Source organism: Cibotium barometz, chromosome 60 (assembly GCF_041138505.1).
Source record: "Cibotium barometz isolate CiBa-2024 chromosome 60, ASM4113850v1, whole genome shotgun sequence".
NCBI classification, from domain to species: domain Eukaryota; kingdom Viridiplantae; phylum Streptophyta; class Polypodiopsida; order Cyatheales; family Cibotiaceae; genus Cibotium; species Cibotium barometz.
The window spans coordinates 10,733,524-10,877,702 of NC_141105.1; the positions used below are offsets into that span (position 1 = coordinate 10,733,524).

The window sequence follows — 144,179 nt, forward strand, 5'->3', positions numbered from 1 at the left end:
GCATAGTTATCAATGGATAGATTAGTTAAGAAACAAAAAAAATCCTAATTATTTGATAATAAAATGTATTATTAAATATTATCAAAAGAATCATATGAATTTCTTATTTAATTTATGTGCTTATGGGTGTGTGTGTGTGTGCCTGAGAGAGAGAGAGAGAGAGAGAGAGAGAGAGAGAGAGAGATTATATTTTCAATCTTCAATCGTACTTAACAAATTTGGACATTGAAGAGATGTGTGACGTGTCATAATTGCCACATAACCACATGGGCAAATTGTCTAACTAAACAAAGTGTTAACTCAAATGAAGTCATTGTTGACAAAATGGGATGGATCTTTGATTGATATGGTGGGATCAAGCATGGACATCTATTATGCCACTGTCCCCAAATGCACATCATCCTAATCCTCATCTTGATGCAGTGTAGAAGAGCAAGCTCTTCTAAATCACCCTCATAGATAGTGACTTGCATAATAACCAATGTGGATTAACATGATGAGCTAGTAATGAAGTTGCACACCAAACTTACCATGAATGGGTAGTTTAGTTGGCAAAAGTGGGTTGACTAGCTACCCATGGGCGCGAGCTTGAACCCCCATTAAGCTATCCTAGAATAGTGTGCAAGCAATCACATATCAATGAATAAAATATGGGGGGGTGACGACAATTGCCCCCCCCTTCTTCTTGCATGGTGCAAGAAATCACATAGTGATCAATAAAATATGGGTGTAGTAATAATCCTCTTTAAAAAAAACATCATGACAACTCAAGCAAAATCCTTCACAAACAACAAAAACCATGACATTTGACATCTTGTGTGTTGGCTTGCTTAGGAAGACATTTGATAAAGATAGTTAGTCATTAAAATTAAATTTTTACAATGAGAGGAAGGTTGATGGTGTAGATTAAAGTTGCATCACGTCTTATAACATTAGAATAACATTTGGCAATTTATGAATTTATTATAGGCCTAATGAAACTACACATTTCTAAACGCACACATTGAAAACAAGCATATTCATTCCTATGGAGGACCCCAAGGTGTATTGTCCCTAGGGTCTGCCATAATCATGAGTGTGCAGATTCTTTAATTGTAGTTGTGGAAGAGAACTAATAATAATTAAATAAGTGTTTATTGTTTGGCTCAACTCTACCAATAAACAATAAAGTACTATTATACAAGTGGCTAAGAATTCTTTGGAGTGTGAGTGGATATTACTGTCACATAATTATGTGTAAGTGAAAGACTACACAAGATTAGGAGAGAGAAATTATGAGCTCAAACAATGAGATCTTTGGCTTGTCTTTGGAAAAGAAAGACCTATGATGTATTGGAATCATCCTTTTCCTTTGCCTTTTTCTCTCCCATTATCTTCCACATTTCTTGAGAAGATGTAAAAGTTCAAATTACTAAAATTTATTCTCTCTCACTATCTTCTTCCTTGCGTGGTGTGTACGCTCGCTCTCTCTCTCTCTCTCACACACACACACACACACGCGCGCGCGCACACACACACACACACACAAATTGTTCTCTTTTTTAATAAAGTAATTAACGAAAGCTAGATAAGCCAACAAGATTATTCTTTGAGAAAGAGAAAGATGTTGCTATTTTTTTCCTAATTCTAGAGCATATCTATCACTATGTGCAAGGCCAATCCCTAATAACACACAAAGTTATACACTAGTTATTATTTGAGCACCATGATCAAACATTTGTGCGAAGAAAAATGAAGTTTGGTGCCTTATTACTGTTCATGAAAAAACAAGGTGATCCTATGACAAAGCTTAACAAGAGGATATCTCAAATCAGAACATCGCATGGCTTTATAATGACAAGCAAGATTTCGGCCACAACGTGTTACATGTCCTGCAAAATCAGTGTATGTTTTTAAAGCTTAACGGTCTCCTGGGGTATTTCTTGATTGCCATGATGGAAGCCTGCAGCAATTTCAAATCAAAATTTAGGGGTTTAATAAGGTTCGCAGGGTGTTTTAGAGCGTTTTTTAATCTTGATGCTCAAGATTTTAGGGTTTTTTAGTATTAAAATCATGTAAGGTTTTGCATTTTAGGACTATCTTAGATGCTTTTCCTGATGTTTTTGTGGCAAGATTAGGGTTTTTTGCAGGATCTTTGAGGGCTTTGTTTGTGATTTTCAAAGCATTGAAACGACTTTCTTTTCTTTGAGCAGAAACAATTATGATTGCAGCCATCATCAACGACTTTCTTTTCTTTGAGCAGAAACAATTATGATTGCAGCCATCATCAACGCATCAGCTCTAGCTTTTCCACTGCTGGTTGGGTCCCCTGAACCGGATCCAGGGGATGGAGATTGGCATCCGCCTCAAAACTGGTATGGCAACATCCAGTATCTCATAAACATATCAGTGCTTGGAGCATTTTGCTGTGTGCTGCTTTTCCTTGTGGTGAAGCTGAGAAGTGATCACCAGTTGCCGGGCCCTGCCAGCTTGGCGGCCAAACTATTGGCAGTGTGGCACACGACTGGACAACAGGTTGCACGCCTTTGCGGTGCAGATGCCTCGCAATACCTCGCTGTTGAGGGTTACAGCTTTTTAGGGTTTCTAGCCATAGCCTTGCTTGCCCTTCTTGTACTCCTCCCTCTCAATCTATATGGAGGTACAGTAGCACTTCAAGACCAGTTTTCCAGGTCTACCGTCATCCATATCGCAAAAGGTTCACCCCTACTATGGTGGCATTATATTTTCATGGTTGTCGTCGTTGGGGTGATGCACCTTTGCATTCTGGCAATATATAGAAGGCTTGCGCCCACTCGGTTCAATGGAGAGGTATCAGCAGACTGCGTGGCTGCATTTACCCTCATGATACATGGGATTCCTAGGGCTTTGTCAGCAAACAAGAGGCTTCTGCAAGAGTATTTTGAACACCGATATCCAGGCAAAGTTTATCGTGTTATCATACCCCCAGATTTGTCCACCTTCCATGATCTGGAGAAGAGTTTGGTCAAGAAGAGGAAGCGGCTGTCATGGCTGCTAGCACGGGAGCGGAGCAGAGTTTTTACCCTTGAAGAAGAAGAAGAAGAACTTCTAACGGATTATAGAGAAGGTATAAATGGCTTTGTACATCTGGCAGGAGCCAGGAGGAGCCGGCTTGCAGGTTTACGACAGGGTTGGCGTATATGCAGGTCTATTTCGAAGCAGGTTTGGGTACGGTTATTAGCATGTGGTCGGTGTGCAGAAGAGGATGTCATAGCTAAGCTCCAAGTAAAGTGTGCAGATTTAGAGAGCAAAGTCTTTCCCTACAGAGAGGGCAAAGCGCCAGGTGCTGGTATTGCTTTTGTGATTTTTAAAGATTTGCATACGGCAAGCAGAGCATTACAAGATATTAAGTCTTGGTCAAGAGGCGGTGCCCCCTCTGTGACCGAAACTGAGCTGGCAAGGAGCCGCTGGAAGGTAGAAAGGGCGCCACCGGCAAGAGATATCTATTGGCATCATCTAGGCAGCAGTACTCGATCGAGGGTGATCAGACGTGTTACTGTCAATGCATGTCTCCTGCTGCTGCTCTTTTTTTGCAGTTCTCCCCTCGCTGCTTTTACGGCCCTCCACAATGTTGGGAGGTTGATCAATCCAGAAGCCATGGACCATGTCCAAGTCTGGTTAGCTTGGGTACAGAGTTCCAGCTGGGCAGCTGCTATAATCTTGCAATTTTTGCCAAATGTCCTTATCTTTGTCAGCATGTATCTAATCATCCCTACAGCATTAGCATACCTTGCGAGTTTTGAGAGCCACTTGACATTATCAGGGGAACAACGTGCTGCTCTAGCAAAGACAGTCCTCTTTTTCCTTGTCAATTTGATCTTTCTCAGGGGCCTGTTGGAAACTTCTTTGGAGGCTACACTGTTACATATGAGACGCTGCTATGAGGAGGGCACTGAATGTAAGGATATAGAGCAATACATGAGCTCATCATTCCTCGCAAACTCTTGCCTGTCAGCAACAGCCTTTCTTATCACGAGCGCGTTTTTGGGCATTTCCTATGATTTGCTGTCCCCCATCCCATGGATTAAGCGCAAAATACAGCAGCTGAAGAGGCAGCAGTCACAAATGTTTGGTTCTGAAGGTGCTCCTCTGGATTATGGCACAGTCACAGAGGAAAGTTTGCAAGAGCAGTTGCTACCAGACACTATGTTTAGCTTTCCAGGTACAGAAGCTGATGGACCAGCTGTTGGGAGCTCCATGGGAATTGATGTTGAGGGGCAGGATTTGTTGACATATCCCCTGGCAAGAGATGGTCGTTTGCAATCACAAGCATTCGACTACGTTCAGTACTATGCTTTCAATCTGACAATTTTTGCCATGGCTCTTATCTACTCATCCTTTGTCCCCGTGATCGTCCCTATTGCAGCACTCTACTTTGGTTATAGATACATTGTAGACAAATACAATTTCCTCTTCATGTACAGAGTTCGTGGTTTTGCAGCAACCAATGATGGGAGATTGCTAGGCACTGTGCTCAGGGTTATGAAGATCTGCATTGTTCTATACCTTTTAGCCATGCTTTATTTTTTCTATGTCAGAGGTGATCGAGAGAAGCTGCAGTTTCTGTGCACTCTAGCAGTGGTGGTGCTAGTTTGTACCAAATACGGGATTGAAAAGTTGATTTGCCCTCCTAAGGATGGATTTGATGTATCTGTGCTTGAGAGCCTTGGTTCAGTAGACAGTTTTGTGAATGGACTGGTGGAATATGAAGTTTTTGCACGGCCCAATTTTGATTGGGACACACCAGCTGATACCATTTCTTAGGCTGGGATTCATGTCAACTTCATGTGAATGTACAAAAAGTGGTGGAGGTTATTTTCTTAGTGCCCAATGGATAGCCTTGGGAACAATCAAATATACACAAGAAAGTTATTGATTTCTACTGTGTCTGTTTAAATTTGAAGTGGATGCATGTGCGTGTGAGTCAAGATGTCTACAAAATTAACTTACCCTTTTGTGGTGCATTTAGAGCTAAGATAGACTTAGAATGCGTGGTTTGCAGCTTGATTGGAAAGCTGACTTGCACAGCCTTTATTGGGAACAGATATGGGTTTATTTTTCATCTAGATGAATATCAAGAAGCACTGTTACGAGTTTGTGCCTCTTGACCAGGAGGTCAGGGGTTCAAACCCTGCTGAAGTCACCCCAGTGGTGCATGGCTAGGTATGGCTACGGCAGATGCACCTACGGGCAGGGAGAAAAGCACCTACGGCGGCAGTGGATTGGTCAACTATTAGTAGGATCTACTCAATGGAAAAAAAAAGATCCATCACTATGAGCGATGGCTGTTTTGATGAGAGAGGGAAGCTGCAGATTTGTATTATTTTAGGCCACGTAAAAAGTAGGCAGTTTTAAAGTACAATTTTTCCAGAAAATTTTAAATCTTTGTGTGCATTTTGCGTCAGCCTTTTGGCAACAACTGCTTTTGGACGTGGGGGTTGTTTATCAAATACAATGCCGGATTCTTTAAGGGCTGTTTGATGTGGCTGCTTTGAAAAACTGCAGGCTGAGTCCTGGGACCATTCTGCAGGCTACACCAACCAATGGGCCATTTCACATAACAATGGAAACAGACAGAAATAATTGGCTGCCTTAAGAATGGAAGATAAGTGTAGCTGCAGATGAGAAGTGCTTGGTGGTGTTGTGGGATGTTTTCTAGAAGACAGTGACCATGGCAAGGATCAAGTGAAGGCAGGAAAGAAGGGGCGGGGGGCGGGGGTGTGCTGCATTGGTGCAAGCAGAATGATCATGTGTGAGTAGGCAGCAGAGGGGCAAGTGGCATGGCATTAGAGGTGGGCGGCGGCTATTGTGCTCTGTGCCGCTAGGGATTGTGTAACAGGAAGGTGCGTTTCTCGGCAACGATTCAACCTTGAACAGGATTATGAGCAATTAAACATGACAAACACAATTGCAAATACTTTGCACTGTACACACTAGGGGCCGAAAGATGAGCTGACCCCGAATAACACCCCCCCCCCCCCCTTTCTCCTTGCACACATGCACGGGTGCTGGGGGATTCACCACCAGCTTGCACTGATTGCTCCAAATACAACCAAAGCGAATACAAACAAACAAGAAATTCGTGTAAACACCAGTCACCAGTCCAAAAGACACACACAAACATGTAGCATCCTGCCACACTGTCTGCATGTCCACAAGGCTTGCATATGGTATCCCACCATAAGTTTCTTTCGAAACTCAAGTCTTCAGAATGGACATGCTCCCCCCATGTTCCACACTAGACCTCCTATCACAAGCAATCTTCTGTACAGCACACTACTTGGAAACCTGGTATGTTTTGAAACTTGTGGTTTGAGGATCTCTATCCCCCACAATCACCTTGGGCATACCATGATGCTTAAATATTTGTGCTAAAAATATCTTAGCCATGTGCTTTGGCTTGATATTCTTTCGCACTAGAATGAAGTGTGTTTGGTTGCAAAACCTATCCACGATAATTCGTATAGCATCATTCCCTTGAGGAGTCATTAGTAAATCCATAAATCCATTATGAAGACTAGAGTAATACTTCCCCAAGGCTGATTTGATATGGGCAAGGGCTGAAGCAATCCATGTGCTTAATGTCTACCAAACTTGACCTTTTCACAAACCATACATTCACACACACATGCTTTTACATCCCTACGTATGTCTGGCCAAAAGAAATACCTTTCCAAGGCTTGAGTAGTGTTCAAAATCCCTTAATGACCACCATATGGAAGGACATGACACTCACTGCATGCTGATCAGCCCATATGTAAAAACTACTCCTCTAAATAATTAGTGTTATGCATGTCTGACAAGTCCTCATGATATGCACTAGAATAGCATGTAATTATGGTTTCTAGGATAAAGCATATGCTACTACATTCTAGGAATGCAAAATCTGAAAATGAAACATAAAGAGGAAGTTTGCCCGTATCATATGCTTCTCTTGACAACTTAGTTTGAGTGAGGAAATATCTTAAACTTTAGTGGCCGTTTTGAAGTTTTCCCGTATTATTTGCTTCTCAACTTAGTTTGAGTGAGGAAATATCTCAAACTTTAGTGGCCATTTTGACCATAACTTCAGTCCCCAAAAGGTAGTGTTCCCAAATAGTCACTTAGGCTAGCCAATACTTCCTTCTTATAAACCTGCAAGTGGAGGTTGACATGTTGCAAGTGTCTCCTCTCATAGGCCATGGCAAGACCTTTCTGCTTTGAAACAAGCATTCCCCTCTACATCTGTCTATCTAAACCCTGCTTTCTTTTTCAACAAAGAAGCAAGTAAAGCAAAGTGTTGATAAATCTTCTGCAGTAAGCACATAACCCAATGAAGCTCTTCACTTTATGAATATATTTCAGCTCTTGCCATTCTTGTAGGGCTTGGATCTTTGAGGGATCCTTTCGTATGCCATCTTTGGAGACAATATGGCCAAGATAGTGAATTTTCATAAAGAAAGAGTTCTCTCTTTTTCCCATTGATGAAGAAGAGCTTATGCTTTTTGAGCTCTTCAAAAACAATCATGGTGTTCAGCATCATTCTTTGAGAACACTATAATGTCATCATAGCAAGTGAACTTGATGCTTTTTGAATACCTTGTCCAGTATCCTGCTAAAAGTTGCAAGATCTTTTGAAAAGGCGGTATCAAAAACTTATAAAGACCAAAGGATATCCTAAAAGCAATCTTATGTACATCCTGAGGTCCTACCCTAAATTGATGATATCCACTCTTGAGGTCTTTCAGCTGAAACATGCCACACCCTTAAGCTTATCCACAATATTGTTAATGCATGGGACCGTTTCTTAATAGTTATCTTATTCAGTGCATAAAGAGTAAAGGATGTCCTAAAAGCAATCTTATGTACATCCTGAGGTGCTAACCTAAACTAGTGATACCCACTCTTGACGTTTATTCAGCTGAACATGCCACCCCCATAAGCTTATCCAAGATATTGTCAATGCGTGGAACCGATTCTTAATAGTATTCTTATTCAGTGCATATTAATCCATACACAACATATAAGTATCATCCTCCTTGTGGTCAAGGGTAACATGAAGAAATGCGATGATGAGCTTGGCCATATAAACCCCTTCTTCAAGAGATAACATGGATCTCTTCCTAATGACTGCCACTCACCCTATACGGTTGCCTGTCAGTAGTAGGCAGAGAGGTACCTAGGATGACATCTATGCAATGATGTTCTATCTTTTTGGCGCAATGCATTCATAAAAGCAATCCTCAAAACTTTAATTCTATCTTTGTCTACATAACCCACATTAACATTTTCATGCTCTAAACATTATCACGGACATAAAACAAGTAAGAAAATGCATAAGCATCTATAGAGTGCTCATAGTCTCTACGTGCAAAATTGACTTTTCTTGTAATCCTTCCAAGGCTTACAAGAGGTATGGTTCCCAAGAGGACCTGCACCTATAGAGTGCTCATGATCTCTATGTACAAAACTAATTTTCTTGTTTTTGTAATCCTTCTTTGGCTCCAAATGGGGGCATTCACAACAAACATCACATCCCATGCGTGCAGCCACCAAAAAGCTCTCTTGATCAAGGTAACCATGTATGTGAATATAGAGTTTACCAGTCATGGGTATGACATTCACTTATTTGCCCTTAAAGGCTATAGGTGTGGGGTGTGCATTAGAGCTTGGTACTAGGGCCTCCAACAAGGGAAAAGTCACAGTTTACCAATCATGGGTGTGACATTCACTTATTTGCCCTTAAAGGCTATAGGTGTGGGGTGTGCATTAGAGCTTGGTACTAGGGCCTCCAACAAGGTAAGAGTCACAAAGATAAAATTACACGTGGAGGCATTATCGAATAAGAACAAATCTAGATAGTCCCCATGCTTTACATATCATCAATTAAGAGCAAGCGAGATAATCCTTCAAATTGGTGGGTGGATGCCTTGTGTTGCCTTATACATCAGGCCCCACATGCATACTACATTGGTGGGTCGATGCCTTATGTTGCCTTATACATTAGGCCTCACATGCACACCAAACTTTTCCACATTGGCATCATCATTCTTTGGATTCATTTTGCATACATGTTCTCTTTGGTGCCACATTTAAAGCAGTTTCTATCATGCATGTAAGTCTCTTTTTACTGTTTCGGCGGCCCAAAGTTAGGATGATTACTCCCTTGCTACTTTGTTGAGCCAACCTTTGCATCTCGAGAATCCTTGGGTACATTTTTAGATGGTTTTCCACTCCTTTATTTGTCATAACCAGCCCTTTGTTTGCCCTTGAATTGACCTGAAAATGGCTTATGTACAGGCCATTTCGTGTGTAAGTCCATGGCAAAATGTGTCAGCTGCTATATGGTCTAATTAGGGGTTTGATTAGGATATGCTATCGTATGATAGAATGAAGTACTGACTCAAACTTCCGCTTCTTCTCATCCTTCGAAATTTGTATAAATGGAGTATCCTTGAGAAGAGTTTTGTAATACTTCACAATGTATCATGATACTCACTCTCCCTCACCTTGTGACAAGACAATCCCATTCCTTGCACGTACATCTTTAGAAAAGTTTGGTGGTAGAAACTAGGCATAAAATCTAATTTTGAATTATTCATCCCATGTGCATGTAGCACTATCATCCATATTATCTTAGCAAGCCACCAAATCCTTTAAGTGCATACCCACATGTCCCAAATCGACTTCTCAACAGTGAAGTCCTTATTGCGGAAAGCAATCTCAAACTATCTAACAGAATCAAGTGTCTTTCAAGCTTATCATTGAATTTCAAACTTCACATCTTTATCTTCCAATTTGAACTCTCCGTGCTTCTTCCTATAGAGTAAATCTTCCCATGTATCTACACATCTCCATGATGATGATGACAAAATGAATAATAACCCAATCTTAAGTCACACTCTCACATCAAATGGAGTCTTCATGGTGATTACAACCATGTCAATATGGTGTATGGTGAGAATGTGCAGAGGACTCATCTACCCTGCTCTTCCACTTAGTTGCATCACCTATACCACCATGGGCAGCTGAACAGGGCAGAAAGACCATGTCAAGATTGTGTATGGTGAGAATGTGTAGAGGACTCATCTACCCTGCTCTTCTTGTTAAGTTGCATCACCTATACCACCATGGGTGGCCAAACATGGCGGAAAGACGAATTGCCCTTTGCATCCTTGAACACATCACCTCTGTTAATTAAATATACAACTGTTGATTTTTAGTAGCTTTTCAACAACCATCCTGCTGCCATGGCCTCAAAAAGTGACATCCTTGGTCGAGGCTTTTTAGCTTTTGTACGCCAACACTCTTAGTACATCTAGGTCATCTCTCAAAGCTTTGAGCTCTTCAGTTTCAATCATATGGCGTCTAACCTAATGCCATAAAAATCTATGTCTGAGTGCATGTTACCCTGAGATAATCTCAGGCAATACATCTCTTCTACAACACTTCTCCAAGTACAACCAAAGTGAACACAAACAAACAAGAAATTCATGTGACCACCAATCACCAGGTCACAAAGACACTCAGAAACATGTAGCATACCTGCCACACTGTCTGCATATGTCCATGAGGCATCCACATGGCATCCCATCATCAAGTTTCTCCTGAAACTCAAGGTTCTTTAGAGTCTCCTACCTTGCTTCAATCCCACAAGAGTGGTGTCCGGTGTTCCATACGAGATCTCTTATCACAAGCAACCTTCCATATGCAACACACACATTGCTTTAGAAACCTTGGTATGTGCCCTGATCGAAATTGTGTCCTAACAGAACCAAGACTATTATCGCCACCACCTAGTATGTTGAAAATGGGATGTACAACAGCCCAAGCAACCACAAAACCAGCTGACCAGCAGAGGGGCGCTCCCAGATGTTGATGACCAATCCTGTATTAACCCCAAATGGCGACTATATCAGTTTCAAATGAGCTCGGCTTAAGCTTTTTCGTGCTCTCTCCTAGGTCAAAAGCCTCTAGTTTTATCAACTGTGTCCAAATGCAATGTTCTAGGTGCCATGCTAATACTTGGCCACATGCTTAGAATTTTGGTCCCAACTCTCTGAACTTGTTATATTAGATGTCCATCCTTGTTTTATTAGTAATGTAATGTGTACAAATGTGTGCTACATGCAGTGTTCTAGGTGCCATGCTAATACTTGGCCACATGCTTAGAATTTTGATCTCGACTTTGTGAACTTGTTATATTGGATGTACATCCTTGTTTCAATGTAATGTGTACCTATAAACACGTAACTTAGTAATAAAAATATAAGTTATAAAAGGGATTATGTGTAAACTTACAACTACAAATCCCATAAGACACTGCTTTGGGCCCAAATAGATAGTGCACATATATGTCCATAGGGTGCCTGCATCCTCGGACTCATGGCGGACAATCATAGGCATTAGTACATGCATTGTCCACACATGAAAAAAAAATTGTGCACAAAGAAAAAGAAAGGTCATAGCATACATCAGGTATGCATTATGCACTTGTAAACTTGGAGAATCCCCCATTTGCTTTCTTGTATCGCGTTTTCTATTACACTAAATGTACCAGCCCTGATATCCTCTTGCAAATAGAGGGCAAGTAGGCTACCAGCCAAATGAGGACTTAACTTTCATAATATAAAACTTAGGCAAAATCTCCCAATCCACAGTGATCATTATCCACCATTGGTGTGGTTCGTGATGCTTGTTAACTTGGAACGTCTTGGTATTGTGATGCTATAAACATAGCTTGATTACTTTACATAATCAATCATCACCATTACACCCTTGACCATAAAGTGCAATCAATCTCATCAATTGCCCAAGATTTTGAGATAACACCCTTTAATTTAGATATAAAGTTTTTGTAAGAAAAGATTGTGCAGATATCAACCGATTCAATGTTGGTCAAATTCATCAATGGTCAAAGGGTTGCATCACACACAATTTTGGGTCAAAGTGCTTACTTTCTAAAAAGGTAGTGAAGTGAAGCTTATAGGAATAGGAGTAATGTGTTGTAGTGCTGGCACCCACCCCATAGTCTAGCACACAACTAAAAGATGGAGGAATGGGTCAACCCAGCACACCCAATGTGACACATTAGTCCTTGTCTAGCCACACTATATAATAAAGTAGATGCCTTTGGTTTGTCCACCAGTGATCATGAACCTTGGGAAATATAGTTGTAATCGCGTAACAATCAAGCTTACAAATTTGTGGCACCTATACCAAGAAATGTGTGCCATTGTGTACTAGACTAAAGCATTTCAATGAGGAAATTAGCCCTATCACCAAGTCTAAAAGATAAGTGAAAGTTAAATTTATATATGGTCTGTGTAATTCTTAGATCCACACACCCACCCCATGATAATTTGGAGTCATTGATCAACACCTCTAGAAGGGAAATAGAGCAAAGTCAAGCTCAGGTTTCTTTAGAGGATTCAGAAGATCCATCTTAAAGTAGGTTTATCAACTTGGATGAACCTAATCCTTTGGTATTTGACTTTGCATAGAGGAAGAAGAAATCCCAATGGCTCATGCAACACACCAAGGCCACAGATTATCGCCAAGCACCCACATAAGGGCGACACACGATAATACTTGCAACACTTTGAGACCATTCGCTTGGCAATTGTCAATGGATTCCACATAGTTCTTAGTGCACTCAAAACAAAAGAATTCATGCGCACTTAATGGATTATTCCACATAGTTCTTAGCACAAACAAAAGAATTCATGCAATGAGAGATATACGATGGGTCCATGCATGATAGATGTGATTGGGTGTAAGACCCTTGCCCTCCTTTCACTCCATGGGATGGTCAAAGTCAATAGTGGAAGGTCTAGATTTGCGAGGGCGGGATGACTTACTCAGGGTGACTTACTCGAGGCCTTACCTACTGTATCCTGATGGTGCGCTATCCTAAAAATTTTCTTATTAGACTTTTTTACGAAAAATCCTATCATCTGGAAGTGCAGGCATGCCCTCTAAGAATTTCTAACTAGTTTTTCCTTGTCTAAAGTTTGTTTCGTAACTTTACTGGGTCCAACTTTTGAGCCTAACCCCTTTTAATCCCATGGGGTATGCCTTTTTGTTAGGTTTGGGGGGGGGGGGGGGACATGCCCGAGTATAAAGGAGATCTCTAGAGCTCCCCCTAGCTAGCATAGTTTATCATGGTGGGTCACTTCTGTTGAGGCACACTGAAGCACTAACATTCGTCACACCTCTTCACAAATTCCATAGAATCTCTAAACATAGTTGGCCCACCATAAACTGGACTGCAAGATCTTGCGAGCTAGCACTTTGCCAATGAAATGTCCTCTTGGAATTCTGTAATAATGAGCTTCCTCTAAAATAGAGAGGAACTCGTCTTCCCTTACACGTCTTAGCACATGATCTTTACCCAATTTATACAGTTATCTAGCTACTATAATTGATAGGGGGTTGCCGACTTAATAAGTTGTTGCATCCTATCCTTGTTTAGGCCCTTATTCGGTTGGGAATGCGCAAGCGAGGTACTCAAAAATTTCTCCGCTCGATTCCGGCACCAAATTGAGTTTGAAGAATAAAGCATTGCATCTAGTATTTCACTATCAATGCCTATGGCAGGTTCTCTATTTGGGAATTATGGACATATGGTCCACCAAAACATGTTGTTTTCCCTTCCAAATTGTGATAATAAAATTAAATTCCATATATGAAACTAACCATCTCATAAAATTAAATTCCATATATAAAAGCAACCATCTCATAAAATTAAATTCCATATATAAAAGCAACCATCTCATAATTTTCCCACTTGTGCACGGTTTGGTAATAAGGTATAACAAGGCTTGGTGATCTACAAAGAACACAAATTTATTGGCAACTTGTACTTCTTGACTGCATAAACCATTGCTAATCTCTCACACTCTGTAATGTTGTAGCGCATTCCCTCCTCGTTTAATTATCTACTTACAAAGCAAATAGGGTAGTTCAACTTAAATTCCCTTAGTTGTACGAACACAAAATCAATTCATTTTATGTTGATCCTTAGGGGCACTTAATTGTATCCCGAAAATCCATCCAAAAAGCTGTAAGCTTTTGCCCTTGCCACTCTTTCCAAGACATGATCATTATATGGTAATGATCCCTCCACGTCGCCACATTGACCTTCTTCAAATCCACATATACCCTGAGTTTGCCATTCGTTTTTGGCACTATGACAATTGGTGACACCCAATCCATATGCTCAATATCGTAAATGAACTATGCCACAATGAGTTTACCAATTTCCTCCTTTATAATTGGTGTGAATATTTCGAGTTCATTTAATAAGGTTGTTGCTTTACAAGTCTTGATCATTCAGTGTTGATTGGAATTTTGTATTGCAGAAGCACACCAATCGGAGCAATCTCTATACTCTTTCAATAGCTCTACTGATTCCTTTCTCTTCCTTCGAAGCTAGTTCAATAGCAATGTACACTAGTTTTGGTTCCTTCACCTCAGCTAGTCCCTCACATGAGATTCCTGACTGTCCATCCTTGGAGCATTGTTATTTCAAGTGGACTACGCTCCTCTCATCAATGTCAAAGGTCTTGAAGTGCCTGAGAACCTTTTGTAAGTCTGGTTCCTCATCATCCTTCTGAGCCAATATCATCTTGGCTTCTTTCTCAGCCTGTGCTAGGGCTTTGTTCCATGTATGTCTTAGATATGGATAGCTTAGGCTCCATTTCAGGTTTAGGCTTCCTCAATTCCTCCTCCTACTCCTGCATCAAGTTTTCTCCTCATTTCTTAGGTAACTCTCTTCATGAACCTCAGTAGTCTCAACATATCTTAGCCATTGAGCATCAGTGTTTCCTTCACAGTGCTTCCTACCATCTACCCTGGTAGCATTTCTTCTTTAGACCCTACATCTAAAGACAAGGTTCACAATGGCTTCATACAATTCACTGCCAAATCTACTGGCAATTGATATGCTCACATGTTCATCGGGTGTAATAGTGGGCTTATCATTCTTAGATTGGTGATCCCACTTACTCCCGTGGGATCTTCCACAACATAATATGTTGTTCCTACCGTCCCCATCACATCTATTATTGCCAATAGATGCATTCAATTCTCATAGAAATCATCTAAGGGAAGAGATGCGTATAACATGTCTTCTTACTTTCCTTGCTTTCCTTTTTTCAGTGCCTCACAAAGCTATACTGTTATGGCTCCTTTCATGGTGTGAGAATCATTCCAAACAACCTGCCATCCATATGATGCGTTTTCTATGAGAGCAGACTAACCTTAAGGATTTGTGAATCCTTTTGTAAATATATGTGATCTGTAGCCTAACCATGGCACCAACCTGGCCTCCCTCATAAAAGGTCTTCCAAGGATGATGCCATATGAGTTAGGTTGGCTAGAAAAATTCATAACCATAAAGGTATGGTAGAACTGGAATGAAAAACATAGTAATTTTCTAATTCCACAAATAGCACATGGGTTTGGTTGTTGTTCCATTTGCCATTTTTATGATGATCAGGTTCATTTTTTGTAAGGTCATTTTACCCCACCTCTCCCCGCATTGTTTGGTAACAATACGAACTCCCACTTTTGCATCTAGGATAGTTGTAGCTTGATAACCCTTGTGCAATACTAATAGTGTTACATTTTTGTCATCATTCTTGTAGTAATGGCCTAGATGATTCACCAAAATCTATGCAAGTTGTGGTAACATCTTTGCTTCTCTGATCAAGTTCAAGTCCTCCTTGACCTATAGACTATCATTAGACCTCGACCTAGATCAAAGTCGTCCTACCCATTCTTTCAAATCCATCCAGATTTCCCCTCAGCATTGGGCCTATTAGAAACTTAATTTTTGAAGAAAGGAATGCCATCAGTTTTGCTACCTCTCATGGTTAATAGTTTGAGTAATATTGAGGGATACTTGTTCATGAATTTCTAATTCCAAGGGAGAGGGTCCTCCCCCTTCAGCAAACATACGATTTGATAAATCCTCTTTCATACCATACTTAGAGTTAGAAACTTTCATGGTTTGTTCTAACAAGGGTCTCGTAGGGTCCCCTTGTCATTTCCTCACTTGGATAGAATATATCAATAGCCCGATTGTCTCTTAGTCTCTCGTTAATTTCTCATGACATTCTTGGATTAAGGTTTGCAACCTCCAATTTTTCAATCTCTACTTTCACATTAGGGTATTCTCCCATTCCCTTTAAAGTATATGACATTGTTTTAGCTCTATTTTCCTTACCAACTACACCCTTCCCTTCCTGTAAATCCCTTCCCTTCCTGTAATTCCTCCTTGCTATGGTGGACTGTGTGGATACGATTTCAATAATACTATCAGTAGATCCGTCCTGCGTAGTCCTACATAGTCACTAATGATTCACCTCTCTTCTCCTTTTTTGGATACGATTTCAATAATACTATCAGTAGATCCGTCCTGCGTAGTCCTACATAGTCACTAATGATTCACCTCTCTTCTCCTTTTTTGGACCTTGTGAAGGATTCACAAATTGATCCCTTTGTAGCATTTGTGTTTGTGCTCCTATTAGATCTTGAGAGGTACAAATCACTAATCTAGACTACACACTCATTATTCAGAGTCTTGTGGTAGGGTTGGTAGAAATAGATGCTTCATTTATTTTTCTGTAAGGACAATCCTTAAAGAGGTGATCTATTTTGTATTTTACACAACTTACACTAGGGTTAGCAACATTTGGTGCTCGCTGCTGGCTTGTTAAGGCCAATTTATGGGGGCATTCTGCCACATGATGACCTTAGCAATGGTAACATTGCAATGGGGCTCTCCTTTGACGTAGCATTTATTTCCTTCCCTTTCTATTATGTTGTGGTTTTGAAACATAGGCCCTGGTGTCCCTCCTTGCATAATGTAATATTCATGACTATTCTCTAGAGCTTTATCATGGTAATCAACATTCATCATCATCTCTCTAGAGTAGTCTCTATCATCTAACAAATCCTCAATAACCATCTGGTTTGATGAGCATCAATTTGGGCTATTTTGGTGGCAATATTGGCGGTGGTATATGTACATCAAGTAACCTATGCATCCCTTTTATATTGGTTTTGCACATTAGACACATGAGTTCCTTGAACATTCCCATGGATAGGGGGTGCCCATAATGCCAAGGGAGGTCTTATTGTAGGTAGTTGTGGAGATCATAATGATTGTCGTGCCTCGTGGGTATAGGCACATAATGGTATCATGATTTCCTAACCGCATGCAATGTGTATAATACATCAAAAGTTGAGGCCTTGGATTTATACATTCTGTACTTGTATGATTCTACCTATAAATTAAGCACCAAACTAGTTCTCTCCTTGGATAGAGGTGCTAGTTCATGAACCTTCCCCGATCTGAGTCAACCTTAGTTTATCCAGCAATGTGGTGCCAAGTTTAGGCAGTCATACCTTGAATCTATTTTCCCACCTTTTCCAAGTTTTTGAGCTTGCTTGAGGCCTGCAAAGTAGTAGCTAAGATGATGGAGGAGGAATCATACAGTTGGGGTAATTCCAATATGTTATTCTCAAAACCAATGGCCTAGTTTACAACATTTATCAAGCATTATCAGCTTGGCAATCAATAGGTTATCATGCCTTTTAGAATCTCATACCCCTCTTCTTCAAAAACAGGGTAGTAACTACTCATCAAACCTTGAATCTATTCTCCCACCTTTTCCAAGTTGTTGAGCTAGCTTGAGGCTTACGAAATAGTAGCTCAAATGGTGGAGGAGGAATCATCCAATATGTTATTCTCAAAATCAATGGGCTAGTTTACAACATTTTTCAGGCATTATCAGCCTGGCAATCATAGGCTATCATGCCTTTTAGAATCTCATACCCCTCTTCTTTAAAAATAGGCTTTCTCTAGGTATACACCTAGAGTTGAGATTCTTTAATCTAGAGACATAATAATTGATTCATGTTCGTCCTACTTGATGTTGTACATTTGAGCTACAGGGCTCTATTTGTCATCCCTTTTGAAGTACATGAGGTACCTTTGCCTCCAAATGCCTCCTCATTTTGTGGGGGGGCTCCATGGAATCCTCACTACTAGATGTCTTGATGGAGTCTTGTATCCTCAAGCCATACACACTTAAACGGCTGCTCACAGATGATCGGATAGATGCAAAGCTATATTAATGAGAGGATCCTTGGTAATTGGATACACTATCACCTAGGGAGTTGTTGCCAACTACTTGCCCCTGATCTCAAGTTTGTGTAATTGTATAGCAAGAAAATTCACAATGCACCTAGATAGAACTTTTATCGAAGCTTTTGACCTGACATGCCTCAAGATGGATGTGGTTGAGTTTGGGGGTCTTGGTGTTAGGCTAGCACTTTGGTATTAGTAAAGATGTGTATGAGGGCACTGGAGGGTGATTTTCAACTCTCTCGATTATGTTAGGACACAGTCATGATTCTACAGGCTAAAGGAACATGATATGCCACATGGAATTATTTTCAATTGTTTATCCACCAAAGGCATTGGGGAGTATAGTGGAACTTGGTTTAGGTATTTTTATGTTGATCTTTCAACTGTGATTTTGCAATCACGGTAGACAATAGGGTGTGATTTTATAGAGATGATGTGGCATTGTGATTGCAGATGTGGCAATCTCAACAATAATTTGGTAGGTGTAGAATGACAGTGAGAGTTTTGCTGAGATTAATCTTGGAAAGGGCTCTTGGCATCTTCTTTTACACTTTGGATTGGTTAATTGATGTTTGTCAGAGGTTTGAATAGCTATGATTGCTGACATGGCAATCCCCATGGTGATTTTTTATGTGTAGAATCATGGTGAGGGTTTGGTTAAAATTCATCCTAAAAAGTATTGCCAATTTTTGATTTTGTGAAGTCTCATTTCCCGTTTGTAGTCATAATCACACTTTATGATGTGATTTTTTTTATTTTGAGGAGAGTCATTGGAAGCAAGGGATGCGATTACTTAGGTACATCAGAGTATGGCATCACTACAGGTGACACTCTTATGGGTTACTGTGATTCAGATTGTGGGCAGGAGATTGTGATTCTAGGAAATCAATTTCTAGGTTTTTTTTTTTGCTTGGTTTTGGTGCTTTCTCTTTGACCAACAAGAAGCAGTCGTATAGTGGCACTAAGCAGTCCTATAGTGGCACTTTCCTCCTATAGAAGCTAACTACAAGGTAGCTTGTTTTGTTGCTTGTAAAGCAATATGGCTATGGAGGATTTTAGTGGACATGGGAGTTCATATTAGCGGGGGCACAACCTTGTAATGCAACAAACTAGAGTTACAAGGCTATTGCCAAGAACCTTGTGTTTCATGCTCGAATAAGGCATATTGATATTTAGTATCATTATGTGCGAGAGCTGATTGAGGATGAGATGGTGGAGTTGGAGTACTGTTCTACAGACCAAAACTGGTGCCGACATCTTCACCAAGGCTCTTAGGAAGGATCGGCTCACTTGGCAGCTTCATTGACTTGGTGTTGGGCTAAGAACATAACCTGTCTTCAGGAAGAGTTAAGAGGAGGTGTTATTATACACTTAATGCCCACCTCTTAGCATGTATCTCACATCTATGCTTGGTGCACATTTGTAAAGGCCCGCATTACGAGGAGAAGCCATTGGTGCATGTGTATTTAGTGGGAACCCCGACTTAGACACCCCGATGGGGTTGTTATTGTGATTGTTAATGGTTAGAAGATGGTCATGGGTTCAAGTATTAGCTAGGAGCCTGAGGTATGGATTTATTAGTGAGCAGTGGGTGGTTGGTTAGCTACATTTTGAGGGTTAACCATGTCTATGCTATGTAATTACCTACGTCATGTCTACCAAGGTATCCAATGCTTTTAAGTATCCATACCCTCTACGCTTAGCTCCATCCAAAGTGTCGAGATTTCCATCTAAAATCTACTTGAGAGCCCACGGATAGACAACACCATTATATTATTTATCAATTACATTGTTTATTGTACTCTATTTGTTGTCTACCTTTTCGTTGTGCTATATTCTTATATAGGTTCTTGTAATTCTGACTTGCCTTCATGGCCCCTTTGCTTAGGTACCCAAACATGCATGTTTCCTTTATAGTATCCTTGTGCTTTCAACAGTCATTTGGGGACCCAAAATTTGTGAATAGCCTTCTAGTTCATTGCTAAGATGACAAGCGTGCCATCCTTTGCTTCCAATTCACTTCACAGCCCATTGCTAAAATCCATCTAAGAAGCATCTCTTCTTCCAAGGCACCTACACGAAATACAAAAAACTTACACGACTAAGGGTTATTTCTTGTGGAAATATTAACTTTCAAACTTCCTCAAGCCCCTATTGTTCCTACATGCACACTTTTGACTTTAGCTTTAGTTGACTCTAGCTCTTCTTTGTTGAGCTTCACCCATGTTTTATATGAGAGTGAGTTGATATTTCCTCACGAGTCAATCATAGCAATGCCATTTGTGGTTGTTTCCTCAATAGAGAGTTCAACTTTGGGATGATCAGGTTTTATCTCATGATCATCGTCTTCTATCAAGGTTAGAGTAGCCATGTTCACCCTTAGTGTTAGACCGTTTTGTTTTTCCTTGGCGATGGTAGCCCTTGCCTTAGCCTCCTCTTGTGCCTCTTTCTTGAGTCACTCTTATTTCAGCTTTTCTTGTTTCTTTTTTCGTAATTGTTCCAACATATCTTGGGTTAAGGTTCTATAATATTTTTTAGCTTGCTACCATTTATGTAGCCTTGCATCTCTATTCCATTAATGGTTTTGATGCATGCTGCACCTTGCAAGGTGAGCTCTACAACCCTAAATGACCCTAGCCCTCAATATTTCAGTTTCTTTCTTTTGGAAGAACAGACTCCATACATGAGTACCAAGTCTCCTTCCTTTAGCTCCTTTCTTTTTGTGTGTTTGAGATTTTCTTCAATCATCCCATTAAGAGAAACAACTCTAGTCTCATTCAGCTTCTGCAACTCAATTCAACCTCTCGACTAGAGCATTCTTCCTAAGACACTTTTTAATTGCTATCCTCAAGCTTGGCACTAGATATTCCATAGGCATCACATTACCTTAATCTGTAGAAGTAGGCAAACCGAAAAGGAGTTTGCCCTATGCAACCTTATAGAAAGTCCTAAAGGCCCACATCACTGTTGTTAACTTGTGCTCCCAATTGTTTACGACTAGCTTCTAAATTTTTGGTTAGGATATACCACAAAGGACTTTGTTAGTTCTTTCCACCTGTCCATTGGCTTGGGGATAGTACGGTGATGATTTTTGGTACACCACCAAGAATCCAATCAATAGATTTTCAATAACCTCATTGATGAAATGGGAGCCTTTATCGCTAATCAACTCTAGGGGACATCCAAATCTTGATATGGCATGCTTGTATAAAAATTTGGCAGTTGTATAAGTATCTACCTTCCATGTGGCTTTTGCTTCAGTCCACTTAGTGAAATAGTCAGCTTCACAAGTATATACCTGGCTTGCATCTGCACAGCTAAGCTAATGGGTCCAAAAAAGTTTATTCCCTATTTTTCATCAAAAGGTTGTTACAATGATTGGAACCAAGGGCATCTTATCTTGTCTATGAGGAATGTTGAAGCACTAGCATTCATCACAATGTTTGACGAATTCCATGGTGTCACTAAACATAGTTGGCCACCATAACCCAGCTTGCTTCACCTGAAAAATGTCCACCTACAATTCCACTATGACTCTCTTCAAGAATGGCTCGGAACTCATCCTCCCTGACACACCATATAAGCACATAATCCTTGCCTAGCTTATATAGTTGACCTGCTATTAATTGATAAGGTATTGCCAACTTAATGAGCCATCATATCTTATCCTTGTTGAATAGTTTATCTTGTGGGAATCCAAAGGCAAGATATTTTGAGATCTCTTCACATTATTTAGGTACTATATCTAACTTAAACAATAAAACATCTTGTAGTTCATCATCAACTCTAGTGGTGGCAGGTTCTCCATTAGGTATTCTTGATATACGATCTGCTGCTCCGAATATGTGTTGTGAACCTTCTCACCATGATGATAAATTGAAACTCCATTAGCAACAACAACCAGTATAGGTAATTTGCCCTATCATGCAAGGTTTGTTGATAAGATATAGTGTTAACCCAATTCTAGGGTTAACAAAAGCTACCGCCATTATCTTACATCAAGGAGTCACGGTAGATACACCAAAGGGTCATACATTAAAGATATGAAGCCATAGTGTCCAAAGCTACAACTTGGACGAGCGCCCGTAATGGTGTGACGGAGTATTTATGGGAATTCCGGCTTCAAGAGCGTGTGAGATAGGATGAAGTCCTAAGTCATGTACTTCATGGATATATTATGAGAGTAGTCATTGTAATAGCATTAGGCCTCTTATGAGCCTAAAGTGCCCAGCCGATCACAGTTTAAGTGAGTGTGAACACTTATGGCTATGTATATAAGTGAATTTCTCTTATAATACAATATACTCTCCCATTGTGCACTTAAGTCTTGCTCTTGCTAATCCTCTTGCTAATCTCTCTCCCAATGCATGCTAGTGAGTGTGTGTGCGTGAAGTGAGGTGAGAGGAGGGACGAGGACCCATCGTAGTGCAACGCGGCGGTGTGACAACGCTCGGGAGGTGCGATGGATTTGCTTCTAAAGAAGTTATGGAGCTTGGAGACCTCAAGAGGGTTACTAGCTCGGCCATTGGAAAGATCCTCTCACAACAGTTGTGGTTCACCAAGTAATCTCTTTTTAGATGTGTTTCAAGAAGGGTTAGGGTAAGCTATAACATTTTTTGCGCCGCCTACTGGGGAGCCATCCCTTGGCTTTTTCCATTGTTTTGCCTCTAATCTACGCATTATCCATTGCCCATTATCTTGATTAATGGTTTCCCATAAAAAAGATATGGATTTAATGGTGATTTGTGTGAGATTTGGTGTAGAATAGCTCTCTTTTTTATTTTTGAAAAGAATGCTTTTTGCCTAATTTTTAGATTAATTCGTTATTTTTATGATTTTTCATGTTTTTAGGGCTTGCACATATTTTGTATTAGGCTTGGTTTGTATCCATTGCATCAAACAATGCAATTGAATGCAATTTTTAGTGAATGTTAGCTCTCTTTAGTGTTAAACATAGAACAAGATCATTAATTTTAGTTTAATTGTGTGTTTATTGTTAAAATTGTTTGGATTAGAGTGTTAGCAAACATTAGGAGTAGCTTAATCTTTCAAAAAATTTCTTAAAACCATCAAAAATCCTTGAATTTGACTAATTTCTCTTAATGGACTAGTTATTAAGGGTGATTAATCTTGCTCAAAGAGGTAAAAAATGTAGAAAATGTGTTGATTGGGATCTAAATTGATCATATGAGTAGTCGAAATTGGTGTTTTTGAGTGTTTTGAGAGCATCTAGATGCATCAGAACACCTAATCACATCAATTTTTTCATCAATTGGAGAAATTTGACTCTCTTTGCTTAATTTGCCTTAAAAGAGGAGACCATAATTAAGAGTCTAATTAATCCCCTATTTTAGATTAATTTACACAATTGTTGATGCAAAAAGATTAGCATTCCCTTGCTCTATCCCCAATGATGTGCTCAATTGTATGAATTAATTAGAGATTAGTGGTTAATTAGAGTCTTTGATTAGTGTAAAAGAGGAAAAGATTAGTGAAAGGACTAACCTTGGATTATCTTTAATCACTTTTTTACATAACTCATTAAGGCTAATGAGCATTCAATGAGTAGATGCTCATGAGTTGTCAAATTTTCCATTTTGGGGATCATTTATGAGGGGTGTAAGGGGTGTCATTAAAAGGTTGACTTTTTTGATTCGCACTTACTTTTTTGGAAAATTCCCATATCCCTTTCATTTTAAATTCAAAAAATATTCTCCTCCAAAAAGAGAAATTCGTATTTCCCACTAGACTCAAAAAAAAAAGTTCACGGCGTGAACCATTTTTCATGCCCAAAAGGTTCACGTTTTCGGGAACCGTGCGCCAAAAAAAAACTCACCATTTTTTCACGCCCAAAAGGTTCATGTTTTTGGGAACCGCACATCTCGTCATGACTGGTTTGGAGACCAAAAAATCATCGGGCGATATCAATGATACCACTGGATCTGGTTGGGAAGGGTGGTTTCTCCTCTTCCCCAAACCCAAAGTACCTGAGCCCTTCAATGGACTCTTCACTACTAGTTTCAACGGTGGTCAAGTTCCTTAAGACACTCAAGTGAGTGCTTACTAAGTGACCTGAACCCACACTTTTTTGATAGGAAGATCTTGGGTGATTTGATGCACTATCATCAGGTGTAAGATTGTCTTTGGATGTTTGTCTCCGGATGAGCTTTCTAGATCTTAACTGCATGTATGTATGATTTGATAAGCTACTTTGATGTCCCGATTAAGTTTTAATCAGATTTTGTCAATCTATTTTTGAGGCCGTGAGATTGCAGAGAACAGTGCACAGCGTGAAGCGTGAACCATTTTTTCATGCCCAAAATGTTTACGTTTTCGAGAACCGCACGCCCCAAAAAAAAAGGTTTACGGCGTGAACCATTTTTCATGCCCAAAAGTTCACAGTGTGAACCATTTTTTCACACCCAAAAGGTTCACGTTTTCGGGAACCGCACGCACCCAAAAAAAAAAGTTCATAGTGAACCATTTTTCACACCCAAAAGTTCACGGCATGAATCATTTTTTCATGCCCAAAAGGTCACGTTTTCAAGAACCGCCTGCAAAAAAAAAATAATAATAATCTGTGAAGTTCGATTCACGGCGTGAACCATTTTCTACAATTTCACGAAACTAGAGTTCACGCCCAAACAAAAAATCATCAAAATTTGTAAAACCCTTAAAGTTCATCAACGTGAAAAGAGGTCCGTCTAGAAAACACCCGTGTTTGGAGGCTCGAATCTCCTATACAGTATATCCGATGAAGACGCTCTAGGGCTCATCGAAAATCTGATTTCGAGCTCTTCGACTTGGGACTGCAGTCCGAAGTCAAAATCGACCATTTTGGCCTCTGACCAACAGCCTCAAAATTCAACCCGAAAATCGAGGTTAAAAATAGCCCAAAAACCACAAAAAATCGTAAAAAATTTAGCGCAAAAACGATGACCAGCCATATTCGGGCTACGTTTTAAGGGTCTAAACGACAAAATCATGGACGACTCAGGGAAACAAAGTTGTAGTACTCCAAAAATACTACACTCCCTCATTTAGAGTTTTTCAAAATTCCTTTTGGAACACCCTCAAAAACGTGCTACGACACAAGGAAAAAATTCTCATAAAAATTTTCCGTCTTAAGACAGTGATGGAAAATAGGTTTTAGGACCTCCTCTTCCATCTGGGAATTTCTTAGCATACGCTTTTTCCAGAAAAATATCTCAGAGATTCACGTCGTGCGTATAGCACCTCAGCTAATTGGGGTGAACGGACATCTATTTGACCCAACGAAGAGAACGCCAGGCCTCCTGAGGCTGTAACAAGCTGTGGGAGAATATAAAAAGCAAAAAAAAAAATGTGATTGCTCATTAAGGAGAATTTAGGCACTCTGACATGGCCACGATAGAGGGATTGCCATGGATCACACAAGGACTGAACCCAATGGCTGACATCTTCGAGCCATTGAGATCTATGCCACAAATTCACCTCTTAATACCATTGGCCTTGCCTATAACAAGCGTGACATCAGGTTTTACACCCCCTATCACTTTGATCCCACCAAGCTTTGGTCCCTTATCTAACATTCCCGCAAATCCTATAAGTACCAACCCTTTCCTGGATGCCCACACCCTGGACACCCTGACTAGTCTAGGAAGGGGGGTGGCCCAAGGACTCAGTCTCTTCCCAAAAGATCACTCACATATGGCCTCAGTGATTCATACAGAAATACCGTCATACAAATTTTAAAATTTATGGGCAAATATGATGAAACAACAGACCCTGTTCAATTTTCATTTAAATATTTGAACAGAGATGTGAGAACCTTCGAAATCCCAACTGCCCGCCGAGGTACATGCATTGAACCTATGCTTAGAGGGAAAAGCTAGTCGTCGATGGTTCATCACATTGATGCTTGTGATCAAAAGACCAACTTCAAAACCTTAAAATCAGCCTTTATACATGGCTTTTCCAGACAAGGTGATGGGTGGAGTACAGTAACAGAACTCTATTCAATTGAGCGTTAACCAAAAGAATCCATAAGAGATTTTATAAAGCTCTTGGACTCACGTTGTGAGACATGGGAAAAATTAAACGATGTTCAATTGAAGAGATGTTTTATGATGGGCTTGAAGAATAACAGCTTACACAACTTGATCATTGTATCCAATCCGGAAACATTCGATCAATGTCGTAAAGAAGCAATACGTTTAGATGACAACATGCTAGAAGATGATTATGCTACGAGGTGTTCCTCATCTAAACCAAGTGAAGCAATGGCAAAAGAAAGATCAATCTCGGAATTGACATTCCCAAAATTTTATGCAGCCTTGCTTAAAACCTTACAGCCAACATCTCTAAGAGAGGATGAAAACCTTCAAAACCAGACATTCTTAATGCCTCTAAAAGCGAGGAACGAAATGCCTTGTGTTAAGTGCAATCACTACGACCATCGCAATCCTCATTGTGTTAAATGCCTTGTGTTAAGTGCAATCACTACGACCATCCCAATCCTCATTGTGCATACAAGGCACCTGTTCTTCTATACTGCATATATTGTAAAATTTTAATGTTCCTAGGGCTTGCACATAGAGTTTCTTAGGTCTAGTTTGCATCCATTGCATCAAACAATGCTATGGAATGCAATTTTTAGTGATTTTAGCTCTCTTTAGAGTTAAACATAGAACTAGAATCATTAATTTTTGATTGATTTATATGTTTTTTGTTTGATTTGTATACATTAGAGTGTTAGAAAGCATTAGGAGTAGCTTAATCCTTTAAAAAATATCAAAAAACCCTTGAAATTGACTAATCTTTCTTAATTGACTTATTTTTGTCATTAAAGGTGATTAATCTTGTCAAGAGAAAATTTTTAGAAAATGTGTTTTTTGGGGTCGAAATAATTGATCATGTTAAAAGTCGAAATTAGTGTTTTTGAGTGTTTTGAGAGCATCTAGATGCATCAAAACACCTAATTACATCAATTTCTTTATCAATTGGATGAATTTCTCTTATATTTGCTTAACAAGAAAAAACTAAATTTAAGAGTTTAATTAATCTCCAATTATAGATTAATTTACACATTAGTTGATGCCTATAGCTTAGCAATTTTATGCTCTATCCAATGATGTGCTTAATGGTGTGAATTAATTTTAGTGATCAGTGGTTAATTAGAGCCCTTGATTAGTTTAAAAGGGAGAAAAGGTTAGTGGAAGAATTAATATTTGATTAATTTTTAAGCACTTTTTTACATAACTCATTAAGGCTAATGAGCATTGAATGAAAAGATACCAATGAGTTGTCAAATTGTCCATTTTGAGATGCCAATGAGTTGTCAAATTGTCCATTTTGGGGGTCATTTATGAAGGGTGTAAGGGGGTGTCATAAAAGTGTTGACCTTTTTTATTCTCACTTGCCTTTTTGAAAAAATGCTCATATCTCCCCAATTTAAAATTTTAAAAATATTCCCCCCAAACAAGGAAAATCTAATTTCCCTCTCTAGACTCTATAAAAAAAATCGGACATTTCATGCGTTAAGGTTTCACACCAAATTTTTTTAAAAAAAATCGGACGTTTCACGCGTCGTTAAGGTTTCACGCCCAAAATTTTTAAAAATCAAATTTAATAAAATCCATGAGGTCCACTTCACATCGGGAATCACATCCTGTTGGTTCATGCCGTGTGATAAAGGGGGTACATCGACAAAAAATAAATAAATAAATAAGATGTTTCATGCATTAAGGTTTCATGCCTTAAGGTCTCACGCCCAAAAGAAAAAATCAAATTTAATAAAATCCGTAAAGTCCACTTCACGTCATGAACCACACCCTGTTGGTTCACGTTGTGAAAGGGGGTTTGTCAACCAAAAAAAAACTAACCTTTCACACATTAAGGTTTCACGCCTTAAGCGTTTCATGCTCCAAAAAAATTAAATTTAATAAAATCCGTAAAATCCACCACGTCGTGAACCGCACCCTGCTGGTTCATATCTTGAAAGGAGGTCTGTCGTCGGCGACCAAAAAAAAAGGACGTTTCACGCTTGGTGGTTTATGTCTGATGAAAGGGGGTTTGTCAGCCCAAAAAAAAAGGTGTTTCACGCCTTAAGGTCTTACGTAAATTTTTTTTCCAAATTTAATAAATCCATAAAGTCTGCTTCACATCTTAAACCGCACCCTGTTGGTTCACATCGTGAAAGGGGGTCCGTCAGCCAAAAATAAAAAATAAAAAATAAAAATCAAACGTTTCACGCTTTAAGGTTTCACACCTTAAGGTCTCACGCTAAAAAAAAATCAAATTTAATAAAATCCATAAAGTCCACTTCACATCGTGAACCGCACCCTACTGGTTCACGTCTAAAAGAGGGTCTATCGGCCAAAAATAAAAAATAAAAAATCAGATGTTTCACGCGTTAAGGCTTCACGCCTTAAGCGTATCATGCCTTAAGGTCTTACACAAAAAAAAATAAAAAAATCCGTGAAGTCCACTTCACGTAGTGAATTGCACCTTGCTGATTCACGTCGTGAAAGGGGGTCCATCGGCAAAAACAAAAAATAAAATCAGACGTTTCATGCGTTAAGCGTTTCACTTCTTAAGGTTTTATGTCTTAGGGTCTCATGCCCAAAAAAAAATTAAATTTAATAAAATCCATGAATTCCACTTCACGTTGTGAACCGTACCCTACTGGTTCACGTCGTGAAAGGGGGTCCGTCGGCCAAAAAAAAAAAGTCTGGAAAACAGCCCTGTTTGGAGGCTTATATCTCCTAAACCGTGAATTCAATGAACGCGCTCTAGTGCTTATCGAAAAGTCGACATCGAGCTTTTAGAAATTAGTCTTGAGCATCCGAGGGCAAAATCTATCATTTTGACTTCCAACTAGCAATCTCAAAATTCGACCCAAAAATCGAGGTAAAAAATGACCCTTAAAGTAGTAAAAATCGCCCAAAACAGTCCAAAAACGATTTTGAACCATATTTGAACTACTTTTTGAGTACCTAAACGACAAATCTCGAAAAAATCAAATAGAGAAAGTTGTAGTTCTCCAAAAATACTACAACTCTCTCATATAGAGTTTTTTCAAATTCCTTTTGGAACACATACAAAAACAAGCTCCGAAACAAAAAAAATCTTTCCAAAAAAAAATCCATCTTGAGACAATGATGGAAAATAGGTTTTGAGACCTCCTCTTCCATTTACGATGCTACTAGCATGCACTTTTTTCATAAAAATATCTCTAAGAGGTCGTTCACGTGCGTGTAGCGCCTAAGCTGATTCGGGCAAAAGGACACTCGTTTGACCTAACAAAGGGTATGCCAAGCCTCCTGAGATTGTAACCGATTGTAAGAAAACCTGAGATTGTAACCGATTGTAATAAGAAAACCTGAGATTGTAACCGGTTGTAAGAAAACCTGAGATTGTAACCGGTTGTAAGAAAACCAATAAAAATAAATTGAACAATGATGTGAAGCCTTTGGAAATCCAAACTGCCCCACCAAGGTACATGCGTTGAACCTATACTTAGTGGGAGAGGCTAGTCAATGGTTCATCACAGTGATGCCAGCAATCAAGACAAACTTTAGGACCTTGAAAATAACCTTTATCCATGGCTTTTCAAGACAATGTGAGTGGAGTGCAGCGAAAGAACTCTATTCAATTAAACTCTAATTTGGAGTGCAGCGAAAGAACTCTATTCAATTAAACTCTAATTTGGAACACATATAAAAAACGGGCTCCGAAATAGGAAAAATCTTTCCATGAAAAAATTTCATCTTGAGACAATGATGGAAAATAGGTTTTGAGACATTCTCTTCCATCTAGGATGCTACTAGCATACACTTTTTTCAGAGGTCATTCATGTGCGTGTAGCGCCTAAGCTAATTCAGGCAAATGGACACTCGTTTGACCTAACAAAGGGTACGCCAAGCCTCCTAAGATTATAACGGACTGTAAGAAAACCCACACAAAAAAAACAATGATGTGAAGCCTTTTGAAATCCAAACTGCCCCACCAAGGTACATGCGTTGAACCTATACTTAGTGTGGGAGAGGCTAGTCAATGGTGCATCACATTGAGGCCAGCAATCAAGATAAACTTTAGGACCTTGAAAACAACCTTTTTCCATGGCTTTTCAAGACAAGGTGAGTGGAGTGCAGCAAAAGAACTCTAGTCAGCTGAGCGGAAACAAAATGAAACCATTAGAGATTTTATTATTCGAATAAAAATCATGGACTTCTAATGTGAGCCGTGGGAGAAACTAAATGATGCTCAATTGAAGAGATGTTTCATGATGGGCATAAAGAATAACAGCTTACACAACTTGATCATTGTATCCAATCCTAAAACATTGTATCCAATCCGGAAACATTGGATCAATGTTGTAAAAAGAAGCAATACGTTTAGATGACAACATAATAGAGGATGATCACGATACGAGATGTCCCTCATCTAAACCAAGTGAAGCAATGGCTAAAGAAAAATTGATTTCGGAATTGTCATTCCCTGAATTCTACGTAGTCTTGCTTAAATGTTTCAAACCAAAATGTCCAAGAAAGGATGAGTCCCCTTGAAACCAAACATCCTTAATCCCTCTCCAAGTGATGGACGAAATGCCTTGTGTTCAGTGCAATCACTACGTTCATCCCAATCCCCATTGTGCGTACAAGCGCCTATCTTTCTGTTCTATGTAGCCTTGCTTAAACGTTTTGAACCAAAATCTCCAAGAAAGGATGAGTCCCCTTGAAACCAAACATCCTTAATGCCTCTCCAAGTGATGGACAAAATTCCTTATGTTCAGTGCAATCACTACGTTCATCCCAATCCCCATTGTGCGTACAAGCTCCTATCTTTCTATACTACATATATTGCAAAACCTTTGGTTATAACACACCACAATGTCCCAATTCATCTACAATTAACTCAAAAACTGCATCTCTCGTGCCCCAAGCAGAAATAATTCAAAGGGTCGAAACTCCTCAGGAAGATATTAAGCAAACACTTCAGTGTTTCTATTGTCATGGACCGCATAAAGTAGCAGACTGCATAGTTTGGAATACTTCCATGCCCATAGTCACTGCTGACAACTTGCAACCCATATGTAAACGATGTGGAATTGATCACATATTCCAGATTGCCCAAGGCAAGTTACTTCACTACTGCAACCTGTCTCACAAAATACAACTCTTAACATCTTAAGTGTGTAAAACGGGCAATTGTCCACGGTACCCTTGAATGTGTTTATCCTGCTTACAAGCCAAGGCACGAGAAACAATTAAAAAAATGCAAAAGAAAATACTTCAAAATGGGTAAAGGAACATGCTTTAAAGCAGAAACCAAAACCTTCTAAACCCAATAAAAGCAAGGGCAACCAAACTGTCAAAACCAAGATTGAAACAAGGGAAAGGAGCCTGTAGAGAACATAAACCCAAAAGAGCCAAAGCTACACCATGATGCACAAGCATCCACCTCAAAGGCTACCACTCAAACCACAACACCCACATGTGCGACACACGATACAAAAGGCCGAAAGAAAGTTCATTCTCATCGCATGGGCAAACCTAATGAAAACCTGACAATCCAAGGGAAGTTAGAAAATGAAACAGTTCTAGTATGTCACTTAGTGAACATGAAACAATTTTTGATTTGTCACTAGATGTACCTCACATGCCAATCAAGAACCCACCCAACCACCCCGACTTGAAAATCATAATCACATGACATTGCAGAATGCAAAAATCAAGCTCAAGAGAGCATGCTTAGCATTGTTGAGTGTCATACAAGATCACCGGTTGTGATTGAACCTCATAATGCCAATCCTTAAAAAAAAAGCAACCAAAATACAAAAACTGGCGGAGTATCACTTCCCCTTTCAAAGAGGAAGACGTACTCTCTACAAAAGAGTCACTAGAGGTAGATTGCACGAATTATGCGGTTGAAAAAGCATGTGAGGAATTTGATGAATCCCTTACGAAATTAAAGCAGTCTCTCAAATCCTCATTTGGAGGAGTGCTCTTCTCTCGTGGGGCAAAGCTATCATAGCTTCAACCCTTGCACCTTTAAAGGCTAAACATGAGTTATACCAAGACATCAAGAGCTACATAGTACAGGACTCTAAGGATTCACAAGTTTCCAAACAGACCTCAGTTAGAATTGTTAGAGGACTAAGTGTGCCATTGTACACATTGGGTACTCTTGTTGAAAAAGTCGAAAACCAAGAAGATGATGAAAGTGAATGGGAATATGAAACTGAAACGAGATCTGAAGATGAAACAAAAATTGAAACATCCATGGTTCCTCTTGAAGATTCTATCATGGTATGGTTGGACTTCCCTACGGGCAATGATGGTACGCACAAACGTGCATTGATTAGCCCTTCATAACATCATGATAATAGACACTTGGGTGTCATTGGGACAACCTCAAATCATCCCTAAAGACAATGGTCTTGTGAGAGGTGCCGATGGACAAAACATTGAAGTTCCAAGTTAGTTTAGCTATGCTACTCAAACAATCTGAGTATGATGTCATCCTTGATGGAACTTGGATATGTGACTCATTGTATTATTCAATTGATGAATCCATGGAAATAGTCACCTTGAATACTCCCGCATGCATTGTGCAATTGCTATTACGGGAGGAAGAGACCTTAGAGGACCTGGAACTTCCAACATATCTTACTGAGAACATCCCAAGAATTATTGATTGGATTAGAACTTTACAATAAAATCACCACAATCCAAGTACAGATTTATCCACAACGAGAGCACAATCTCATGACCTTCTAGTTACGGGATTTGTTAGGTCAACCAACACTCATGGCTCATCTTGAAAGAATTCCATTTACACAAGGCTTGAACATGCCATTATTGGGGTATTTTAAACATGCAATGTATATTGAAACTAACCCCCTTGCTTGCAAGTTTTTGTGTATGTGTTGGAAGCAAATTCAATCTTGGGACATAAATGGACTATTGTTGCCCAAGCACCATTGTGCTTTGTTAGCGATAGGGTCATCATGATGGTCAACGACACAAAGTTGACAATACCATACTGCTTGGAAGAGGATCCAACCCTAATGGATTTCTATGATGCTAAATGCAAAAAGTTACAAGCCTCTTCCTCAGAAGCCCTTCTACATGACGACCTCCCATCGACGTCACTAACCAACTTGGACAATGTATCTATCCCTTCCACTCCATCCTTATTAATGAAGTTCAATGCCAAAACCTCTCAATCAACAATTAGTCCTAAAAAAGTTTCCTAAGCGCAAGTGTTTCCCTTTAAACAAGGACTCAAGAGAAGAGCACAAGAGCCAAAGCCTCTTCATCGACCAACCTCACCAAAGGAGACGGGTGCATGCTCAAAAGCCTCATCATTAACAGCCACTCTGTATGAGACTCAAGCCTCATTGACAAGAGTGCCCATGAGTCTCAAACCGGCAATCTCAATGCCAACTAATATGATGGAAGGCCCCGAACCTTCCACTGTAACCAAGAATAAATTTCCACCACGACAGACAAAATCAAGGTATTTTAATGGTATCAAAATGTGGGTAGAGAAGCAGCTACTTATAGCCCAAGGCTACTATGTGAAGGCACCAATCCAATTTGGGTGCCTCGATCATCAAAGCCTCTTCCTTAACGTAGCATTCAAAGGCCAAGGAAAAATAAAAGTACTCCACGCTCGCAAGGTGGTAGCAAAAAAAGGAAAAAGAAAAAAGAAGAAAAAAGAAGAAGAAAAAATGAAAGAAGAAGAAGAAGAAGAAAACAAAAAAAAAACACAAAATACCTAGATTCATGAGCTTACACCCATTCCAAGAGGCATTGTAGGTATTGTCTCCTTCCTGTCTTCACAAGTCCAGATCCCTATTAGCACCTTACTCCAAGGAAGCCCGAGTCTATGGAAGGACTTGCAAGATTGTGGATGGAAGGAAGGCTTGGAGTAGGAATGGAAGAACATGTGAAACTAGGAAGTTTCGACGAGCCTATGAGGATGGATTCATAGAACTAGAAGGAATTACTGGCATTTCCACGGTCCGAGTGAACAAGTTGGGGCAGTATTTCAAAGGAGATAAACTTTACTACACAGCACTACCGTTAACTTTTTATGACCTTGAAGTGACAGCCATCCCATTTAAGATCCTCAATACAAATTTCCGACACACCTTCGTGGTGATGAACTTCAACCAACACCCTATTTCCTATGATTGCATCTTACAATGCCCTTGTTAACCACATATTGGTTAACACATTTTCTACAACAACTATGTCCACACACTTATGTAATGGACGCCTGCACTATATTGTAAATCCCATCATTTGATAAGGGAAATGCCCTAAGGATGCTCCCAATTATTGAGCTTCGAATGACAGATAAGAGGATCTCGGTCACCTCGGGTCAATTACTCCCTAGTGGCCTAGTGGAAAAAGACTTGGAACTATAAAAGCCAATTTCTCTTATTTGTAACTCATTCTTCCATTTGTGCAATAGAAGTGGAGTGTTGTCTCTCCCTCTCTCTCACAACTCTAATCTTATGACTAGGGTTAGGGTTTGGGAATGATTAGGGGACTCTAATCTAGCATGCGTGGTGTGCTTAGGGTTACGGTTTGGAAGTTAAATAGAAGTGGAGTGTTATCTCTCCCTCTCTCTTGCAACTCTAATATAGCATGCGTGGTGTGCTTAGGGTTAGGGTTAGTGTTAATCACGTGTTCTCTCTCCCTCTCTCTTGCAACTCTAATATAGCATGCGTGGTGTGCTTAGGGTTAGGGTTAGTGTTAATCACGTGTTCTCTTTTGCTCTCCTCTTGATTCTTCTCTCCCTCTTGCTTGAGTGATTAGGCTATCACTCTGCGATCGCCTTTTGCGGAGATCCCACATGATCTTCGCGACAGAGGTTGCACCACCCATTGGATTAGCAACTGTCTCGGTATGACAATGAGTGTGGGAGGATAGCAAGACGAGCGACTATAGTGGAGCGCTTGAGCATAGCTCGAGCCTGATGGATCAGTAACTTCCCATAACACATTAGGGTGAGCTTAATATCTTTGGCATTGTTATCGATGTTATGGCTCACCCTAACCCCCCTTGAAACACATCCAACAAGAGATTACTTGTTGGTGAACTGCAAATATCATGAGGATCTTTCCAATGGCCGAGCTCGTAACCCTTGAGGTTTCCAAGCTCTACAACTCCTTGAAAAGCAATTCCACCGCATCTCCCGCGAGCATTGTCACACCACCGCGTTGCACTACATGTACTCGTCCCTCCTCTCACCTCACATCACTCACACACACTCACTAGCATGCATTAGAGAGAGAGAGAGATTAGCAAGAGGATTAGCAAGAGCAAGACTATTGCACAATGGGAGAGTCCTTTGTATTATGAGAGATATTCACTTATATACATGGCCATAAGTGTTCACACTCACTTAACTGAGGCCGGCTGAGCACTTTAGGATCATAAGAGGCCTAATGCTATTACAATGGCCACTCTCATAATATATCCATGAAGTACATATTTTTTTCATAAGACCATTACGGGCACCCGTCCAAGTTATAGATTTGGACACCATTGCTTCATATCTTAAATGTATAACCTTTTGGTGTATCTATCTTGACTCCTTGATAAAATTTAATGGTAGTAGCTCTTGTTAAGCCTAGGAATGGGTTAACATTCCCCACTTCCTGATGCTGATTGTCTCTTTGTGATCACGTTGAAGACCTTTGTGTGGGGAGAATTAACAATCTTTGTTGGTGGCCTTTGATGTTGTTCAATGGTCTTTGTTCCTCTGGAAAGAATAAGAAAGGCTAATTAGTAAATGAAAGGTTAGAAATTAACAGAAATTCATAATGGGGTGGGTCGATGGGGGTATGCGAACGATTGCATTTTTATATTTTTGTGAGCTTTTTTTGGGATATTTTTTGCTCACATTGTTTTTTAGCAATTATAAGCAGAGCTACATGGGATTTGTGTAAGTTGGGAAACTAAGAGATGTTAATAATGGGGGAGAAGAGAAGGAGGATCCGGAGGAACGTAGACAAAATTATCAGAACGAGACTGTGTGTATAAGTGACATTCAGCATTTGAATTAATTGGCCTTCGATGAAGTCCCTTTTGTGCCAAGATTTTTGCCAAATGTTGTTGAGTAGGACATATTCCTGCATGCTTCCTCCCATGTGCTTTTTATGCTTTTATGTATATTTAAGTGCTCTATGAAGTAGATAGATATGAAGTACATTAAAGGAGTCAATTGGACTCTGATTGAGCTGTTGCTTGTTGAAGTAGCCACTTATTGGCAAGGCATTAAAGAAGTACGTTGACTTGCGAGGCTAATTTAGATATCTTCAATGTGTTGTGAAGACTTGTGTTTGGAGAGGTTTGTAATTTGAAGGAAAGTTTGAGGGCGACGAGTTGTACCATGGACCAGCTTTCGCCCACCATGGGCCCCCCATCCAGAGATGTACCTGGAAAGTTGTCGATGATAAGGCCTTGGTGCAAATGTCCTCCAGTGCATGAGTATGTATATGTACTCATGGAGCAGCTACTACATTAACGTAGCCAAAAGAATAGTAAGCTATAAGCTCAATAAAAATGTAATGGCTAATGAAGATCGTTGGGAGTTGCTTGCGATATTCTACCATTAAGGTACACCATAGCAAGTTACTGGGTTTCCTCGGTTGATTGTAAGTTAAACATAGAGGAACTTCCTACAGGTTATTTGCTTGAGGTTTCCCCTCCATTTGAGCTTGACAGTCTTTGACCAACTCCTGAGCTACCTTTAGCCTTCCCTTCTCCTCGATCGAGTTTGGATATTCGGCTAAATTCATAGGCAACCAATTCGGGTTATTTGCTCTCTCACTTGAGGGGAAGATGGTAGTATCTTTTCTTCATCATCAGATGAGGAAGATGATACGTTTGTAGTTGTCCCCTTGTTGGACCCACTTTTTATAACCACATGGCTATCTCCCTTGTTGATCTTTGTGGCCTTTTTCTTTCGAGAGAGCCTAGTTGTGCATGCTTATTTAGGAACCTCATTAGAAGATAAAATCCTTGCCTATCCTGAGGTTTCCTTTTGTGAAGTAGATGCTTCAGTGCTGCGGCTCTCCTTCTACCTTACATTCAAGTGATTGCATTCAGAGGTACTATATGGATGAATCCATCTCGTATGCTCAGCAAGTTAATGCGAGTACTAGTTTAGCTTCATTTCCCTTCCCCATTGTGCCCGTTCTTAATGGACAATCCTTATATGGTCTATCCCATAGCCTGTGCATAAATAAGTCAAGGTGGGAGTACTCCCTTTCTTGACTAGGCACTCAGCTATTTGATGAGGTCTAGCATAATGATAGCACTGGCAGTGCGGCTACCACAGGGACGAGACTGCTAGCAGTGCGGCTGCTAGGTACACGGGGTACATGCACTCACCCTCCATCACGTAGTGACTTAGGATTTACGGGGGTGGGCTGCTTGGCTCCGTGGGCTCGAAGATGGTGTTGTTCATAACTTCTCCCTCCTCACCTTCTTCAAAGATTTTGTTCAGGGTCAACTAGTGAATAGGGATCACTCGAGGTAATGGTGGTTGTCATGAAAGAACTGGGGTGGCAAGGGTACTTCAAGTACCCTAAGGATTCCTCACGGGACCACTTCATGGCTAGGTTGAGGTTCATTGTGTTGTGTTAGGGCTGGTAAGGCTACCGATTGTCTCAGGTTGGGTGGCAAAGCCTGCCCTTGCTTAAGCAGCTCTTTGGTGGTGGTAGTAGTTTGAGGTTTCATGATTACCTCACCTTTAGCAGCACAGTAGAGAGTGGGTCAGGGTCTCAAATGTGGACACTCCATACTAGTGTGATTTGCTTGATAAATTGGGCACCATACTAGTTCTCTCTTGGGGTAAATATGGGGTTGTCCAACTTGGTCACGGCCTTGGTTGGGGGTCATTTGATATATTAATGCTAATTGCTCCACTTATTGCCTTGAAGAGGACTCTTTTCCCTTTCCTTCAAATTTCATGCTTGTGGTTTTGAAGGAGGCTTCAGAAGTGCTCGAGAACGAGTTCCCTTGAAATTGTCCTCGAAATCCATGACACTTTACAGCATTGCTTAAAGGAAATATAAGCTAGAGTATACAAGGAGTTATGCAAGGCTACATCTTCGAGTCCCTCGAGGAATCGATCGATCAGTCTTTCGTCAGAGAACTTGCCCCTATCATTACAACGAGAGTGAAGGTATCTCACTTGGTTGATATAGTCCTGGATGGATTCTCCATCTTTTTGTTTTACATTGTGCAACTGCTCAATCGGACTTCATCAAGTTCCTTGTCTTGAATACCCTACTTTGTGCGCCTCTTTCAAGGCATCAAAGGTAGCCATATCTTCTACTTTCAGTGATCGAAACCACTGTCAAGCCTTTCCATCAAGGGTGAGGCCAAAGGCACTTACCTTAACCTAATTGTCCACATGGCCAAACGCCTTACAAATCTGGTTGAACTGGCAGCCAAACCTACCACCAAGTCGACATTGCCCTTTGCACACAATGGGATTATTACATCCTCCTCCCAAACACATCATTCATCATCCACAACATAAAAAATCTTAACTAATCTCTCATCAACCTTTAAGCAAGTGTAATATATAAAAGTCTACATTTAAGAGAATCCTTGCCCCCTAATCTACAAATAGAACATCATGTCTTCCTTTAAGCAAGTGTAATCTATAAAAGTCTCTCATCAACCTTTAAGCAAGTGTAATATATAAAAGTCTACATTTAAGAGAATCCTTGCCCCCTAATCTACAAATAGAACATCATGTCTTCCTTGTTTGACACTCACAACATCAATATAAACCCAATATTTCAATAAGGCAACACTAGGAGGATCTAGAAGCTTGTGAGGTAGCATACATGTGAAGACATTAATAAGTGCAAAGGGTTACTATGAGATAGACATGGGATAAGAGGTGTGGTGATGGAGTGAGCAAAAGATGTATTCAATAATGCTACCGCCGAAGCTAAGCCAGGGGTTATATAGATAGCAAAAGTAGAGGTAAGTAAGAGATGGCAAATTAGGGCCTTAAGTACCCATGGGTAACCATGGAAGGGATGATGGAGAAGGAATAGAAGCAAGGGGTTATTTACATTGCAAAAGTAGACACAAGTAAGAGATGGTAAATCAGGGCCTTGAGTAACCCATAGAAGCTAGGGGTTATTTACATGGCAAACGTAGAGGCAAGTAAGAGATGGCAAATTAGGGCCTTAAGTAACCTATGGGTAAGTAAGCATGGAAGGGATAATGGAGGAGGAATAAAAGCTAGGCTATGGCTACATTAGCTGAAGTGAGACTAGGATGGTCATATCCTACACTTATGTTCTCAATCAGTATCAGGAGTAGGATTAGGCATGGAAAAAAGTACTCAATCAAGGTCATAGTTGGAGTGAATTTACTTAATCATTAGCCCTAAGTAGACCTAAATTGAAGTTCAAATTAGACCACAACATTTGGTCTCAAGACAATTAATTAAGGATCGGCATGCCTCTACTTCAAGTGTTTAAAAATATTATGGTGCACCCCCTAAAATTGGAAGAGATAGATTCACACGTGTTAAAGAATTTCCGTTTGATCACAACATTTGGTCTCAAGACAATTAATTAAGGATTGGCATGCCTCTACTTCAAGTATTTAAAAATATTATGGTGCACCCCCTAAAATTAAGGATTGGCATGCCTCTACTTCAATTAATTAAGGATTGGCATGCCTCTACTTCAAGTGTTTAAAAATATTATGGTGCACCCCCTAAAATTGGAAGAGATAGATTCACACATGTGTTAAAGAATTTTTGTTTGATCACAGTAACTAAGGATTGGCATGGCTCTACTTCAAGTGTTTAAAAATATTATGGTGCACCCCTTAAAATTGGAAGAGATAGATTCACACATGTGTTAAAGAATTTCCGTTTGATCACAATAACTAAGCCTTTGTGAAGGTTTCAAAGATTATGCCAATGCTCACAATAATCAAAGATTTTATGAATGACTAATAATGGGACCAGTCCCCCTTAAATACATTAAGTGGGACTCTAATCACAAGGAGAAATCCTAAGAGAATATGTACTTATCTTGGGTATAACCAAAGGCATCTCTTAAGCCCCCAATTGAGTAGGTTTTGTGTCCTCCATGTATAGATACACACGAACTTGGTCTTCACACTTGAAACCACCCATGATGGCTCTTTTTAAATATGAGAACGACCATGCAAACGACCACAACCTCTTTGCTCACATAAATTTATATATGCCATATGGAAAGTTCTTGGTGGACTCACCACTCAACCAAAAGTTCCCTACTCGATACTAGATGAAGCCATGCTTTGTTGAGATTGTTAATTAACTCTCTCAATAACCAATAGTTAACCCTTATTATACTAGGGTAGAGGGGCTAGTTATGTGATGGGCCCCTATTTAGTTACACATTTTAGTGGTGAGATGGTCCAAAAAAGGCCACTTTTTTCACAACCCAAAAAGGGGACTCAACCTGTTGGCTATTCACAGTTAAGAGGGGGTGTTGCAAAAAAAATCCAAGCTTGACCACCAGAATTTCACAAACACCCAAATCAACGTACTATACATCTTTAGGATTTTGTGCATCTACAATCATGGGACTATGCATATGATGTTGCATCACAAAAAGCTGATCAATTCTATCTTTGGCTTACTTGAAGGTGTGTAGTTCTCTTAGTAACTGCAGAATAAGAGGAGGAGGTAAAGACCCATTGCATGTCTGTTACCATATTATAGTAGTGATGTGTGTGAACACACTTAGGACCGCCGGGGCACTTTTTCCCTCACTAGGAGGTTTTTTCCCCCGTGCATTGTATATACGCCCATTATCTTCTAGGGCTTGTTATCTTTCATTTTTGGCACTCATAATACACTACTGTGTTGTGCTCAAGCTTCCTCATCTTCTTGAAGTTGTGTGTGCATTCCTGCAACCCTAATTCCAACAATTGGTATCAGAGCAGGCTTCCTCCTCCCGGGCAGCATCACCGGCACCTGCCGCTTCATCTCCTCCGATTGCAACGAGGTTTCACGAGCGTCTGCAGGTTAGTATATGCCGTGGGAGAGCCTGTAGGGCTTGGTCGTTTCAGAATTTTGATCTGAAGTCATTTCGCCCTCCGTTTTTGCATTCCAAGTACTGCGCAGGCAAAATCGTCCTACTGTGCAGATTTTCTGTCAAGATTAAAATCTGCAGGACAGGTGCCCATTCGTCTGTTTTGGGCTGTGCTATATAGCACAGGTCGATTTTATACAGGTTTACCTCTTGCAGACAGCATTTACATCTAGTAGTACAGTCATTGGCCATGGCTGACAACAATGATGTATTCCGCATGTTGGCTGCTGAGGATAAGTTGGATGGCACCAACTATCCATTGTGGGCATATATGATGCGACATGTATTGGTAGCAAAGGGGTTATGGAATATTGTGCAGGGTATTGATGCACGTCCTATTGTGGCTGGGAATGCTGCAAATACATCAGAAACAGGTACTGTTGATGATGGTGCAGGCACAAGTGCTGTAGCAGCTGTTCGAGAACCACCACTTTCAGCAGAGCAGATTCGTTGGGATGGTAGAGATGCGCAGGCTCATGCCTTGATTGCGCTGTCTGTCAAACGTACCATTATCCCACATATTCGCTCCTGCAGGACTTCTAAGGATGCTTGGGATGTACTTGCCACATTGTATCAGGCAAGAAATGAGGCTCGTGTTGCTTATCTCCGAAAACAGTTGGAGAATGAGCATATGAACGAAGGTGATTCTATGGATAGCTTTTTGACAAAGATCAAGGATTTCAAAGAGCAGCTCATTTCTGCAGATGAAATCCTGTCAGACAGTTCACTTGTGCAGACTGTTTTGAATGGTCTACCAGATTCTTATCAGGGTTTTGCTTCCACTCTTCGCTTGATGATGAAAGGCAATCCCAATGCCTTATCATTTGAGGAGTTAGTTTCTGTTTTGCTGCAAGAAGACCAGTCAAGGCAAAACAGGAATATTATGCGTGTCGCAGATCAAGCTTTCGTTGCTAGTCAGAGAAGCGGGAAAGGTAAAGCTGGCTTTTCTTCTAGTAAGCAGAAATCTGCAAATGCTGCGCAACCAAAGAAGGAAGACAAAGATGAGAAGAAGGGTGACAAACAGAAGACATTTTGCAAGTACTGTAAGGGAAATGATCATGTCATCAAAGCGTGTCCTAAGCTGGCTGCGAAAGAGGCTAAGAAGAAAGAGGCTGGTATGGCTGTTGCAGATGCCTCTCCTTCTAACAATGAATCTGCTAATGTTGTGCTAGATACAGAATGGGCATTCAATGCGCAGTGCAGTTATGACCCATCTTTGCATGACACATGTATGTCTGCAGTAGATTCAGATGTATGGTACTTTGACAGTGGTGCCACTAAGCATATCACCTCGCAGCGCAGTTTATTCACTTTCCTTGAGTCTGCTCCCACAGGGAATACTGTCACTTGTGCCAATAACTCCTCTTATCCCGTTAAAGGAGTTGGACAGATTGTGCTGAATGTTGCAAATGGCAACACCTTTACACTTTTTGATGCATTGTATGTGCCAGGGATCAAAAAGAATCTGCTGTCAGTCTCCGCATTTGCCAAAACAGGTTTGGTTGTAAAATTTGTGGATGACAGATGTACTGTTCATGATCTCTCTTGTGGTGACATCATTGTAGCATCTGGTTCACTATGTCGAGGGCTGTATAAGCTCAATATGGATGGCAAATGTGTAGAGGATTCAGCATGTGCTATTATGGATACGCAGGCTATTTCAAATGCAAAACTGTGGCATGCACGTTTTGGTCATCTGAATTTTGCAAGTTTGCTGCGCCTGCAGAAATCTGAAATGGTGTCTTCTTTGCCTAAGCTTGAGGCACCTGTCAAGCATGTTTGTGAGGGCTGCATATTGGGTAAAATGCAGCGTGCTTCCTTTCCCAAAGATGGATCAGTGAGAGCTGAACGCAGATTGCAGCTTGTTCACAGTGATGTTTGTGGTCCCATGCAAACTCCATCATTTGGAAACTACCTTTACTTCGTGACTTTCATTGATGATTTTACCAGGCATGCATGGGTATATCCTTTGAAGGCAAAGTCCGAAGTGTTTTTGTGCTTCAAACAGTTTTTGGTTATGGCTGAAAATGTGTCAGAAAGTAAGATGGGCACCCTCCGTTCAGATCGAGGGGGGGAGTATATGTCTTCAGAATTTAATGCATTTCTGGCTGAGCGTGGGATAAAACACCAATGTACAGTGCCGTATACACCACAGCAAAATGGTGTGGCTGAGAGAAAAAACAGGTCTCTCATGGAAATGGCAAGATGTATGGTTAAGAGTCAAAGTCTACCACATGGTTTTTGGCTTGAGGCTGTCATGTGTGCCACTTATGTACTAAACAGGTGTCCCACCAAAGCATTACAGGTTGTCACTCCATATGAGGCTTGGCATAGCCGCAAGCCATCTGTTGGCCATTTACGTGTTTTTGGTTGCCTGGCATATGCATTAGTGCCTGTGCAACATCGCAGAAAATTGGATGACAAAGCTGTCAAATGTATTTTTGTTGGATATAGTGCTGAGAGCAAAGGCTATCGTTTGTATCATCCACAGACAAAGCGCATTTTGGTTAGCCGTGATGTTGTATTTGTGGAAGATGCAGTTCAGCCCTTGGTTTCATGTACTAAGGAGACAGATATCAGCTCACGTGATGTCTATGATACATTGTTGCCTCTTTTCAGTGGTGCACAGTCAAGTGCAATACCTCATGAGGCAGTTTTTCAGCCTATGCAGGTTTTAAATGATGGCACAGATCAGCCTATATCTGATGCAGATGTGCATGATGCACTTGAGGATGAGAGACAAGAGATTGAGGGCTCTAGGAACATGCCTAGATGGCTGGTGCAGACTTTGCGTGACAGCAAGTTGGATGCCCCTTTGTCTAGTCGCACTCGTTCTGGCTCTCATGGTGCCTCTTATGCGTCAGATTGTTATGCATTGGCTGTTTCTAGTATGTGCGATGAAAGTGAGCCTGTTTCATTTGATGAGGCACAAAGTTCAGAAAATTGGATGGCTGCTATGCAAGCAGAATACGATGCTATTATGAAGAATAGTACATGGTCTTTATGTGACTTGCCCCCTGGCAAGAAGGCCATTGGCACTAAGTGGGTATACAAATTGAAGCGTAAGCCTGATGGCACAGTGGATCGCCATAAGGCTAGGCTTGTTGCAAAAGGTTATGCTCAAGAGAAGGGCATTGATTTTGATGAGACTTTTGCTCCCACATGTCGTATGACCACTGTTCGTAGCATCTGTGCATTAGCAGCTCATAATGGTTGGAATGTACATCAGCTGGACATAAAGACTGCGTTCTTAAATGGAGATTTGCATGAGGAGGTGTATGTATCGCAGCCTCGTGGTTTTGTTCAAAGAGGGCAGGAAAACAAAGTGTGCAGGTTAAAAAAGGCTTTATATGGTTTAAAGCAAGCTCCACGAGCTTGGTATGAAAAAATACATGCATATTTGACTGCACATGGGTTTCAGAATAGTCCAACAGAAAGCACTTTGTATGTTAAACGTGTGGATGGTGTACATCTAATCATTGCTCTCTATGTCGATGACATGCTGCTCATAGGACCAAATGAGAGTCATATTGCTGATTTTAAGGCTGATTTGAATGCCTCTTTTGAGATGTCAGATTTGGGGCATTTGCATCATTATTTGGGGATACAATTTAAGCAGTGTGATGGAGGTATTGCTTTGTGTCAGACAAAGTATATTGAAACATTGTTGCGGAGATTTGGCCTTGAAGACTGCAAGCCTATTGCTACTCCAATGGAGACAGGTTTGAAGTTGAGTCTTCATGATGCTGGAGATCACTTTGATGTCACACTCTATCAGACAGCTGTTGGTTGCCTCATTTATGTATGCATTACGAGGCCAGACATTCAGTTTGCAGTCTCACAGGTGAGCAGATTTATGCATAGCCCAGGCATTAAGCATTGGCAGGCAGTGAAGCGTATCTTTCGCTATTTGAGTGGTACTCGGCATCTTGGGTTGTTTTATCCCAAGGGGGGATCATTGCCGCCAGATTTACATGTTTTTTCAGATTCTGACTGGGCTGGTTGTTATGACACACGCGTGTCCACGAGTGGTTTTTGCTTCATGCTTGGAAGCTCATGCATATCATGGTTGAGCAAGAAGCAGCCTACTGTGGCCACTTCTAGTTGTGAAGCTGAGTACAGGGCAGCTTTCACAGCTACGGTTGAGTGTGTGTGGCTCAGACGCCTTATGGCTGATTTGGGTGTTGGGCAGCCATCTGCCACCACCATCTTCACTGACAGTCAGAGCGCATTGGCAGTTGCGCGGAACCCAGTGTTCCATGCTCGTACGAAGCACATTGAGGTGCACTACCATTATGTCAGGGAGAGACTCTCTGCAGGAGAGATCAGTTTGGCTTATGTGCCAACACAGGATAACCTTGCAGACCTTTTCACAAAGGCTCTGCCTCGTGAGAAGTTCGAAGCTTTTCGCAAAGCTTTGGGCTTACTCCCTTTTGTGGATTCGTCCACATAGCTAGACACTTCCCTATACATGAGTGCTAGCTCTTGTTCACCGCATCACTCCAGGGGGGATTTGTTACCATATTATAGTAGTGATGTGTGTGAACACACTTAGGACCGCCGGGGCACTTTTTCCCTCACTAGGAGGTTTTTTCCCCCGTGCATTGTATATACGCCCATTATCTTCTAGGGCTTGTTATCTTTCATTTTTGGCACTCATAATACACTACTGTGTTGTGCTCAAGCTTCCTCATCTTCTTGAAGTTGTGTGTGCATTCCTGCAACCCTAATTCCAACAAGATGCGGGAGGGGAACACATGGCTGCTAGGAATGCATAATCATTTGCCCTCAGGTCAAAACCTTGTTGGAATATCCATCACATGCTTATCTCATTAATGGTTTCAATTGTGTTACCTTTCTTATCCAATGAGAAGTGGCAAGCAATCTATTGGAAAGTAACTATTTTGCACTTGGAATTAATGGAAATCCCTAATTGTGCAGATAACCTAATTAGTTATACCTTAACAAAATCCCTAAATTCTTGACGACACATGAAAATTCACTCTTCTTACAAAAAAAAGCAAAGCCTTAAACCAGCATGCATAAGATTCCTGAAAGAGAAGCTCACCTCTGCCTAGGTAGCAAACGTCCCAAACCCTAAATCGATGCCTAACACCCTAAATAATCAAACTACTGAACTTAAGAAACATACAGAAAAAAACTCATTTACTAAAGAGACATGCATGCATGACCATATCTCACAAAGCCCTAAATTGGTTTACACACATCATAATATAGAGAATACAATAGAATAAAGAGAATAGCGTGCACAAGATTGTTGAGTGAGAAGCTCACCTCAGCTAGGGAAATCATGGGGCAAAGTCCTTAAGAGCAATCGTAGTAGCATGCATTGGTCGTAGGAGGTTGGGTCTTGCCCCTTGTTTAGGAGCAAAGGTGGGAGAAGAGGGGTTGCAAAGGTAGGGTCTCCCTGTTACCCACCCCACCCCGGATGTCTAGTTTGTAGTTACATAGAAATGGTCCACGTGTGGTTACATGAAGGCATGACGTTTTGTTGAGTGATTGCCCATAAATGCACATGTACTCATCAGCGCCACTGTGTTACGCTCCCACCTATGTGCTATAGGGGACCAAATCAGTGTTCGAAAAAAACTATTTTCCTAAAAAGTAAAAAACCTTCATCTAAAAATTGTGAAATTATTTATAAAGAAAATTTTCAAATTTTGAAGGTTTTTGTTCTACAACCCCTCAAAATATGCAGGTTTTTGTATCCTTAAGTTTCAAATTTGAAGGTAATTTTAAAATCAGCAAGTGCAAATTACACTATACCCGGGTTTTTTTCGAACACTGGACCAAATGTGCATATCTCCTTAGATGTCAATAACTTGGGGAGATGGACAAAAATCTACACGGTATTTTACTAACTTCTAAACCATATTAAGACACGACTTGTAAAAACATAATGACGATAATAATGAACCAATGCGAGCTTTAACTCGGAGAAGGTTAACCTTTTACCTCCAACACAACAGCAGCCGCAGCTACGCACTCTCTCACGCAGACACGCCTCAAGGTACGATGCTGTACAAACCCTAAATCCTTCTTCTTCTCTTCTCTGCCATAGCTTGCCTTCCATGGCAATACTCTGCCACCCTCTCTCACGTTCGCCTGTTGCCATCGCCATACCCTCTGGTAAATCGATCCCCTCTTCCACTTTTTTAAATTTCCAGTTTTTTAATCTCTGTCTCATTTTCATGGGTTTTGCATGATTAAGGGGGGCACTGTGTTTTTCTATTGTATGTGTATCGTGTATGGCCAAGGCTACATAATGAGCTCCTTGTATGGCCTTAGCTACATCATGTTAGGGCTGCAACCAGCGATTTACATTTGAAGCCTGCGATGAGCACCTTGTTTCGCCATGGCTACATTATTTGAGGTCTGCACTTCTGGCCATGGCGTCCGATGTCTACATCAGTTTCATGGGCTTACAATTTAGGCTTGCAATGAGCATCTTGTATGGCCATGGCATCATCATTTGAGGGATGCAATGAGCACCCTTTTAACTTGTGTGTTGGCATCTACCTAGTCTTACGTATGCGACAAGCACCCTTCCTTTACCCTGTATAGCCATTGTGTCCAACTTCTATATCATTGTAATGGACCGTGATGGACTTATATGGTTCAAGTTCTGTAATAAGCACTCATTCTATACCTTGTATGGCTACGGTATTCAACATCTACATCCTTTTCTTGGATGAAGGTGGCTTTATGCCTGCAATGAGCACTCCAGTATGTCGACTCTCAACTGCATCCAACTTCACAGGCCTATGAGGTTTGATGACCTTTCTTTACCTTATATGACCAAGATGTTCAGTATCTACATCATTTTCATGGGTGAAAGTGGCTTGAGCACTCATTTTACCTTGTATGCAACATCTACATCATTTTCATGGACTTGTTGGTTTAAGACCACTCTTCTTTACCTTATGTGGCCATGCCACCCACCATCTAGCTTTACGGAGGTTCTCTGGCTCTACCTCCGCGGTTCCTCTTTTTAGGGGGCTGTGTGGTTTGGCTGAATCTCGCCTTGCAACTTCTTTAGCCTGTTCATTGTTCACATGTCGATTTCCATCTCCAAGTTCTCCACTTTTGGCTTTCTGTCTCACTTTCATGGATTTACATGGGTTTAGGTTTGCAATGAGTACTCTTTCTTTACCCTGTATGGCCATGGTGTCTACTATTTATATCATTTTGTTTGACTTTTAGGTCTGCTTCCAAAGTGTGCTTGGCTGTGGAATTCAGTGTTTATGTTATTCAGGGATAATATGGTTTTAGGCTCAATATGAGCACTGGTTCCTTCCCTTGTGTGTTAACGGGCTGATTTAGATCTCGTTTCTTCATTTTTTAAAGGCTATAGCGTGCAAAGTTACATTTAACTGTGTTTTGCAGGGTCTTCCCTTTCTTGCTTGAGAACCTCAGGCTGGCACAAGCTTTTCCTCTTACAGAAAAACAATTTAACCTATAGCCCTACATCACAGGTTCATTTTCAGAGCAGGCTTGCTCTTTCTTGCAGATTATATCTGGCAATGACAGGTGATCTGAGCCCTCCTGCTGAAGCAAGCAATGGCAGAGAAGTGGTACGCTATTTCTATTGCATAAGGAAGAGGTTTGAATTTTTCAATGCAATGCTAAGTATGCCGGTTCTGCCAGAGGGCCACATATGAGCAGGTGTCTTAATTTGATTGCGGTACACTTTTGTTGGTCATGTCACTGACTACTATGCAAACTTGGAAACTGCTAGGAGGGTGATTCGTGTGAAGTCCCCTAGTTTGTTTTTTGTCAAGGAGCTGTTAGAGACTACTCTGAAGCTTAGCAGGATCTTACCTGCATGTGCAACTTGTTTTTTTTTTCTGTGACCACTGTGCTGACAAGCTTTCCAATGCTTAATTTAAACCTTTTAGGCTGCTGCCAGCTGTGCGCCTGCGCGCCAGCAACTTGCTGCTTTAGTGAGAGAGGCCTTGGCATCTTTGTTTCCAGAAGAAGGTGGAATGGAGCCTTTGGTGGCTGCTTGCACAAACAAGTTTGGGGACTACCAATGGTGTGTTTCTTTGTTGACATTGGGCATGCTTGCTATGGTGAAAAGAATCAGGACTCTTTTATTGTCTTATTCTCTCTCAGCAATAATGCGATGGGCATCTGGTCGAAGATCAAAGGGAAATCCACGGAGTTCAAAAGTCCTAATGCAGTTGGACAGGTACTCTTTTGTTGTCGCATTTACTCTTTTGAGATGAGCTGATTTTTTTTTAAAATAAAAAATATACAAATCTTATGCAAAAACAAAGAAAATGGGAACAGAAAAGAAGGCAAATTCAAGTTGAATTGTCGGCGTGTAGAGAGTACCTAAGAAGTGCTCATTATTAAATTTACCCATTGTTATGCTGCCCTGCTATGGTTTTTCAGCTTTCTTCTCTTATAAACGTTTTGGATTTGCAGAAGTTTTTGGATGATTATATTTGCTTGTGTAGGGAATTGTGAAAGCTTTACCATCATCTCCCCTTATTGAGAGGACAAGCGTTGCTGGCCCTGGTTTTGTCAATGTTATTCTTTCGAATAGATGGATTGAAGAAGTGAGTTTCCATTTTCTCCCCCGTACTTATCATGGACACATCCACAATTCAAGAAGCTCTCTCTCTCTCTCTCTCTCTCTCACACACACACACACACACACACACACACACACACTTTTTTTGTTGGGTGAAAACCATGCTTCTATTAACAATGATTTATGTAAAATATAAGAGATGGACTCAAGATAAGGCCATCTTTAAAGAACTTTAGGAGTGGGAAAAAATCTCAAATTGGCTAAAAGCAAATATCCTCCAACTATAAGCAGTCATGGAGGGATTGTCGCAAATTCATCTTAAAGGAAGCATATGTCTCTAGAGGCATCTGCCCAAACATAGCATTGTTTCTCATCTTCCATATTGTCCATAGAGCCCAATATCTAGTTCATAGAAAGAAAACATCAAAATTAGGAGAGTTGGGCACACCAGTCCTAAATATCCAGAATTGTTTTCCATATTGCCTGCTTGGAAAAAGCATCATATAATATCATCGGCCAATCTTTGAAGAAACTCCCTTGTCTCCAAACAATGCCATAATAGATGTGGTACAGTTTCAGAAGGAGCTCCACATCTGCAGCAGGTGGCTCCAGCTATTCCTTTTTTAGTAAGCATCTTCGCAACAGGGAGGACACCCACTAAACAACGCCAAAGAAACAATCTTTGTTTTATAGGTAGCTGTCACATGCACTTTGCACTCAGTGCATGGTGACAAATGGCTCATCATCAGAAGTGCAACAGTTGAACAGTTTTAGAACCCAATAGGATGATAATTGTCGTACGCCGTGACCCCATTGTACATCCTCAGTCCAGGATAAGTCAGGCACGAGCTACGTAGGTCATTCCTTAGCCTTAGTGGGTCAGTCAGTCAGTCAAGTCCCTTAACCCACTTGGAGAGAATCTGCATGTAGAGTCAGTAGAAGCCTTAGAGTTTGCATCAGAAAGCACTCTGCATCCTGCATAATATGCATTCATATGCTTGTGCATCATTTAGAACATCCCAGAAGCCTTAGGGAATTTACTAGGATTTATCTGGTATTTTTTTCATATTTAATAGTATTTATTTAGCATTATTTGCATTATTGGGCATTTATAAATATAAACTTTATGAAATGACCAACCTCTAGTTAGTATAAATAGGCTTGCATAGGGCTTAGTTTCTCATTCAGTCTTCATTGTGCTAAGAGCTCTCCTCCTCAGCCCTAGGAGCATCATTGCCTTCAGCCCTAGACTAATCCAGCCCTTGGAACTCATAAGCTTGCTTCTCCAGCCCTTGAGAACCCCTTGCTTCGGTTAAGCAGCCCTGATTCAGCATCAAATCAGCCCTGTTTCAGCACACTATCAAGCCTCAATTCAACGCCTGCAGATTCTGTCCAGCCGTACAGAAGTACTCTGCGTTTTTGTCTAGCAGCATCAGCTCGGGAACACCAACGTGAGCTTGATCGAGAACGTATGTTACTCGAACACCAACGGGAAAAGGAGGCCATACACTTGAGGTATCAGCAACTCTCCTCAGTCTCCCCAGTCGTAGGTGTCACCAGCCAGTAGCCCCCAGCAGCATCAACCACCATCATTCGCAGTCAACCAAATTTCAGTAAGTATGATGGTAAGTGTGATCATTCATTAGTTAATCAATTTGTTCATCAATTTAATGCTCATTTTCCTTTAGCTAGGATCACAGACCCACAAGACAAAGTCCACTTAGCGGCTCCCCATCTCACTGGTGAGGTAGTCACTTGGTGGCAGCATTGGTCTAGTATTCATACAGACCAGGCCACAGGTGTCACAGCCTTTGATTGGGACATCTTTGTCCATGACCTGAAGACTAGATTTCTCCCGTCCCAGTACATGACCGGTCTGAAAGACGAGTTCTATGGACTCCGACAGAATGGATCCCCAGTGCTTCAGTTTTTCGGTAAGGTTATTACTTTAGCACAGCAGTTAGGGTTATCTGAGCAGGCCAAGATGGAGCAATTCATTCGTGGAGTGGACTCACATTCGGTTCACAGTTCGTAACTTTGAACCAAGTACATATGACCGGGCTCTGACTCTCGCTCAGAATGAAGAAATGAAGCCTAACGGGGGCAAGCCCAAGCAGGTATCTCAGTCCAGTACCAAACCCCAGCAGCAGCAATCTGCTGCACAGACAGGGAAAGGTAATGCATCTTCTAAAGATGCTAAGAAGGACAGCAGTAATAGCTCCAGTTCAGGGGGTAAGAAGGATAAAGAACCTAAGAAAACCCCTGATGAAAAGGCTAAAGCAGGCATTACTGGAGGTTATCTTCCTCCAGAGGAGCAAAGGAAGTACCAGTCAGAAAATAGATGTTTTTTCTGTCATATTATAGGGCATGGTAAGAAGGATTGCCACAAATGGCAAGCGGCACAAGCCGCCAAAGCTCCTTCTGCCACAGTTGCCACAGCCTCCCCAGCTCCTCCAGCCCCGCCTACTACCTCAAATGCAGTTCAACTTTTACCTTCCATGCATCCTATGCCATCCTTGGTATTTGATGCTAAGCAAGAGGGTGAGAGCAATGCTGCTCAGAAGAGCCTCATCCGAGCTTATGGCTCTGCCTAGGGCCGACAGTTTGTAGTCCTTTTCGATATGGGTAGTTCTGACGACGCCATCTCTCCCCAGTTGGCTAATAAATTGAACTGCACATTAGTCCCATATCAACTGGATGTGGACGGGTTTACACCTGGTCTTCGCACCCACATTTCCCAGAAGGCATAGCAATTTGCCTTTGAAGTTCAGAAGGCCTCATTTCAACGAGATTTCATCGTCTTCCCTCTGTTAGGGTGTGACATGATCTTAGGAATTCAGTGGTTCTGTCAGTATGAGCCTATTCCCAATTGGGGGCAGGACACTTTTACTATTTGTAAAGGTTTTCATGAGCGTGTCATGATTCGGGGAGATAGAAGCATTCTTGGCATTCCATTGATTTCACATCTCCAGGCCAGACGAGCTATCCGGAAGGGAGCAGAAGGATCACTCCTTTATGTTCGTGCTCAAACAGTCCCTCCCTCATTAGTAGCATCCCTTACATCTTCAGTCCCTTAGTTAGCAGACCTCCTATCCAGACACCAGGACATTATGCTTAGGGACGATCTCTCGCCCAGTCTCCCACTCTCTCGCCTTGAGGACCATCACATTGATTTGGTCCCTGGATCAGATCCTCCTAGCAGGTTTCCCTATCGTCTTTCCAAGACTTTAGAGGGCGAGTTAGAAAAGCAGTTATCTGAGCTTCTCCGAGCCGGATTCATTCGGCCTTCTTTCTCCCCATTTGCTGCACCTATCCTATTTGTCCAAAAGAAGGACAAGTCTGCACGCCTCTGTGTAAACTACAGGGCATTAAACAAACTCACTATCAAGAATAAGTTTCCTATGCCCAGGATAGAGTACATTTTGGAGCGTTTAGACGGTGCTAAGTTTTTCACTAAGATCGACCTCAAGAGTGGTTACCATCAGGTCCGCATTTTTGAAGCTGACATTCCAAAAACAGCTTTTCAGACAGAGTGTGGTCACTACGAGTTCGTAGTCATGCCTTTTGGGCTTACAAATGCACCAGCAACGTTCAATAAGATGATGTCTAGGATTTTCGCAGTCCACATTGGGAAGTGTGTTTTCATATTTCTTGATGACATACTAGTCTTCTTAGCCACTGCGGAGCAGCATGAGAAAGATGTGGAGAAAGTCTTGCAACTTTTGCGAGATAACCAGCTCTACATAAACGCCAAAAAGTCTATCTTTGGTGTTAAGGAAATTCAGTATCTGGGCTACATCATCGGTTCCGATGGGATTAGACTGGACCCATCAAAGGTTCAGGAGATCTTAGATTGGGACATTCCTAAGACCGCCCAAGAAATCCGTTCATTCGTAGGTCTTTGTCAGGCCTATAGCACACATGTCCATTAGTTTTCCAACCTTGCAGCACCTCTTACCGACTTGCTCAAGGGGGTGAAGACTCGCAAGTAGAAAGTCTCAGTTACAGGTAAGGCACTCGATGCATTCCGTGCACTCCAGAAAGCTGCCTCAGAAGCACCTGTATTAAAGTTAGCATCATGCGACGAACCTTTCGAGGTCATCACCGATGCCAACAATGTAGCCATAGGTGCAGTCCTCCAGCAGGACAATAGACCCGTGGCATATTATAGCAGAAAGTTGGATGTCGCCGAAAATAATTATTCGGTATATGACAAAGAGCTTTTGGGTGTGATCACAGCGCTCAAACATTGGAAGCCTTTTCTTTATGGACAGGCTTTCACAGTGAAAACAGACCACCAAGCACTTAAGTGGCTTCAGACTATGCTAAGTGCCCAGTGGTGATCGACAGGCCAGGTGGAGTCAAATCTTCCAACAGTTTGGAGGTATGATTGAATACATCCTTGGTAAGCATAACCCCGTAGCAGATGCTCTCAGTCGAAAGTCCAGCATCCAGGCAGTCCAAGAAGCTACCATTCTCGAAATCACGAGGAAGGACTTGGATAGTATGAAAGACCAATATGTCGACTCCCCTGAGTTTGGTACTCAGTATAGTTTGGTCCTCACTTCTGAGCCTGGCCACTATTCAGTACAGAATGGTTGGTTGTTCTACAAGAACCGTCTCTGTGTTACTCGGGAAAAGCGTTCCGCTCTTCTCCACGATGCCCATGACTCCTTAGTTGGAGGACATAGGGGTATCAACAGTACCCTCGAGAAATTAGAACGGTCCTTTTATTGGCCAAAGATGAGGCGTGATGTCTATACACATGTACAAGTTTGTAAGATTTGTCAAAAAGTCAAGGTTCCCCATACAAAGAAGGCAAGTTTACTGCAACCTTTGCCTATTCCCGACGGACCTTTCATCGACATATCTATGGACTTTGTAGGGCCTCTACCAGCATCCACTGGATCCCGTAACACTCAGTGTTTTACCATTGTGGATCGCTTTAGTAAATTCTGCATGCTCATCCCATGCAAGCATACGGCCACAGCCGAGGACGTAGCCCGTCTGTTTCTCAAGCATTGGTATCCAATTTGTGGTTTGCCTAGCACCATAACATCAGACATAGATTCCAAGTTTACCTCGCATTTCTGGAGGGCATTATTTGAAAACTTCGGAACTAAGTTGCAGTTGCCTAGTGCATTCCATCCTCAGACAGATGGCCAGACAGAAATTTATAACCAGTTGGCCTTTGATGTCCTCAAGTCATACTGTCATGACCACCAGTCCAAATGGGAGCACTATCTTCCATTGGTCCAAGCTATCTTAAACGACACTCATTCATCCAGTGTCGGACGGACTCCATATGAAGCAGCCTTTGGTCGCCGTTTTTCTTCTCTTTTGACGAGAATGGTGTCTCCATCTTTAGAGGCTAATAAAACCACGGAAGCATTTTCCGAGATCATTGAGTCAGTCAAAGACCGCTTGACCAAAGCTCAGGAAGCATATAGCAAACAGGCAAATAAGTCTAGATGAGATGTCCACTTCAAGGAAGGGGATTGGGTCTATTTGCGTATCATGAAGCAGAGATTGAAACAAGTGGGCAAACGTTGTCCCAAGCTTTCATTCCGTAGTTTTGGCCCTTTTCCAATAGTTAAGAAGATAAGTGATGTCTCAATGAAATTAAAGTTGCCTGCCAGTTGGACAATGCATGATGTTTTCCATGTTTCTTGGCTAAAACCATATGTTGGTCCAGAAGTGTTTGATGTTTCAGATGAACAGCAGCTAGACGTGGTAGACGAGGCAGAAGTTATTGAGCCTGAGCAGATCCTTCTTCATCGATGGAAGCATGGTTCCGGTCGACGGATTCGTCAGTTCTATACGAAATTCCGAGATCGAGGCACCCACGAAGCCGTATGGCTCGACGAGGAGTTCTTCCAGGCGTACCCCAGTTATTGGCGTACTACTTGGAAGCCATGAACCTGCTGCCGAGCTAATCAGGAGGGAATGTCACATGCACTCTGCACTTAGTGCATGGTGACAAGATGGCTCATCATCAGAAGTGCAACAGTTGTACAGTTTTAGAACCCAGTAGGATGATAATTGTCGTACGCCGTGATCCCATTGTACATCCTCAGTCCAGGATAAGTCAGGCACGAGCTACGTAGGTCATTCCTCAGCCTTAGTGGGTCAGTCAGTCAGTCAAGTCCCTTAACCCACTTGGAGAGAATCATTCATGCATGTAGAGTTAGTAGAAGCCTTAGGGTTTGCATCAGAAAGCACTCTGCATCCTGCATAATATGCATTCATATGCTTGTGCATCATTTAGAACATCCCAGAAGCCTTAGGGAATTTACTAGGATTTATCTGGTATTTTTTCCATATTTAATAGTATTTATTTAGCATTATTTGCATTATTGGGCATTTATAAATATAAACTTTATTAAATGACCAACCTCCAGTTAGTATAAATAGGCTTGCATAGGGCTTAGTTTCTCATTCAGTCTTCATTGTGCTAAGAGCTCTCCTCCTCAGCCCTAGGAGCATCATTGCCTTCAGCCCTCGACTAATCCAGCCCTTGGAGCTCATAAGCTTGCTTCTCCAGCCCTTGAGAACTCCCTTGCTTCAGTCAGCCCTAGGTGCTTGTTTTCAGCATCAAAGCAGCCCTGATTCAGCATCAAATCAGCCCTGTTTCAGCACACTGTCAAGCCTCAATTCAACGCCTGCAGACTCTGTCCAGCCGTACAGAAGTACTCTGCGTTTCTGTCCAGCAGCATCAGTACCCCTGCAGATTCTGTCCAGCAGCAGCAGTACCCTCTGCGTTTCTGTCCAGCAACCCCAGAACCTCTGCGTTTCAGTTCAGCAGCTTCCCTACAGACCTGCGTTTCTGTCCACAGCAGTTTCCAGCCCTGAATCCACAGTTTACAGCAGTGTCCAGCCTTCTGTGCATCATCCATACATGCAGCAGTCATCTGGTGAAGGTAACATAGCATTCATAAGTGTTTTCAGCATTCTAACATAGTGTAGAACAGTCCACCTTCTTCTTCTCTCAGCCTCAGGTGTGCAGCTCTTCCTCATGCCCTTGGGAAGAGTGCATAGGCTCGAGATCAGGTCATCGAGGTGTTTCTACAGCAGTGTACAGATCAGCCACTCTCCGATTCTCCGAGATCTACAGTCCACAGTCATTCTCTCTAAAGAAATAAAGCAAATACTATCTCGTTATCGAGATAGGGGGCCCTTCAGTGGGTAATTTGGGACCCAATCTGGTGTACAGTTATCATATCTCTCTCTCTCATCTCTTTAAAGTTTGAAGTATTGAAATGGATTGCTAAACTCACGAAACTTAGGATACAAAAGACGGTGTGAGCATTTGTGTGACAGGATCTCCCAATACAAAGACTTCCGCTGCATATCACAGTAGCTTACTTTTCCATATACCTGAGAGGTGTTTTTTCCACCATCTTTCACTCTTTTGCATACCCCATAGAGTGTACCATGTCCGTGAATCCAAGTTGGTGAAAGCAAATGATTGTACATGCTAGTTGTAGTTATCTTATCCAAATGTAATCCCCGAGCATTGTCAGTTGTAGGGCAACTTTCACTTTCCAATCATGCAGCCTATCATTTTCAATAAGTCCAGGCAATGTTTCATATGGCTGCAATAACTTTTTAATCTTCCTTCAAATCGGTCTATTATGCAAACCCAAGGTATGCTCACTGCACACCTGCGAAAAGGATAGCACATTTCTTGTTTCATCCACAACATCTTGTAGCGTGCGTATACCCAAGGACGCCAAAAAGCATGCTTTACGTGGCTCTTGCATAGCTAGCGGTCTTGTAAACAAAGAGGACCAGCGCAAACTTTCCAGTCGCATTGCCGAAAGAACACTAGAATTATGGTAGCTTTTTGAGCTAAAACATGGTAGTGAATATTGAGAATATTCAAACCACCATGCATCTTTGGCGAATAAACATAATCACGTTGCAACACTCTCAATGCTTTTTTTTTTTTTTGGGTCTTAGTCCTCCATAACAATTCCAAAGGTTTAGACATGAAAGTGTGCAAATCTTTCTTTCTCCAAACAAGCAGTGGCAAGTAAAATTGAACACAAGCCATGATCACTGATTGTACAAAGCGTAATCTCACATGCAAGGGCCACGTAGATAGCTTCCAATAAGCAAGTTTTGCTTTGAGCCTTTGCAGTATCCATTGTGCCGCCTTCTCGACCATCATATCCCATCCCAATGTTGGGTATCCAAGATGCGTTACCATATGATTTGTTTGAACTATTTGATGGCCATTGAAACCGGCCTTCAGAAATCTGACGGGCGATGAAACAAACACTCGCACACAAAACACTTCATCACCCATGGGGACTTGGAAAAGGAAAATAAACAGGGGGAGCTAGAGTGCTCCTGCAAATAGTACACGGACACCGATTGGCCCCAAAATGCAGTGGCGCCCCTTGCGGTATTTCTTTGCTTGATCAAAGTTTGAGTACAAAGTACCACTTGTAGAATCCTCCACCAATAGGATCCCTTATAGTTTCACCCAGGACTTCCAAAAGAGAACTCTCATTATTACAGCACAACATACCATGGAGAAGGCACACTTGTACAACACCTCCCTGCTTGAAAAGGTCTTCTCCATCCTTGTCACATCAGAGTGACAAACAACTCTTGCTTGTTCCTTCAGAACCTGCAGCAAAAGTCAAACCAAGTGGAAACACGTAACCTGTGTTAGCCAAAAACAAAACCATGCATCATTCTACATATGACAAACATATGCTCTAGTCCTCGATTGCACTCAATAACATAGTAAGGCATTGTATGAGCAAAGATTCCCCATATGACAAAAGCAATGCCCCTCTAGTGCATCTGGGTGATGAAACAATCATCTTGGACAAAATAGCGACACTGTCACATCAGAGTGACAAACAACTCTTGCTTGTTCCTTCAGAATCTGCAGCAAAAGTCAAACCAAGTGAAAACACGTAACCTGTGTTAGCCAAAAACAAAACCATGCATCATTCTACATATGACAAACATATGCATGACACATATATGCATTCGCAAACAATATGCTTCTCAAGATGCTCTACCTACTCCAAAATAACAGTCTAAGGGTTGCTCTCAAGCCTTGTACCCATGGACATTCTGCAGGACCCACGACTGATGGTACAACATGAGCATATGAAAGCACTCAATGCATCTAAACTATACATCCACGAAGTACTTTCCACGTATGTCTCATGGCTATTCCACAGGAGTCACACTCAGTGAGGCATCCATGAACATAATAAAGTACTTGATGTATCATACCAATATACATGCATCACACGACACAATCCAGAGTATTACCCAATGTATTCTCAATGGTAACAGAATCCAATGGCACCAGAATACAATAATACCTCAAAAGTTGTATGTATACATGCACAAATAGAGTTCGATCCATGTATCTATGAACCAAACCAACTCTAGGATTGCTTGCAAGACTTATGCCCTTCATAGAGTCTCGAAGTGTTAGCTCAGGTTGCCGTAGCCTTTGAGCTCAACCAAACCATGCCATTCCAAAGGAGACCAACGCCACAAATAGCATCATCTCAATATCCAATTGACTGATCTGTTAGAAGTCATCTCCTGTCTAGATTTATACACCAGGGCCTTTGTTGTGGGTGTGCCCGCCCTTATGAGGTGTTTTCCCATTTTTCCCCACTCTCCGCATTTTTCTCCTATTTTTTTCCATTTTTCTGAGGCTTGGGAGGGCTGCCAGGTGATGCCAGGAGCACTCTGAAGCTAGCCGACTGGATCTACATCAGTCGTGGGCTGTCAGAGTGCTGGCCGACTTGTTCTGACTAGGCGGAGGCATCTGTAGCTGGCCGACTGCTATTTTCAGCAGTCGTGGACATTTTTCTCAGTCGTGGGCTTTCCTGATGCTGGCCGACTGCCCTCTAGGGGAGTATATATAGGTCCTCAGCCCCCATACCTCATTTGTATCATATCTCGGGATCTTCTTGTGTATATAGAGCAAAGTTACACGCCTACATCTGTCTCTCTCTTGTGCTGTTTTTCTGCCTGCGTTTTTTGCTCGTGTTCCCAGATTTGGTCATCATCTCCGCTGCATATTCTGACATGGTATCAGAGCCTAGGCTCTAGATAGGTCTTGGGATTTGTGTGAGCAAGAGGGGGACTGTTTTGTGGCTGATTGGTGGACTGTTTCGGGCTGATCGGGAAGAGGAGAAGCAAGAGGAAGGCGGGCTGATTTGTTGGACAGCCACTTGCAGGTATCAGTTCTTCTTTGTTCCCACCCACCCACCCTTTTCAGAGTACATCCCCGCTATGGCAGATCTGTTTGAGATGGCCGAGAGACACGTGAAGATTCCGACTCTCCCCACGTTCCCGGTGGACCGTCAGTTGGACGGGAGCAACTACGGCATATGGAAGGTGATGATGGAATCCGTTCTGGAGTCCTACGATCTCGCCGATTTCGTCGTTGTTGGTGTTCCACGGCCGGAAGTAGAGGAAGGGGAGTTACCGTCAACCCGAAAGGACCGGGAGGCCCAGACGCAGATGTGGGATCGCGTCAACGCCAGGGTCCGTTCGTTTATTTTCCTCAACTGCACACCGCAAGTAATCAATCATGTCAAGCACATGACGCTGGCCAGAGGTATATGGCAGCATTTGGCCTCACTTTATAACAGGGTATCGCCCATGAAGAGGATTTCCTTGGAAGTACAGATGCGGGTTATGAGCCCTGCAAAGTCGTCGACAATGCGGGAGCATATTAACAAGCTGCAGGCTCTTCAGTAGGAAGTTCTCCAGGCTGGGAAGGAGATATCGTCAGAGGACATGGCCATCACGTTGCTGTCACATTTGCCCTCTTCGTACTCAGCATTTTACTCGTCGTTGATTACCAGTGGCAGGCTCAGCACCATCACGTGGGAGGAGCTCTTCTCCGCAACGGATACTCGGGAGTGGATTCTCGATAGTGGTGCTTCCAGGCACATGACTCCTTCTCGTTCCGGTTTACAGGATCTCTGCAGGCTTTCTGGTCATATTCTTACTGGTGATACGTCCACTATCCCAGTTCACAGTGAGGGCAGGATGGAGATAGTTCCCGATGGCAGAGGGGGGAAGCATTCCTCCCAGGTGTTGTATGTTCCGGCACTTGGTTTTCATCTGTTGTCAGTGCATCAGGTTTGCACGACTGGCGTACGGGTGGAGTTTGATGAGCATTTTGTTGCTCTCCGGGACAAAGCAACAGGCCAAGTGGTTTGGGAAGGTGGAGTGGAGAATGGAGTCTACAGGCTTTCATCACTCTCTCTTCCAGGTCCTCAGGATTGTGATGAGTGGCAGTCTGGTAATAGCTACTCAGGTGTGGATACGCTGCAGGTGCGGGCTTTCCGAGACCAGATGGTGGATAGCGTACCAGTAGATAGCAGCAGTTGGCAGGAACTTTCCAGTACTGAGGTTGGTAGTTCTTGTGTTCGGAAGTCAGAGGAAGCTGAACAGGTCACTTATTCTTTGATGTCTCGTCGTGTTCGGGACATAGAACTTCCAGTAGTTGAGGATGTTCTTTCCACGGGGACCTTTCGGAAAGCCAGGCAGGTGGCAGGTGCTTACTTGCAGAAGGAGGTGGTTTCTCCAGGCTTTGTGGTTCCGGATTTAGAGGGGGTGGTTGACAGGTTTCATCAGGTTTCCAGGACTTGTTTGTGCACCGTAACAGGTGTTGATCCTTGTGAGCAGTGTGATGTCTCTAAGATTCAGAAGCTGTATGGTTCATGGATCTGGTTGATGGACACCGGATTGGACGGGAGCTTCCTGATGAGGCAGTTGAGCTCTTGGTTGCAGATGTCTCTTTGTGAGGCAGGATTGCGTTTCCTGTGGTTTTTGCAGCATGCGAAGGATCATGGACTCTTGTACACAGGAGGGGGATTGCTGGATGGAGTCCGACTCCGCGGTTGGAGTGACTCGGTTTGGGGAGGAGATCCGGACACGAGGAGATTTACTTATGCCCCAGGAGCAGTTTTACGGAGCAGGAGGAGGTTACATTGCAGGTTTGGGCTTCCACTGGAGGAACCCTTGGTCATCCAGAGGCACTTTGTTCGTGAACAGATTGTTGCTGATGACATCTTGCTGGAGTTCTGTTCGACGGAGGACAGTACGGTGGACCTCTTCACGAAGTCGCTCTCAGGATTTGCTCAGGCGGCACCCCAACTCCCAGTGGTTGGTTACACAGCCAGGAGCTGAGAGGGGGTGTTAGAAGTCATCTCCTGTCTAGATTTATACACCAGGGCCTTTGTTGTGGGTGTGCCCGCCCTTATGAGGTGTTTTCCCATTTTTCCCCACTCTCCGCATTTTTCTCCTATTTTTTCCCATTTTTCTGAGGCTTGGGAGGGCTGCCAGGTGATGCCAGGAGCACTCTGAAGCTGGCCGACTGGATCTACATCAGTCGTGGGCTGTCAGAGTGCTGGCCGACTTGTTCTGACTAGGCGGAGGCATCTGTAGCTGGCCGACTGCTATTTTCAGCAGTCGTGGACATTTTTCTCAGTCGTGGGCTTTCCTGATGCTGGCCGACTGCCCTCTAGGGGAGTATATATAGGTCCTCAGCCCCATACCTCATTTGTATCATATCTCGGGATCTTCTTGTGTATATAGAGCAGAGTTACACGCCTACATCTGTCTCTCTCTTGTGCTGTTTTTCTGCCTGCGTTTTTTGCTCTTGTGTTCCCAGATTTGGTCATCATCTCCGCTGCATATTCTGACATGATCCTGTGGTCAAGAACAGCCATAACCAAATGACAAAGATCAATGTCCCAATCTTCTTCAGTCATACTTTAGTTCCAAAGGCAAAAACCATCCATAGTTGAAGTTATAGTTCATGGTGCGGCCGACTGTGAACCATACCCAACTTTACCATCTGATGTGACTAGTACACAATATCATAGAAGTCCCATAAGCAGATGTACTGTCAGCCTCAGTACCTTCGGGTGAATACAAAGATGTCACCAAGCGACTTCTAGATGAAAACTGAGTCTGTCTGTAACAAGGGAGTGGAGGTGCTACCCCCCTCTTGAGCATCAGGCAATGCTCCAGACTCCAGTTCTACTGAACCTGAATGAGCCGTAACAAGAGTCGGCTCCAACTCAAAGGCATCAAGATAAAGCTGCAATACCTAAGGTGTCTGCTAAGTCACCCTCCTCCATCCACTTCGGATCCATCGGTGAACAGTTCTTGAACTTCACAGGATAGCAACGGGAAACTTTACCCTGTACTCTTCTTTTCTTATGTGCCTGTAACTGCTCGGGAATAAGAAACGCATCAAGTTCCTCAACTTCCATCTGAGCCTCATCTGATACATCCACAGGCACCCAAAACCTGCTTGCACTCCACCCAAGTGGTAAGCACAAGCCCCTGGTGAAGCATAGTAGATCACCAGTTCTAAACATAGAAAGAAGCTGCCTTCCGAACCCATGTTTTGCACCATAACACTTTAGCTGCTTCTTGTTCGTGGTTGACCACTTCCCGTCCTTGGTGTCTTTTCTCTGAGCTTCATCTTTAGCTTTTCCTCTTCACCTCATATAGGCAAACACACAATCCTGCACTGTCTCCTGCACTTCCTTTTCACTTTCCTCATGTAGAAGCTTTTGATGTGACAACCACGGGCTCGCCTCCTTGAGAAAGTAGACGATATCCCGGCAATGGAACCATGAAACCGGCCTTCAAAAATTTGACGGGTGGTGAAACAAACACTCGCACACAAAACACTTCATCACCCAGGGGGACGTGGAAAAGGAAAATAAACAGGGGGAGCTAGAGTGCTCCTGCAAATAGTACACGGACATTGATTGGCCCGAAAATGCAGTGGCACCCCTTGTGGTATTTCTTTACTTGATCAAAGTTTGAGTACAAAGTACCACTTGTAGAATCCTCCACCAATAGGATCCCTTATAGTTTCACCCAGGGTTTCAAAAAGAGAACTCGTTATTACAGCACAACATACCATGGAGAAGGCACACCTGTACAACACCTCCGTGCTTGAAAAGGTCTTCTCCATCTCTACCATGGATCCCTCAAACCCTTTTCCAAATAGTAGTAGGGCTGTACCAAACCATATGTCCTTCCCTGTAGCCACAGCTTGCATGTAACCTCCAGAAACTACAACCTGTTCACATGAATCCAAAGACATGCTTTCCACATGAAACCAAAGACCTGCATCCGATAAACCAAAGACCTGTACCCCATAAACCATAGGCCTGTTTCCTCGATACCAAAGTCTTGTTTCCTCTCTGAAACCAATGTCCTGTTTCCATGACAGATAAACCATCCAAGCACGGTGCCAAAGCCAGGGTTGTTTTCCATAGCAATAACTTGTGCTTTTTTCCATAACCCAGAGAGAGAGAAAGAGAAAAGCCTATCTCTATTCTCCTTCAAAAGTATTTAGCAGCCTCCCAACACCATTGAGATTACCAAGAGACACCGTGTAGCCCAGTACGGCATGGCCTGCTTCCTCACGTCCAATAACCGCACGCTGCACTCCACCTGTGTTGCAAGAGTACATCGAGCTGCCAAGAAGTCAGGCGCACTTGGTGTGGGTATCCTTGCCGTTAGAAGACGCCTTCATGGTTTGAAACTGCAGCAGTACTGTACAACAGCAGCATGAGCGACAACTGCAGTCCTGCTTGGCTGTACAGCCCACACAGAGTCGCACACAACAGCAGCCGAGGAGGTGCGCACAACAGCAGCCCAACAGGGTCGCCACCCAGCAGCGCGAACCCACCTTCTGCAACAACCTGAAACTCTGTACGCCACCTGCTCAGCCCATGTATATCCACATGTGCGCTTCTGATCCTGCAGCCAGCCCACGTACAACATGTAGCGCCTGGATACAACTCCTATAGCCAGCCCACGGAGAGAAACGCCACACGCCACACCACACGATACCACGACCCTCCGCCCTTTTTTAAAGATGTGATTCAGTCTGCAACAATAGTTTGTATGCAAAGAGCAAAGCGATGCCAAGTTACATCGAGATCTTCTAACAGTTGACCCCAAAGTGGCGAAATAGCAGCCTTCACCATTGCTTGAAGTATGCTATTTGTAAGATAGTTGTTGTTAACAATCAAAAAACGTTGATGCTGCAATGGAGGTTCATGGACAGGCATTTGAAAATACAAGTCCATCCATAAAGGTAGATGATCAGATAGTTGGGCAGCATAATCCACCCATAGCTTGCATGTGAAATTTGAATGCATCATATTGCCGAGCGTTAAGCATGTAACATCTATCTAGATGAGCTCAATAGTGATTGACAACATTATGTTTGAAAGTAAATCCAAGTACATGTACCATATTGGCCAACCACATATCATTAGCATCATCTGGAAAATGAAATTTTGCCATTCTTTCATTCACTAGCATATGAGATGCATGAGAAGTGTTGTCTTCATCTGGGGGGGAGTTATTGAAATCCCCACACACAAAGCTCATAATATTTTTTGCCAATGGCTAAAGGCCCGATATGTTGTCATCATCTGTGGGGGAGTTATTGAAATCCCCACACACAAAGCTCAAAATATTTTTTGCCAATGGCTAAAGGCCCGATTCCAGGTTTGCCCACCCCAATAGAATTGTGAGGGATAGTGGGTTTATTAGTATCCCACAGAATACAAAAATGATTTCCATTTCTTGTGGATGTAGGAGGGCATATAACCTTACCCAGCAATGCTTCTATGCATGGGAGATGAGCCTTGAATTCCTGTGGGAAGTGTAGCATTTCCACCCACACTGGGCATTCATGCTTAATCGCATTGTGATAGTCCTTATTAGGTGACCGGGGCAATACATGCATCATCTGTGTGCCATACATCAACGGCAACGTTTCGAAAAGTGTAGTACGATGTATGCTATCTAAGAGAATCACTTCAAAAAAACCATGAGAGACCCAGTACAACCCATCAACAAAACCCCTTGCAAATTTTAATTTCAACCACTGTGCCGCTTCTTGAGCTTGAGGCATTTTTCCAAGGAAGAAAATCACTACTGCATTTTCAGAAAAAACGCTTGAGAGGGGTGACGATTGAAGGCACCGGAATGTCATAGTGATGCTGAGGCACTGGATGTTTCCACGGCTTTTTTTAATTCACAAAATCTTTAGTAAGCACATCATAAATAAACTGCCCTTTAGGAGAAAGTCATATTTGAATTGACCGATTTATCTGCACATAGTTGCTTATTACTTCACGAGACGAGAGTAAACTTGATTGCTAGAATCAGCCATGAAGAAACACGAACACAGGCTCCTTTGTGCATAAATTGCTTTAAGAACAATCTCCTAAGCGCGGTGAAGTTCGAGCGTTCCTTACCTTGAGAGTTCTATACCAATCCCCAGCCTTAGTGTCTAATGTTAGACTAAAGCCATTGGTCTTGGAAACCTCATTTCGTTCTCCTAGCGCCTCACACACGTGATCAAATACCTCCAAATGTCTTCGAGGATCGCCATCTCCAATGAATTTATGAGTTCGCTTGGTATCTTGGCGGCCTTTCCATTGCTATGTCGACCGCCATCTTTCACAAGAGGCGCTATGCTCTTTGCTACCGCTCTTCCCAAGGCATGTGCAAAAGCAACTGGGTCCGTGAGCAGAGCTGGTGCTGGCATAACTGGAGCAATGATAGGAGGTAGGTGCAACACGTGGCACTACATGAGGATACATTGGTCTAAATTTACACACACACACACACACGAAGACAAGCCTAGAGGTTGTGCTGAAGCAGAGGTGGCAGATGGGAGGAGATCAGCTGCAGAAGAGAAAAAACAGGTGACGACCCAAGGTGCACCGTGCAGCAGAAGCAGGCAGCGGAGAAACTCTCCACACATGACCACGGCAAGAACAGGCTGGAGCCTATCAGCACAATGCACGTGCATGCGCATGCACCCCCCCCCTCCCACGCGAGTGCAAGGCGGACACTGAGGTCACTGGCGAAGGAGGTAGATGGACCGCTGGCGAAAACGCCAGGTCACGAGCAGACACAGGCGAGCTCTCTCTCTACACACACACACACACACACACACACACACACATACAGCAGGGGCAAAGAGGCAGAGGGCATCCGATGATCACACACATACACAATCTCTATATCTCTCTCTCTCTCTCTCTCACACACACACACACACACACACACACACACGCAAGCCTTGAGGCTGGACAGAACCAGAGGCAGCAACTATGAAACCTTCCAGCAGAGGTGAGGCAGGGGAGGCCACCCGGCAGCAAGAGCAGTCGACGCTCAGCAGGTGCAGGTGACGGCCAACGATAAGCTGCAGAAGAGGAGGTCGATGGCCAGCAGGCTGGTAGGGTTCGCGAGCAGTCCTCTCTCCAAATACTATTATTCATCCACACACACACACACACACACACACACGTGAGTTGTGATTTTCTTCTGCATGCTGTTGTGCACAATGGATCTATATTGATGGACTACCATTGTCTCATTAATCTTGTGGCCTTACATTAGATGTTAATAACATTACTTCTCTCTCTCTCTCTCTCTCTCTCTCTCTCTCTCAACCCTTCTTTCTCTCCTCACTTGTTTTAGATTTTTTTTTTTGGACTTGATTGCCCAAGAACTTTGAGAATGGTGGTAATGTCCCTGGAGTCTGGATGTAGCACGTGTCTTTCATAACTCAGAGAATTGGAAATGATACTGTAGACTGACTAGCACATGCCAGGTTTGTAAAGTCTTGGTCTCTGTAGACACCCTTCTTTTACTCCACCAGCATGGAGGAGTATATTATATTAACATTGGCATTATCAATGAGCTAATGAGGCATTCTAGAGAAAAGTTCTTCTATGGTTGTGCACATAATTGGGGTTCATGACTTGGCATGATGTATCAGTGTATATTACAGAATTGGTCCTTAATTATCACAGATTGTGATTTTAGACATCTATTTTCACAAAAAAAAAGTGCACATTTCAGTGATGAACTTTTATAAGGTAAAAGCACTTGATATTATATTATTGGTTTGGTACATTTATATGCAGAGGATCTACAAAATGTTGATTGACGGGGTAGGCACGTGGGCACCTGATCTTCGACTGAAAACGGCTGTGGTTGACTTTTCCTCCCCAAATATAGCAAAAGAAATGCATGTTGGCCATTTGCGGTCAACAATTATTGGTCATTCTATATCACAAATGCTAGAGTATTGCAAGGTTGAAGTCCTCAGAAGAAACCATGTTGGAGATTGGGGTACCCAGGTATGGTGTGCTTATTGTCGAGTTATGCTGGTAACATTGTTTGGTCTGCCTTAATCTTAATGGCATAAAAGATCTTTCTTGTTTGGTATACCTTTCTGCTGTGTTAGTGGACATGCAGATTTCTTTTCAAGTCTTCTTCCAAGTTGCACTCAGCTAGTTTATATCAATTCTTTCTATCCAAAGTGGTGCAATTGCCCAATCATCTACAATGTGAGAGTGTGTTCTCGTTAGTGCTAGCGTTCATCGTGGCTTAGTCTGCTTTTCACCTTCAGAGAAGTGATGAAAACTCAGTTCAATGGTTTATCTATGATGATTTGTCTACTGTGGTGACCAGAGTTGCATAGAAACATGTTTCTTACAACCAACCAGCTACTGTGTGCGAGTATGTGTGCTTGAGTTCTCGTGTTAGTGCTAGCCTTCATTATAGCTGAGTCTGCTCTTCACCCTTGGAAAAGTGATAGAAACTCAGTTCAACGGTTTATCTACTACTATGGTGAGCATAGTTGCATAGAAATACATTTCCTACAATGTGAAGTATGTTTGAAACATTTCTTTCCTTGAAACATGCATCTTACACTGTCTTTTATTTGGTGAAAAAATGTTTGGTCTCGAAAAACCCATGCATATCGCTTGTTTTCCTGGGCATGCCTGCCTCTGCACCTTGTTTCGTGATCTGCTCTTTGATCTGCCCTTACACTACACACTACTGTCACATGCTGCCCAATTGCATGGCAGATTTGGGCCTTTTTCCAAGGTGGGGTTTGGGCATTTATTTTCAACTTTTCTTGTTGTTTTACTCCCTGGATTGCCGAAGCTCTCATGAGTTATGAATCATGAGCTTTTTTTAAAAATTTGTTGAATCAAGATGTTTCTGTGGTCTGCTAATTCAGATGTAGTTTATTTGCACCACTTTTGGACTTTTGTTGACGTTAGCATGCTGAAAAACAGTATTTTTTATATATACTGAGCTAAACCAAGCATTTTATACAGTTTTTAATGCATAAAACGTTTTAGAAAAATATGGAACATACAAAATGTTTCTGAAACACGTTTTAGAAATGTGTGGAACTTATGATGGTGGCATCCTTAATGCATGAACTCTTGGGCACTGACGACGTCAGTAGGGATGACATAATCTATTCTAAGCATGATGAAATCAATGAGTTGAAGCCTTTTGAGTAGACTCTCATGGGGTCAACATTGCACTTTGTTTTTTGTTTGAGTTTGGGAAATAACCTGAATAACTCATGGGTACATAATTGTTTTTAATTCACTTCTTTTACCTACCTAAGGAGGGTTTGGTTAACAATTGCAGTTTGGCATGCTGATTGAGTACCTGTTTGAAGAGAATCCAGAATGGGATAAAAGTGGCGAGGAACATGCTGTTTATAAATTGCAGGTGAGCTTCGGACCTTTTACAGGAGGCTACAATAAGTGTGCCAGGATTGCCATGCTTAAGTACATTATCGTGAATTCAGGATCAATTTTCTGTTATGCAGTGATTGAATCGATAGTCTGAAGTTAAGCAAGTAGGTTGTGTTTACGTTTTAATAGTTCATGGTGTTGTACGATTACATGAAATGCTGTTGTGTTTGTGTGTTTATGTTTTGCACCCCTCACTTATGTTTGCTGGGGACCTCAAGCTGTGGTAACTTTGACACCATTTCTTGCCTCTTAAGGCACAACAAACTGCCAAAATTCAAGTAACCAAAGCGGGCATGCCATAGCTCTGTGTCACTTATAGCACGTGGAAGTAATTGAATAAGCATCATGTGACAACCTCTCATATACATCGAGCCTATAAAGGCCATAACATAATGTACCCAAAGTGACGATGGTATCGCCATTACTCCGATGATGAACTGTGCATTTATCATTTACAAATCTGACAACTAGACGTGCACTAGCAATGGCAGAGAGTGACAACAAGTTCTTTTTAATGCTAGGTACAAACAAGACTTATGAGAGTGATTGTGCCACCGTTTGTAGCAGTGAGCACAACCTTTGCAACTCCTTTCATTGGATACGAGGAGTTGTTTGCACATGTGATTGTACTCGATGAGGAAAAGACTCAAGGGAGGCAAATAAACCATGCAAAGAAGTAATGTGGTTGCTAGCATCACTGTCAAAGTACCAAACATGTGCATCTGTTACTGATAAGCATACATTCTATTTAGAAGGATCCTATTTACAATGCACATTGAAAGCCCAATCATCATGTGCGTAACTAGGTGACTCCTTCTCAGTACTACGCGTTGATGCATTAGCCACAGACATGCTTGAATCTTTCTTCTTTTCCTTCTACAATCTCTTCTTGCATTCATTTATGTAATTCTCAAGTTTGCGGCAATAGTTGTACTTACCCTTATTCTTTGGCTTCTCGGTCCCTTTCTGGATAAGCTTGTCAGAAGACTGGGCTGAATCTGACTTTGGCTTCTAGCCATCTTGTGAAGAGGCTTGCCTTTGCCTTTTTGATTGGCAACAAAAGCCTCTAACAAAAGAGAGGGCACTAGGATTACCCTTCATCAATAGAGGCAAAACTTTGGTAAGCATCTGGTAATGAATTGAGAACTGTAGGCACCAATGAAGTGTTTGGATAGATCTCATCAATGCTAGCAAGCTGCTCTTTGAAATCTTTGATCCTTGTAAGAAACACATCCATACTCATTCATGTGCTCGGACTCCAATTGCTTGCGTAGATAGGCAATGCGTGGCTCATTACGCATCTGGTAAAGCATTGCAAGCGCATCCCAATCTTGCTGGGCAGTCTTGCATGAATGAATGTGCGGAATAATGGCCCGCTTCATAGACAAAGCGAGCAAAGCATGTGCTTGTGCATCCCTCCCATCCCATCTGACTTGCTCCGTAGTAGGAGGAGCAGGTGGAGCTATCAGAGTCCTCTATATCTGAACCACGTGTTGCTGCAGTCTGTTGTTGCTGTATTGGTGAGGCAGGGCATGCCTCAATGCCAACAATCACGTGCCATAGCCCTTTGGCATCATATATGACTAGAGAGGATAGTTTTTGCCATCCAACTTGTCCTCTGTTGACAACATCGCAGATATGTTGACAACATTGCAAATATGTCATTGCCAACCGTGTCTCTCCACACACTTGTCTACCCCACACAAAAGTCACAGCACCAATGTATTGTAGATACACCCAATGGAATGGCAATCGAGGAAGGTGCCAATGAGAGATTGAAATGGCAAGAGAAAGGGGTACATAAAGCTTTTGCAGTAGGTTTTTGGAGGCCCAATTTGCGAGTTCTTTGGCTTGGGAGACTTGAGAGGCGATGAGGAACACTCTAATATATAAATTTTTTATTCCTTAAATCTCGCTCTACACAGGTGGTGGCGGCGTGCAGTAGTGGTTGAAGTTGGTTGAGCCGCTGAAATTTGGGAGGCGGTGGCAGAAATCACCAAATCAAAAAGTTGATTTGGGGGTTCTCAAATTAGGTGCTAGGCGAGTTGCTTATGTGTATGTGGCTTTGCTGAGCAATCCCAAAAATAGGTAAAAATCTTCTTTTGAAAATTGAGTGCTGCCAATAATGTTGCGTGGGCTGAAAATTCCCCGGGCTGCACCAAAGGAGGGTTTTCCAATTGAAACCCTTGCTAGGGCCTATAAGAAGCCTAGTAGGCTTTCTTTGAGGCTAGGTAAGGTGACAAAATAGGCTAAAAATGCAAAAACGGGCTGTAGCTTGTAGTGCATTTGTGTGTACGAAATGAGCTGAAAATGGAGAGAGCAGCTAGTTGAAGATGCAACTGTTAGCAGTCATCTCTTGTCTGTACACTACACACTAGGGCCTCTGTTGTGTGTGTGCCTGCCCATTTAGGCGTTCTTCCATTTTTCCCCACTTTTCGTATTTTTTTCTTGTTTTTTATGGCTGTGGGGTTGTTATTTGCTGGCCGCTTGGAGATGTATTGGCCGACTTGAGCCTTGTACTTGGCCAACTGTCCCCTTGCTGGCCGACTCCTTGCATGTAGTCGTGAGCTTGTCCAACAGCCAGTCAGCTGTCTTTTTGCTGGCCGACCAGCATGGGGGGGTGGTATAAATACCGCTCCGACCCCACTTCATGTAGTTGTACCGGATCTATTGTATATAGCAGAGTTTATACAACTTCTCTCTCTCTCTCTCTCTTCTACGTTTGCTCTTCCGCACTCAGTTCTGCGTTTTCAGACTGGTGGTTCTCTCTTGCGATTGCTCATCTTCATCGTGGAGTCTTGCTGCATGTGCTCTCAGTTGTTTGTCTCGTATCCGTTCCGTATTCCGACATGGTATTAGAGCCCCAGGTGGCTTGAAGGTTGGAGACGTTGGAGAGCTTGCGGGATTGTTTCTTGAAGACCTTGGAGAGCTTGCGGGAGATTTGAAGAGCTTGTAGGACTGCTGGTTTTTTGGTGCTAATTAGAGATTCTATGGGTTGTTTGGGACTTGGAGATTGGGTAGAAGGCAGCCATCACCATTGGACAATCACCTTGCATATTAGTTGCAGCCTCTTCTTCATTTTTTTTCCCACCCACCTTTCCTTCACAAGACCAAAGTAATCCCCCCGAGATGGCAGACTTGCTTGAGATGACTGAGAAGCACGTGAAGATCCCTGTTCATTGATTTGGTTGTTGAACACCAGATATGACTTAACCTTCCCGGTGAGGCCGTTGAGCTCATTCATGCACATTGTAGGCGCTTTTGAAGACTCATTGGGACACAGGATTGCGGATCTTACGGTATTTGCAGGGTACGAAGGATCTTGGACTCTTCTATGACACTAGAGGAGGAACGACGGATGGAGTTGGACTCCACGGTTGGAGTGACTTAGATTGGGGAGGAGATCCAGACACGAGGAGATCTACATCAGGCTACAGATTTGCCCTTGGCCATAGTCACAAGGAATGGGCATTTTTAGACTCGGGAATGTTGGGGATGGTAGGATCTTCCCGTTCTCGTTCCCGTTCCCGTTCCCGCTCCCATTCCCATCCCATGTCACTCTATGGTCACAGGGAATGGCCATTCTCAATCTTTTCCGTCCCCATTTCGCGTCCCATGTGACTATGCCCTTGGCTCAGGAGCTATTTCTTGGAGCAGCAAGAGGCAACCAACTATTGCCTGGTCGTCTGCAAAGGCAGAGTACCGGGTTGCTTGTGGTGTTGCTTGCGAGATGGTGTGGTTGTAGAGGTTACTACTTGGTGGGATTGGGTTTCCACAGGTGGAACCCTTGGTCATCTAGAGTCACTTTGTTCGTGAGAAGTTTTTTGCTGATGACATCTTGCTAGAGTTTTGTTTGACGGAGGACAATGCGGTAGACCTCTTCTCGAAGGCTATGCCTCAGGCGATGCTCCAGTAGTACTCCAGCTCACTGGGGTTGGTTCCACATCTAGGAGCTGAGGGGGGGGGTGTTAGCAGTCATCTCTTGTCTGTACACTACACACTAGGGCCTCTGTTGTGGGTGTGCCCGCCCATTTAGGTGTTCTCTCCATTTTTCCCCACTTTCTGTATTTTTTCCTATTTTTTATGGTCATGGGGTTGTTATTTGCTGGCCGCTTGGAGCTGTATTGGCCAACTTGAGCCTTGTACGTGGTTGATTGTCCCTTGCTGGCCGACTGCTTGTATGCAATCGTGAGCATGTCCAGTAGCTAGTCGGTTGCCTTTTTGCTGGCTGACTAGCATGGGGGGTACCACTCCTACCCCCACTTCATGTAGTTGTACTGGATCTATTGTATATAGCAGAGTTTATACAACTTCTCTCTCTCTCTCTCTCTCTCTCTCTCTCTCTCTCTCTCTCTCTCTCTTCGACACCCAGTTTTGCGTTTTCAGGCTGGTGGTTCTCTCTTGCGTTTGCTCATCTTCATTGTGGAGTCTTGGTGCGTGTGCTCTCAGTTGTTTGTTTCATATTTGTTGCGTATTTCGACAACAACGAGGGTAAACTGAGGTAAAGTCGAAAACCCTAAAAATGTAGGAAATCCTAAGATTGAAACCCTAATGCAGGCAAGCAGTCAAGAGGCAAATTCCAATGGAGGATACAAGCGTATGACAGAAGACCCACTAGAAGTTGATGAGCTTGAAGAGATACTTCAGCTAGAGCAAGAAGTCTTTCTCAAAAAGAGAGAGTGCTAGCTGGAGGGAAGCTTTCTAGGTGATATGTTGTGAAGTTTGAAAACTATCTTTCTATTGATGCAAAGTGGGTTGATGAAGAATACTTCTCCGATTCTTTAGGCGTACCTCGACGTTTTTCAGTTGAAGACAACTATTTAGAAGCCGGGGGGATGTCACCATTTGGCCACCCAAATGGTCCTCTCTAGTTTCTTGTGTTGGGTTTTATGTTGTGTATGCACCCAGAGGAGTGCTAGTGATCATCAGTAGATTACTGGGGCACTTTTTACTTCAGTTAGTGGAGGTTTTTTCCCGCAGTTTAGCTTAGTTTCACTTATAAGCAGTTTATAAGTGTTTTGGTCCACCCGGCACATTTTATGGCCGGACATGTGAACACACATCTTTTTAGGTCACTTTATTATGTGGCTATTGTACTTCACTTTATCATCTGAATACATAAGGAGTCGTGTTCTCTCTCTGCTCTCCACGCCTGTGTTTGCAGCATCTCCAAATCCTAACCCTAATAGTCCATAGACCTTCATTTGGTATCAGAGCATCGTTGGCCTGTCCTTGCCCAGCCCGTACACTGTCGCCTTCAAGTTCTGTCCAGCCCGTACATCAGTACCTGCCCGTACACAGTGAGTGCCGCCTTCAGCAGGTACACTGTAGCTTCCGTACCAGCACTGCAGCTTCCGTACAGTTCGCCGACAGCACCTGTCAGCGCCGATTGCACTTGTCAGCGCCGCCTTTGCACCTGTCAGCGCCGCCTTCAGTTGGTACTGTACCTGCCCACAATCGACTGCTTCAGTACCCGTACTGTACCTGCTTGCTTACAGTTGACTGCTTCCGTACTGTACCTGTATACAGTCGAATGTACTTGCATCGAGTACCTGCAGTGTACCTGTTCGCACTGTTCAGTACACTGCTCCGTCTGTCATTTGGTACATGCTTCAGTACATCCGCTGTACTTTCACTGTACCTGCAGTCTGCTCCGTACAGTAATCTGTACCTGCATAGTACAACAGTCAAGTCATCCGTACCTGCACACTGCAGTCAACTTGTACCTGTTGAAATCTCAACTGTGGTAAGCATTACAAATTTTGATTCTTGGGCATTTCTATTTTCTCTGTGAAAATCTACAGGCAGATACAGGCAGACTTTCTTGCAAAGAAGTCTACAGGCTTTTTGCACAGTTTTGGGTGCAGTAATTTTGGGCATTTTGGCACTGTGTAAGCCATTTTTGCTGCTCTACTCAGTCACTGGTGCATTGAGCTGCACATTCAGAGGATTGAGAGTGCAGGCATATTTGGGTGAACTGTATTCAGTGGAGTACAGTTGTTTTCAGGGTTCTTGCTATTGGGTTTTTTGATACACAGGTACAACATTGTGCATAGGCATAATGGCAAATCAACAGCAGAGTGATGTATTCACGTATTTGTCTAAGGAAGACAAATTGGACGGCACGAACTACTCCTTGTGGAGTTTTATGCTGAAAAATGTGCTTGTGGCAAAAGGTCTTTGGGATTTTGTTAGTGGTGATGAACCACGTCCAGGTCCATTGGCTCCAGAGACTCCTCCCCAAGGGGGTGCTCGTGGACGAGGACAACAGGTACAGGTTCCAGGGCAGCCATTGCCTGTTCAAAGAACAAATGCTTAGAAGACATGGGATGCCAGGGATGCACAAGCTTTGTCACTCATTGCATTGTCAGTACAGAGGTCTATTATACCTCATATTCGTTCAGCTGGCTCTTCACAGAATGCATGGGTGACTTTGGAGCAGATGTATGCTGCTCGTAATGAGGCTCGGATCTCATTTTTGAAAAGAGAGCTGGAAAATCAGAAAATGCATGAAGGAGATGATATGTCTAGCCACTTAAACAAGCTGCAGGATTTGAGAGAGCAACTCATCAATGTGGATGAGATTATTCCTGAGACACAGCTTGTGTCCACCATCTTGCACTCTTTGCCAAGATCTTACTTGGCTTTTCATACCTCTTTGAACCTCAGCATGAGGAATGCTGCTGAACCCCTTAAGTATCAGGAACTTGTTGCTCTCTTGTTACAAGAAGAGCAAATGAGGAAGAATATGAATATGAACACAAGTGCTGAACAAGCATTTACTACAGGTCAAAAAGGGGAAAGGAAAAACTCAGCCAAAGAGTTCAAATCAGAATTCAGGTGATGGTGGTTCATCTCAGGATACCAAGAAAGGTGATGGACAGTCCAAGAAAAAGGGCAAATGTCATTACTGTAAGAAGCCATGTCACTACATCACAGAGTGTAGAAAGAGGATTAGCAAAGGAAGCTGGGATGTCTGTAAATGATGCCTCTAAAGCTCCTCCAGAGACTGGTTCTTTTGTTGAGGACAGGGATTACTGTTTCTATACATGTAGCTATGATGCCTCTTGGTCTTCACAGGCACTCAGTATGACAGAGCATGCATGTACTTGGTATTTTGATAGTGGTGCCTCAAAGCATATCACATCTCGCAGGGATTTATTTTGTCATGTTGGCCCTGCCCCTGTTGGCAAAACTGTTCAGTGTGCCAACAATGCTTCATATCGAGTTCGTGGCATTGGGGAGATTCAGCAGCTCACAGCCATTGATGGCTCCATTCTCCGCCTTACAGATGCCTTATATGTACCAGGGATAAAGAAGAATTTGTTGTCCATTTCTTCTTTAGCACATTGTGGTATGCAAGTCCACTTTGATGATGAATTTCAGCCAGTGGATCAGTCTGCTTATAATGCATTCACTCTTACTCCAGCTATGGTTGATGCGGAGTTATGGCATGCTCGCATGGGGCATGTAAATTTTGGTAGTCTTATGCTTATGCAGCGACATAACATGTTTACAGATCTACCTGTCATGGAGAAGCCTCCACATCACATTTGTGAAGGATGTATTTTGGAAAAAATGCATAGGTTTTCCTTCCCACGTGATCAGGCTCTACGAGCAACTGCAAAGTTGCAGCTTATACATAGTGATCTTTGTGGTCCCATGCAGACGAAGTCATTAGGTGGTTGCTTCTATTTTGCAACATTTATTGATGACTTCTCTCGTATATGCTGGGTCTATCCTTTGACACAGAAATCACAGGTATATGATGCATTTTTGGCCTTTGTAGCACTTGCTGAGACAGAGTCAGGATGCAAGGGTAAGACTTTCCGTTCTAACCGAAGGGGGGAATATATGTCACACATGTTGAATTCCTTTCTTGAGAGTAGAGGTATAAAACATCAGTATACTACTCCTTATACTCCACAGCAGAATGGGGTTGCAGAAAGGAAGAATCGGTCACTCATGGAGATGGCCAGATGTATGCTAAAGGCAAAGAGGCTACCACATATCTTTTGGGTGGAAGCTGTCATGTGTGCTTGTCATATTTTGAATCGATGTCCCACAAAGGCATTGGTTTCCATTACTCCTTTTGAGGCTTGGCATGGCCGCAAGCCTTTTGTATCACATTTTCGTATCTTTGGGTGTCTTGCATATGCACACATACCCAAAGAGTTGAGGAGGAAGTTGGATGATAAAGCCACAAAATGCATTTTTGTTGGGTATAGCCGTGAGAGCAAGGGCTACCGGTTATATGACCCACTATCCAGGAAGATATTCACTAGTCGGGATGTGATTTTTGATGAAAAATCAGAAATATCCATGGCTGGTTATGATGCAAATCAGGCTGAAAATGATGTGTTTGAAGGTCTACTACCTATGGAGTTTCATTCCACAGTTGGTGATCCAACTCATGAGGGTACAGGACAGCCAGCAAATGATGAAGGTGGTGCAGAAATTCAGCAGCAAATTGAGCCAGAAGCTGAACCAAATATGGGGCAGCAGGCACCACAGGTCAGACACATACCTAGATGGTATTTAAGGACATTACAGGACAGCCATTTAGAGGGTCCTCTTGCTGGTCGTACTCGTAGGGAGACACGGACCAATGAGCATGCACACATCATGGATTTGAATCTGGTTATGGCAGCCAGTTTACAGGATGATGATGAGCCTGATTCATTTGTGGATGCACGAGATAATGTGCATTGGAACAAAGCCATGCAGGATGAGCTTGATTCTATTAAAAGGAATCAAACATGGGATTTGGTTGATCTGCCCAAAGGCCAGAAAGCAATTGGTACTAAGTGGGTCTGTAAGTTGAAAAGACATGCAGATGAATCCATTGACAGGTACAAAGCCCGTCTAGTTGCAAAGGGCTATGCAGAGAAGAAGGGCATTGATTATGAGGAGACATTTGCTCCTACATCCCGTATGTCGACACTTAGGTGTGTCATTGCATTGGCTGCACATCGTGGTTGGGTTGTTCACCAGTTGGACATAAAGACTGCATTCCTACATGGGGACCTCGAGGAGGAAGTTTATGTATATCATCCCATGGGTTTTGCAGAACATGGTCATGAAAGGAAAGTATGCAGGCTGAAAAAGGCCTTGTATGGTTTGAAACAAGCTCCACGAGCTTGGTATGCAAAGATAGATGCTTTCCTACTCACTCAAGGATTTGTGAACAGTCCATCAGAAGCCACCTTGTATGTAAAGAAAGAAGAGACAGATTTGCTGGTCATCAGTCTTTATGTAGATGATCTCTTGCTCATGGGATCAAATGATGACAAAATTGCAGCTTTTAAAGAGATACTGCAACAGACATTTGACATGTCTGATTTGGGGCTTGTACACTACTATTTGGGCATACAGTTTGTGCAGGATAACAGAGGCATTGGGTTATTGCAATCTCGGTATGTTGCTAAACTTCTGGAGAAGTTTAAATTTCAGGATTGCAAGCCTATTAGTACTCCTATGGAGCCTGGGATGAAACTGTCACTACAAGATGACAGTATTTCCTTTGATGCCACTACATATGCTTAGGCTGTTGGGTGCCTTATTTACTTGTGTACTACACGGCCAGATATTCAGTATGCAGTTTCTCAGTTGAGCAGATTCATGCACAGCCCACGGTTGTCACATTGGCAAGCTGTGAAGCGTATATTCCGGTATTTGCAGGGTACCTTGTCTCTTGGATTGCTTTATCCTGAGGGGGGTGACATGCAATTATACGCTTACAGTGATTCAGATTGGGCTGGTGATTTTGATACCAGACATTCCACTAGTGGAAATTGTTTCTTTCTTGGCTCTTCATGCATTTCTTGGCTAAGCAAGAAACAGACCACAGTGGCCACTTCGTCTTGTGAGGCAGAGTACAAAGCAGCCTACACTACTACTGTTGAGTGTGTTTGGCTGCGTCATCTCATGACTGATATGGATATTTCAGTGGAGGAGCCTACACCTATCTATACTGATAGTCAGAGTGCCATTGCTGTGGCCAGGAATCCTGTGTTTCATGCTCGCACGAAACACATTGAGATTCACTATCATTTTGTTCGGGAGAGACTCCAGGCAGGAGATATCAGTCTGATCTACTGTCCTACAGATCAGAATGTGGCAGACATCTTCACCAAGGCATTACCACGTCCGAAATTCGAAGCATTCCGCACTGCTTTGAATTTGTTTCCTTTTGGTGGATGATGTAGAGTGATCGCATATCACTCCAGGGGGGTTTGTTGGGTTTTATATTGTGTATGCACCCAGAGGAGTGCTAGTGATCATCAGTAGATTACTGGGGCACTTTTTACTTCAGTTAGTGGAGGTTTTTTCCCCAGTTTAGCTTAGTTTCACTTGTAAGCAGTTTATAAGTGTTTTGGTCCACCCGGCACATTTTATGGCCGGACATGTGAACACACATCTTTTTAGGTCACTTTATTATGTGGCTATTGTACTTCACTTTATCATCTGAATACGTGTTCTCTCTCTCTGCTCTCCACGCCTGTGTTTGCAGCATCTCCAAACCCTAACCCTAACAGTCCATAGACCTTCATTTGGTATTGGATTCGTGTGTCTGGGATCCTAGTTTCTTGCGATTGTTCATGGTGAGTTTGTGATCTGAGTGCTCGGGATCCCAGTTCCACGCTTTTCGATGTGCCAGTCTTGTATCCGAAAATGCCAATGTTGCACTTGTTCCATAATCGGGAGATTTGCTTATAAGAAAGTGAACATGCATACATGTTTACATGTTTGAACTTGTTTTCGCGTGAACTATTTTCGTGTGTTTGCTTGCCATGAATGTCAAGTTCATGGGCTTGGGACACCTACTTGTGAAAAGGGCGATTGCCTTGTATTCTAATGTGTTTTGTGGCCTGTGAATAGGTGGTAACTACACTCAAAAACTCTTGTATTAGTTTATTTAAATGCTTTAACGTTTATAATCTTTGTAGGTTCACATTCATTTAAAATAGGTGGACATTTTTTATAAAGTGCCCAGGGCCCAACCTGGTGGGCACCTGGCTTGGGCACCTTGGTCACCACTATGTGTGGGGTGGGCACCAGGGTGACCACCCATGTGGCCAATGTTTGGTGTGGGCAACTACAAATCCATGCACGAGTCATTTTTCACCTCCCTGCAACAAATCATCATTCTCTTGCACGCCTAGCTCTTCATCGATTTTGCTCTGTATAGGTGCTACACTTATCCAATCGCGATTCCGACCACATAGCTGTGATCAGCAGGCAAAGGGCGACCATTTCTTGCATTCCGATTATGCGAAGATCAGCCGGTGCAGAATCCAGTTGTACGACTACCACATCAGCATGCTGAATGTTGTATGGGCATGTACGGTCAGATTTTGGTGATCATCTTCGGCTGATTGACTTGTTTTGCTGGTTGCCGTACTTCTCCTAGGTGCTGTCCAGGCAGCCTATGAGTGTGTTTTGAGCCCGTGATCGGCTGATTGCTCCCGTCGTGCTCTGATATCATCAACATCATGGCATGTTGGAAATCATGCCCAGGAGTGTCCACCGGTGTGAGTCCTCCATTTTCAGCATTCTAACGTTGTGAGAGAGCAAGCCCGGCGCTAGTATAGGCACACCAGTGTTGTGTGTGGACCCGGAATACCAGGGACGCGTTTGTTGTTGATAGTCTTCACCGATGGAATTCTTCTCCGACAACACTATTTGGTATTTGTATTCATTTCTTTGTCTATGGAAAATTTGGCTTTATAGCCCCTCGAACATTGCACAATAAAATACTCCAATAATATGTTTGGTATTGGAAAGGGAGGGGGGTGGTCAGCCCGGGTTCCAGCCCCAATGTGGTGTACTTGTGCAAATTTAAGTTTTCAGCTTTGTTAAGTTTTGTGCATTAAGTGTTTAAGTGATTGTTGTTTACGAGGCGGTGCCGAATATGAGCTCACACGCAGTGGGGTGAAGTACACAATACCTTTAGAGTAATATTATCTTACACCTAGAACTTCTCGATTGGCATAAACAGTGCCAGATGTAGACTTCATAGTGCTGGCGGCTTGACGTCGGTCATTACCACCCTCAGAGAAATTTGCTTATTGGAAGTGCCAGATCGTGGATATCTGCAATGGCACCAACTCCAACGTTTTCATTCAATTGTGAATCAAGAACACCTGCAATGCCAATAGCACTGATTAGACCCACTGATGTCGTTTGATTGTCATGGCTTTGCAATCATGAAATTAAACTCCTCGTAGCAAGTTGGAATTGAGCCCAGTATTAAGTTTAAAGCGAGCACATTGCTTGTGGTTTACTCTGTAGCAGCAACCTCAAAACGAGTAGGGCCACGAGGCTTTGCACAAAGGGTAGCAGCTCATAACCTGTGGATCACTTGCATGAGAGAACCTTAATCTAAGTGCAGGTATGAGGCTTGAAGCAATTGTAACAGTGTCTTTAAATGTACGACAAGGTGGCTTGACACCGGAAAGATGTCATCTGGATCTTGCTTATGGGAGGATGGTCAAAGGATGTAGTGCTGCGGTTTGTTGGTCACATCACGACACTTGAATAAGATATTATTGCAAGAATAAGTCCACAATGACTTTGAGGCAGTGAGAAGCTAAGAGCATCAATAGCTGCTTTTATGTTTTACAAGACAAATTAATTGCAAGTTGGATGCCCCTTTCTCAATATCGACCTTTAAAAGATCACCTTGGGCTCATTTCTAGTGCCATATCTCTTTGCCCATTATTCGCATTCTCACGTGAAAGCCATATCGTTCCACCCCATCTTCACCTTGTTGCTTCATGCTAATTCTGCTGGTTTATCTTGCTGATGTGCCACTCTCTTCTTTAAGGCCGTAAGTTGCCTCTGTAGACTTTGTGGGCTTTGAATCCAGGTGCTCTTTCTCATTGTGCATGCTATCGTGAGTGGCAGATGCGTAATAAAGGGCTATATTGGTGTGGTGGTTTTGCCATCTACTCTTACCCTTTTGATAAATTCTAGTCTATATATATTCCATGGACATTTTGTAACATTATATATATATATACCACTAAATCTTTCCTCCTATGCTTTGTCATTTGGTTTGAGAACAAAGTGCTCACAGTGCAATGCTTTTCAAACTGTTGTGCAGGCCCTTTATAAAGCTTCAAAGGAAAAATTTGATAAGGATCCTTCTTTCAAGGAAAAAGCTCAACAAGCAGTGGTTTTACTTCAGGTAGGTAGCAATTTTTTCGTGGAGGCTTTTGAGATCCAAGCAATGCACATGAGCTTCAGTATGCTAAAGCGGGATACTTGACTTATGTTGGGTAAAGCATGATCAAACTAGCATATATTGTTGGTGCTATAGGGTGGAAATGACAAATATCGGAAAGCATGGGAAAAAATTTGTGATGTTAGTCGGAAGGAGTTTGAACAAGTTTATGAACGACTCAAAGTTAAACTTGAAGAGAAGGTATTGCTCTCTCATAACTTAGCCTTTTGGTACTGTTCTGATGCATGGCATAGAATAAATGCAAAGACACCTCCTGCACAGTGTCTTAAGTTCTCTTACTGCATGTTAGTATGCAGCACCTTCACCCCTGTATGCCCAAGTGGTTTAAAGATCAACAATGTGCCTTTTTTACAATAGTGTGCTTAAAAAATTGTTATTAGTATTGCTGAAATTAAAGAGCAAGAACAGCTCCACAAAAAATAGACTGGCTTCCCAAGGCAGGATTGAACATGACTCAAACAAATGCTCTATCTCAGAAGATGGCTGGGCATCTCCTCTTTTTGGTTGCTGTTGGCTGGCTGGGACTGTCCCTCAACCGCTCAGTTGCAAAATTCAGGAAAGAAGAACTGTGATCTTATTTGCGGGCCCTTGGCCACTTGTGTTAGTTGGCAAGCTCCATCGTTTGACACCTGAGGACACGTAGGCTGCCCTACCCGTCTTCATGTCTGTCAGTGTCATCGTCCTTCCGAGTCCTAGTGTCCACAACCTGGTCCTGGTAGACAATCATTCATCCATCTGGATGGAGTAAATTGCATGGAACACGCTAGAAGAACTGAAGTGTGTCATGTTCTCCCTAGGCCTTTCAAGACCTCTTTTACCTTTTGTTTTTTGTGGGCTATCATGTATGTTTTGGGAGGGTTGAGTTTTTTTTTTTTTTTTTTTTGGGGGGGGGGGGATCGGGGGAGAGGGTCTGTTCTTGCTTTCCCTCCACAGTTCATTTCAAAGATTTTGATTAGGTGTATAGACTATTTCAAAGGCTCTCAAAACTATATGCCACATATTTTGTGTAGTGTAACCATATTTGATTAAGTTCATTTGGAGTTATAAGTCTAAAAAAAGCAGTTCATTTCAAGTGCTTTTTCTTAGACTTATAACTCGAAATGAACTTAGACTCGAAATGAACTGCTTTTTTTTTCTTGTATAATGTAAATTGTTTTATTCATTCTCAATAGAGTGATTGGTGTTGCCATACTTGATATTTATTTATTCACTTAATCACCTTGCATTGTTGACGGTAACTAATATTCCAGGTTTAGCACTTCACATTTTTTCGTGACACAGTGCATTGTGGAAAGCAGTGCACAAATTTTAGTATGTGTATATTGTGTTGTTAGGGTTTGTACAAGGGGCCAGACCCTCAAGGTACTGTCAAAAGAGGCAAAAACACAGAAAGGTAGTACAGGCTATGGGGGAGTTGGTAATCGATAACGAGGATAATTTCTTGCTGTAAATGACGACCTCATGCTAAGTAAACCGTGACTGGCTATGGAGCCTGCTTGTGCATAACTACTGTAACACACCTCCATAAGGTGACCCGCTAGACTGGTCAACAGCACACAGGGTACGGGCAACCAGGAACAAGGTCATCCAGGGTCAGAGTACAGGTTGGGCAGCTGTCAAGTAACATAAATATACAGAAGTTTAGGTAGGCGTGTATTGTGCATGTCTCTCTCTATTCTGCTGTGCTATCTTCTTTGTTATTCACTTGCACATTAGGACAAGGCTGCCACACTGGGCTTGTCCTTACCATCTGTGGCCTTGAAGTACCCACTCTTGTCTTTGCCCTTTTGTTGCGCGTGTTGCTAAGTTTTGGACTTGAAACACTCTCTAGTCTCAAGGGTTGTAGCAAGTAAACTGCTTCCATGAGACTCCAAGCCGATGTGCACAAACGTCTGTATGCTAGGACCCCTTCACGCCATCCACAAATCACTTTGCTTAGCGCTAAGGTTGGGATGTACTTATGAAGCATAAGTAACAGCTTCATGCAGCGAGTGAGGTATTTCAATGACCTCACCTTGCTTTAAGGTTCCATGCAAGATTCTCCCATTGTTGCTGAAGTCACGTCGATAGTCAATGAGGGTGAATTACTTAAGGATGGCCGGACAAGTCATCCCTCTTCTTGACTAAGTGGTGCTTCAAGTAGTCCTCCCACCACAACAAGACTGCAGTAGTCACGACTGTTTGGACAATGTGCAATCGGAACCAATCAGAACCACCTGCTGCCTCCGACGTGGCAATTATCTCGTGAGCCCATTAGGTCAACATCTTACCATCCAGCTTTACATTTTACTTGGGAGGCTTCAACAACTTCAACATTTGGGTCTGGTCCAACTTGAGTGAAAGGGTTGAAGCACAACAATCCAATGCAAGAACCCCGCCAAGGAAACGGTGAATGAGAGTAGGACGGCAAACAAAAACTGGAAGAAGATGAACCTTGTGAGGGGGGACCGGCGACGATGCCCATCCAAACAATGGCCGCGATGCCAGTGGAGATTTTGTGTTGACTCACTTGATGCTCCAAGGGACGGTTTTTTTGAGACCGGGAGTAACGGCCGCTTGATGAGGGAGCTGGTTGCTCCACCTTCCAGTCAGTGATGGCTCTCCTGCTGCACATAATGGGCACCTACTAAAGCGGAATCCTAAGCGAAGAGGGGTTGACGTCGGTCCAAGTGGGCCTCTAGTCGTGCATCTATGTGATTTTCCATGTGCTTGCTTTTGTATCCATGATGACAAGCTGGGGTAACAATGGTAATAAGTAAGGAAACGCAAAACAATTTTCCCCAAACTTGATTTGTGCACCCCTGATTCCAACAGCTCTATTTCTAACTGACAATTTGAAACCAACTGGGGAAGTCGGGGCAATAGACAGGCACTTCAATACCAAACACAAGCTTTGAAACACATCGGAAGAACCACAAACAAAACCAAAACAACGGCGTCAGACGGAGTCATGCAGCTGAGTCCCCCTGTATCGTGTACTGCGCAGGCCTTCTTTGCGTGATGGCAGCACGGCTTCGATCTTGTGTCTGACCCTCTGGTTGGCGTGCCGTGCTTCCCAGTGACAGTTTGCTTCTTAGGCCTTAGGAAGGAATACCTTTCTCTTCTCCCGATGATTGGTGGTGCCATCGAGAGAGTGATGGAATCCCCCTCACTGCTGCCTCGACCCTTGCACGGGCAGTCGGGATTCCATCACTCCGCATGTGTGTGGCCTTGCCGGATTCAGTGCCTCATTGTATATCTATTCCTAGCCTCCGGGGGCGACCCCATCCAACAGCGTGTAGAGTATTGAGGCCTTCCATGTCAATGCTTCATTTGCAGGCATACGGGACATTTAGTTAGAGCTTGCCCTCGGCGGCAGTCCAGGAGACTGCCTCAGGTGGTTTCCCCCCGTTTCACTTTCAGATCCTCCCGAGAGGGCAGAGAGAGAGAGGTAGGTTCCCAGGCAGCTGAGCATCAGGCCTTGCAGACGACACACCTGCCAGAGAGGGGCGTACGTTTGGCCCACGCCCTGTGTGAAAATGGCATTTTGTCCGGTCCTAAAAAGGGGTTTTTTTTGGATTTATTAGGTTTTATTCTTGGTTTTTGTGTCTTGCTGTTGGCCGACTGTAACGGGAGGCGGACGCGTGTATTGGAATCGTATAAATGTGAACAAGATTCCGAGCACTTAACACTTGAGCATTACAACCACAAAGCTGAAAATGACAGTACACCACATAAAGGGGCCGATGATAGGCTGACCCCCCCCCTTTAGGTTATATTACCAAAAGAGTCTGCAAAGTACAAGATTATGGGTGCCTGGGGATTCACCACCAGCCTGCACCTGATTCTTCCAGATACATCATGTATGAATACATCTCAAACAAGAGAATCTGTAGGTACATCCGCCCTACACACAGGTACATCCGCCCTGCACAAGCCTCTTCACAGGTACATCCGCCCTGCACAAGAGTATCACAATCCTCACAGGTACTCCGCCCTGCACAGGATGTAAATGGATCTTTAGGCCCTGTTTCCACGTGAGAAACTGATCCAGAAACCTGTGTTCTCCGCGAGCAAGTGTTCCCAATGCTTGCCCTAAACACCTGTTACACCAGGAATCCTTGAGACACATCCATGCTCACATATTCCATTGCTGTTCGGCCTGTTTTATGCAATAACCAGTCCAAAACAGCAGCTTTCCATCGCGAGAAATCCACCTGTAAAGGGTCCTATAGCCCTGTGGAGGTCCCTAGAGCTGTCCTGTATTGTCCAAGTTGACTTTGGACACCTGTAACCAGCCCAAAACTCGCAATAACTAGAAAATACAGGTCTGAAATTTACCAACCAGCCCTTTAGAAGAGTGTGGGGATCATTATCCAAGCTTGTGTGAGTCCGGGAAGCAAGCAACCAGCCCTGTAGCAACTCCAAAAGCTTCAACCAGCTCTCCAATGTGTTAAGTTATGAATAAAACAGCCCAAATGGTCTCTTGAAGGAGGCGCCTTTCTCCAGTGCCACCTATGGTGCTTGGTGGTTACGCATACAGGCTGACAAGTGTCCCCATAAGGTGTCCAGGTAGGTGTCCAGCCCATAGTGCTCCATTTGTCCTGTTTGTATAAGTTTAGGTCCAACCAAATGGGAAATGGCCATAAGCTGTCCGGACTTCATTAATTTTGGTCCAACCAAATGCGAACGCATTATAAGTTGTCCGGCCACTTATTAATGAGTGTGGACCTGCAAACCAATAAACTTTAGTAGTAAATGAAATAAGCTGTAAATTGAGTGTGGACGCACTTACCACCTGCAAAACCCATAAGCCCACAGTTTTAGGCCCAAGCAGGAGTGCACACACGTGTCCACAAGGTGCCCGGGCGTCCCCGGTCCCTCGGACTTCACAAGCCAAAATAACAAGCATTGTCCAGGCAGCAAGACAATGTCACACAAAGTAAAATAAAGTTATGGCATGCATCATTTATGCATTGTGCACATGTAAACTTGGAGAACCACCTATCATCATTCTTGTACTTGAAAATATTCCGCCTGCCATCATAACACACCATGTGTGCATGGCCGGAATCCACACGGGCACCGCCCGAAAGTCCACAAATGTCCTGCCATGTCCTTGGACTCATATGCATCCACTCATATGATCCATACACATGCCCAGGTATAATACATACATGCATCCGCATGTTTCTAGACCTGACACGCATCCGCATGTCCCTAGAATATAGGGATTTGTGACATCCCCCGGCTTCTAATCAGTTGACCGCAACTGAAAAGCCTCCAGATAGGCCTTCAAAAGATCTGGGTAATCCTCGAAGTAGGCCTCATCCATCCATTTCGCATCCAAAGCTGAATAATTCTTGAACTTCACAAGGTACCTACGAACAAGTTTGCCTCCCGCAAGCTTTCGTTCCTTGTGAAAAACAATCTGTTCAGGTTGAAGAATCTCTTCCAGCTCATCCACCTCGGGTGGGTCTTCCAAAACCGGCTCAAACGGTGTCGGTCCCACATAAGGTCTCAATAGGCTCACATGAAAAGCATTATGCATGTTTCAATGATCTGGGAGTACAAGCCAAAATGCAACATCATTGATCTTCTCCAAGATCTGAAAAGGTCCATAGTACCTGTTGGAAAGTTTAGGATACTTTCCCTCTTTTCCTGGCCTCTTCCGAAGGCGTGCCTTTTCAAATTTCAGCAAGACCCAATCACCTTGTTTGAATTGTACATCCCTTCTATGCTTATCAGCTGCCTTTTTATTCTTGGTTTGAGACCTCTCTATGGCTGTCCGTACCTGTGCAAATGCAGTATCCAAGTCTCTGACATACTCATCTGCTGCAAAAATCTCATCCTTTGTACGCAGGATGGGTGGTAGTACCACCTTGCCATAGATAATCTCAAAGGGCGCCTTACCCGTAGAAGTATGTACCGTATTGTTGTAGGCAAACTCCACAAGTGGCAAATACTTCTCCCAATCCGATTTGCAGTCGGATACATAAGATTTCAGCAAGTCAAGGACGGCTGAATTTGCTATTTCACTTTGCCCATCTGTCTGTGGATGGTAAGCTGATGAGAAGTTCAGCTTTGTACCCATATTGTCAAACAATGCGCGCCAAAATAAACTTGTGGTTCTAGGATCTCTATCCCCCACAATAGATTTAGGCATGCCATGGTGTTTGAATATCTGTGCCAAAAACATCCTAGCCATATGATCTGGCTTTATTGTCTTGCGCACGGGAATGAAATGTGCTTGCTTGCTAAACCTGTCAATAATGGTCCAAATAGCATCATTTCCCTGTGGCGTCCTTGGCAAATCCATAATGAAATCCATAGCAATGCTTTCCCATGGTTCATTTGGTATAGGCAAAGGTTGAAGCAATCCAGGTGCTTTATGTCTGTCAAATTTGACCTTTTGACATACCATACATTCACGTACATATGCTTCAATATCCTTGCGAATATGTGGCCAAAAGAAATACCTCTCCAAAGCTTGTGCTGTGGCCAAAATGCCTCTATGACCTGCATATGGAGGAGCATGGCACTCATCCATAACCTTATGGCGAAGGTTCTTTACCACACACATACGATTTTGCATCATGAGATATCCATCTCTTATGACATAAGATGGGACAGCAATACCCTCTTGCAAATCAGCCTATACATGTGCAAAATCCTCATCCAGATGATAAGTATTACGCATATCCGATAAGTCCTCATGGTATGCAACTGTAATAGCATGAACCTGTGGTCGTCTAGATAAGGCATCCGCCACCACATTCTTTTTCCCTGGAGTGTGTAAAATCTGAAAATGAAACATTGAGAGGAAATTTGCCCATCTCATATGCTTCTCTGAGAGCTTACTTTGAGTCAAAAAGTATCTCAAACTTTGATGGTCAGTTTTGACCATAAAATCAGCCCCTAAAAGATAGTGTTTCCAAATAGTAAGGGCATGAATTACAGCCAACAACTCCTTCTCATAAACCTGTAAGTGAAGCTCTGCATGTTGCAAGCGTCTGCTCTCATAGGCAATGGCATGTCCTTCTTGGTTCAAAACAGCCCCTATGCAGTCCCCACTTGCATCACATTCCACAACAAAAGGTTTGTGCAAATCCGGAATAATGAGTACCGGTCCCGAGATGATTGCACTCTTCAACTTTTGAAAGGCATCTCTCTCTTCTTGTGTCCATTTAAAGATTGCTTTCTTCTTCGTTAAGTCATGTAACGGAGCGGCAATAAAAGCAAAATGCTTGACGAACCTCCTGTAGTAAGCACATAAACCAAGGAAGCTCCTCACTTCATGGACTGATTTCAGCTCTGGCCATTCTTGCATGGTTTGTATCTTTGCGGGATCCATGCGCACACCATCCTTTGATACAATGTGACCAAGATAGTGAATTTCTGGGAGGAAGAATTCACTCTTTTTTGCGTTTATGTAGAGCTGATTTTCCTTAAGCTCTTTAAACACAATAGCCAGGTGCTCACGATGTTGGGCTTCATTCTTTGAGAATACAATAATGTCATCAAAGAATATACCTGTGAACTTTCTATGCTTTCTGAACACCCTGTCCATCATCCTGTTGAAGGTAGCGGGTGCATTTGTAAGGCCAAAAGGCACCACCAAAAACTCATAAAGACCAAAGGCTGTCCTGAATGCAGTCTTGTGTACATCTTGAGGTGCCACTCTCACTTGATGATACCCACTCTTGAGGTCTATTCGGCTGAAACATGCTGAACCTTCAAGCTTATCCAAGATGTCATCAATACGCGGAATGGGAAACCGATTCTTGATGGTTATCTTATTGAGGGCACGGTAATCAACACACATCCTGTAAGTACCATCCTTCTTTTGAACAAGAAGTACCGGCGAGCAATATGGCGAGGAACTAGGCCGAATCAAACCCTTTTCCAAAAGTTCATTCACCTGTGCCATAATCTCTTCTTGTTGACTAGCACTCACCCTGTATGGTGGCCTATTAGGTGGAGAGCTACCGGGAATTAGATCTATGCAATGATCTTCCGGCCTCTCTGGTGGCAACCTTGCTGGCAAAGCATTTGCAAAACAATCTTTGAACTCATTCAAAAAGTTAAGCTTGTCCTGATCTAATGCAGTAACATCAACACTAGAATGTTCAATGGTATCACGTACAAAAACCAAGTAAGAACAAGCTGATTTCTTTATTGCCTTATTAATTTGTACATGGCTTACAAGAGGTATGGTACTTCCAGTAGTACCAGCATCTATAGAGTGCTCACGGCCTCTATGTACAAAGCTGATTTTCTTTTCTTTGTAAGCCTTAACAGGCTCTAAACGGTGATGCCAGGGCATCCCCAACAAAACATCACAACCTGTAAGAGGAGCCACTAAAAAGCTCTCATAGTCGAGGTAGTCCTGTATATGTACACGGAGCTTACCAATGACCGGAGTTACATCAACCTGTTTGCCCTCAAAGGCGGCATCTGCATTCATTTGCATTCCCATGTCTTCCACATTGAGACCTATGGCGGCAGCCATCTGTACGGATATAAAGTTATCTGTGGAAGCATCATCAAAAAGAAACAAAGCGGGCTGATCCTTCAATTTGCCCCAAGCCTTGCATATGACTCTACTCTTGGGCTCATGCCCTGTATTACCCTGCACATCGGGTACAACATTCACAAGAGGCTTTTGCACATTAGGCTCAGCATTCTTAGGATTCTGTGGGCATTTAGGATATATATGATCTTTACTGCCACACTTAAAGCATTTTCCAGCCTTCCTGTACTCTTCCAATTGCTGTTTTGAGAGCCCAAAATTGTGGCGTTTACCCCCCGGCTTCTTTTCAGAGTCATCCTTTGCATCTCGGCCATCTTTGGGAGCATTCTTAGGTGGCTGTCCACCCTTTTTCTGGTCATAACCAGCCCTGAATTTGCTCTTGTTTTGACCTGCAAATGGCTTATTTGTGGGTGCTTTTATGTGCAAGTTCTCCGCAATCATGGCTGAGTGTATAAGCTCTTGTATGGTCTTATTTGGGTACACTCCCAAGCTTTGTTGGATGATGTGATGGAGCCCCGATTCAAACTTTCTATTCTTCTCGTCCTCTCCAATCTTCATGAAGGGAGTAACCTTGAGAAGGACTTTCCAAAACTTTGCTATGTATGAAGCAACGGACTCTCCCTCATCTTGGGACAACCAATCCCACTCCTTGCGTACATCCTTTGCAAAGTTTGGTGGTAAGAATTGATCATAAAACTGAATTTTGAAAGAAGACCAAGTTGGGGCAGCACTTCCATCAAGTATTTTTGCAAGCCACCAATCACTTGCCGTATCCTTGAGATGCATTCCCACATGCCTGAGCATAGACTTTTCCGAAAAGTCTTCATTGCAAAAAGCTATCTCAAACTGTCTGATGAAAGCAAGTGCTTTGGTAGAGTCCATCCGTCCCTGAAAGTTTTCAAACTTTACATCCTTGTCACCGGACTTGAACTCTCGAGGCTTCTTCCTTCTATATGCATCCCTATGTACATCCTGTTCATCTGCATGATGATGATGCCGCGATGAAGATTCACGATCCCTCTTCATTCTCTCTTGAGTCACACTCTCCAGATGAGTGGAAAGCTCAACACGAGAACGGACATGTCTTCTTGGAGCAAAGCAGGAATGAGTAGAGGATCCCTCATCCTTACTCTTCTCTTGATCTGCATCAAGCCTAGCACCAGGGACTCTTGTCCTTTCAGCATTTGGCACTTGTTGTGCTCTTTCTGCTTGTAGTGCATCATGTGCATCACCATGGGCAGCCATGAGGGGTGGCTTCTTGAAAGCCAAACTACCATCTGCTTCAGTGTATACATCACCCTTAACCATTAGGTATGCAAGTGCAAGCTCTCGGGGCTTCTCAACATCCATTTCCTTTGCAATTGCTTCAAAAGTGACTTCATGGACCGAAGCCTTTGCCTTCGCAGCCAACACCCTTTGTACATCCGGGTCATTTTTCAATGACCTAAGCTCTTCGGTTTCAGTCCTATAGTGTCGCACTTGACGCCTCAAAGATTCCAAATCAGAATGCATAGTGTCATGAGTACCTGCATCTCCATAGACATCATTGCCTGCAGCATCTCTTGCATCCTTTGTACCATGAAATTCACGGTCCTGCGTGTTCTCCACACTGTCAGAAATGTGGCTGTCCATGACACTCAATCAGGTCACCACTTATGATTCCAAGCCTCAGACCGTTTTTCCAATGAGGAGAAAAACTGAGCTCTGATACCAATGTAACGGGAGGCGGACGCGTGTATTGGAATCGTATAAATGTGAACAAGATTCTGAGCACTTAACACTTGAGCATTACAACCACAAAGCTGAAAATGACAGTACACCACATAAAGGGGCCGATGATAGGCTGACCCCCCCCCCTTTAGGTTATATTACCAAAAGAGTCTGCAAAGTACAAGATTATGGGTGCCTGGGGATTCACCACCAGCCTGCACCTGATTCTTCCAGATACATCATGTATGAATACATCTCAAACAAGAGAATCTGTAGGTACATCCGCCCTACACACAGGTACATCCGCCCTGCACAAGCCTCTTCACAGGTACATCCGCCCTGCACAAGAGTATCACAATCCTCACAGGTACTCCGCCCTGCACAGGATGTAAATGGATCTTTAGGCCCTGTTTCCACGCGAGAAACTGATCCAGAAACCTGTGTTCTCCGCGAGCAAGTGTTCCCAATGCTTGCCCTAAACACCTGTTACACCAGGAATCCTTGAGACACATCCATGCTCACATATTCCATTGCTGTCCGGCCTGTTTTATGCAATAACCAGTCCAAAACAGCAGCTTTCCATCGCAAGAAATCCACCTGTAAAGGGTCCTATAGCCCTGTGGAGGTCCCTAGAGCTGTCCTGTATTGTCCAAGTTGACTTTGGACACCTGTAACCAGCCCAAAACTCGCAATAACCAGAAAATACAGGTCTGAAATTTACCAACCAGCCCTTTAGAAGAGTGTGGGGATCATTATCCAAGCTTGTGTGAGTCCGGGAAGCAAGCAACCAGCCCTGTAGCAACTCCAAAAGCTTCAACCAGCTCTCCAATGTGTTAAGTTATGAATAAAACAGCCCAAATGGTCTCTTGAAGGAGGCGCCTTTCTCCAGTGCCACCTATGGTGCTTGGTGGGTACACATACAGGCTGACAAGTGTCCCCATAAGGTGTCCAGGTAGGTGTCCAGCCCATAGTGCTCCATTTGTCCTGTTTGTATAAGTTTAGGTCCAACCAAATGGGAAATGGCCATAAGCTGTCCGGACTTCATTAATTTTGGTCCAACCAAATGCGAACGCATTATAAGTTGTCCGGCCACTTATTAATGAGTGTGGACCTGCAAACCAATAAACTTTAGTAGTAAATGAAATAAGCTGTAAATTGAGTGTGGACGCACTTACCACCTGCAAAACCCATAAGCCCACAGTTTTAGGCCCAAGCAGGAGTGCACACACATGTCCACAAGGTGCCCGGGCGTCCCCGGTCCCTCGGACTTCACAAGCCAAAATAACAAGCATTGTCCAGGCAGAAGACAATGTCACACAAAGTAAAATAAAGTTATGGCATGCATCATTTATGCATTGTGCACATGTAAACTTGGAGAACCACCTATCATCATTCTTGTGCTTGAAAATATTCCGCTTGCCATCATAACACACCATGTGTGCATGGCCGGAATCCACACGGGCACCGCCCGAAAGTCCACAAATGTCCTGCCATGTCTTTGGACTCATATGCATCCACTCATATGATCCATACACATGCCCAGGTATAATACATACATGCATCCGCATGTTTCTAGACCTGACACGCATCCGCATGTCCCTAGAATATAGGGATTTGTGACACCGACTGCCCTTTGCATTGGGTGGACTAGCATACCACATAGATGGAGCCGAAGTCTGGGTATTATTAAGTTGGGATTGTGTTAGACAATATTCCTAAGATAACTTTTCAGATTTGCGTTTCTTGTGATGTGTTGCAACCAGAGTATCCCAGAAGGTGTTGGAAACGAGGGCAATAGATACTTGCAAGCAACAACCTCATTCACACAAGTTCATAGAGAGGCAGCAGTGGAGCAACAAGATGTGCAGATCTGGTATGCATGTAGTCACATCATAATAATAAAGTGAAAGTAGAAAAAACCCTTAACCATAAGTGGGTGTCCTTTCATACTGGATGTCCAGGGTGATAAAAGCCCGTAAGGGATAAAAAGTGCCCGTGGTATGCCCTTGTTCACATGTGGCACTACACATAGCATAAAATGCATTCAAATCTCCCCTGTAGTGGTAATGTGAACCTGTACAAGAATGCAGATCACTCTTTGTAGGAGGGCAAGTCTAAAGCTTTGTGGAAAGCTTCAAATTTCTCTCGAGATAAAGCCTTTGTGAACAGATTTGCGATATTATCCTGTGTAGAGCACTAGGTCAAAGTGATCTCCCTTGCATGAAGCCTCTCTCGGACAAAGTAATAGTGTATCTCTATGTTCTTTGTACAGATCACTCTTTGTAGGAGAGCAAGTCTAAAGCGTTGTGGAAAGCTTCAGGCTCTTGAGATAAAGCCTTGGTGAATAGATCTGCGATGTTATCTTGTGTAGAGCGGTAGGTGAAAGTGATTTTCCTTGCACGAAGCCTCTCTCTAACAAATTGATAGCATTTCTCTATGTACTTTGTACAAGCATGAAAGATTGGATTCCGTGCCATGGCCATAGCACTCTGATTGTCTCAGTGAGTGTGGTGGTGGGTGTTTGTTGACACTCACGATGATCAACAAAATTGCAAATAACCTCCTGAGCCATACACAATCTACGTTAGTAGTGAGAGCTGCCTTGTACTCAGCTTCACAAGTAGAATTGGCAGCAGTGGGCTGTTTCTTACTCAACCAAGATATGCATGAGTTGCTAAGGAAAAAACAATTCCCTCTGGTAGATTGCCGAGTATCGTAATCTCCAGCCTAGTGTGAATCATTGTAGGCATATAACTGCAAGTTGTCCCCCTGGCATAAAACAATCCAAGATCTAGGGTGCCCTAAAGATAGTGAAAGATACGCTTCATTGCTTGCCAATGCTTACTACTTGGACTATGCATAAATTTGTTGACCTTGGATACACCAAATTGAACATCTGGTCTTGTGTTGCATAAGTAGATAAGACATCCAAAAGCTTGACTATACAAACTCATGTTGAAGGGCTCACCAACATCATACATACTCAACCTAACTCTTGGTTCTACTGGAGTAGAAATAGGCATGCGCCTGAAACCCAAATTATGATACAATTTGGCTTTAGGCATGCTCCACTAAATGAGTAGAAATAGGCGTGCACCTAAAACCCAAGAAGACAATTGGTCCACCCTTGAGATGCTGGCTTTCCTCTATGTAGGAGGCAGGAGGATGGTTGAATGCTGACTGTTGTCTATGATTGTATGCTGCCTAGAATGATGCCCTTGCTCCTTAGGCTTGAAACGTTGAGAAGAAGAAGATGCCTGAATGAATGATGCGCTTTTCTTTATATATGAGATGATGCTGCTTGTCGGCGAGAATACCACTGTCGGCCTGCTTGTCTGGGACCTCCACAACCAATAAATTTCAAAAGGCCTGGCCTCTTTACATGATGTTGGCTGTTTCCACAAGTCCCAACCTGATGTGATGAATGTCCTAAATGCTTGGAATGCTTTATGAACTGCTGTAGGTGCTGTAACAATTGGATTAATCCTTGAATGCCATGCTTAATGCCAAGAGTGCTCTGTGCTCTGCTTAATGCTTATGAATGCCTAGAATGCCATGTCACCTGTACACCAACTGGGTGTGCACGTGACGTTCCCCTATGCTAAACTGTTGCTAGGTGGTACACCTGACAACCTTTCGACTCCTCTGTTGATTCTCCTCCACTGAAACCACTGCCCCACTTTGTCTTCTTCTGTCGGGACTAAGGTTGACTGTAGGAGTTGAATCATTTGAGCCAATGACTTCACCACTGCGGGAACTGCATGGCAAATGTTGATAAATCTACTTGGAAAAACTTGAATCACCATTGACATGTTGTGGAATCCTTTCACACACTATCTCCGTCATTCATGGGACCTCTAAACCTCCTGAGGCGATGTTGGAGCCACTTCCGTCTTCTTATGTGGAAGAGAACCCCTTGCTGATGCTAGTTGAAGCCCAAAACTCCATTTGCTCCTTTGATGATGGATGTCATTCTTTCCCAAAAAAACTCGTGGGTAAATCATGTATGCCTTGCAAATGCAAGATGCTTAGATTGACTATCTTTACTGGACTGCTAGGATGACTACTATGCTGATGCAAGCCATGTGCAACCCTATATGCTATGCAAGAATGCAAATGGATGGGTTACTGATGCATGCCTAAGGGGAAAACCCTAAGGATGGCGTGCAAGATCTTGAGAACTAGATTTAACTGAGCGGAAGCGACTAACTGAATGACTTATGGAATGAACATGAACTAAGGTTGGTTACCTTGTAACGCTCTGATACCAATGTTACATGCGAGGGATTGATCGTAGTAAAACAACCTTAGGCCTAACTAAACTTCACTTAGAAACACTAAAGAGAAAGAGAATGGTTTCAATACAAATGCAATGCAGCTATAGTAAATGCGATGGTTACAATGAGATCTATGAATAGATCTATGCCTGTCCTAAACGAGTATCGTTCTCGGGAAGAGAGAGATCTGCTGAATAATGATGATGACCGATTGTTCCTTTTTCCAATGCTGAGGTCCACCCTTGACATGCTGGCTTTCCTCTACGCAGGAGGCAGGAGGATGGCTGAATGCTGATTGCTGTCTATGTCTGAATGCTGCCTATGAGTGATGCCCTTGCTCCTCAGGCCGGAAATGCTGAGAAGAAGAAGATGGTATGAATGAATGATGCGTTATGCCTTGTATATATGAATTTGCTGCTGGTCGGCCAGAATACCACTGTTAGCCTGCTTGTTTGGGACCTCCACGACCAATAAATGCCAAAAGGCCTCTTTACACGCTGTCGGCTGGTTCCATAGGTCCCAACCTGATGTGATGAATGTCCTAAATGCTTGGAATGCTTTGAATGCTATGCTTAATGCCAAGAATGCTTTGCTTAATGCTTATGAATGCCTAGAATGCCATGTCACCTGTACACCAACTGGGTGTGCACGTGACAATTTTGTACCAATTGCCTTCTTGCCAAGAGGCAAATCTACTAAATCCCAAGTGTTATTCTTCTGAATAGCATGGATCTCCTGTTGCATGGCTTCTTGCAATGCTCATCCTCTTCCTCTTCATAAGAATCCGGCTATTTGTATCATAAAGACCACTCATGCAGCCACATCTACATGTTCTCAAGCATTTCTAGAACCTGCCCTTGTCTTGCTATGAAGGGCTGAGAGTTTACTCTCTTGCAAAGTATGGACCAGCCAGCAAGGCACTGTTCTAGCCTTGTCCAAAGCTGTCCGCTGTTCATGAACTGCTTCCTCTATGCCATGATCTGCAATGGGCTGGTTTAGGGGCTGCTTTTCAGCACCTAGTACATCTATACTCTCAAAAATCCTGTACATGTAGGGATTGTAGAGACCGTATCCCTTGCTGCCACCACTGCTATAGCCCACATATATGCATTTTACAGCCTTGTCATCCAATTTGCCTTGTAATCGCGGAGGCACATGTGCATATGCAAGGCAACCAAATGTCCTGAGGTATTCAACCTTAGGTTTTCTATTGTACCAAGCCTCAAACGTAGAAATGGTTTTCAAGGCTTTTGTAGGGCACTTGTTCAAAACATGTGTAGCTCACATGATCGAATCCATCCAAAACTTATGAGGCAAACCCTTGCCTTTGACCATACATGTAGACATCTCCATTAAAGACCTACTCTTTCTTTCCGCAACACCATTCTGGTGTCGTATGTATGGCATAGTGCATTGATGCTTGATGCCTTTTTCAACCAAGTATGCTTTAAAAGCATCTCACATATACCCCCCCCCCCCCCCCCCCCTCCCTTTTCGATCTGAACGTAGGGTATGCACTTTGCAACTTGTCTCATTTTGAGTCCTTGCAACATAATGCTGAAAACACATAAACAACTCAGATTTTGCTTTAAGAGGGTACACCCAAGAAAATATGGAGTAGTTGTCAATGAAAGTCACAAAGTAAAGATGCTTTCGAAGTGATGATGTCCTCCTAGGACCACACTCATCATTGTGTACGAGTTGAATTTCCGGGCAGCCTTTGTTGAACCATTTTTTGGGGATAGCACTAAGAATACATCCCTCACATACATGTCTGGGAGATAGCTCAACATGTGGCATATCCTGTACCATTTTATGCCTCTGCAAAAGCATCAGATTGCCATAATTTACATGCTCAAATCTGGCATACCATAACTTTGCCTCTTGCATGGCAAAAGTGGTGGTAGAAACCATACGTACGTCCTATGCTCTCTTCTCAAAGTCCAACTTATACAAGCCTCGGTATAATGTCCCAGAAGTGACTATCTCAAAGTCCTTCTCTCTAGCTCTTATGGTGCACCTGTCATCCTCAAAGTGGACTACATAGCTTCTTTTAGCAAAAGAGGAGACTGACAACAAATTCTTCTTTATGGTACATAGAGTACGTCTGTGATGCATATATCCGGACCGTTTGTGGTTGTGAGTATGATCTCACCAATCCCTTTGATGGGATGAGAAGAATTATTAGCACATGTGACTTTCTTTCCTTTTGGAGCAGCCTTCAAATGCGTAAACAAATCCCTTGTAGAGGTGATATGTCACAAGGCTCCACGGTCAAAATACCAAATGACCTATTTCTTATTCACATTGAGAGAGACATCCTCTCATAATTGCAAACCAAAAAAGCCCAATCATCCTGCGCAAAATTAGCTGAATCACCAACTTTTCTTGCAGGAGCATTAGAAGAGTCCACTGCAAACCCGATTCTTTCTTCTTCTCTTTGGCCTGTCTCTTTTTGCACTCACTAATGTAGTGCCATGGCTTTTTGCAATAACGACACTTGTCCTTCATCTTGGGCTGATTTGCGTCACTTTTTCCTTCATTTGATGGCTGTCCAGAATCAGCCTTAGACTGATGATAACGACCTTTTGCTTTGCCCTTGCCTTTGCCATGAGCTGCAAAGGCCTGATCACTGCTACGAATGATGGAAGACTTATTCTTCCTAGTTTGCTCTTCTTAAAGAAGCATACTCACGAACGCCTCAAACTTTAAAGGCTTTGGATTTTTTGTCTCATAGGCCGACTTTGGCCTCTCGTAGACGTTAATATATCTTTCTTTCTTTCTTTCTCACTCACTCACACACACATATATATGCATGCACACATTCCTATTCCTCTCGCTCTCTATCACTCACAAACACACATTGGTGAACTTGCATGATGAAAAATTTTGATTTGTCAAGAGACCCAATCATAAGTTGCCGCATGGCATCGATGGACCTGGAAAGTCAAATTAGATTTTGGCAATAAGTGCAAGGTCGTGGATATGAGTTCCTTCTCAGGAATGACCTCATCGATATTGAGCAGCTGCTCCCGAAGATCCTGGATCTTCATAAGATGATCGGCCATACTGTCATCGTCCACTGATGTCCAAGCTCTCAAACTCTTTCTTGAGATATGCAACTCTAGCCTCATTTTTTGCCTGATACATAGCCTCAAGTACATCCCAAGCTCTCTTTGAGGGTTTGTAAGATTTGATATGCGGAATTATAGATCAACGCCATAGCTTGGGCATTCTGCTCTTGAGTAGCAGCAGCGATTGCAGGAGTAGTTGCGTGGGCACCTCGCTCACCCCTTTGAGAAGTTGGAGGAGTACATCTGCTGGACGTGCATCTTCACCATTTGCATAACCCCGAAGGCCTTTAGCCACAAGGAGATTTCTAACCATAAAACTCCACAAGTAGTTGTTGGCATCAAGTTTGTCCTCTTGGGACAAAACCTGAAACACATCCGATGCATTTTGAGCCTTAGATCCTGCAGAAAAGAATCCTGTCCCACAATAGTGCCAAATACACTGCAGATAGTGCCCACTCAATGCTCTTGGAGGCTGCGTAGTGGCTTATTGTAACGAGTACCTGCAAGTATATGAGAAAAAGCCAAAGTACAGGGTATAACGAACGTACTGGCGAGTATGTGTATGAGTAAGAAATCGGTGCAGGGAGTTGATGTAGCACTTAGAAACCTCTGTATTGAGGCTTGCACTGAGAGAACTCTTCAAAGGTCTAGACAGCAGCACAGAACTTGTCTTCTGCTGCTGCAGAGGTCTCCCCACTAGTGCCGCAGGCTGGGAGGGGCAGAAGTGGGCTGAGCCTCTGGATGGACGCAGCGGTGGTGGTGCTCTGCCCACTATTGCTGCACACTTTTGGTGGTGGAAATGAGCGATGGGGGCAAAGACCTGGGCGACAGAGGGATGAGGTCAGGTAGAGCTTTGCCTTTGTAGGGCTTGCTTGGAGAATCCCAAAATCAGGCCTCACCGTGGGCGAGTTTTTTGCCGCCCTTGCCACAAAAGCTCGATCTCAGCGGTAACCATAGAGGCGACGAGCTGCACAGCGCAGCAGCAGCGGTGCGTGTCCTAGATGTAGGCGTTGACGGATGACTCAGCTCTAAATGCTGCAGTCTTGTTGGCGTTGGACGGTTATCTCCGAATGCTCTAGGCGGGGACACACAACCACAACTTTGATACCAAATGTTGGAAACGAGGGCAATGGATACTTGCAAGCAACAATCTCACTTACATAAGGAGTATACAGAGAGGTGGCAAAGGAACAACAAGACGTGGAGATTTGGTATGCACGTAGTCACATCATAATAATAAAGTGAAAGTATGACAAACCCTAAACCGTAAGTGGGTGTCCTTACCCACCGGATGGCCACGGGAGGAAAACCTGTAAGGGATAAAAAGTGCCCTTAGTAAGCCTCTGTTCACATGTGGCACTATACATAGCATAAAATGCTTTCAGAAAGACCATGGAGGGTGAAATATCATCATCATGGTGGAGTGTGTAGAAGAGAGAGAGGAGAAGGTTTAAACCATGGCAATGGTTGTACAAGATGAAGAGATGGAGAGAAAGTAAGAGGGAGAGAGAGAGATGAGATAGAGAGAGCAAGTTTGCACAACTCAAATGATATTATTATAAGGAATCCACCAAGGCCTTACCTCTTTACCCTTAATAAGAGGATGTTCGCACCTAGTATGTTCACACCACTTGATCAGACTCTAGACTAACTCCGAAATACCCAACAAACCCCACTTTGGAGTGATCGGGAGTTGCATGTCCTGTACTCCAATACAAGCAAAGGGCAAACATGGATCCCACAATTGGCTTAGTGGCTCATGAACATGGCATAGAGGCTAAAAGCATGGCTCAAAGGTTCATCAAGCATGGCCCAGCACAAAGGACTCAGAGATCAAGTCTTGTCTTGGGGACAAAGACCGCATAAACCCTCCCCACACCCCCTAAAGTAGGGGCAAAAAGGGAATAATGGAGAGGAGCCTTTATAGAAAACAAGGCGTCACAAAATCCAAAAAGAGCAAAAATATATAACTCAGATTTTGGGGGACTACCTTGGGCAGAGAATCCAAGCACATACAACTGACAAGATCGAAAGTTAACAAACTTCTTGCATGGTAGAACGTCAGTGATGATCTGCTGTTGTCTTCTGGCATCTCTGTTTCCAAGACTCTGACACTCGATGGTCAAGTGCGGGACGTATACTTGCAAGGAGAAGATGCTTCATGACGGTGCTTGCATTACTGCTAGGTACATTCCTTTTTGGCATGAAAACCGGTTTAAGTATTCCCATGATATTTTAACTCAAAATATTAATGATTTGAGCACTAAGTACCTTATTGACATATGATGTTGTTGCAGAGGAGTATCATGGGGCCAAAGTCGGGTCGGAGCTGCTGAAAAGCAGCCTGGTGTGATGAAGGCGGGCTGGAGCAGATCACAGGTATGAAGTCTATGGTGAGGTGGAGGAGCCATAGTAGGACGAGAAGGACGTTGCGAAGCAAAAACTCAGGAGGGCAAAAAGGGCCTCCGAAGCCGTTGGCCCAGACTGGTTGTTCAGAAGCTGGTAGTAGGCAGGGAGAGGTGGCGCAGTGGAGGAGCAGCCGTTAGTGAGGTGTTACTGGCCGAGATGTTGTGGAGGAAGATCACACGTATGTCCGTTTATAGCACAGGACAGCCCATGATGATGAATAGGTGGCAAGGTGAAGTGCTCAGCTGTGTATGGACAGCGCTTTGAAGACCTGTGTTTTCCTTCCCTGTATCACCATGAATGGCTGCATTAAGTTCAGCCTGCTATGGACAGCTTGTGTCACCTCATATGTGCTTGTGTTAAGGGCTGTATATGCTGCTGGACGGTGGGTTGAATGGTGGACAACATAGAGAAAAATGCAAGGGAATAGGCGGCTGGACTGGGCAGCATATGAGAGGTGTGGCAGCTGAAAACGCATCATTGCATGAGAAAAATGCAGATATGTTGTAGAGGATAACGCATGGCTATGTCATATCAGAAAAATGCAGAAACCCTAAAAACATGAAAACCCTAAAACGCAGACGTGGATCAGCCTAGCTCTGATACCATGTTGGAATCAGGGTATCCCAGAAGGAGCTATGGAGTGTGAAATATTATCATCATGGTGGAGTGCGTAGAAGAGAGATAAAGCAAGGAGAGAGGAGAAGGTTTAAGCCATGGCAATGGTTGTACAAGATGAAGAGAGAGAGAAAGTAAGAGGAGAGAGAGATGAGATACTCAAGCCAAGATAGAGTACATTTGCACAACTCAAATGATACTTATTATTATAATGAATCCACTCAAATACATGCTTTTATAGGCACCAAGGCCTTATCTTTTGACCCTTAATAAGAGAGTGTTCACACCACTAAGGACGCTTGACCAGACTCCAGATTAACTCCGAAATACCCAGCATGGTGCCTTCGGTTTGACGAATGCCCCGATCACTCTAACAAGATGATACTCTGAAATTTTAGCCTTATCTAGGGATTTTCATTAGTCTTACTTGATGACATTTTGGTCTTGAGAAGAACCATAAAGGAACATAATGATCATGTGGTGACTGTCGTTTGGGTGATATAGGCGAAATAGTTGTGGGTTCACCCTCAGAATACAGAGTTTTATATAATGGAGTTCATCTTTTTGGGGCATGCTTTTTTTAGGGACATAATCACAATGACTCCATAGAAGATTGAGGGCCGAGGCTTTTGTGATATGGCGAGTTTTGGTAGATGTACATGATTTTGGTGGATTTTTGGGGTTGATAGTGTGGTATTGGTGCGTTGTGGAGCATAATGTAGAGAAGACTAATAATTCTCTGATAGATGCTTCAAAGGAGGATCATGTGTTTTGTTGGACCGGGTAGAGCAAGTCTGTTAAAGGCACTTGTGTGTCTTTTGCTTTTGCTCCCTGGTTGCTGGATTTGAACAAGCCCTTCACTGTGTTTTGCGATGCCAATGGAGATGGGCTTGGAGAATTGTTGCGGCAGTATGAAGTTTGAACCTCTGGTTGCTTATGAGAGCTTGACGCTTGTGGCGGCAAGCTATGGTATTCCATGTAAAACAAAGAGCTCCTAGTGTTGGTGCATGGCCTTTGCAAGTGGCAGCATTATTTGATTGGTGCTGAGTTTTGGTCACTCAGGTATTTACTCACACAATCATAGCAAGATTTTATCTCAACTTCATTTTTGTTGGTGGCATTTTTTTTCCTAGTTCACCTTTCAGATTGACTATGTCCTTGGGATGGAAAATGTGGTACTACTCGCTTAGGTGTGGTTGAAGTCAATGCTTTTCCCTCGTTATTGTGACTGTACGAGTGACGGGTTGCTCTATTTTGTAAGGCCCCCTCTTATGAGGAATAGCAGTTGTGTGCATGCCTGGGTGCCCTACAATACACAATTTATACACTGGATCTTGGCCATAGGTGGTTGGATGGTTGTGGGACTTGGTTGTAGGACTACATATGTAGACTTGGCACCATGCCAAGTAGGATGCATGTAAGTGCGGGTTGATAGACGGCATTCTTGGATAGAACCTCGGATACCTTGTCCTCAGGTGGCGGGGATAGAATGGGCTCTCTGAATGACCTTGGATAGGCATGGAAGCTGCACCGAGACCAATGGTTGTTTGTGTAGTCTATTTCTGTCTAAGTTGGGTGTTTGTTTAGTCTATTTTTGTCTAAGTTGGGTGATGTGGTTGGTTCGGTCCATCTGGACTAGTTGTAGGGTGGTGGACTTGGGCCAACCTACGATACGACCATGGTCATAGGAAACATGCCCCTGAAACGGGGAAACACTGTTTCCCCACTCCAACAAGTTGGAAATGCTTCGAAATGGTTGGCACGTGCAACCGGTGGGGGCCTCACACGAAACGGCAGAAATGGCCCACTCGAAACACCGTTTCCAGGCTACGTGGAAAAAAAGCCAAAAAATCGAAGTTTTAAGGTGCATTAAAAAAGATGAAAAAAATCAACGTTTTTGGGTTTGGTTGCGTTGTCCGCTCGTAAACTGCCCGCTGCCCAGCATGGGAAGAAAAAAAAACACAAACGCGGGCGTGTCTAGGCTAGAAGAAAAGAAGCAAACGTTGCCCTAGGGCGTGCCGAGGCTGAAAGAAGGAAGCAAACGTTGGCCCAAACGTCGTAAAACGTTGCAGAGAATGAGAACGTTTGGACCAACGTTCTCAAAGGGAACGTTAAAAAAATCGTAACGTTGGCTTCACAATGACTATGTTTCATTAGCATATAAGCCCGTACTATGTAGTACTTATTTGTGCACACAAGTTCCAAGAACAGCACAAATTCCAAGAGCAGAGTATCAAATCCCTCTCTCTCTCTCTCTCCCCCCCTCTATCTTTCCGTGTGGAGCAAGGCTGAGGTCGGAGCAAGGCAGTCGTCCTCATTTGTCAACTCTCTCTCTTCCACAAAGTTTAAACAGTAAGTGTTTTTTTATATTTTCAAGTATTATTTTTTATATTTGTTTTTTAAAGTGTTTTTTTTATATATTTTCAAGTATATTTTGTCAAACTTACTGTTAAACAGTCAATTTGAATACATAATTATACACAGCTTTCTTTTCCATCACGTTTAATGCAGTTCTAAATAGGTATTTTTTATATGCCTTTTTTTGTAAATGTAATCATTTTTATGTTCTATCAAAGAGGTATAGCTACACACACTTTTTCTCCATCACTTTTAATGCAGTTCTATGTAGATCTCTTTCATACCAATTCTTTTGTAAATATAACCATTTTTATGTTCTATTGAAGAGGAAGCACTCATTTTAACAAGGGTTGACTTTGGGATCTCTGTCATCATGCAGGGAGAGAGTTTTTATAATCCCTATATTCCTTCTGTATTAGAAGAGTTAGAGAGCAAGGGTCTTGTGGTGGAAAGCGAAGGGGCAAGAGTAATACCAATAGATGGGCAAAATATTCCATTGATTGTGGTAAAGAAAGATGGTGGATTCAATTACGCATCAACTGACTTAGCTGCTCTCTGGTATCAAAATCAAATCATGTTTTCACAATATTAATATCCAACAATGTCTTCACTTCATGTATATACAAGGGATACTATACTTGTTTTGATTTTGGTCCAAATAGAGACCTCACTTCAGTATCAAACACAATCATGGACTTCTGTAAAGCGGATATTTTGTTTTATGTTTTCCAGGTACCGGTTGAATGTAGAGAAAGCAGATTGGGTAATCTATGTAACGGATGTGGGCCAGTCCTTGCATTTCGACATGTTCTTCAGTGTGAGTACCCTGTTTGTATTCAAAAGAGAAAAAATGATAAGTGGGGCTGCTTTTATGTATGACAGAAACCAAATACATGTCTAGGATGTTGATTTTAGATGCTCTTTGCAACCAATCTTGTCATGTCATGCTAGTAAAGGTACTTCACGTGACAACATTGTTAACATTCAGAATTTGGGTGCATATTCTTGTGTTTTGTCCATGCCCCTTGCTGATTGCATAATGATGAATTTTGGTCCGTTTTATTGTGTTCTGGACAAGATACGACAGGACCTATGGGATAGTTATGAGGTATTGCAACGATGTACTTAAAGTAGGTTGCTCATCGTGGTTGGGCTTGCTCTCAACCTCTGGAGAAATTTAAAAAAATTCAGGATGCATACATTGCAGCCTTAGATTGGGTGCGGAGGCAGGAGGAGCAAGATACTTTCCCATGTTTTGAAATGTTTTTCATAATTGTGTGGGACAGTGGGCAAGAGTGTGGGGGCAGTGGGCAAGAGTGGAGGCTTGGTGGGTGTGTCCTGGCACTCTAACTGATTAATCTTTTGATAGGCGGCAAGAAGAGCAGGCTGGCTTCCAGCAGATGGGAAGGAGCTCCCCAGGACAACTCATGTCGGATTTGGTCTTGTGCTTGGACTTGATGGGAAAAGATTCAGAACTCGATCCACGGAGGTGGTTCGACTGGCTGATTTACTTGATGAGGCCGTAGTTCGGAGTAAACAGGGACTCATTGACCGAGGTCAGAATTTTTTTTCGTTCTCATATCTCTGTTGACATATTGCTTCTTTTTGTTGTTCGTGTTCAAGGTGTCAATTCTATGTCTCTTGTTTTTGTCCATGGAAAACCAGGCAGAGAAGATGAGTGGGAAGCTGATGAGTTGGAGCAAGCAGCTGAAGCATTGGGCTATGGAGCAGTCAAGTAAGGCGGTCACGCAAATGCATGCGCACACCCCCGCACACTTTTTTCTTTCCTTCACATTAACTTCTTTTTCCCTATAGGCTTTTTTATTCTCCACGGTGGTTTCATTATCCTGCAAATTGTAGCTTGGATTTTTTCTGGGTTAGAAGCCTGAATATGAAGGCCAAAGTTGTCGGACTCAAAATTTTAAATGGCATTTTTTAGGTATGCTGATCTGAAGAACAATCGATCAACAAACTATACTTTCAATTTTGATCAAATGCTGGACGTCAGGGTAGCCTCCTCTATTATCCATTATAACTTGTGATTAACTTACTCCGTAAATCATTCTACTGGTTTTGGCATTAATTTTTCTCAAGGATGTGTTTAGGGCCTCCTGGTTCCCATCTGCTAATGAGTCTGGTTTGGATGCATTCTTTTAGGGAAATACGGCAGTGTACCTTCTGTATGCCCATGCACGCATCTGCTCCATTATAAGGAGATCCGGGAAAGACATTGATGAGTTGAAACAGGTTTGTATAGTTTTGAAAGGATTAAGGGTGCACTTTTGGATTTACAACTGCAATTGAAAGCAAGATCTGAAACGAAGAATAATAACCACATCACCCCCCCCCCCTTTTGTAACAGATCGGAAATGTGAAGTTAACTCATGAAAATGAGCGGCTGTTAGGGGTTCACCTGATCCGCTTTCCAGAGGTATCGTATCCACCTGATAAATTTACTGTTATTGGAGTATATCAACAACTTTTGAAGTTTTGAGATGTGCCACTAGGGCTGAAGTCTAACCTGTGTGAGCTTTTGTGTGCCAGATTGTTGAGGATGCAGTAACTGATCTCCTTCCGAGCACGGTTTGCGAGTATCTGTATGGCTTATCCGAGATTTTCACCAAGTTTTATTCAACGTGCAAGGTCTGTGTGTGTGTGTGTGACCATGTATATATTGACACCTTAATGCTCTTTCCATTGAATTTGAGGTCTGCCCTCAAGCCTTAAGTTAATTTTTTGAACCCTTGTGCCCCTTTGAGTCCTAATGTGAAATCTTTACTCAGAATGGCTTGCTTTGAAGTAACGTTCTGTGTATGCATCTCAGGTAGTGGGTTCAGAAGAGGAGACAAGCAGGTTACTGCTATGCGAGGCTACAGCCACTCTAATGAGGAAATGCTTCGATTTGTTGGGTATCACTCCTTTATATAGGTTGTGACCTTAGGAGATTTATGGTTATACATGTAATATTTGGCATGAATTTTGTACACACCAATGTCACACATTTCTAGAGGTGAATTCCCAGAGAATTGTATGAAAGTTATGAAGAGGTTATTTTGCAAGCAATGCTAAAGCTTGTATCTATCATATTTGAGGAGATTTGTTAAGGCATTCATCAAATAGATTTGTGGAGTCTCTCCACTTGGCACTTCTCTCCACCTGGCACTTCAACGCTATCGTTTCGATTTAAAAAGTGTGCAACACCAATGTGGGACTGACAAGCTCACATGGAATAAACTCATCTTGCTTGTCTAGCCCTTGACACAAAAACCCCAAACTAATGGGGCTTTGGGGTCCGGAGTGCCTGTCCATGAACAGCCACCCCACACCCCCATTGTCATATCCTCTGAGAACAGAGACAGCTGGGTATACATGTAAGGGGCCTTGTTTCAAGCATGTAAACTCTCGAATGATTGTTGTGGCCTCTAAAACAAACTGGCCAAAAAGCAAACAATAGGGTGCATGGGGTGCTTTTGCATCACAGTGACCATGTACATTTTGCCTGCTTTTTTAGTTAGTCTGTGTACTTGCCCCACAGTCTCTGTTGGATACAGGTACTATCTACTCCTACGAAGAAATGGTTGCATATGCAAGTTTTTATAGCCTGCCCCTCACCCAGTCTCTCCTATAAAAATAGTGGTCAGATGAAGGGGGCTTGGAGACTTGGTCCATAAACGAGAGGTGCTTTTCACCAAGACCTTATAAAAGGAGACCTTGTGGTTGTATTCTTTAGGATGGTAGATAGTGCAAACCATAAGATTGATTCCAGATTTTCCCCTGAGCACAAAGATTTTGGAGACTACCTCACAATCAAACTATCAAAGCACCTGTCCCATGCCATGCGTGTTGCTACTCTACAAATCTTGACAGCCCATGATCCACTTGGCAAGATGAAGAGTCCTTGACTGCACCAGATAATCATTGACCGAATTGTGAAACTCATAAGATAGAAGTTTTTAAAACTCCTGATGTAAACATTTCCATCTGGAGGCTCAATAATTGAAAGATGTATATATGTTGATCAGCCTTTAGTTAAGTGTAGATGTGAGTAAATGACTCTTCCAGTGTGCAATCCTAGGTAATAGACTTGTTTCAGTATGTGCTTGCTAATTGTTTTCTTAATAGCTTTTTTTTTGGATTGAAATGCTTAAATATTTTATTTATTATCTTGATGCCAAAAAAGGCTTTAACAAAAGCACGTCTGTGTGAGACTTGTGATGAGCTAATGTTAAAGCAGCTTATTGTAGAGATTGCGGCGCTTATGAAGAGTTTCAAAATCATCATGTAGTGTTCTCAGTGACTACAAAATATTTCAGCAAGTCTTAGATGAAATTTAGTTACGGCCCTGACTTGAGATGTACTTAACCAATCTATTATCGAGAGGCAGGGGTCAGATGAGAACAAGGGGTTGATGTGCAACACACGTGACTTTCTACCAGGAACACACTGTAGCAACATGCAAGGTGAGGAGGTTAGCGGATGGGGAGATGGGAATAAAGATGGTATGGGAGAGGATTCTTGGTGGCACGCCTTTGCTGAGGATCCAGAAATGAATCACATGTGGGGGAGACAGGTGCCTTTGAGGGCAAAGAAGTTGTGGGAAAGAGGCTAGAGGACAAGCATCATGTCTAGTGGGGCAAAGTGAGGGTTGTAAAGGGACCTCAGCTAAGCCAAGTAAATCCACGACGGTTGCAAAGCTTGTTGAAACACAGGTTTGTGTACTTCCCTAGGATCTCATTGAAAGGCTTTGCAGTGTTATACTTTTTTGCGCAGACAAAGTCCTAAATAAAGTCGATCTTGCCAAGTGGATAGAGAAGGAGATTTTCATGGCTAGGACAGTGTCACGATTGTTTTATATGGGTAAGGGCCTTTTCAGTGTCCGTGGTTCCAAAACTAACAGTGAAGGCTCCTTCGTTCCTACTCAAAAGTTTCATCCATGTTATCCATTGGACCTGTTATTTGATGTTTATGTGGAATCCTGTCCTTCTTGGGTTGAGTTCATGGATCACCCTCCATGGCTGTGGCCAGCATTGGGAGATTTGGCCTCGCAATTAGACCATACCTTTGTGTGTTCCTTCCAACCCTCCACTAGGTCGAGCTTCAAACAAGGTTTGTGTAGCTTAGAATACCTTAAAAGAAACCCCTAACCCCTGAGTCAATGCTAGTGAATTTGGGTGCTTTAGGTAAAAAAGAAATCAAGCTTTCCTTTGGTGCCTTCATTGGTGCTGCCTGCTGCCAACATGGCAGGTTTGGCCACTTTGCCAAACAATGTTTGGTCCAAAAGAATGATGGTTTTAGAAGGAGATATGAACTTGATATGGCTTCCAACTTCTCCGAGAAACAAATGGAGCCAATGGGTGGGACAAGAGGCTTTTGATCAAGAGGGAAATAGTAGGAAGCTTAAGGGTAAAGGCACAATGAAAGGAGGCACCTGGCTGCCCAAGAAGCTAAAACCAGAGGGTTCTTAGCCAACTAGGGGGGACCAAGGTGACAAAGGGAAAGGAGGCGTTCTAGTACAAGTAGGAAGGCTCATTTTGATAAAGGGAAAGGGGTTATTAATGAGGATGGTAAGGGGAGGCTAAGAACTCATTTAAGGCTCTTGAAGATGAGGAGAGTGACTCTCTCTCTTCAAAATTTCATTTCAAGGTGGAGTTAGCAAATGCCGTAAGGAACAGTGAAAGGGCTTCTTGAGGAGATGGTATTAGAGTGTGCCCCTGATGAAGGCGCTCTTCAACAACAGTGAATGGCATTGCTTGGAATGTGAAAGGTGAAAAAACGGAATGCCATTTTAGACCATGTCGCTGTGAAGAAGGCATTGGTTTGGGCCATTCTCGAAAATAACATGTTTGGCTTACTTTTTCGAGAAACAAAATGAGGCCAATGGGTGGGACAAGAGGCTTGATCAAGAGGGAAAGAGTAGGAAGCTCCAGGGTAGAGGATGAAATTGAAGGCACAATGAAAGGAGGCACCTCTCTGCACAAGAAGCTAAAACCAGAGTGTTCTAAGCCAAACTAGCAGGGAGCAAGCTGACGAAGGAAAAGGGGTTATCTTGGAAGTTGGAAGGGGTTCTAGTACAGTTAGGAAGGCCCATTTTTGATAAAGGGAAAGGGGTTATTAATGAGGATGGTAAGGGGAGACTAAGAACTCATTTGAGGCTCTTGAAGATGAGGAGAGAGACCCATCCTCTTCAAAATTTCATTTCAAGGTGGAGTTAGTAAATGCTTCAAGGACCAGTGAAAGGGCTTCTTGAGGAGGTGGTACTAGAGTGTGCCCCCGAGGAAGGCACTCTTCAACAACAATGAATGGATAGTGAAAGGTACAAAAGTGGAATGCCATTTTAGACCATGTGCTGAGAAGAAGGCATTGGTTTGGGCCATTCTCGAAATAACATGATTGGCTTCCAACTTCTTCGAGAAACAAAATGAGGGCAATGGGTGGGACAAGAGGCTTGATCAATAGGGAAATAGTAGAAAGCTCAAGGATAAAGGTTCAAATGAAAGGCACAATGAAAGGAGGCACCTCTTTGCCCAAGAAGCTAAAACCAGAGTGTTCTAAGCCAACTAGGTGTGAGCAAGGTGACAAAGGGAAAGGGGTTATCTTGGAAGTTGGAAGGGGTTTTGGTAGAGTTAGGAATGGCATTGCTTGGAATGTGAAAGGTACAAAAACGAAATGCCATTTTAGACTGTGTTGTTGAAAAGAAGGCATTGGTTTGGGCCATTTTTGAAAATAACATGTTTGGGAGAAATGCCAAAAGAAGAAAGGCTTGTAAGAAGTGGCTCTTTTTCTTTGGGGGTGTTGTCAATGGTTATAGTGGGGTGCTTACGTTGGTGCATAGATCTTTGAATCCTAGTGTCATTGCTAGCCATCTTTAAGGGAGAGCTTTGGTTAACCAGTTGGGAGGCCCAAGTCTATTGGTTGGCCAATGTTTATGGGTGGCACAGTGCTAGACGGAAAAGAGAATTATGGGCCTAGCTGGATAAGGCTTGGATTTTGAAAAAAGATTTCAATCATGGTCACCATGATTTTAATCACGATCACCATGAAACTCATTTTGATGGCTTTGAAACTCGTTTCACGTTTCAGTGTTCAAACGTTTCATGTGCACATCAAAACCATATCGTTTCATGTGGAAAAAAAAGGTTGTGATTTTGTGCCGCTTATTAGCTTTTATAATTCTTTCTCTTTCCTTCTTTCATCCTATTTGTTCTTTTCTCTTCTCTTTTGTATATCTTCTTTGTTTACTGATGATAAATATGCTAATATCATCTTATAACTATTGGCCAGCATCTTTACATTTTATGTATATGATTGTTTCGGTCCAATGTTTCATTGTTCACCTACTTGTTAAAACCCTAAGATCTCTCTAGATAATTATTATGCATGAACATGCATAAATCAGGAATAAACTTATCCACTCGACCACCGTCGAGCCCAAGGGATGCACACATGAAATATAATGAAATACATCATACCTTTATCTTGATGTCCCATACCATCAAGAGGTATAACTCCAATCCAATAGCATGTAGCTATAGTGTAAAATGGTAGGTGAGTAGATATGATCCTCTACACAAGAGACCATAGCCTAAACCTCCAAGTCTCCAAGCCTCCCAATCCCCCTTCTTGAGTGTGTCCCATGTCCCTATTATATAGGAGGGCCCTCAAGTGACTCTTAACTCTCTATTTTTCATGTGTGATCCTTGGATGTCTGACCCTAACCTTAATCCTTACGGTTAGTCTTAACCCATGCTCCAGTAGAGCTTGTTCCCATGCTCTCACGCTCACAAGCCTAATGTGGGTTAGCCTCCTAGTATATGCTCACATAATGTGCATATAACATACTTTTGCTCTCTCAAAACATTGCACTCTTACAATGAAAAGAAAGAAAATTGCGCTGAACAATCTCAATCGACTCCCAAGTTGAAACCTCTATTTTTTATCTTTCCATCTAATTTTAACCTCAAGGATTAGTCAACTAGAAAGTTTCCTTTCCCTGAATTCAAGTACCTATCAGGTTCATGTGGAATATAGGATAATTTTTCGACTTCAACAAGTTCTTGAGGAGTAACGATGTTATCCTCACCTCTCAGTTTCCCTTTCGATCTATTGATATGAAAGACTGGACTCTAACATGTGGAGGTAGTTTAAGTTCGTACACAACCGTGCCAATCCGATGTATAAATCGAAATGGACCACAATATCTAGGAGATAAATTCGAGCATTTTTCTATTGACAAAGTCTTAGAATCGTTAGGAATATTAAAATAAACCAACGCTCCTGGTTTAAAAGACCAAGTTGAGCGTCCTCTATCAGCATAGAACCGTGTCCTATCTTGAGTACTCTTGATAGAATCCTGAGCTTCGGTCAGCATTTCTTGCATATCACGCAAGAAATCTCTCGATGCATCAAGCTCGATGTCCTTAAGACCGACATCAATAGGTGCCCTGGGTTAATACCCATACATAAGCATGAATGGACTAAAACGAATAGCTGTATGTTTAAAACTATTATAGGTAAATTTCATCATTGAAAGATATTTTTTTCAATTTGATGCTTTTACAGACATGCACGGAGCATATCCTCTACAATCTAATTCATATGCTCTGTTTGTCCATCAGACTGCGGATGATCAAAGGAATTCATACTCAAAGTAGTTTTCTCGTTGTAAATCATTCGGAATAAAGTAAAAAAACATGGCATTATAACAGTAGTAACCAGGGATTCATCGGCGTCTCGACGTACCCACATCTGCACATAGAATTATTGGTGTCTCGAGTTACCCATATCAACAAAGAGAGTCTTCAACATCTCGATGAGTCACATATGTATATCCGTAAACCATCAGGTGGATTGTATAAATCACCTAAAGTAAGAAACTAGAGAAAGAATTATCAATAAAAAAAAAATTCAAATTTTCTTAATCCGAACGCAACAAGATAAACTCGTTGAACTCTAAAGAAAGAGATTTCAACAAGTGAAAATGTCGACGAGATTACACTCATCACATGTAGGCTATAGAAGTTTATCTAGAGAATGTTCACACAACTACTTTAAATGAATTCAGAAAATGAGATTGTCTTTGAATGTTGAGGTTAACATGCTAAGTGATGTAAGCGAAGCAACAATCTTGAGCCCAAATTATCCCATAAGATAATATATGTGAGGGATCGCTAGCGTCCCATATCACCATGATACCCACCCATACATACCTTACCAATTTGAAACTCTCTAGTATGTCATCTAGGAAATATGAATAAAATCTTGTATAAAAGGAATAAGATGGCCTTATCCTAAACTTTCACATACTAAAACCCTAAGATCTCTCTAGATAATTGTTATGCATAAACATGCATAAATCAGGCATAAACTCATCCACCCGACCATTCCCGAGCCCAAGGGCTGCACATAGGAAATATAATGAAATACATCATACCTTTACCTTGATGTCCCATACCATCAAGAGGTATAACTCCAATCCAATAGCATGTAGCTATAGTGTAAAATGGTAGGTGAGTAGATATGATCCTCTACATAAGAGACCATAGCCTAAACCTCCCAGCTTCCAAGTCTCCCAAGCCCCCCTTGAGTGTTTCCCATACCCCTATTATATAGGAGGGTCCTCAAGTGACTCTTGACTCTCCATTTTCCATGTGTGACCCTTGGATGCTTGACCCTAACCTTAACCCTTAAGGGTAGTCCTAACCCATGCTCCACTAGAGCTTGTTCCCATGCTCCCATGCTCACAAGCTTAATGTGGGTTAGCCTCCTAGTATATGCACACATAATGTGCATATAACACTACCTGGTGTTGAAACGTTTTGTTTCAAAATAAATTGTTTCAACATTGTTTCGTTTCGATAGTGAAATGTTTCGCGAGATGACCTTGATTTCCATATGGTAGAGGATCATAGGGAAATAAAGGGAGGAAACTCTTTACGAACGGGTTTTGAGAAAGGACAGTGGGAAGTTTTGGTTGGTCATAAAGGGTTGGTTAGATGGTTGGAAGTTGGGGGACCCGTGTTCCTCTCTTGGGTATACTTATATTAGCCTTTTGTACCAGACCAATTATCATTGATTGATAGGGTTTATTTTGGCAACGAAGCTGATTGGGGTCCCTCATAATTTGAAAGTGTGGGTGGACTGGACTCATACTCTACTGTCTTTAACTTTATGATGCGAAGATAGAGTTGGCAAAGTACTGGTAAATTGGGAGATGGCTCCTGGTTTCACTAAAAAAGGAACCTCATCATCAACAATGTATTTCTCACAGACAAACTATTTTTGAAAGAAACTGAGAAGGTCATAGCATGTCTGGGCAGAGCTATGAAAGTGAGTCCGTATGCTTGGGAATGGGAATCCACTTCTGGAAAAGTGACAAAAGGAGGATTAGACCAACATTTCATGAGTTAGAAAGGTATCACTGGTGAAAAAGCTCAGCTTGACCTTTTGGAAGAGAAAAGGAGTCAGAGTGAGAAAATACTGTCTAGGAAGATCTTTAAAGCTTTCCAGGTCCATCCTTTTTTTTTTGGACTATTTGAAAGCAAGATTTTTTCTTGACTATTTGAAAACAAGATAACTTAGGAAACCATATTTTGTAACTTAGGAAACCATATTTTGTGTGAAGAATGATGATGGGGTGATCATCTCGGAGGCTAAGGGAATGACAAACTGTTGGGTGAAATTCTTGGTAATATTCTTAGTTTGAAGGAAGATCACTCTATGGAGAGATACTAGTGAGAGGGTTGGATGCTGAATCTGGTCCAAAATTGGTGCCCTCAGGCTCTCTCGATGGCGAACTTGGTGCCGTAAATGCAAACATTGGCCAAGAGGAATAGGCATCAAGGTGGTGCCGGTACCTAGACCACAATGTAACACAACGATGGTTTGAACTTATGCGTCACTTTAAATGGTACATAAGTTGGGCTTTGATGTTGGTTCAAGTGGGGGAGCAATCTCAAGTGGTCTACAAGGGAGCGTGGAAGGACTTGTCATTGGTTGGATAAGGTCTTCTTCATAGCTCCTTTAAAATGCAAGATGTAAAAGTGCTAAGATTGAATCATTAATTGGCCTTGTAAAAGGTCTTCTTTAAGGTCTTCTTCATAGCTCCTTTAAAATGCAAGATGTAAAAGTGCTAAGATTGAATCATTAATTGGCCTTATGTGCTAAGACTAAATCATTAATTGGCTTTATGGGATCCTGCACAAAGGACTTGTAAAGGGCAATGGGCTAATAAAGGGGCAATGGGCATGGTCTAATGTGGAGGCCAAGGCATAAGTGAGTGTGAACATGGGGCATAGGTATATAAGACAATTATAGGTCCTAATTATATAAGACCTATGGAGAAGTTCTCCATAGAAGTTGCAAAGCAAGACATGATTAGTACTAAAGAAGTGGTTATGAGTCCTGTAGCAAAGGCGACCAGAAAAAACGTGAATCGCATAGCTCATGTGGTGGAGAAGTCGGGCATTGTAAGCTTAGGCTTCTAGGTTTGCTTAAGACTCATGGGAGGCATGGCTATAGTGGCCGTGCCGTTATGTGAGTTTGTGCATCTCTTTGTGAGCATCAGACGGTGTTGTGAGCAAGGTGTACAGCAGTCCATGAGCAACAGTTGACTTTGAGCAAGTTAGAAAATGCCATTTCATGAGCATTTCGTGTAGATGTAATTGCACTTTTGCTGATTTCATAGAGATAGGGACGCCTAGGCTCCATAACCTTGCTTAAGCCATGGTTTAGACAAGCTTTCATGGTGTTCTTGGAGTTCTTTGAAGGCTTCTTGGTGATGTTTTCAAATCGGCCATGGAGAAGGGTAACGCATAAGCTGTACTATGGTTGAATCAAAGTTTTTTTATGGTATCCTTAAATCTTGTTGGATTTTTCTTCGCATTCATGGGTTCACATGAGAGGGAAGTCTCTACATGCATCTAATATTATCTTAAGGGTTTGGTCCTTGCATGCTATATGACCATGGGAAGGAATTCTTGCTAAGTTTTATCATAGCTTGAGGTACTTGCAAGAATTTCATGAGTTACATGAAGGCTCAAGTGAATACTATTTTTTCTATCATGTCACATGCACAAACCCTAGTAAATGTGGATTGATGCAAGTATAACGAAGGGTATTCTTGGGAGACTTTGTTAAGAACCATGTGTTAAGGCTTTTCTTGAAGCATTCACTTGAATGTAATCAAGATTCACATAGGCTTCATTGAAGCTTCCTTGCAAGATTGTGGCAATCATTGGTTCACTTTGGCAATGCGATTGTATTGGTGCAATGATGCATAATGGTTACCTTGGGAACGTATATGATGTATATGGATTGGCTTCTTGTCATTTTTGGCCTATGGTAAGAGGCTTTGAATTGGATCACTTGTTGGAAGCAAAGAGTTCATGCCATATGAAATTGGAGTGATGAGATAAGCATGAGTATATGCTACCTTTTTAAGTGAACTCTCTAACATACTTGGATTGCAAGCTCTTAATTACTCTCAAATTTTAATTCCGAAATGCTTGTAGAATCTAGTTTGATGAGAGGGTACCTTTGGCGCTAGGAGGGGAGTGTGTCTTGAGCCTTTCGTACTGTCAGTACTTTGGTAGGTCAACAAGCACAAATCTCTTCTTCGACACACTTTTTTTCTACATATTATTTTTAGTATTTAACAAATGCAATGTATGAACAATTGGTGCAAGGGTTGACACTTGTTTTTTTGGATACATAAGATACACTTGTTGATTTGAGATTTTGGTTGCAAATACAAAGGAGGTTATGCTGAAATTTTTGTAGAGTGTATGTATGATGTATATGAATTGAGTTTGGATGCTCAAATACATGCCAAAGGTTGTTGGATAACACTTTTGATACATTGGAACATTGGCAAATGCAATTGGGTTGCATTATGTGAATTTTGGGGCACTTTGACTATGCTATACTCTATAGAATTACAAAACCCTAATTCAGTCAAAAAGGGGTGGTGCTATTTTGTGGGTTCTTGCATAGCTTCATAGTACTGTCTAAGGGCTACGTCTAGAGCTGCTGAACTCTCAATTTCGATATCATTTGTATGTCCAATTGACAAAAGTTTACCGCAGCTAAAAGGTGGGCCCATTTAAAAACAGTGTGGTATTTTTGGGAATTGAGCATGTGGATGGAGTGTATATGTCACTAGCTTCCTAACAAAATAAAGATCACTCAATTTGGATGTTGTTGACTTGGTCAAACTGTAATAGTTAGACCGGTCAAAGAAGTCGAAAGCTTGTGAATTTTTGAGAGTAGGAGAAGAATCCTCGATCTTTGCTCATTCCATCCATACGCTTGGATTTTGGATATGATGAGGAAATCAAAAGGTGGTTTTTGGAAATGGTTTTGTGGTTTTGAAAAATGTGGAGGAGAAATAGCTTTCCTCAATGCATAAAATGCTTGTGCTATTGCCCAATGGATCCCAAAAGCATGCAAGTCAACCTTTCACTTCTTTTGATAGAGCCTTTCTCCCTTTTGCCTTGTCCCCTGCAAGTACTCCTTCTTTGTTTAAAGCTTTAATATTTGCCAAAAAATCAACTCCTTTGCCTTCTTTGCTCCAAATAATTGCATAAAATTTTGCTTTTAAAATTTTCTTCAAAGATCCTACTCCTTGAGTGGTTCCCCAAAGCTTTGATGATACCACTGTAAGGAATTTTAAGACACTTGAAGAAGAATTTCTAATTCTTAAGTACAAAAAAGAGCAAAACATAGACTTGTACAAATTAAAAGCATAAGCCTTTAAGACACTTGGAGAAGAAATTCTAATTCTCAAGTATAAAAAGAGCAAAACATAGACTTGCACAAATTAAAAGCATAAGCCTTAATAAACAAAATTAAATAAACAAGAGAGTAAGAAAATTAAAAAGAGGTCACTGTCGTCGACACAAGATTGGGTTGAATCTCCCCTGGATGAGTGTGGCCCTTGTACCACTCATCCATATTTATATGTATTAAAAATTTTGCTTTTCAAAAAGATGACTCAAAAAACAAAGCATAAGTACTTTTGAGTTTTTGAGCTATAAATATAAAGTCTTGAGCCTACCAAAAGTATAAAATACTAATTGGTATGTGTTAAAATTACAGCAATGTGATGAGCTATGGTGGATCAAATGCTAGAATCAACATCATTGAGACAAAGAGATTAGATGATAATTAAGATATGATTAGTGAGTAATTAATTGATAATTAAGATGTGATTAGTGACAATTAATTGATAGCTTAATGTAGGCATGGATAATAAAAAACCAGCAAATTCTCATGAGGCCAATGCCTCAATTTATAGAGTTTACATCCAAGCATCCAATCCCACTGATTAGTGACAATTAATTGATAGCTTAATGTAGGCATGGATAATAAAAAACCAGCAAATTCTCATTAGGCCAATGCCTCAATTTATAGAGTTTACATCCAAGCATCCAATCCCACTGATTTCTCCTTGATTCACTCCACCTCTTTTGCTTGATTCTCTGCACCTCTCCCAGAATATCTCCACACCTCCTAAATCTCCTCATGCTACCCTTTATTCTCTCCTAGTAGATAATTCTCACCTTTTCACAGGTTCTCTCATATTTACAGATTCTCTTTTACAGCCTCTAGCCAAGGACTTGTTCCCACACACACCCTATTCACTTGTATATTTCAACACCTCCCCTCAAGTGAATACTCCTAGCACACTTGTACCCTATACCAAGTTTCCCTCTTACTTGATAGTCCGCGACCAGTGCCTCAAGTCCCTAAACTCATAGTCCTTGACACTCTCTCTCTCTATGTGTCCAAGGCTACTACAAGTGCCGTGACCTTGACTAAAGTGCTCACATATACATCTACCACATGGCCTACATTATCGGTGACTTAGAGGTGGTTTTACTCTGTTGGGGCAAGTTACATTGGGTTGTGGGGTTTCTCTCTCTCTCTCTCTCTCTCTCTCTCTCTCTCTCTCTCTCTCTCTCAGAAAAGATGATCTGACTCCACTTCCTTAGGAGCCTCCATGAAGTTTGTCGCTGTCGTTCCTTCTCCACTGGGTTTGCTGTAGCAGTCTCTTGCCATGTGTCCTGGATTTCCACAGTTGTGGCAAGTGAAGGTCCTTCCTCCTACTTTGCTTCTTCCTCGTTCTCGTCCTCAGGAGAATCCTCCTCGGGTGAAGAATGCTTTTTCTTCTCTTGCTATTGAGTCAAGCCATTTCTTCTCTTTGCCTCTGGTCTCTCTTGCTCTAGGAGAGCTCCTTCTATCTCGCGTAGCTTCAATTCAGGTACATTCTTTAGTGTTGCTACAATGTTTTCATATTCAGCTTTGTCCACACACTTTAAAAGCACTGCTAGTGCCTCATCATCTTCTACCTTTTTGCTAATAGCTGCCAGTTGTTGCTTAATGCTTTTATATCTATTCAAGTGTGTGATTAAAGGCTCACTTTCCTTCATATCCAATTTGTAGAATTGCATTAGCAGATTTATCTTTAAATTTTTAGCTTGTGTGCCAAATAATTTATTGAGTTCATCCCATGCATCTTTTGCCCATTGTATCCCTATGATGTGATGAATGATTTCATCATTTAAACTGAGTGCGATAAGTCCCAATACTTTTTCATTTCTGCTCTTCCACTCATTTTTTCCTCTCACCTCTGGGCATTCATCTCTTCCCTCAACTAGCCCCCACAGATTTTTCCTCATGAGTAGATACATGGTTTTTGTCTGCCATCATATGTAAAACTGCTCCCCATTAAATTGGCTATCTCTTGTGCCGTACTCATGATAATGTGAAGGGGGTCTTACCTCTTGATCCAATTTCAAGATTCAAGGGCGGTGTCTACCCTTTTACAACTCAATCTGGTGTTTAGGAGATGATTACAACAGATTTATCAGCATAAAATTACCAAAAATTATATTAAATCAAGGATAACCAATTTGTACGGAATGGTTGGAGTATCAAACCATCTCCGAATTGTAATCTAAAGTTATAGGGATCTGTATCAGATACCTAATGGTTAATTTGAACCCTCAATTGCACCAAAATACAGTGATTAGCACTGATTAATCATTGATTAGCAAATTAATCCTCTATTTTGTGTGCAAAAAATAGAGTATGCGGGGAGCCCAGATCTGAGGCCTTAGAGTTCAAATGAGCTCAAATGCTTTCAAGGCCATTAATAGCAATTAGTCTAGTAGAGGATTAAGCCAAGAAACACAAGATTTGACCAAATGTTGAATGCTTAATCTCTGTTTTACACCAAAGTCACCCTGCAAATTTGATGAAGAGCTTGGATCTCACTGTAGACTTGATCAAATCAAATTCTGTCTTTACCAGCTTTTGTAGAGCACCCTTGAAAACCCCTAGGGCCAAGAGGAATTAGACCCATTGCATCTAGTGAAGCAGAGATTTCAATTTCTCCTCATAAAAACGGCACGTGCTAAATCGCAAAAATCCAGAGCTATGGTAGGCAATTTGGCACGCTTATTTGATGGGCTGGAGCACAAGGGTGTTAGCTATTTTTGGCTAAAGTGGCTTGAGCTAATTTGATGTATGATGGGAGATAGAGCTCCTCCACCAGCTGGGGATACAGAGGGTTTGTTGAAAAAGAGGTAAAAATATTAATTATCTACTAATTCTAACTAGCCAGGTGATTAGCAAGATAATGGGCTCACAAATTGATGGATTCTAGGCTAGGCTCTGATACCATCTTAAAGTTACAGCAATGTGATGAGCTATGGTGGATCAAATGCTAGAATCAACATCATTGACAAAGAGATTAGATGATAATTAAGATGTGATTAGTGAGCAATTAATTGATAGCTTAATTTATGCATGGATAATCAAAAACCAGCAAATTCTCATTAGGCCAATGTCCCAAGCATCCAATCCCAGTGATTTCTCCTTGATTCACTCTACCTCTTTTGCTTGATTCTCTCCATTTCTCCCAGAATATCTCCACACCTCCTAAATATCCTCATGCTACCCTTTATTCTCTCCAAGTAGATAATTCTCACCTTTTCACAGGCTCTCTTACATTTATAGATTCTCTTTTACAGCCTCTAGCCAAGGGCTTGTTCCCGCACACACCCTATTCACTTGTATATTTTACAGTATTGTTGGAATTAGGGTTGCAGGAAAGCACACAAAGCTTGGAGAAGAAGAAGCAAGAATGCACACAACACACAATGTATTAGATTGTGTCAATGTACAAAAGATAAGTTAGCCCTAGAATGATGGGCGTATATACAAGCCGGGGGAAAAAACCTCCTAAAGAGGGAAAAAGTACCCCGACAGTCCTAAGTGTGTTCACACACATCACTGCCTATATATATGGCAACAAATCCCCCCTGGGAGTGATGAGCTGGCACTCATGTATAGGGGAGTGCCATGCCCGAAGTAGATCAATCCACAAAGGGGAGCAAGCCCAAAGCTTTGCGGAAAGCTTCGAACTTCTCACGAGGAAGCGCCTTTGTGAAAAGATCGGCGAGGTTGTCCTGTGTTGGCACATAGGCCAAGCTGATCTCTCATGCTGAGAGTCTCTCCCTGACATAGTGATAATGCACCTCAATGTGCTTTGTGCAAGCATGAAAAACTGGGTTTCTCGCAACTACCAATGCGCTCTGACTGTCAGTGAAGATAGAGGTGGCAGACTCCTGTCCAACACCCAAGTCAGCCCCCATAAGCCGTTTGAGCCACACACACTCAACCGTAGCTGTGAAAGCTGCCCTGTACTCAGCTTCACAACTAGAAGTGGCCACAGTAGGTTGCTTCTTTCTCAACCAAGATATGCATGAGCTACCGAGCATGAAACAAAAACCACTTGTGGACACTCTTGTGTCATAGCAACCAGCCCAATCTGAGTCCGAAAAAGCATGCAAATCTGGTGGCAACGATCCCCCCTTGGGATAAAACAACCCAAGATGTATGGTGCCACTTAAGTATCGAAAGATGCGTTTAACTGCCTTCCAATGCTGAGACCCTGGGCTATGCATAAACCTGCTCACCTGTGAGACTGCAAACTGAATGTCCGGCCTCGTAATGCATACATAAATGAGGCAACCAACAGCTGTCTGATAGAGTGTGACATCAAAGTGATCTCCAGCATCATGAAGACTCAACTTCAAACCTGTCTCCATTGGAGTAGCAATAGGCTTGCAGTCTTCAAGGCCAAATCTCCGCAACAATGTCTCAATATACTTTGTCTGACACAAAGCAATACCTCCATCACACTGCTTAAATTGTATCCCCAAATAATGATGCAAATGTCCCAAATCTGACATCTCAAAAGAGGCATTCAAATCAGCCTTAAAATCAGCAATATGACTTTCATTTGGTCTGGTGAGCAGCATGTCATCGACATAGAGAGCAATGATTAGATGTACATCATCCACACGTTTAGCATACAAAGTGCTTTCTGTTGGACTATTCTGAAAACCATGTGCAGTCAAATATGCATGTATCTTTTCATACCAAGCTCGTGGAGCTTGCTTTAAACCATATAAAGCCTTTTTTAACCTGCACACTTTGTTTTCCTGCCCTCTTTGAACAAAACCACGAGGCTGCGATACATACACCTCCTCATGCAAATCTCCATTCAAGAACACAGTCTTTATGTCCAACTGATGTACATTCCAACCATTATGAGCTGCCAATGTACAAATGCTACGAATGCTAGTCATACAACAAGTGGGAGCAAAGAAATCAATGCCCTTTTCTTGAGGATAACCCTTTGCAACAAGTCTAGCCTTATAGCGATCAACACTGCCATCTGGCTTTCGTTTCAACTTAAAAACCCACTTACATCCAATGGCCTTTTTACCAATAGGCAAATCACACAAAGACCATGTACCATTCTTCATTATAGCATCATATTCACTTTGCATTGCAGCCAACCAATTTTTTGAATTTTGTGCCTCATTAAATGAAAGAGGTTCTTCCTCTTCACACATACTAGACATAGCCAAAGCATAACAATCTGATGTATAAGAGGCATGCTGAAAACCTGAACGAGTACGACTAGTCATAGGTGCATCAATCTTACTATCACGCAAGGTTTGCACCAGCCATTTAGGCATACCTCTAGCCTGCTCATTTTCAGCCCTATCCTCTTGAATTACATCCTGTAAATCTACATCAGAAATAGGCTGATCTATGATGTCATTTGAAATGTGCATAGGCTGAATATTTGCCTCATTAGGACTTACATTTGAATTCCCACCTGTAAAGAGAGGCAACAACGTATCAAATACATCCCGTGAGCTCACACCTGTCTCTTTGGTACATGATAACAAAGGTTGCACAGCATCTTCCACAAAAACAACATCTCGACTAATCAAGATACGCTTTGACTGTGGATGATACAATCTGTAACCCTTGCTCTCAGCACTGTAACCAACAAAAATGCATTTGACAGCCTTATCATCCAATTTTCTGCGTTGTTGCACAGGCACTAAAGCATAGGCCAAGCAACCAAAGACATACAAGTGACCAATAGAAGGCTTCCTGCCATGCCAAGCTTCGTATGGAGTAATAGACTGCAAGGTCTTAGTGGGACACCTGTTGAGTACATATGCAGCACACATGACAGCCTCAAGCCAAAACGCATGTGGCAAAGCTTGGCTCTTGACCATACATCATGCCATCTCCATAAGTGACCTGTTTTTTCTCTCAGCAACACCATTTTGCTGAGGGGTATACGGCACTGTACATTGGTGTTTTATCCCACGACTAGCCAGAAATGCATCAAACTCTTTAGACATGTACTCTCCCCCTCGATCAGAACGGAGGGTGCCCACAGTACAATTGGATACATTTTTAAACATAAGAAAAAACTGTTTGAAGCACAAAAACACTTCGGACTTTGCCTTCAGTGGATATACCCATGCATGCCTTGAGTAATCATCAATGAAAGTCACGAAGTACAAGTGTTTACCAAATGACGGAGTTTGCATAGGCCCACATACATCACTATGTACAAGTTACAATTTGCGAGTGGCCCGCACAGAACCATCCTTTGGAAACGTAGAACGCTGCATTTTGCCTAAAATACAGCCTTCACAAACATGTTTCAATGGTGCCTCAAGAGGGGGCAATGAAGCAACCATATCAAATTTCTGCAAACGCAGCAAACTAGCAAAGTTCAGATGACCAAAACGAGCATGCCATAGTTTTGCATCTGAAACTGCCTTTTCATCAGAAACTGCATTTGCCGAATCTTCCACACACTTGTCATAAGAATTGAGCCTATACAGTCCACGAAACAAGGTGCTAGATACAATAATCGTATCACCAGAAGTCAAATCATGAACAGTACATCTGTCATCCACAAATTTGACTACAAGTCCAAGTCTAGCAAGCGCAGAGACAGACAATAGATTCTTCTTTATCCCTGGCACATACAAAGCATCTGAAAGTGTGAAAGCGCTGCCATTTGCAACAGTAAGCATAATTTTACCAACGCCCTTCACTGGGTAAGAAGCATTATTGGCACATGTGATAGTATTCCCATTAGAGACAGCCTCAAGACAAGTGAACATATCACGATGCGAGGTAATGTGCTTTGTAGCACCACTGTCAAAATACCATACATTAGAGTCAACAGAAACTGCTAAACATGCATCATGTACAGATGGGTCATACTGGCAATACACGCTAAACGCCCATTTTGTATCTTGCACAACATTTGCAGAATCTGCATTTGTAGAAGCATCCGCTATTATGGCTGCATTTGACTCTTTCTTCTTTGCCTCTTTAGCCTTTAGCTTAGGGCAATTCTTAATGACATGATCATTTGCCTTACAATAGTTGCACCTGGTCTTTTTCTTGCCTTTATCAAGAGCCTTCTCAGACTTATTGTTGTTACGTGTGGAAGGAGAAGAAGTTGCAGACCTACTAAGAGGAGAAGAAACAGTGGAAGGGGCTGCCTTACCACTTCTTCTCTGCTGCTGGGCAGCAATAAATGCTTGATCAACTGCACGCTGCTTGGCCCTGTTTAGCCTGGACTACGTTTCTTGTAAGAGCTTGTTGACTAAAGTATCATACTTGACAGCATCAGGTCTGTCCTCAGCAAGAAGTCTCCATGTGGAAGCAAAAGTCTGATATGTCTCAGGTAAAGCATCAAGAACAGTCTGCACAAGAGAATGATCAGGAATAATCTCACCTGCAGAAATCAACTGTTCCTTGAGATCTTTAATCTTAGCAAGAAAAACATTCATGTCATCATCTTCTTGCATAATCTTCAATTCTAGCTCTTTATGCAGGTAAGAGATTTTTGCCTCGTTACGACCTGCATACAAACCAGCTAGAATATCCCAAGCCTGTTTTGCTGTTTTAGCTGAACGAATATGTGGGGTGATGTTACGTTTGACAGAAAGTGCAATCAAGGCATGAGCCTGTGCATCTTTACCATCCCAAAAACGAGCTTGTTCAGCAGTGGGTAAAACAGCAGCAACAATAGAGCTGCTAGATCCTGCAACATCCTCAACAGATCCTACATCCATAGAACCTGGACGTACATCACCATACCCTGCACAATCTTCCACACTCCTTTTGCAACCAAAACATGCTGCATCATGTATGCCCAAAGTGGGTAGTTGATGTCTCCATCCAGTTTGTCTTCAGCAGACAATATGCGAAATACATCATTGCTATTATCAGCCATGGCCACTGACTGAAACTGATGCAAAAGCTACCTGTAATGAAGCAAAGACTGAACAGAAGACAACTTGTGCTATGTAGCACGGTCCACAATAGAACACGTATGCCTGTTTTGCAGAAAACTTGACTGTCATAATTTCTGCAGAAAATGACGAAATCACCTGTGCAGAACTTGCAATGCAAAAATGGAGCCCGAAACGACCTCAGATGCGATTTCTGAGAACGCTAAGCCCGACGGGCTTATTTGCAGAGTATAGGGACCTGCAAGCACTCATGAAAGCTCACCTCAATCGGAGAACGTGAGTCGGAGGGTGCCGGCAGCGTATCCCTGGGAGCCGATGCCTGCTCTGATACCAATTGTTGGAATTAGGGTTGCAGAAAAGCACACAAAGCTTGGAGAAGAAGAAGCAAGAATGCACACAACACACAATGTATTAGATTGTGTCAATGTACCAAAGATAAGTTAGCCCTAGAATGATGGGCGTATATACAAGCCGGGGGAAAAAACCTCCTAAAGAGGGAAAAGTGCCCCGACGGTCCTAAGTGTGTTCACACACATCACTGCCTATATATATGGCAACAAGTATGTACAAAGGTTTGAGGCCTTATTCTTACAAAAATATTAATGCCAAAATATGAAACCATAATAGGTGATTACATGTCTTCCAAAATATCTCAAAGTGGTCCAATACATGTTCCACCCATGATTAACACGTAATCCGCCACCTAATCATCATCGCATACATCAAAATGGCTGATTAAATACATAGATCTTGACTATATCATACAAGTGCACATAGATGATTAAATACATTAATCTTGGTAGTTGATATAAATAAACTATGTCCTATTCTCATTTTAAATAGTTTCTTGGAAATATTCCTATGATTGCCTACTTTCATGCCTTCTTTACTAGTCCCATACCATAGTTTGCAACTTAAAACCAAGATTGCTTATGTAGACCCTCTCAGCTCAAGGGATATTTAAAAAGCATGAATGAGGAATCATAATTTTGTACAATGAAAACTACTTTACTCTACTTAAAAAATAGCAATTTATTGTTGAAAGATGTATTGGTTTACTATAGCCACACAATTTACAAGATTCATTGAAGGTGTACATAAACTACATGCTCTAGTAGAATCCATATGCCCATGCATTTTTTTAAAGAGAAAATGTTTCTACTTGGAAAATGTGTGGGCATGAGCCATGCATGGGTAATAATTAATAGACCGCCATCATGGGCTATGCCAAACTACATGCTTTAGTAGAATATGTCCATGCATTTTTTTAAAAGAGCAAATGTTTCTACTTGGAGAATGTGTGGGCATGAGCCATGCATGGGCAATAATTAATAGCTATCTATATGTCTGTGCATTTTTTAAAAGAGAAAATATTTCTGCTTGGAAAATGTGTGGGCATGAGCCATGCATGGGCAATAATTAATAGACCTCTATCATGGGAGCCCTATGCCAAAGGATGTTTATAAAAAGCATTACCCATGCGTGCATGCATGCACACATACACATACACATGCGCGCGCGCGCGCACACACACACACACACACACACACACACACATGCACATGCACACATGCACGCACACACATATGCACATGCACACATGCACGCATGCATGTGTGCGTGCACACACACAAGGCTTAATTGGGGTTGGAAGGTGGTTTCCATGTGAAAGACTAAGTTACAAGGATTAAAGTAGAAGAATATTACACACACACAAGAACTTTGTGGAAAACACAAATGGGATCTCCATATTATAATTTACAAAATGTGTTTGTGCACATGTTCACATGGCATGCATGAATTTGTGCGTGTGTGTGTGTGTGTGTGTGTGTGTGTGAGAGAGAGAGAGAGAGAGAGAGAGAGAGAGAGAGAGAGAGAGAGAGAGAGAGAGAGAGAGGCGCACTACTGAAAGAGATAGGGTGAGTTACTACATGTGTTGGCTTGGGGCTTTCTTTTTAAGGACAAATAATACCAAAGTAAATCTATTAGGCCCCAATATAGGGTGTTGTGATGTGTACTTTATATGAAATAGGTTTCTTAGGCATACTCTTGCATTCATGCTTACATTCATACACCTCCCGAAAGTAGCATACATCTAGGGTGTTGTGATGTGTACTTTATATGAAATAGGTTTCTTAGGCATACTCTTGCATTCATGCTTACATTCATACACCTCCCGAAAGTAGCATACATCTAGGATCTTCCGCTCAAAATGCCTCCTATAACATTTAGATACAAACATTCATAACCAAGAGTTATAGCTATGCCTTAAGTTTGGATGTGCTTGTTTTATAATAATAACCTTGAGAAAAATCACATTGCACAAAAATAATTGCACCTAGAGGGGAGAGTTTCATTTATTTACCTTCAAAATTGGATTTTAATATAAATTATGCAAGATGCATCTAGTTTGTCCATGCAACTGAGAACTAAAAAGAGAGGGATTCGCGAAGTGCATTGCTACAAAATGATCCAATTTTTCATCTCATGATTTATCCAATCATATGTTATGTGTCTCCAAGATAATAGTTTGAAATATCGAGATGTCAATGTTAAGTATTAGAATCAAAGGAACGATATCACTAAAAAGTTGTGTTTCTTTAGATTCAAGTCAATTTTAACCTTTATATTGATGAAAAGCATGATATGGGGTGTGTGCTTAATTGCTATGAGAGGTGCTTAGGGATGATTTCGAGAAGCATGTATACATTTTGATGGAGTTGATGGCCTCTTGTATTTTTTTTTTGCTTTTTTATTATCTCTCTCTCGGGAAGGAGGATGTAAAGATGGCAAGATGCTTTGTAATTATATTTATTTACTAACATAATCTTTTAAAACAAGACCTCCCCACTTACAGACCTCCCCACTTACACGTGAGGATTCTTTATTTACTATGCATGAAAAGAAAGGAGGGAACACACATAACATATTGAAATAGCTCTAACTATAATTACCATCATATTTCTTTCATCAATATTAACGTGGGTCTTTACACGCTAGCTAGTCCCTCCCCATCATGGAGAGGGGTACACTTGAGCCTTGATCTTGGCCATTCATGCCACCAAAGGTATGTGTAAGCTTCCACATAGTTACCAATGGAGATTTCCTTTACGTTTTCCCATGTTGTTTATACTCTTTAGATCCTTTTTCCACCCTATCTTAATTGAGAGGAATAAACCCTATCTTAATGGAGAGGAATAAACTCTAAGGTCCCTTTACAACCCTATCTTAATTGAGAGGAATAAACCCTGTCCTACGACACATAGTTACAGAGGGTTAGCGCGAATCATCAAAAGCTCTCCTTGTTGAGGACGGAGGAAAGAGCCAGCGAAGGGCTAGGTGTCCAAAGCGCTGAAGCCGCGTGTCACAACGAGATTGGAGCCTTGGGTTTGAACCACTCGGAAGCTGCTCTCCGTTCTTGTTGTGGAATGAAGGCCGCCCTCATCAAGAGGTTTTGGGAAGGGTAGTCATTGTTGATGTAGCTAGTGGAGTCCACATGCATCAACAGGGGCTTCAAAACATGCAAATGCTCAGACACGCTGAAATCATCATACCATCCATGGTTCTTACCATATTGGGACTGATCATTACTGCGATGATTCTGAAGATGGTGGTGTTGATGATGATGAGGGGTCGGGTGATAATGTGGATCATAAAACACCCTCTTATCGCTTGGCGGTGCTGCTGCCATCTTCTCCTCTCCAAAATGCGCAAAGAAGTTACAATTGGAGAGATTGAACCCAACAGGCTGTGAGCTCTGGTAGAAGCAGCAAAAAAGAAGCTCAAGGCAATTCAAAACCCTCCTCAGCTCGTCTGTCTTGTGTGGGCGCGCAGGGCTTTATACAGCAAGATGCAGCAGGAAAAGGGCTTTACCGCATGCGCTCGCGCATAATTTCGCCCTCCTAACGTCGTAGCCTTTAGAATATCTTGGAATATTAACTTAATAATGCGTGACGACGTGGTCCAAAATAATCAGCGCCCTTGTAACGTCGTAGCCTTTAGGATATCTTGGAATATTAACTTAATAATGCGTGATGACGTCGTCCAAAATAATTGTACGTCGATTAATTATTATGTAAGGGCCTACAAAGGAAAGCACTTAATTAATTAATTGAAGAGGCACATTATTTCAGCTTACCATGAACCCTTTCCCTTTTATCTCCTTTTGAAGGTAACGGTATATCTCCGTCGGAACGGAATATCTCCTTTTGCAACCTTCAAGTTTGAGGCCTAAATATGGCTGCCAAAGGAAGTCCCTTTGCAATGAATAACCACTATAAAGCTTCATGCCTATCATTTTCAAGGTGATATTATTCCTCCTCTTACGACACCATGTGGTGTCCTCTTTTTCTCCTTCTCCACGTGTCCTCACTTTTCCCTTTTCCTTCGCCTATGTCCTTACTTGTCCCTTTTCCATGTGAAAAATGAACAATCTTATATATACTCATCCTCATCCTCTCTTGAAACTTCTTGCCCTCTCTAGATGGAAAACTAACTCTCTCTCTCTCTCTCTCTCTCTCTCTCTCACACACACACACACACACACACACACACACACACACACACACAGAGTAGGATTAGGTACGTTTTGGAGAGGGAGAGTGAAGCCTCTATGGTGCACATGTTAATCTATTCTCGAGAAAAAAAAATTACTTAATTTGGAGCTCATTGGCTATATCGTAAAGATACAAACCTATTAGCCAATGCCTTGCCTTCACCACATCCTTTCACTCATAGTGTTTGAGAAAGCACTTAATTAATTAATTGAAGAGGCACATTATTTCAGCTTACCATGAACCCTTTTCCCTTTTATCTCCTTTTGAAGGTAACGGTATATCTCCATCGGAACGGAATATCTCCTCTTGCAACCTTCAAGTTTGAGGCCTAAATATGGCTGCCAAAGGAAGTCCCTTTGCAATGAATAACCACTATAAAGCTTCATGCCAATGGTAACTTTATTGACAGAACATAAAGCTCATATTTTAACTACCCTATCATTTTCAAGGTGATATTATTCCTCCTCTTTAAAAAGTCTATCTATGTATAGATCTACTTACGACACCATGCGGTGTCCTCTTTTTCTCCTCCTTCTCCACGTGTCCTCACTTGTCCCTTTTCCTTCCCTTACTTGTCCCTTTTCCATGTGAAAAATGAACAATCGTATATATACTCATCCTCATCCTCTCTTGAAACTTCTTGCCCTCTCTAGATGGAAAACTCTCTCTCTCTCTCTCTCTCTCTCTCTCTCTCTCTCTCTCTCTCTCTCTCTCACACACACACACACACACACAGAGTAGGATTAGGTACGTTTTGGAGAGGGAGAGTGAAGCCTCTATGGTGCACATGTTAATCTATTCTCGAGAAAAAAAAATTACTTAATTTGGAGCTCATTAGCTATATCGTAAAGATACAAACCTATTAGCCAATGCCTTGCCTTCACCACATCCTTTCACTCATAGTGTTTGAGAAATTGGTTTTAATTAACTAGAATGGGGCTTGAGATAGAGTTATTTATTTGGGGATTGTGCTCACAACATGCTTATCATTGTGGTCAAACTAGATTAAATCATCCCATTTACTAAAAGCTAATCATTTATTACATTGAATTATATTACATTTTACAACATAATTAAAAGCAATCCATTTAATCAAAGCTTGAAGTAGCTCAATCTCATGTTGGTAGGCTAAAATCTTCTGGGGTTTATTGATACTTGCTTAAGAGAAAATGATAAACAAATTCACATTAGGCTAGTCACATGTTTTGTGTTGTAGTTACATGGAATGTGCTAGACACACATAGAGTGTGTGTACATCTCATGGATGTTGCTGATTGAGCCATATAATGCTATGCTTGGGAGCTCTCATTTTAAAAGATGCTTATATTTTTTAGATTAATACTTGTTTAATAGTATATCATTATGCATGTCCTTAATCATGCATGTCCTTAATCATTATGCATGTCATTAATCATGGATTTAATTCCTTGTCCCATCCAACTTCCTATCATCAAAAGGGGAGGGCAAGCACGAGCGGCTTCGTTATTTGTAGGTTGGGCCATCTCTCCAAATTTGCCTTCAAATATTAAACTACCAAAAGTAAGATTTACCTAGAGCCTATGCCTTGATACCATGTAAGAATACACAATAGTAACCCAATCTTTTTGGAAAATTGGTCTATCCTGTGATACCATGCCCTTGGGGCCTGTTTCAGCTCGTACAATGCCTTCTTCAGCGTGCAAACTTTGTTTTCTGATCCAGGCATCTCAAAACCTGGTGATTGAGCTACATATACCTCCTCCTTGAGATGGCCGTTCAAAAATGCTTATTTGACATCCATGTGAAAGACTAGCCACTTTTTGTGAGCAACCAAGGCAAGTACCGCCCTGATAGTTGTTGTCATAAGAGCTGTGGGAGCAAAGGTTTCATCAAAGTCAAAATCCTCTACCTGTGCAAATCCCTGTGCAACCAACCTAGCTTTGTATTTTTCAAGTGAGCCATCAGCCTTAAACGTAGCTTTCCAAACCCATTTGGTACCAATTACCTTTCTGTTTGGTGGTCGGTCAACTAGCTCCCAGGTGTTGTTCTTTATGATGCTGTCATACTCAGACTGCATCACGGCTTTCCACTTTGGATTTGCTAAGGCTTTATCCAATGTGACTGGCTCCTTCACTGTTCCCATTATCTCAGCCATCAAGTCCATATTGACAATAAGATCAGATGCTCTTCTCCGCTCTTCTATTCTCCTTGATCTACGTGGTCCATCTGCTCAAGATTCTAGCTTCTCACGTACTGGATTACACTCATCAAAGAGCTATTGTGCCCACTTTGGAAGTGGCTTTCCTTGTGGTGCAGCAGCAGGCTGTTGTGATGTGTGAGAGTCTTCATTCTCTGAAAACTCCTCCTCCTTGAGAGGAAATATGACTGGCGGGTTGGGCTCATGGTGGACTATTTCTCCAGCTGATGATAGAGTGGACGGACCTCCTTCCTCCAGTGAGTGTGGCCGTTCTACAAATACATCTCAGCTAGCCACAATCTTCTTTGCCTCTCTATCATAGAGAGACGATATGCCTTTGACTCTTGACTATATCCAAGAAAGATACACTTCTTGCTTTTGGCATCTAGCTTGGTCCTGGATGCATCTAGAATATGCACATAACATTCACAGCCAAATGTTCTAAAATGAGAAACTAAAGGTTTCTTACCAGAGTAGGCTTCTTGAGGTGTAACATCCTTGAGTGCCTTTGTGTAGCTCTGATTGAGGACATAAATTGCTGTGTTGAGTGCTTCAGCCCAAAATGTATTGGGCAAACCCTTTGCCTTCAACATGCATCGAGCCATCTCCATGACAGGTTCTGCAACACCATTTTGCTGACGTGTGTGAGCAGTGGTGAGTTGGCGCTTGATGCCATTCTCCTTGTAGTAGTTGTTAAATTCCATTGAAAGGAATTCTCCTCCTCGATTTGTATAAAACTTCTTCACCTTCTTTCCTGTCTCATTTTCCACAAGCTTATGCCACTGCCTAAACTTGTCAAAAGCTTCAGTCTTATCCCGAAGGAAATAAACCCACATCTTCCTATTGTAATCGTTGACTAATAACATAAAGTAAGAAGATGCCCCCAATGCAGTAGGAGACATTTTACCACAAAGAACAGCATGTACCAACTCTAGAGGAGTCTTTGCCCAATTGCTACTTTCCTGTGGAAATGACTTGCGTTGTTGCTTGCCCATCATACAAGCTTCATATGGTTCCTGCAATTCTGAAAATGCAGGAAAATTAGCTACCATACCCTTTTTCTGCATCTCCTTTAGCACGACAAATCCAATGTGACCAAATCGCTCGTGCCAAAGCTTGCTTGTGCTCTTATTTGCAGACACTGTAAGGGCACTCAGCTCGTAGAGATTGTTGCGCCTTACTCCTTTGCCGACTACCTTGCCAACAACATCTAGAATTTTTGCTTCAGTTTTCTTGAAGCGTACTTCAAGCCCACGATCTAGCTTCTTCTCTTCACCTGTAGCTGCCACAAAAGATATGGTTCCACACCCTTTGGTTGGGCATTTAGCATTATTCCCGACAACAACATTGATGGGTTTCTATAGAGGCTCCCAAGAACTATACCAACCCTTCTTACTGGTCATGTGTCAGGATGCTCCACTATCCAAAATCCATGAATCATCAACTGGAGCCTGAGCAGATGAACATACCTCTTCAATGGCGACCCTAAGTTCAAGCTCGGTCTCAGTATTGTTGATTGACTCCTTTCCCTTCCATGAAGACTTCAAGAAGGTGTCGTTCTTCTCGTCACAGTAATAATAGCTCCCTTGAAACTTCTTCCTCTTTGGCTTTTTCTTCTTCTCATCAGAAGATGTCATACCTTTGCCTTTAGCATTGGCCAAAAATGCAGCATCACTACCATCTCGGGTCACAGTAATAACAGCTCCCTTGAAACTTCTTCCTCTTTGGCTTTTTCTTCTTCTCATCAGAAGATGTTATACCTTTACCTTTAGCATTGGCCAAAAATGCAGCATTACTACATCTCGGGTCTTCAGCTGCATCTCCTCCTCAAGTAGCATAGCACTAAATTCTTCAAATGATAAAGATGGTACTCTAACCTGAGTGTTTAGTGATGTAGCCAAGCCGTCATACTTCTGTGGAAGAATTCGGATGCACCTCCAAGTATTTAGGTGTGGAAGTCTAGTTGACGGGCATACACCTCGATTCAGGTCCCTGAGCATTGAGTGACTATGAAGTGTCGGGTCATTGTTAGTCCAATACCTTGAATAAGGCATGTCTCTATTTGCATCCTTGTTGCTTGCCTATCGAGGCAATCTTTTGCATTTGAAGTGTCCCATTTTGCCTGAAGTGGTGCAAAAGCAGCCCCCCTAAGCATCAATTGAATGTAGAGATCCCGAACCTCGAGGGATGGAAGTTTAGGGAAGAAATGGATGCTAGGCCATGCATGTGTTGGAATTTAAGCCATAAAAGTTCTCTAATCCGCACTACCATCCTAAAGGGAGAATATAAGCCAACTAATTGCTTAGAGAAAGACTGATGGCAAGTAAAAAGAGAATGCATTGAAAGATTCCTGAAATTTCAACAAACAAAGAGACGTGACAGCTACACCAAAACATACGAGCCAAATCGTATAGGAAGCGAGGGCCGTGGTTGGTTCTACGATCATTTAAAGTATAACTTTTCTAGTTATTCCTTTCTTGAAATTAGATTTTTTCTTCAATATATATATGGGCATGCCAACAATCTAGTATAACTTTCAACACAAGCAGTTTTCAATAGGCTTGAGGAGCCATGCGTACCTCTAAAAATATGATAATGCCACCCTTAAGACTATCTCCCATGGGGTCATAAAGACCCCTCATTGATGGGATCAAGAGTGGAAACCTGTCCTTACGGGGGCGGGGCCAATGAGGGCAGTTAGATCTCCATTGTAAACTCCAGCATTTTTGTAAACTCGGGCATTTTTGTAAAGTCGACCAAAAATGCAAAGTCAAGCAGAAATGCAAACTCAGGCCAATTTGTAAACTCGGCCAACACGTGCCGGGCGAGATTCGAACCTGGGTCACTGGTAGTCCCAAGGCAATACCTTACCATCATGCCCACATGGACTGTTAGCTGCTTAGGCCTTAACCTTATCCCCCCCTCCCCAGGCACTCTAACCAACAGCCGTCCTCCGACCAAGATCGGTTAGCCTTGTTTGCCCCGACCACGACGCCCAATTTCGACCATTGATCCCATCACCATGGGGTCTTTATGACCCCATGGGAGATAGCCATGAGATAATGCCATCGTAAGTATCATTAATAGTGCATGTGTTCCGCCTAAACTTGTGGAATTGCTTTGACTTTTAATTAGTGATTGCATTTTTGTTTTTGTAGGAACATGGGGACGAAGTAGAGGAAGCCTAGGAGCTGCAAGACAAGGAGGAGATCAAGAGGAGGCTGCACCATCCCATTGATTTTTAGATGGATGCCTAGCTCATTTTAGCTTGAGTAGTGACACTATGTGTCGATGCTACCATCGTTGGTATTTTGTATTTTGGAGATGTATATATTTGCAAACATGATGTAAATTGGAGATGTATACATTTGTAAATAGGATGTAAATTATGAGAATTAAAAGCCTGGCCCCTTAATATGATATATGTTTGGGTTTCTTGAACAAAACTAGTTTTGTTTGCTCTTTTTTTTTTGTGTAAGAAAAACCTAACTAGCATGGAACAAGTTGTAGCTACCAAATTTTCTTTTTTCCAGAGAGCATCACAATATATGTCGTAATAAGCAGTGTTACGATGATTATTGCGATAGCGCGTCCTATATGATGCTTATTGTTGGCGACTATTGGGGAGTTATACTGAAAAGTTTCATGAGTGTAAGGACGTTGCAATCGCCCTCCCATATTATTGTGTGTCAACAAAGGGACTAATCTCTCTTACTTTTTTTGAGAGTGCAATGTATTTATTGGGTGAACTTGGACACTTCTTAGAGCTTTAAATGCGCCGTTTTTAAGGATTAGGCCACCAAAATATTGTTTTGCATTTCCACTAAATATATTATGCGAGTTTTTCAAGAATAAGAGCGTTTTGTTTCTGAGGTTTTGTTTTAGTACGTAATGATTTAACGCTTGAAAAAGTCAAAGAAATGATGACCCTCGTTGTTGTGATCTTTACCCATGTATTCACCCATGTCCTTTCTCTTTAAGGTCTCACAATTCTCTATAAAAGGCCTCAAGAGCTCATTCTCTATGAATAGAGGGAGCAGAGGAGGAGAAAGGGAAGAGAGCTTAGGAGAAACGGAAGAGAGCTTATGTACTAAAGTTCTATTAATCAAATGCCACGCAATGGCATCTAATTAATTTAACTACACGCTAATTTGAGTGAATAGAGGTGGATAACGAGCGAAAAATGCTTATTCATTAATTAATAAGGAGTACTCGATTAATTAATAAGGGCTACTTGGGATAAGGAGTACTCGATTAATTAATATGACATTAATGAAATGAAACAATGAGCAGTTATATGTGAGCGTGTGCGTCTCTTGTCTCTGTGTATGCGTGCATCTCTGTGTATGCGTGCATCTCTGTGTGTATTCGCTGCATAGCAGCCCCAGTGTATATTCATCATGGTATCATCGAGGGGGTTCGATCATGGAGGGAGATAGCCCCTGCGCCCCGCGACTAGCAAAGGATTTTTATTATGCTGGCTGGCAGCCTTCTTGCGCTGGCCACAGCACGCTTAATTTTCTTCCATAATTCAATACCACAGTACGCTTAATCCACCTTCGAGTTCTTTCGTATAATTAATCACCGCTCAATTTCTTTTAAAAATACGGTGGATATTGCCATATTTAATCTGTCATAGTCATGTTTGTGCAGTACGTTTCACACGATTATTATTAATAATCTTGTCCTCGCTTAGATTGCCTCACATTGTTTTATGAATATACGGTTTATTTCATCGTATTACTCATAATAATAATGTATGGCGACTGGTCTCGCATTGCTTCTTTGATAGAGATAATTATGCTGATAAACATGATGAAGTATGCTATTTGAAATTAGATGGACTTTGCAATGCCATTGCGTCACACAATACCGGATGGAGATTAATCATGCTAATGAATGAGATTACGGTGATGTACACGATTAATTAATTATGTTTCTTTGCGCTAGATTGGAGAGTTAGCTGGTTTGGCGGTGGGCTCGGCGGTTGGGCTCGATGCGATCTTTGCGGGGTAAGCATGAATATAACGGAATGCTAGCAAGCTCAGAGAGGCCGCACAAATTTTAGGAATCTGAATCCATAGGATTTTTCCGTATTGAAAACAAAAAATATTGTTGGAGGTAAATCCCTCATTAGTGCAGTCATTTGGGAGCTAGAATATAAAGACATTCCAATTGATATCGAAGTTGATGATAGTGACAATGAGGAGAACATCCACAAGCTAGAATATATTCCTTTATTACAGAAAAAAAATATTGGTATTGTAATCACTTAAAATATCAATAAATGACATTTTTATTATGGTTTTTTCAAATGTGAATCCATAGGAATTTTTGTCATTAAAAATAAAAAATATCTATGGTTTTCTTTTTGTCGTCCTCTTTTTAAAAGTAGAGTTATAATTTTATCCGAATAGTAGAGTGAATAGTAGAGTGAATAGATGAGTTGTCTCTCTCTCCGACTAGGTTACATGGAGAGTGACTATTTAAATAGTAACGTAATGTGTCCATGTAAGATCGATTACTAACGAAAATGAATTTCGTTTTTTCTTTTTTCTTGTTTTTTTTTTTGGGTTGCGTTGCTTTTTTGTGAAAGCTTTTTTGTGAAAAGCGCTGCTTTTCAAGCTCTGCGTCGCATTTATAAAGGGGAGCACCAAAGAAACAAGAAGCAAATAGCAAGGTATCTTCTTCTGAACTGCAGCAGCCCCTTGATACGAATCGCAGCCCGCAGAGAAGTGTGATGGACCTCGCGAAGCTGAAGGACGAGAAGGAACGGCGCCTCAACAGGCTGCAGGACATGAGCGGCCATATCATTAAGAAGAAGACGAGTACACTGAAGACGAGCGCCTTTTACAAGCGCCTGGAATGTTTCAAGGAGTCACGGGACTACTCCTTCTTACAACCAGCCGATGACGGTGGCCTTGCTGGTCATGACAAAGTGGCGGCAGGCAACAGGGGCGGTGCTAGTGGCGTCAAAACCATGAAGTTCGCCTGCAGCATGCCTGTGAAGGCGCCCATCCGCTGCAAGCAGCTGCCAGCTCCGTCACGCTCCGAGGCCAAGCTGCTGCCCCATCCGAAGCCTTCAGCTGCTACTATCTTCTGCACATCCACTTCTTCTTCCAAGAAGGAAAACTTGGCCAAATCTACTAGCATGGTCATCGCGCATGGCAGCGAGGCCACCAACCATGCCCCCACACGTGTGCAGGCTATGGTGGTCAGGCCTGCTATGTCCACGAAGTTGCTTTCTGGACCGCCTCGGCGTGGCAGTCATCACGTGCAGGCCCCTGCTCATCCGGCTCATCATGGCAAGGCGCCCAGTAGTAGTACCGGTAAAACAATGAAGCAGTCCGGCTTATACATACCATCTTCAGCTAAAGCGCCCGTGCGTCGACCTGCAGGCTCCAAGTCCAAGGTTCTGGCCAATTCCAAGCCTCCAGCTGTGCACCGTACTTCCTCCTCTTCTTCCAAGCAGGCAGGCAAGGCAAACTCCGGCAAATCGGCCGTCCACGGCAGTGGGGCAGCACCCAACCATGCCCCACCTGCTACACGTGTGCAGCTGGCGGCGGCCAGACCTGCCACCAAGTCGACGTTGCCCTCTGCACTGCCTCGCCCTAGTAGTACTTATCATCAGGGCCCGTCGACGTCTCCGGCAACTCATGGCAAGATGCGTTTAAGTATCAAGCCGCCACCAGCACACTCAAAGGTGAAGACTGTTGCGGCCGGACGTTTCGCGGTGAAACGGAACAGCAAATCATCATCGCTTATTGCACATGATGAGGAGGAGCAGATCGATGCACCTTCGGCCGCTATGATCCGGAGCACCATCTGGAAGATGTTCAACTACAACCCTGCCAAAAGGGCTCGAGAAGAAGATGACACAGATGACCGCTGCATGGAGTCCAACTTCCGAGACATCCAGCGCGAGGAGATGCGGAGCACCAGAATCGCCCGCAAGGAGGACCGGCGCGAGCAGGAGCTGCTGGAGATGGAGGAGCGACGGGAGAAGGCCGCCAGGCTCGCCACCAAGAGGCAGAAGTTGTCATGATAACTTCCATATTACATCTTCTCTCCTCTCTGTCTCTCTCTCAGAGTCTCAAATCAAGAGAATAAGTAGAAAGCCCCTTTCTTGGTATTGAGGATTATGCATGATAAGTATTTTGGGTGTATTATATGCAGTTTAATATTGAAAGGTCATACACCACGCATCCATCTTTTTGCATGTCTTGAAAACATGAATATAACATGATGTTGGTGTTGCTTATAACAGTGGTCCCCATGTGCCTAGTAAATTTAACATGCCACAGTAAACCCCATATTTTGACAAATAATAGAGAAAACAATATCACAAAAACACAAAAAATTAAAACTTAGGAAGAATGATTTTGGAACAGAGTTAAAGAGCATGAGGTTCACTTACAACACCTTTGCGGATCAAATGAGTGTGTATGCAAAGGGAAAGCCATATTAAGGATAATGGCATGACGTATACATTTGAACAAACCAATGTGCATACAACCCAAGTGCTTTTACTGCTCGAGCACAACCGTGCCACAACGTCCGCAACAACAAAGAGCTGAAGCTGCTACTCTGTTGAGAGAAGCCCCCATAGCAGCTTCTCTGCTTCTTCAACCACCAGCATCTACTCAAGTCCTTCAATTAGTTTTTACTACAATTTCTACATCTAAAATTATATCCACATTCTCGCATTCTTGACCACCTCTGTTGCAGTAGCCTCTGAGAATATGTGCTATCTGATGGCAATTTACACATTCCAAAGTGCCCATCGGCAACCTACATATGTATTCTCGCATAGAATCAAGCACAATGGGAGTAATGCAATGACAACTAGAAAATAACAGTCCGCAACAAATTAAGTGAGGCACCAAGAAGCGTCTGAAGCAAGTTCCCCAAAAAAGCAATCTGATACCCTAAAGGGGTAATTATCATGTGGGCACAAAGAGGGTAGCTTTTGTCCACCACCAAATCATTACGATCCGAGCTCTGCAAATGCACATGGGAGCCCATCTTGTCTTCAGATTTGTTGCTAGGCTGAATTCAAGCCCGCAAGGGTCAGCCAGGAGAGAGCTACAATAGGTTTTAATGGCATGCTATTGACGTGGTCACCTGCCTCATCTTGCTGTCCAATTCTTGCAAGTAGATCAGCCACGCATTTTCTAGCTGCATTTGTTCAAAAAGGCTCACTGCCTCCAAGGCTTGCCCATTTTCAGCATAAGTTGCAGCTGCGTTTTTGCATCAAGATGTGTTTAGCTGAAAGAAGACGCCCAGAGCTTCCGCATGTAACAGCAACGAATCTCAGTATTCTTTCTGTATGTGCTAGCTATGGTGCTTTAGTGGATGGCAAATAAGTCCATGCCGTTATCACAAGAAGTAGAGAGAGAGAGAGAGAGAGAGAGAGAGAGCTGAGTATTCAGTATATTCATAATGTACAAAAAGGTACAAGTCTTGGCAGCCCTAGGCATGCCTAAAAAGGTAATAAAATACCTAATCTAACCCTAGGTCTAAGACCCAGTCCTGGCTGGACTGAATGGTCCTAACAATGAGCACTTGTGCCCTTTTATAGGCCTTGGAATGACTTATTGAACTGGCCGACCAGCAGGACTGAATGGTCCCAACAATGAGCAGTTGTGCCCTTTTATAGGCCTTGGAATAACTTATTGAACTGGCCGACTGCTGGTCGGCCAGCTCCTGGAAAAAAGCCAATGATCTTGCTACAGCCGACTGAACATATGCTATGGTACATGCTAGTCAATCGCTTGCCAAAAACAGCAACTCATACTCCAAAGTCTGGTTCTTTCTCTTGTTGCCTCTTAAGGACTAGCTGATCTGAGATCAGCCAGTGCATGTCTTGCACATGACATCTGCCTGATCCCTCATGGGAAAATCCCCATACATCAACTCATACTCCAAAGTCTGGTTCTTTCTCTTGTTGCCTCTTAAGGACTAGCTGATCTGAGATCAGCCAGTGCATGTCTTGCACATGACATCTGCCTGATCCCTCATGGGAAAATCCCCATATGCAAGGGTGTGCCATCCTGTTGCATCTCTTCAGAGAGTAGGATAACATCTTTGTGAGTTCTATACTCCACATATGCTGAGATGAGGACAGTCCACGACATCACAGTGCGTTCATGCAAGCCATGAAATATGTCAGATGCATCCTTGATCTTGCCACATTTGCCATACATGCTGACAATGTAACTACCCACAATGATTCTGTGGCATGATCGACCGTGCAGGCTACAGAGGATGCTGTAAATATGTGCTTGTCAGGAAGGCAGCCTTCGAATTGCAAGAGAAGGATGGCCGGCCCATCTTGATTCATATGCCCTAATCATTAGTCAAGGAGGGCATCACACTTACCATACATCTGCAGGAGTTGCCACTGTAGCTGTAATCTGGGCCTCTCTGAGGTAGCAGTGCTACCCTTCTTTCTATGTCTCTTCTCGTTCTCCACATACCTCTGACTTCTGGCCTTCCATCTCTCTGTATAGCGTTGTTCCTAGGCCCCACATCACCTTCCGTTTTTAACCTTGCTAGCCCAAAATCAGGGACCCTAACATTGTTCACTTGTAATCTAGCAGCACGTTGCTGTGTTTGTTGTCTCCATGAGAATAATCGGAGGTTGGCATGCGTGCAGGAAATTTTCGGAAGTGTCTAACCTTCTTTCCCAATCCAACTCCACAGGGTAATCATCATCACAGAGAGCTTCCTGCAAGATGCGGTTATGTATGTGTTCGCATACAAGGAGTCTCTGCTTGCCATGTGAGCAGAAGCCTATGAGGCCTACTGTAGGCGAGGTCCTGACATGGCCTATCACAGAGAGCTCGTTCTGAAACTCCCTTTCGCCTTGAAAGGAGGTTGTGTCCTGCTTTTGTATGACGAAACTTGCTTTTGCATATCGCTGCGTATCATGCTGATGGTTTGTGTGCAAAGGATGCATGATGGAGTTTCTCACTTTTGCTCTTAAATATCATGCCAGTCATTGATATTGTTGCCAACTTCATGTACTGCTGAATGCTCATGCTCAAGCAAAGGGTTCCCAACCTGGACTTCATTTGGAATAAGTAGGAGAGGAATACAAACTGAAATG

The 144,179-nt window shown here is 42.4% G+C and overlaps 3 protein-coding genes and 1 long non-coding RNA gene across 10 annotated transcripts; 3 read left to right on the forward strand and 1 right to left on the reverse strand.

Annotated features, from left to right (window-relative positions):
* The first annotated feature begins 1,697 nt into the window (after positions 1–1,697).
* Positions 1,698–4,901, forward strand: LOC147604966 (early-responsive to dehydration stress protein (ERD4)). 2 transcript variants are annotated; one of them, XM_086793933.1, is made up of 2 exons: positions 1,698–1,884; positions 2,193–4,901. In XM_086793933.1, the coding sequence occupies exon 2, from the start codon at positions 2,251–2,253 to the stop codon at positions 4,780–4,782; it is 2,532 nt and encodes an 843-aa protein (XP_086650059.1). In that variant the 5' UTR covers positions 1,698–1,884; positions 2,193–2,250; the 3' UTR covers positions 4,783–4,901. The 2 variants fall into 2 exon arrangements, with proteins under 2 accessions (XP_086650059.1, XP_086650060.1); XM_086793934.1 differs by having other exon boundaries at positions 1,865–1,981.
* On the reverse strand, positions 1,853–10,985 carry LOC147604967 (uncharacterized). Of its 2 annotated transcripts, none has more exons than XR_015265216.1 (3): positions 10,850–10,985; positions 10,543–10,698; positions 1,853–1,942 (listed from the first exon to the last, which is right to left on the reverse strand). It is a non-coding gene; the product is annotated as an uncharacterized LOC147604967 (long non-coding RNA). The 2 variants fall into 2 exon arrangements; XR_015265217.1 differs by having other exon boundaries at positions 10,794–10,938.
* A 36,182-nt stretch (positions 10,986–47,167) lies between these two features.
* LOC147604968 (arginine--tRNA ligase, cytoplasmic-like) lies at positions 47,168–108,829 on the forward strand. 5 transcript variants are annotated; one of them, XM_086794034.1, is made up of 19 exons: positions 47,241–47,316; positions 48,004–48,075; positions 48,693–48,880; positions 49,205–49,341; positions 49,422–49,497; positions 49,769–49,870; positions 67,836–68,051; positions 69,367–69,450; positions 82,585–82,668; positions 82,801–82,905; positions 106,060–106,238; positions 106,413–106,497; positions 107,050–107,236; positions 107,346–107,415; positions 107,620–107,689; positions 107,838–107,927; positions 108,043–108,111; positions 108,225–108,323; positions 108,505–108,829. In XM_086794034.1, exons 3-19 carry the CDS (start codon positions 48,830–48,832, stop codon positions 108,613–108,615), a joined length of 1,815 nt encoding a protein of 604 aa, XP_086650160.1. In that variant the 5' UTR covers positions 47,241–47,316; positions 48,004–48,075; positions 48,693–48,829; the 3' UTR covers positions 108,616–108,829. The 5 variants fall into 5 exon arrangements, with proteins under 5 accessions (XP_086650157.1, XP_086650159.1, XP_086650160.1 ...); XM_086794035.1 differs by having other exon boundaries at positions 47,245–47,435; XM_086794031.1 differs by lacking the exon at positions 48,004–48,075 and having other exon boundaries at positions 47,168–47,316.
* Positions 108,830–139,694: 30,865 nt separating this feature from the next.
* Positions 139,695–141,332, forward strand: LOC147604969 (uncharacterized). The gene has a single exon (XM_086793869.1). It carries the CDS (start codon positions 139,809–139,811, stop codon positions 141,111–141,113), a length of 1,305 nt encoding a protein of 434 aa, XP_086649995.1. The 5' UTR covers positions 139,695–139,808; the 3' UTR covers positions 141,114–141,332.
* Positions 141,333–144,179: the final 2,847 nt, after the last annotated feature.

Bases quoted from the DNA above. Each gene is read 5' to 3' on its own strand.
- LOC147604969 (XM_086793869.1), top strand. From the start codon at position 139,809: ATGGACCTCGCGAAGCTGAAGGACGAGAAGGAACGGCGCCTCAACAGG.
- LOC147604966 (XM_086793933.1), top strand. From the start codon at position 2,251: ATGATTGCAGCCATCATCAACGCATCAGCTCTAGCTTTTCCACTGCTG.
- LOC147604968 (XM_086794031.1), top strand. From the start codon at position 47,226: ATGCGAGCTTTAACTCGGAGAAGGTTAACCTTTTACCTCCAACACAAC. The intron at 106,239-106,412 runs GTATCAAAATCA...TATGTTTTCCAG, and splicing joins ACTGACTTAGCTGCTCTCTG to GTACCGGTTGAATGTAGAGA. The intron at 107,416-107,619 runs GTAAGGCGGTCA...GGCATTTTTTAG, and splicing joins TTGGGCTATGGAGCAGTCAA to GTATGCTGATCTGAAGAACA.